Source organism: Electrona antarctica (assembly GCF_951216825.1).
Source record: "Electrona antarctica genome assembly, chromosome: 19".
In the NCBI taxonomy this organism is placed as follows: domain Eukaryota; kingdom Metazoa; phylum Chordata; class Actinopteri; order Myctophiformes; family Myctophidae; genus Electrona; species Electrona antarctica.
The window spans coordinates 26,865,350-26,989,030 of record NC_136800.1 but is presented as its reverse complement, the minus strand read 5'-3'; the positions used below and the strand labels follow the sequence as shown (position 1 = coordinate 26,989,030).

The 123,681-nt window shown below is 44.3% G+C and overlaps 2 protein-coding genes and 1 long non-coding RNA gene across 4 annotated transcripts; 2 read left to right on the top strand and 1 right to left on the bottom strand.

The window, feature by feature from the left end:
• Window positions 1–11,694: 11,694 nt before the first annotated feature.
• nmnat3 (nicotinamide nucleotide adenylyltransferase 3) lies at window positions 11,695–19,570 on the bottom strand. 2 transcript variants are annotated; one of them, XM_079529914.1, is made up of 7 exons: window positions 19,474–19,533; window positions 18,250–18,363; window positions 15,959–16,102; window positions 14,516–14,699; window positions 13,805–13,866; window positions 13,497–13,684; window positions 11,695–12,698 (listed from the first exon to the last, which is right to left on the bottom strand). In XM_079529914.1, the coding sequence occupies exons 3-7, from the start codon at window positions 16,068–16,070 to the stop codon at window positions 12,474–12,476; spliced, it is 771 nt and encodes a 256-aa protein (XP_079386040.1). In that variant the 5' UTR covers window positions 16,071–16,102; window positions 18,250–18,363; window positions 19,474–19,533; the 3' UTR covers window positions 11,695–12,473. The 2 variants fall into 2 exon arrangements, with proteins under 2 accessions (XP_079386040.1, XP_079386039.1); XM_079529913.1 differs by lacking the exon at window positions 18,250–18,363 and having other exon boundaries at window positions 19,474–19,570.
• Window positions 19,571–20,774: 1,204 nt separating this feature from the next.
• LOC306943077 (calsyntenin-2-like) lies at window positions 20,775–88,072 on the top strand. Its single transcript, XM_079529281.1, has 18 exons — window positions 20,775–20,870; window positions 31,815–31,937; window positions 36,105–36,303; window positions 38,286–38,397; window positions 39,021–39,117; window positions 40,195–40,344; window positions 41,612–41,788; window positions 43,729–43,992; window positions 44,351–44,478; window positions 52,108–52,270; window positions 66,719–66,885; window positions 70,877–71,025; window positions 76,968–77,230; window positions 78,656–78,823; window positions 81,628–81,773; window positions 82,438–82,558; window positions 84,457–84,623; window positions 87,166–88,072. The coding sequence occupies exons 1-18, from the start codon at window positions 20,795–20,797 to the stop codon at window positions 87,361–87,363; spliced, it is 2,868 nt and encodes a 955-aa protein (XP_079385407.1). The 5' UTR covers window positions 20,775–20,794; the 3' UTR covers window positions 87,364–88,072.
• Window positions 88,073–89,228: 1,156 nt separating this feature from the next.
• Window positions 89,229–93,929, top strand: LOC306943549. Its single transcript, XR_013792421.1, has 3 exons — window positions 89,229–89,352; window positions 91,714–91,827; window positions 92,288–93,929. It is a non-coding gene; the product is annotated as an uncharacterized lncRNA (long non-coding RNA).
• Window positions 93,930–123,681: the final 29,752 nt, after the last annotated feature.

Sequence of the window (123,681 nt, the reverse complement as noted above, 5' to 3'; positions counted from 1 at the left end):
AACAAAAACAACAACTGAATCTGCACACAGGCACTTTTAAAATAAAACAATAGTGTTTTCATCTTTCAGATATCACATCTGGAACAAACACTGAAAAAACTGCAGGTCTGTAACAACTCTTTTCCTTTAAATCACAGCTAAATGATTTCTGTTTTTTATTGCACTCTCTTCATGTTGTGTCTGAGGTGAAGTAAAAGTGTTATAGCCTACTGTAGCTCTATATTCTGATAGTAATCATTGCTAGAGGTTGTTCAGTAAAATACATTTTCAAGTTGGGATACCAATTTCATCCAATCTGGAGAGAGAACTCATACAGTTTTTGTAAAATTATTATACTTGATGAAACAAATACAACATGAGCAGAAAACATTTTGCTCTGGAAACACAAGCTGATTATCTTTGTGGGGTTCTCTCCAAACAAAAGATAAAATAAATCACCTAGAGCTCTCCCATACGCCTCCCAGTTTTCATTAGAAATCATTTTCCAGTATCCATTCATATCCGTTGTGGTCCTCCGAAACACCTGCTTGGCCACGACTCCTCCAGCTCTCAGCTCCTTCACAAAGCAATGCAAAGGAAACACAATGTATTGTTACAGTTTGCAGTTTAATGTAATTACATATACAGTTTGATTTCATCAAGCTGACAGGCTTCTTTTGTTTAAAGTGGGAAATTTGGTATATAGTCTTTTTTATTTACATTCATGATTCCACTTGCTGACCGGCTGTCAGTATTGGGCAATTTATTTTTATAGGGGTTTCTAGTGACCCTATACCATTAACATTCTATGGCAGGCAAAATTGTCAAAAATGTCAAACTAGGGGGTTTTCATGATTCTGAATCCATTCCAAGCACTAGTTTTGCACAAACAACATGACAAATGTGATGAGGTCAGCACATTCTGGGCACATTTGGGCAAGTGGCTATGGCCCAAAGCGTGTATTTTGTGCAAAACTAATGCTTGGAATGGATTCAGAATCATGAAAACCCCCTAGTTTGACATGGCAAGTGTTTGAACTATCCATAACCCACCAATGAGACGTAGAGTGGGTAGTCAGAGATTTAAACATTATTTCCATATTATTGGTCTAAAACTCTCCAAACTCAGGATCGGCATCGGATCCATAAATAGATACATGTCTCATGGATGTGGCTCTAACATTGATGACATGATAGTTGATGAGATCTTACCAGATGCAGCTCATCTCCGCTCACCCAGTGGGTCCATCCTCGACCTTCGACCTCTCCCTTCTGAACACACACCAGCCTGTCATATATATCCCATGTGATAAGGGTCTGCAAGTGGATCAGAGAGAGAAACACTTTACTGTAACTGTCCTCCTCCCATGTGACAATGGTCTGCATGGAGATAATTCACACAGGTCAGGAAGAGAAACACATGTGATCTTGTAGTTCTGCTATTTTTTAAATGAATATTGGCGGGGGGGGGGGGGACTCAGATGTAGGTCTGTGACCACAATATAGTCTGTCTCGCGTCACCAGACAACTATTCCAAAATCTCCGAATGCTATAGGCCTATAGAGTCTGGAACTACACCATCCGAGTAAGAAAGCTGGGATTTCCGTTCACGGAAATATATTTTAAAATATCTTTATATTTTATTGTTTTATTTCCATTTCTGCTAAGCAGCAAGCTATATATGCGTAGATGTTTTCTATTGATATTAGGATATATTTGTGCGACTGTAAAGACGAAATGGAAGTGGGGAGGAGGCTTCACTTCCGCTTTATCGCTTGCTCATGATCAGAGCTTCCGTGCTCCAGACTGTGTGATGGAAGCATTTGACAATTGCTAGAGGCAACAGTCAGGTGGTGATTCCTCGCACCGGGAGGAATCTGGGTGGGGAAGTGAATGCTCACCACTCACCCAACACCGCTGAAGTGCCCTTTAGCAAGGCACTGAAGCCCCAACTGCTCCATGATCAGTCGCCAACAGTGTAAGACTGTGGTTGCTGGTCAGCCCCCAGGTTGTAATGTGTGTGTGTGTCCATAGTCAACTTATACATCAGTTCTCAGGTGTCTGTGCGCACTCACATGGGCACGTGTGTGTGTCTGTCTGTGTGTCTGTGTGTCTGTCTGTGTGTGTACGTGCGTGCGTGCGTGCGTGCGTGCGTGTGTGTTCATACTGACCACGCATTTCCTGCCATCCACTGTAGCCAGGAGCTCCTCAAACTCCCTGCCCACATAGAAGTCCATGTCATAGTTCTTAAACATGCTGATGGTCTGAATGCAGATGTGCTCTCCATCCTGGGTGATGCTCTTCTCTAGCATCAGCCCATTGCATTTATTCACAATGCCCTGGTTCACACCTGCCATATATATATGAGAGAGAGAGAGACAGACAGAGAGAGAGAGAGAGAGAGATAGATGCCATACTATTATATTGATATAATCAATATCATTGTTTTGAAGCTCACCTAACCATGGTATACTTTATCAACAATTTAGTATAAGTGGAAACAACAACCACAACAACTGAATCTGCACACCGGCACTTTGAAAATAAAACAATAGTGTTTTAATCTTCAGTGAATGTCGTGCTATGAATTCATACAATGACAATTTATTTCCGTTCGGGATCAAAAAAGATCTATAGCTAAATATCTGATTAAGGGCCATGTCCACAGAAAATGACTATCATGTCCAGAGTGCTTCTTACTAAGTTCACAAAGTGTTTATTTATGGCCACAACGTTCAAACCTCATCCGCTGCTGTGCTCAAATGATGTGTCGATTGCATTTGTAGCACAAATAACCTTGGTGAAACAACATGGACTTCTCATGGCTATGTCGAAACAATTCACAGGTTTTTCATACACGGCCAGGACGATCAAACATGACATTGGTGAGTGGCCCTCCTCTCTCAAAAGTTGTACTATAGGCCTATTCAGCCTACTCTGGCAAAAGACATTAGACACCAAGAGCACTTGCAACTGGGAAGAGGAGCGCTCCTGCAGGTATTTACCATAAATCTTTACCATATATTCATAGCAGAAAATTGTAACAATAGAAATAGAAAGCTGCTGGCAGTTGGGTGGAAAAAACAAAAAGCAAAAGAATGTATTTCAAAATGCTATTAGTTTATAGAGCAATTGAATGGTTTAGGGTGACAATATATTTCTGATCTTATGCTACATCATGAACCATCCAGACCTTTCAGGTCATCTAGGACAGGTCTGCTTTCTGTCCCTAGAATCACAACTAAATGTGGAGATGCATCGTTCAGGTATTATGCACCACATATCTGGAACAAACACTGAAAAAACTGCAGGTCTGTAACAACTCTTTTCTTTTAAATCACAGCTAAACACTTTCTGTTTATTATTGCACTCATTCTGCACACTGCATTCATGTTGTGTCTTGAGGTGAAGTAAAAGTGTACTCTAGCTCTATATTCTGATAGTAATCATTGCTAGACTTTGTTCAGTAAAATACATTTTCTGCTTGAGAAACCAATTTTATACAATACAGTTTATGTTAAATTATTATACTACTGTTACGATGAAACAAATATATGAGCAGAAAAAATATTGCTCTGGAAACACAAGCTGATCATCTTCGTGGTGTTCTCTCCAAACAAAAGTAACTAAAATAACTCACCTAGAGCTTTCAAATACTCCCCAAAGTTTTCATTAGACACCATTGTCCAGTATCCTTTCAGAATTCCTGGCATTTTGTCTGTTGGTTGTTTCACTGAATGAGCACCAAAAGGAGGTCTGATGTTGCTGGTTATCTGCAGTCGAATGGTCCAGACCGCTGTCAAAATGCCTGATTTAACTGATACCGCTCTAATCTGGATTAGCTGCTGTCGAAATCCCTGATTTAACTGATACCACTCTAATCTGGATTATGCAGCGTTGGACCAAGTAGTATAAGTTTTTCTTTTTTTTCTTTTCTTTTCTTTTCGTTTCTTTTTTTACATAAAAGTAGAAATACCCCATTGAAAATGTAATGCTTTGTCACAAATTAATGTCCTGTATTCACAATTTTAGTTGAGTAAAAGTGTTGGCATCAGAATATACTTAAAGTATACTCTGTCCCATTTCACCCTTTTCCCTCGAGAATGTTTAATCTTTCAAAAATAACACATGCATAAGCCAACAAAGTTTCAAAGTGTTTTGTGAGCTTGTACATCTTCAAATTTCTATTGGTTAAATAGAGAGAAAGGAGAGGCCTAATATCCTAAACAAAGACACACAGGCATCACAGTCTGTTCTATTGATACTGTAGCTGTCTGAATTCACCAAGATCATTGCTAAAGAAATGCTCCCCACACAGTACACACCACAACAGTGGTACTGCAGTTCATGGCTGGGCCATGAACTGCACTACGTAGGACGTGACGTAGAAGTACCACAAGAACAGCGTGATGGGTACTATGATAGGAGCCAACCAATCAATGCTCGACGGGTACTACCCGGAAAACTTCTTCGTTCTTCTATGGCTTCAAAACGCCACTGAGCAACTTCCATTGAAGTTAATAGTGGGGGGCGGGGCTGTATTCCTCAATCCGTTCTCCTAGATAGCTCTGTGGAGAACACAGCATAGGACCAGCGTGGGGGTGCAGGTACAAATAAATAACACACCTGGAACGCCACAATCATTTATTTTATTTAATATTATGTCACTGCATTGACAATTTCTCACCTCAAATGTTTTTCAAATCATGCTTTAGTGTAGCTACTGTAAAATTACACTGTGTGTTTGTTTTGCACAGCTGCTGTTGAATAGAGCAACAAGGAAGCATTACAGCAGCACTATGTAACTTTCCTCTTCTAAACCCGGTTTCCTGCGTCCTGCTTGCTCGGGGGATACATTGCATCTTGACCATCAACACAAAAATTGTGTCCCATCCTGTGTCTAGGAAGCCATTTAACCCCCGGGCCTGTGGTATACGTGCTTGAAGCACGTATCACAGGCCCGGGGGTTAAATGGCAATTGCCCTGTTAATGACCCTCAACAATGACTATGCATTATCCCTTACATATTGGCTAATCTCATCATGGGAATTATCATCATTAGCGCTGACACAAGAATGAATCAAAGGCCCGGATTAACATTGGAACCGCAAGCCTGCAGCTTGCAGGGCCCTGTGCGAGATTATTTCAAATAGGTACAGCGGTTGCTTCCGTCAAAACATCTAATGCAACAGGAACCCCAGTTCTCACACAGTTACACTCAGTGTAATAGTCTGTTCTCATTGTCAAAAATGTCAGGAACGAGTGTTGCAGGACCCAAAAGCAGACAAGATTGTTTTGGGATGTCTGGAGCCTTGTTTTTAAGGCTTTTGTGGTACCATGAGGTGCATGCATAGTTGAAGAGACATTGGATGAGTGCTCCTGTTAGAGTCCTCAATGTATTCTTACTGACCAGTGAGGAGATCTTGTACAAAAACGACCCCGACCTCATCAAACCCTGCATAGCCATACATGGAGAAGACTGGATCATCACCTAGATCTTCCTATATGGAGCCGGCCAGCAACTCTACTTATGTTGATCTGAACCCCCATCTCCCTTTTGACTGATACCTGTCCATTCAGACCTCATCAAAACCTGTACACTCAAGACACTGCCCCCGCTGCCACCCATAGATCTCCATATATGGAGCTGACCTGTTCTGACATTCCAAATGTTGATTTGACCTCATCAAACCTTGTACACTCAAGACACTGCCCCCGCTGCCACCCATAGATCTCCATATATGGAGCTGACCTGTTCTGACATTCCATATGTTGATTTGACCTCATCAAACCTTGTACACTCAAGACACGCTCCATATATGGCCAGTACATGCCAAAGCGCCAGCGCTCGCCCAGCAGTCTGCCGTCACCCAGGCAGATGCGTGCACGCGACCTCACCATTTAGGGCGAGGTCACTTCTCTTACTGGTATTAACATACACTAACAGTATATATAGGCCTATATAGTAGTATTATGCAGTAGCGTAGCTTGGAATCTGTTCGTGAGAGATTACTGGCTGGCTCACATGTTTCCCAAAATGAAAGCCTTAATTTGTCTCACCATCAAATTCAGATTGTCAGAACAAAGTGGTGTGTAAAGCTCACCAGTTTGTTGATTCTCCTTGCAGATTCTGAATTGATAACAGAGATAAACAACCTGATTGCAGAGAAAAACCACCTGGTCAAAGACCTAGACCAGGTACAGTCAAGATATAACAACCTGGTCAAAGACCTAGACCAGGTACAGTCCAGATATAACAACCTGGTCAAAGACCTAGACCAGGTACAGTCCAGATATAACAACCTGGTCAAAGACCTAGACCAGGTACAGTCAAGATATAACAACCTGGTCAAAGACCTAGACCAGGTACAGTCCAGATATAACAACCTGGTCAAAGACCTAGACCAGGTACAGTCCAGATATAACAACCTGGTCAAAGACCTAGACCAGGTACAGTCAAGATATAACAACCTGGTCAAAGACCTAGACCAGGTACAGTCCAGATATAACAACCTGGTCAAAGACCTAGACCAGGTACAGTCCAGATATAACAACCTGGTCAAAGACCTAGACCAGGTACAGTCCAGATATAACAACATAACTAAAGAGCGAGATGAGCTGAAAATGATGTTCTTCAGTCAGTGAGACATCACTGTTTTCTTCATTGTTATACACATTGCAAATAACTTAATTCTTTGGTTGTTAGAATCACCTGGAAATTTGCAGCAGTTGTTATTACATGTCTACTGAGAGGAAAACCTGTCAGGGGAGCAGACAATACTGTAGACTAGAGACAGACAATCAGATCTGATGGTAGTAAACAGCAAAGAAAAAGAGGTGTGTGCGTGTGTGCGTGCGTGCGTGCGTGCATGTGGTGTGTGTGTGTGCGCGCGTGTGTGTGTGCATGCATGTGTTTACGTGTGTCTGTGAGAGTGTGTTGTACAATTCAGTAACCAGCAGCGTTTCTGTCCAGGACTTCTGGGACCTCTTCCAGGAATCTGGAATCGCATGGTAGATGGAACACCATGACTACACCAACGTAAGACCTTACCTTATGTTTGTCTTTTCTTTATTTAATCAATTTAACTACATACATTTCAGGTCTGATGCTTTTGCCTAAATTGTATTTAATGTTAAAGGTATATTCAGTGATTTCACTTAATTCAAATATCACTTATTTTTTCTTATTTTTTGGATAATCCTCCCTACTATAAAGTGTGCTGACCATATAAGGAGTTCCTCCCTGTCCCCAGTGAGCCCCTGGGGTCAAAAAACCCTAGTTTCGGTTTGGGCTTTGGGTGGCAAAGCCTTCATCCAATCAGGATGAGAGGGGCCTTCCTCCAATCATGATCGAGTGGGGCGGGCATTGGTGCACGTGCTGTTGGTCAGTTGTACTTCCCCCACTGTAGAGCGTGTGCATGTGCACATCTTGTTACCGGGTGGACCGGGTTTTTTTTCCAAATCACCCAAATCACTGAATGCTCCTTTAATATGACAATTATACCTATTGTCTATTTTCGATCCAGGTAATTTTTAACTAATATCTAGAATATAATTTAAGGTCATGATTAAAAAATAAAATATTTAGAGGTGAAAACGTGTAACATAATGTATTAATGTTCCTACTTCATCAGGTACTGCTGAGTCTGATAACGGTGGAGTATAGCAGACTGTGTTGTGTTTTGGAATGGAGATAATACTGAGGAGAGACTTCCGCACACTCGACTTACTAATAAAAGCAGGTGCGCCAGCGACAAAGCAGCAGACTGCAGACACGTATGAGAAGGAGGGAGACCCGCACACTGCCACTTGCACGCTGGTTCAAGAGCTTTTTATTTAATGTCCACAATATGCAATGTTTCGGTCTTTCGACCTTCCTCAAGCATGTAGATAATAGGAATGGAGATAATAAAGGATGGTATGACAAATCATGTTATGACTCTAACCGTTGGATCTGTGAAAGTGTTATGTGTTGAAATCATCATTTTCACAATGTATAGAGGGTATGCACATGCATTAAGTGAGTGGCAAATCTATTCGATTCACTGCAAGTGAGTTTATCGTTGTTTATTACACGGCTTGGTTGAATGCTTGATTCTGATTGGTCAGTCGCTGAATTCAGCTGTGTGTTATTTCTGGATAACAGACCGCTCCGCTCTATAATAGACCACTGCCTAATCAAAGCCTCAGAGCACCTGCGCTGTGCAGCCTGCGCTGCTTGATTTACTGCTGTATCCAACATGACAGCCATGTAAACACACACACACACACACGCACACGCACACACACACACCCACACACACACACACACACACACGTCATTTACAGCTAAATATTGCTCTCAAAAGTGTTTGTGAAAACATTTGAAGCGAGAAATAGACAACCTTGTTTTCCGCTACAGTTGGACAGACGGCCAGCACAACACTCACACAACATTCCTTCATGACTTTCATTACATACTTTGCATGTGACTCATAATAATCATCAATAGCGCTGACACAAGCACGCATCACAGGCCTGGTGGTTAATTTGTAATTACCTTGCTAATGACCCTCAAGAATGACCATGCATTATCCCTTACGGCTAATGTTAATTCCTGCTCTGGCATCATGGAAGAATTATCATTAGCGCTGACACAAGCACTGGCCAGGATTAGCATTGGAACTGCAAGCCCGCAGCTTGCAGGGCCCTGTGCGAGATTATTTCAAATGGGTACAGCTGTTCAGCTTTCGTTGAAAAATCTAATGCAACACAGGAACCCCAATTTATCACTGATACAGGTACAGTGAAATTATCATGATGGCACTGGCAGAATGGAAGCATGCCCGGACCTTTCCTGGTGGCCTGCCGCCTATTGGCCTGCCTCTGCCTGTCAAAAAGAAATCATCAATATCATGCCCCCCTACGTTCGCGGCCCACCGGGAATATTCCCGGTATGTCCTATGGCCAGTCCAGCCCTGCGCAAAACATTGTCGTTCTTGATTGTGTTGATTTGGTGTAGCACGCACGCACGCACGCACGCACGCACGCATGCACAGCAGGTGGTCTACACAGGATGTATTCTATCAACAAAGAGTTGTAAGGATATATACAGCAACATGACTGTATAATGTGATATTATTTGCTGTTCTTACAGTTACACTCAGTTTAATAGTCTGTTGTCATTGTCAAAAATGTCAGGAACAAGTGTTGCAGGACTCAAAAGCAGACAAGTTTGTTTTGGGATGTCTGGAGCCTTGTTTTTAAGGCTTGTGTGGTACCATGAGGTGCACGCATAGTCGAAGAGACATTAGATGAGTGCTCCTGTTAGAGTCCTCAATGTATTCTTACAGACCAGTGAGGAGATCTTGTACAAAAATCTTGTTCTTTGGTTGACTTTATTAGTTGCCATTTTATCACTGGAATGATTTGCCTCAAGATGAAACCCAGGTAGGTAATTTCCTCCATGAGAATATAATTGTAATGTAATGTAATGTAATGATTAACCAGTAAGACCCTGAGGGCGAGAAGCAACCTCACCCTCGCACCCGCCTCATGGTGACGGGAGACTGCTGGGCGAGCGCTGACGCTTTGGCTTGGGGGTCAGATCAACATATGGAATGATTCTGTACTGGCCATATATGGAGCGTGCCTTGAGTGTACAGGGTTTGATGATGTCAGATCAACATATGGAATGTCAGAACAGAGCAGCTCCATATATGGAGATCTAAGGGTGGCAGCGGGGGCAGTATCTTATGTGTACAGGGTTTGATGAGTTCTGGCCACATACTGTATGGAGCGTGCCTTGAGTGTACAGGGTTTGATGATGTCAGATCAACATATGGAATGTCAGAACAGAGCAGCTCCATATTTGGAGATCTAAAGGTGGCAGTGGGGGCAGTGTACAGGGTTTGATGAGGGCCCAGGTATAGTTGATATTTTTCTTTTTTGAATGTGGGGAGGGGAGCCCGAGCTGTGAATCTTGCTTTGGGGTCTGTTCCCTTAGACGAGGAACTGAGAGACGGAGACTCATGAGGGACAGAGACTGAGGACAGAATGGTTCTACTGGGAGACGTAAGTAACAGATCGGGTTTTCTGTTCCAGGACCCATTAAGGATATGGGGTGGCTGCCTATAGGCAAGCAGACTAGTGCAGTGCAATAACAGTGCAACTGTTTAAAGAGTAAAACATTTAAATTGTGCAATAACTCTCTATTCTCCCCTCCGATTGGCCAGCGATTCTGAACTCTTCCCAGAAAGTTTAACCTCACGTCACCAGGCTTTCCACCTCGGAGGAGGTGGAAAGAGAGAAGTTAGTTAGACATTCACATTCTCTCTATAGTCAAAGGCAAACTGATGGATGACAGAAAAGCGAATTAAATTCCTGGAAAGACGCCATGACTCAAAGCTGAAATACAAATTAATCTAATTAATTAAAGGTCCCCTGGAGGTCCCCACAGCATTGGCGGCAGGCTGAAAAGCTTGTGCCTGCAGTTCGGATTACTACCTCAATCTTAGGTGGCCACTAACCACGAATGACATCACACTCACAGGAGTTGAGAAGATGGAGAGGATGCTAATGATGATTAGCTCTCATGTGAGTCATTCCCCGATGCCCATATGGGAGCTATTGTTAGCTGTCCCTCTCCTGCCTCGCAGAGGAGTTCGATAAGTTTGAATGCAGCAAAGTGAGAGTGGACAGTGGAGATGACCCTGATCAGGCTGATGAGTCCTGTCGTCCAACTCACAGCACAAGTTGTACTTTGTGGAGCTCACAGCTGTACAGCAGTAGCCTGGCTAATAAGCCAGACCAAATCAGCCGTTGGCAAAAAAAGAATTGCCTGCCGGCGGATTACGGTCTGGAGAGGCTCAATTGTACGCCCATTTCCTACACCAGATCTGGTGTGGCCAATCGGGACACGGTATGCAATATGGGCGGGCTTTGGTACAGTGACGTTCAATGCTTGAGACCTTTGACTGACAGTAGCTCTGACCAATTGCGTCAAAGAGAAAATGTTTGAACCCGCCCCCCGGGAAACAAGATCCATACACAGCATCTCCAGACTCAAATACCACACGACAGTGTGATTTGAGTCTGGCTTATTAGCCAGGCTAGTACAGCAGTGGTTCTCAAACTTTTTGGCTCGAGACCCAAAAGAGTTAATATGCGTGTGTCAAATACTGGATAACTCACCTGGTGAGACGTCTTCACTTTCTGACATTTCGGGGGGAGATGTCTCTACATTTCCTTGCCTTGATCGACTACCAGCTGTGTATGGTTTCAGAGAACAAGCTACGCCGTTACCAGTGAAAGAAGACTAAGGAGACACAGGGACTTGGAAAGGAATAATCTGACCATCATGCAGATGCTGACGATGGCATCTGAAGTGAATGTCCCAGTAACCAGAATGGGACAGTAACACACTGAATAGAAACATTTGTATTACTTTTTTTCTTCTATCATTGAAGCAGTGTTGTGCAGCAATATGTACTATAATTTGTTCTATATTCTTTGTACTGTATACTTGACGATTTTTTATGATGGCCCACTTAAAAATCTCTTCTTTGCAGCCCACCGATTCGGCTGCTGTGTGTTAAGAGGTCAGATGGGTGGGCCACAAGCATTTTCAGAGGGATTAATGATCAATCAATCGATTGTGTTCCAGCTTGGATCAATGAAACCTAGTATACTTTCATTCCTATTTATCATTTTTCAAGGTTTTAAAGGAAAAAAAAGAAAGAAAATCTCCATTATTTTATTATTGTTATATTATCAATATAATCGTACTGTTTTGGCATTTATTTCCATGCATTCATTCCATACTTTCTCAGAAATACATTGAGGTCAAGTCCCTAATTTTCAATGATGCTGAGAACATAAGGCCATAGCACAACATACGTATCATATCAATCATAATTCAATCATAATATTGAAATAAAAAACTAAAGTGTATTATAAAGACCAACAACCATTTGGGGGCCGATTTGCAATATCACAGGTTAGGAATCGCTGTATGACACAAATATGAAGCTCTGTATTATATACCGCAAAAAGCAAATACCGAATATGATTGCAACCATTGGTGGCACATTACTATGAAAACCTGCAAAACGTCCATCCGTCACGGCCCATATATATGGATGTCAGTCCGTCATGTCTGACATGTCACACCACCATATATGGCCGCCAGTCCGTCGCACCTCGAAGGCGAAACAAAACAGTAGGTTACGAAAGATAACCCCGGTTCTTTGAGAATTCCAAAAATCAACCGAACTGAATACCTAATATGCATTTTTGCCACTATCTGGCCGAATAGTTTTGGTGGCCGAATATTCGGTGCATCCCTAACAATTTTTGTCTGGGACCACGGTCCACGGACATTTCCTGAACTGTCAACCGGTCCGTGGTAACAGAAAGGTTGGGAACCCCTGATCCAAGCTCTTGACAGGTCTACTTTGCTTGGTGAAGTCAGTCGATCATCTAAGCTCTTGACGGGGCTACTCTGCTTGGTGAAGTCAGTCATCTAAGCTCTCGACAGGGATGCTTTGCTTGGTCAGAGGTCTGAGCAATGAGCCCTGGTTCTTCCTCTCACTGTCCTCGGTGTACAGACGGTGCTGCTGGATGTATTCTATCACTGCATCAGGGATCAGGTACTTGACGCTGTGGCCTCGCCTCAGGGCCCGCCGGACCTCCGTGGCGCTGGTCTCGTTCCTCACCCACTCCCTCAGCAGGAAGATGTTCTGTCGTGAGATAAATGTACTATAGTTAAAGTTAACTATTGAAATAACTAAAACTAAAATTACAAGTAAAACCAAAATAAAACACTAATGGAAAAGTATTGAACTTAAATTCAAATGTTTTCTAAAACAGCAGAAAATATGCACTTTTCTAGTTGTACATCGGTTATTTCCTTTTTTAACTGGTTCCGTCCATCCGACGTGCTCACACGTCCTAGGGAATCGAACCGAGGGGTGCATCCGACGTCCTCAGACGTCCTAGCGCATCCTCAATGATACGGGGCGAGATAAGAATATTCAGATTTTTTTCCTTTTTTATTTGTCAGTTCGCCTTTCGGCTACCGTATGCTACACTCTAGGCAATTGTTAGCTTACCATTGATTTAGCCGTCAGCGCGGTGGAAAGAATGACTCGTCTCTCCTAATCCAGGGCGCTCTCCGTGGTGTTGAACGGATCGATATACTGGCGCTTCATTTCTGCTCCTCATCCGTCTCTCCCGCAAAATATGAACGCTTTTTGGATCATATATCGTATAAATTAAAACGATCGCAATGTAAGCTAGCTATGTAAAGTTTTTAGTGGATTGTTTCCGGGTCGTGGGTTTCCGAGTAAAACCGGCCATGTTGTTCCGGCACCCCAGAGCTCCGATTTTGAAGGATGCATTTTTGTTAAATCACGTACAGTACCTTCCCCTTCAGGGGTGGTTTGTGTCATAAAGGAAACAATAAACAATACAACAATCACAGAACTTCACGGGTTCTGAAACGTTACAGAAGGTTCTGGGTTAACCCTAATAATGACCTTGTGATGGCGGGACAGGATGTCAGACTGGTGCACGGCGTGCTCAGGCTGCAGGTCCCCTCGGCTGACACACACAAGGCCAAAGCGTCCGGCCACCTCTTCCACGTGCTGCTCCAGCCACAGGCCCGGGACCTTGAAGGTGTCCAGGAAGTCTGCTCCGCATAGCAGCTTGAGCTCAGGGTCTGGAACTGCATCATGGCACACGGGAACAAAGTTCATTTACTGAGTACCGGTATCTGTAGACTGAAGTACATAAGACTCAAAGTGATTCAAAGTACATTCATCACATACATGAAAAATAAACGTACTTGAGTCTGGATAGGCATTGTTTTGTTGCTTGTACTGCTGTAGAACACGACCGTAGTGGTACCTGAGAGAGATAGAGAGAGAGAGAGGGGGGGGGGGGTGACTGACTGAAGGATTGTTTTGTTGAGAAAGTCCACTGCTTTGAAGTTAACCCTCAATTTGCAAATTACATATTTTCTGAATTTAATAAAGAGCTGGAGAGACAGGGAGATCCCTGTTACTAAACAAACACTAAATTGTGTAATAATAACAACAATAACAATAATAGTTTAATTATTATTAAATTATATAATTATATAATTTTAAACAATCACACCTGTGTGAAGAGGGGCACTCTTATCTTTGCTCAGACACATACTTTATGACGTAAATTCTCTATTCATTGTCAATGGGAATTTAATGTTTGCGTAAGACGCAAATAGCCGATTTGCTCGTCCACATATGACATAAATTCTCCATTCATTGTCAATGGGAATTTAATGTTTGTGTAAGACAGAAATCTACACTAATAGCTGAATATAGGAGGAGCTAGCGCCCCTCAAAAATCACTGTATTTACTGAATATCAGCCACATGATGTCTTACGTTGGCATTTACTGCCCTAAACAAACATTAAAGTCCGTAGACTTGGCTGGTGACTAATCTAACTGCAATGCATTCAGCATGTTTCACATAGCTTTGTACAAGCGTAGACGTTTTTAAAATGCACCTCACCTCATGGTGAGCACCGTCTCCGTCCAATCAGGCTGCTGGCTCTCCCATTCGTCGACCTTTATCCAATCAGAGGTCTGGAGTGCCAACCTGGCCATGGCGGTCCTGTGATTGGCCGACACCAAGCCCTGCTTGGCATAGCCGTCACTCACTGGAGACACGATCCCGCCCACCACCTGGTACTGACCTATCAGGAGACCATGACATCACACATTCACCTCTGTAACCTACACCTTTTTATATATTTGACATTTATTTTACCAACAATTAAGTCCCATTGAGATCATGAACTTATTTTATAAGAGAGACCTGGCCAAGGTAGCATCCAAATAAAAATAAACACACAAATAACAACAGATTACAATGAAACATAATTGTAAAATGTAATCCACAATAAAAAAACAATGAAAAGAAAGCTATTCAACCATAATGGCCGATCAGTGAAAAAAAACAACATACCACATCATTTATGATGCCCTAAAATGCATTAAAATATAGTAGTTAACCAGTAAGATGCCTGAGGGCGAGACGCGACCTCACCCTTTAGGGCTAGCATCCGCCTGGGTGACAGCAGACTGCTGGGTGAGCGCTGGCGCTTTGGAATGGGGGTCAGATCAACATATCAGCCTGGGTGACAGCAGACTGCTGGGTGAGCGCTGGCGCTTTGGAATGGGGGGTCAGATCAACATATCTGCCTGGGTGACAGCAGACTGCTGGGTGAGCGCTGGCGCTTTGGAATGGGGGGTCAGATCAACATATCTGCCTGGGTGACAGCAGACTGCTGGGCGAGCGCTGGCGCTTTGGAATGGGGGGTCAGATCAACATATCTGCCTGGGTGACAGCAGACTGCTGGGTGAGCGCTGGCGCTTTGGAATGGGGGGTCAGATCAACATATCTGCCTGGGTGACAGCAGACTGCTGGGCGAGCGCTGGCACTTTGGCATAGGGGGTTAATAACTCTAGTTTTCGCCGGCTGCCGGGCGCGGCTGCACTAATAACTTTGGGGCAGGCCCGTCTAGAGTTTAAATGGACAGGTATCAGTCAAAATGGGGACATCGAAGAGGAATGATGGATGGGAAAGGATCAACATATGCAATGTCAGAACAGGTCAGCTCCATATATGGAGATCTAAGGGTTTGAGGTCAGATGTACTGTAGAGTTGCTGGCCAATATTGATTACATCAGGGATCTCCATATATGGGCTTAATATTGATGACATATGATGATCTCATGCTCTATGATGTCATGTGCTCTCTCACCCCGACCAACCAACCAACCAACACACACTGACGGGAAATGCACGATTCCGTAGTTGTCGCAAAAATGCACAGAACACCACAGGTCGCCCGACCCAGTGTTTGGGAAACACTGACCTAGATCACGTGGTTTCATACTGTACATGTACTGTACATGTAGTCTATGTACTACTGTTCATGTAGTTTCATACCTGTACCGGTCATGTGATCTCTGGCCAGCTCAAACAGTCTCATGTGCTGGTTGGTGATGGGGTTGAACGAACCGCAGGCCAGCAGCACCAGCGGGATGCGACACGACGGCATCCTACTGGCACCCCCCCATTACCATCCTGAATCTATGAGACAGACAGACAGACAGACAGATATATATATTTGGTGTATATTGTGTACCATATATATGCAGGTCACTGACTATAAAATAGCTCAAGGCTCTATTGCTGATTACTTAGGTTAGAACCCGCCGCAGTAGAACTTAAACCAGGATGCCTCGACTTCCCCTTCTGCCTTGAACAGACCTCCATTATATATTATCTGATTAGGCTTTGTCAGGATGACTGAACCAATAAGATCCATATATAGGTTCTATCATATTGATCTGATATTAGCATTAGTTCAACCCGGACAAAAACATATTGAAGACCCAACAGAGCCAGATCACTCATAGAATCTCTGAGGATAGAATTGTGGATGAGCAGGACATGTGCAGCATTTTGAACGAAACGGGCCACTCCTGAAAACTTTAGAAGGCAATGTTAGCCAATCAGTGTATAATCTGATAAATCCAACAGACTAGTCTTGATCACATGACTACAGAGATCATGTGTACCGATTTGCGTGAGATTTGGATGAAATCTGTGCGACTAACATAAGCAATGTGTTTAGCAGAAATCGGCCTCATGGTGGCGCTATAACCGGCAGATGTGGAGGGATGCAGGGACAATGTTTTTCCATGGCCTCTAGGGAGTGCGCATACATAAGTTGTATACAGATTGATGAAGTTATAGCTAAAAACAGGAATCTGCCTGTTATAGCGCCACCATGAGGCTGATTTGGAAAAGAATGAGTGGCATGTCGTCCTCGGCCTAGTGGAAATGTGCGTGTATAATTTCACGGAAATTGCACACTGTGTTTGTGATTTGTGGCATTTTGTTCGAAACGGACCAATCATGTGAGCTTTGGAAGCCAATATTAGCCAATCAGGATGGAAGATGGGAAATTGTCCAGATCTGTGTTGATCACATGACTATGGAGATAGTGTATACCGAATTGTGTGATGTATGGATAAAATGTGTACGAGTAATCTACAGAAATGCGTTTTTCCTAAATCGGCCTCATGGTGGCGCTATAACAGGCCGTTGAGGAATATTTGGGGCAGAGGTTCATCGTTGGCATCCATGGAGTGTGTGTGCAAAGGTTGGCATGGATCGGGCCAACGGTGCCGGAGATTAGCTGATAACGGACGGACGGACGGAAGGACGGAAGGAAGGAAGGAAGGAAGGACACACACACACACACACACACACACGGACGGAGTGCAAAACATACTCTCTCCCCATGCCTTCGGCCTGGTGGAGACAATAACAACAGATTACAATGCAACATAATTGTAAAATGTAATCCACAATGAAAAGAAAGGTATTCAACCATAATGGCATATCAGTGAAAAACTAGAAAAAGTGCCCTTCTGGGCACAGGTCTCCACCAGGAGGATAGGACGGTGTGTGATGTTTGGCAAAATGTTTAGGAGTAATATAAACATGTTTTTTTGTTTGTTTGTTTATGTGCAGCATTTTGAACGAAACAGGCCACTCCTGAAAACTTTGAGAAATCCAACAGACTCGTCTTGATCACTACAGAGATCGTGTGTACCGATTTGCGTGAGATTTTGATGAAATCTGTGCGACTAACATAAGCAATGTGTTTAGCAGAAATCGGCCTCATGGTGGCGCTATAACCGGCAGATGTGGAGGGATGCAGGGAAAATGTTTTTCCATGGCCTCTAGGGAGTGCGCATACATAAGTTGTATACAGATTGATGCAGTTATAGCTAAAAACAGGAATTGGCCTGTTATAGCGCCACCATGAGGCTGATTTGGAAAATAATGAGTGGCATGTCATCCTCGGCCTAGTGGAAATGTGCGTGTATAATTTCACGGAAATTGCACACTGTTTTTGTGATTTGTGGCATTTTGTTCGAAACGGACCATTCATGTGAGCTTTGGAAGCCAATATTAGCCAAGCAGGATGGAAGATGGGAAATGGTGCAAATCCGTGTTGATCACATGACTATGTAGATAGTGTATACCGAATTGTGTGATGTATGGATAAAATGTGTACGGGTAATCTACAGAAATGTGTTTTGCCTAAATCGGCCTCATGGTGGCGCTATAACAGGCCGTTGAGGAATATTTGGGGCAGAGGTTCATCGTTGGTATCTATGGAGTGTGTGTGCACAGTTTGGCATGGATCGGGCCAACGGTACCGGAGATTAGCTGATAACGGACGGACGGAAGGACGGACGGACGGACGGACGGAAGGAAGGACACACACACACACGGACGGAGTGCAAAACATACTCTCTCCCCATGCCTTCGGCCTGGTGGAGACAAAAAAACAAAAACAACATACCATCATTTATGATGCCCTAAAATGCATTAAAATATAGTAGTTAACCAGTAAGACGCCTGAGGGCGAGAAGCGACCTCGCCCTTTAGGGCTAGCATGCGCCTGGGTGACAGCAGACTGCTGGGTGAGCACTGGTGCTTTGGAATGGGGGGTCAGATCAACATATCCGCCTGGGTGACAGCAGACTGCTGGGTGAGCGCTGGCGCTTTGGAATGGGGGGTCAGATCAACATATCTGCCTGGGTGACAGCAGACTGCTAGGCGAGCGCTGGCACTTTGCGGGGGTAAGATCTTAAATTTCAGGCCTGTTAAGAACTCTATTTTTCGCCGGCTGCCCGTCTAGAGTTTAAATGGACAGGTATCAGTCTTTTCCCTTTTTACCTCCTATGATGATTTCCTGTTTTGACTATATAGTTGTGTATATTCGTACGTCTCTAAATGTTTTGATGAATTGAAAATGGTGCGCCCTATTGTAAACAAGTGTAATGCTTTATGCCGTCCACTCACAGTAAACAGTTTTTGTATTGAGTTGTACTTGAAATGTACTATAATTCTGCAAACTGTTAATAAATCAATCAATCAAAAGCCATACTGCTAGTTGTGTATGAGAACGTGCGCTCAGGTAAACAGTTAATCCGTTGTTAATTAGCTCCATTTGATTTGGGCCCTTGGTGCGCCTTAATTGGAAAGTCTGGTGACACAAGGTTAGGTGCGTCTTCTATTCAATCTAATAAGAAAAGCTTAGATAATTCTACCCATGTGTCCATGTACTGTCATCAAATCATGTCATGAACACGTTGGCCTAATAGACAGTAAAGATCAGTCTAAAGTCTAAACTATCTCGGTCTAATAGGCAGTGTTTTAATTAAAACCACTAAACTATGAAATAAGCTATCTTCCCATTAACATGTCAGTTTAATAAACAGTGTAACATCAGTAAACTATAAAATAATGAATATGCCGATATAACAGACAATATTTGTACCTGAAGATATTCCAACATAACACTATAGTATCCATAATTTAATGTATCATATCATAGAATATATTCCAACATTAATCTCACTATATCATGCCATTACCTTCGGCTTCTGCAATCTGCCTGCCGCTAGCCTGCCTTCTGTTTGTGTCAAATGTGTCACACAGTGTGTCACATTGATTGCGTTCCCTCCGTTCCACAGAACGCCGCTCGACAGTTCCGGAAAAGTAGCTCAAATCTGACCTCTAGTGGACGCAAGAAGTCTTACAGAGAGAGAAAGAGGGAGCTGCCCATGGTGCTGAAATCCACGGATGGTTGACAAGTAAAATGACATGCAGCATCAGAATCTGTACATTAAGTGCATTCGTTTGAGGTATACTTTACTTCATTATTTGTAGGAGGAGGAGAAGGAGATTATGAATTATCCACTTTGGCCCTGTTTCAAATAGTGGAAACAGTCAAAATATTATTTGACATTACCTGTTATTTTATTCATTAAAATAATAATAATAAAAAATACTGCTGTTGAGTATCGTCGTGATGCACGCAGAAGCACAAGAAGAAGTGTCATAATTTAGAATAAAACCATGAAACCACAGCAGTCATTTGTGACATGTAGTGACAGACTTCAATCAGCAGGGGGAGCCTGTGTGCTGTTGAAAAAAATAAAAGCTTTCATGCTTGTTTCTGACACAAACAAAGCTGAAATGCTTTTGATGACAAAACAGTGCCCTCATTCTGTGACTGAGTTAGCCTGCCTAGAAGAAAATTAAGAATAATTAACTTTTATTTTTTATTTTATTTTCTGCCCTTTGTTTTTAGTTCAATGTTTGTTTTAAAAACGCCATTAACACAAACATTAAATGCCATTAACGAGAATTTAATGTTTGTGTTGGCACCATTTGTTTTTTCATCACCATTACATCACCTAATCAACATGAGTTAGAATATATTGGCGCCCCTCACTTCACACGGGTGTGATTTTTTTTTACAGCTATGCATTGCAATAGCAATTGATTCGGTATAGCCTGCAAACAATCATAAATCATATGCATTGCATTCGGGAACTATACATTTTGCACAGGCTACTGCAGGTCTGGGATCTCTCTCTCTCTCTCTCTCTCTCTCTCTCTCTCTCTCTCTCTCTCTCTCTCTCTCTCTCTCTCTCTCTCTCTCTCTCTCTCTCTCTCTCTTCTCCGTGCGTGAGTGACGGAATCAATCCCGTCCCCTTCCAGGATACCCACCCAGCAGCCCCCAGAAGAAGTCAAATCAAACCCTGGCTGAACTGAATCCCACCCAGCCTCCTCTCATCCCTCGACCCTCGAACCACTGTTGGAGCGCAGCGCCGTTCAGAGCCGCACATCAGTTGGAACAAAGTATCTAGGTTGGATATTTGAGGATTAAAGCCAAATCGATCCACCAACATGCTCTTCGGGGTTTTGTTTTCACTCTTCTGGATAGTTTGGGGGCGTCAGGCGTCTTGTGCACTCGTTGGAAAAGGTAAGACTAAGAACACGTTCTGTTTGTTTGTTTGTTTGTTTTTTTGTTTGTTTGTTTGCTTAAATAATGGACCCTTATTACAAACGTTATAACTCTGAAAGTGTTCAGATGGAAATGAATGGAAACTGGCGGTCTTGATGTCAAAACCAATTGCTCCAGAATGATAATGAAGGTTCTCAGTTGCTTTTGCTGAGCGACTTTAGTTTGAATGAAATGTAGTCCTACAGTATATTAGAGAGAGAGAGAGAGAGAGAGAGAGAGAGAGAGAGAGAGAGATGTACGTACAGGGTGTAAATTGGGTCTCTCTGGACTGAGTAGGCCTACATATAGGCCTATAGGCTGCCGCTACAAAACACGATCATTATTCTGCCTGGTTAAGGGTTCCTCAGGGCCACAAACAGTTGAAGTTTTAACTTTGTACAGCAACAGCCATACCCTGGCTTTGATTGATTGATGAATTTATTAACAACGTGTGGAGAATTACAGTAGACTACATTTCAAGCACAACTCAATACAAAACTGTTAACTGTGGACGAAACCATGGCATAAAGTATTACACTTATACCTACAATATTAGGGCCCACCATGTTCAATTCATCATACTAATTAGAGACGTACAAATATACTCTTTTATAGCCAAAAACAGGAAATCATCATAGGTAAAAAGGGAAAAAACAAACATATGTAGTGAGGGGGAAAAGGGGTGGGTGGGGGATTCAGGTTTTACGGGGCCAGTTTCGAATTGCAGCCATAGGTGCCCTTTGAGAGCGGTTTTGAAGGATTCAAGGGATTTGCATGTCTTAATGACTGTTGGTAGGGCGTTCCACATTTTGGTGGCATAGGACTCAGCGAAAATAATTGAGTCCCTTATTTGTGCCGAATCTGGGTTGCACATGGTTTGTTGAGCTACCTCTGGTGTTATGGGTTTGGACTTCGTTCGAAGGAAGTATTTAGACAGGTACATGCTATCTTGGTGATGTACCGAATCTTGTGGACCAGACCCATTGCAAGATGCTGTACTCTGTCGTCGACCCTAAGCCATTCCAGTCTGTCAAAATGGGCAGGGGTGAGGTGGGTTCAAGGAGTGAGGCCAAGTAGTAACCTGACCAGTTTGTTTAGGGAAGTCTGGAGCCTAGTTTTAAGGGCCATAGTCGAAGAAACCTTGTACGAGGGCTCCTGTTGGGTCTTCAATGTGTTTTTGTTGACCAGTGAGGAGATCTTGTATAGGAATCTTGTTATTTGGTTGACTTTTTTTATTACGTTGGTGGCCATTTTATCACCGGAAAGATGTGCCTCCAGTCCAGGATGGAACCTAGGTGTAGGTAATTTCATCTTTTCGTGTGATAATAGTCACCCAGTCTAATCAATAAGTCATCAGCCTTGCCGAGATTACGATTTGAACCAAAGAGAATGGATTCAGTTTTTCCCAGGTGTAAAGATAGTTTGTTATCAGCGAGCCAGGTGCAGATTCTACCGAGCTCAGAGCTGAGGGCCTTTTCAACCTGCAGCTTGTTCCTGTCCGAGACCAGCAGTGACATCAGTGACAGAGTCATCTGCGAACAGGAACAAGTTGCAGTCACAAGCTGATGTCGTTTACATATAATTGGAACAGTAAAGGCCCTAGTATGCTTCCTTGTGGAACACCAATGGCTTTTAGCTTGTTTACCAGTATGGAGTGGTTCACAGTGTAAAAAGCCTTTGCAGGTCCAGCATGACCATGCCGCAGTATTTGCCAGCATCCACCTCTTGTTTGATGTGGTCACTCAAATAGTAGATAGTAGGCATGTGTCCGTGGAGTGGGATGTTCTGAAGCCAGATTTGAATTTGTACATTCTTCTTTTTTGTGGCAAGATACTTTCCAACCTGTTAATTTTCCATCACTTTCGAGATGGAGCTTAGAATAGAAACAGGGCGGTAGTTGCCGGGGTCTAATTTGCTCCCTTTCTTGTGCAGGGGGGTTACTTTAGCCAGTTGGGGGACCTGTCCCTGTTTCATGGAGAGTTTTATTATGTGGGTGATGATTGGAGCTATAGAGATGGCTGAGTCTCTGAGAAATTTAGAGGGAATATTATCATGGCCAGCTTGGCCTTGTGGGGTTGAAGGGCACTCAGTTTTTTGAGCACCTCCTCAGTCAGACAGACAGCCAGACAGACACTTTCCCTATTCACTTTTAACTCTGAACCTAACAGTCTAAAAATACTTTAAACATAGTTCAAAGTAGATATTAGTATTATTACTGTGCCAAGAGCAGAGCACCCAGTTAACTTTAAACATGTGCCAAGATGCAAGCCCATAGCCAAGTGCATCTTGTGGAAAACACAACATCCCCATTGTCTGTGTGTGTGTGTGTGTGTGTGTGTGTGTGTGTGTGTGTGTGTGTGTGTGTGTGTGTGTGTGAGAGAGAGAGAGAGAGATAGACGTGTGTGTGTGTGTGTGTGTGTGTGTGTGTGTGTGTGTGTGTGTGTGTGTGTGTGTGTGTGTGTGTGTGTGTGTGTGTGTGTGTGTGTGTGAGAGAGAGAGAAGTGCGTGCGTGCGTGCGTGCGTGCGTGCGTGCGTGCGTGCGTGCGTGCGTGCGTGCGTGCGTGCGTGCCTGCGTGCCTGCCTGCGTGCCTGCCTGCGTGCCTGTGTGCCTGCCTGCGTGCCTGCGTGCCTGTGTGCCTGCGTGCCTGCGTGCGTGCATGCGTGCCCTCACATTTTGTGTGAGGGCTAATGGAAGTTACAAGTAGGCTATGGTGTGTGCAATATGAAGATTACCATAATGACAGTAATCCTTGTTGAAATGAGAAATGAGACAGGATCCAGTCACTTTAGACTAGAGCACTGCATAGGGCTGTGTGCGTGTGTGCGTGCGTGCGTGCGTGCGCATGTGCGTGCGTGCGTGCGTGCGCATGTACGTGTGCGAGGTGCAGTGATTGATCATGATTATTATGTGCTGCTAGGCAAGTATATGCCACAGAGCAGACAGACAGCACTGAGGCCTGCATGGAGCTATTTGTGGATCCACCACCTCTATACCTGTTCACTGCACAGCTGGTGAAGTAGAGTTGTTATAGTTATCAATAACAAAATGACCAAAACTGGAATTGGAAAACCATCTTAGTTGAAGTGGCACTATGTAAGTTGCACTATGTAACTTTTGAACAACTAAAGCCCATTATGTGCCATATAAGGTTACCAGTAAGACGCCTTAAAGCCAAGGCGAGAAGCCACCGCAGGGCTGAGACACTCTACCGGAATAATGTCACTTCATTATGTCAGCACTACAGCGGAGTGGACAGACGGTGAAATCTCTACCGAAGTCCTGATGTCACTCGCTCATCCGTAGAAGTTTCATTTTAAATTGTCTCATATAAGCATTGTGGTCCAAAAACAAATAAACTGTCTCAGCGATATTAAATGTCCCGAAACATTTAACAAATATCGGCCGCATGTGTGTGTGTGTGTGTGTGTGTGTGTGTGTGTGTGTGTGTGTGTGTGTAGTGTGTGTAGTGGCAACTATTTTATAAGAACAATATTGATGTAACTACAGTAAGAGATTCGATGAGTTAGCTATATTTTATATACAGAGATTTAGAAGGAATAAGCAAAAGTCGTGATGCGACATTTCCTTGTTTATTGCGAGGTCGCTTAGCACTCCGCTGTTACTCCGGAGCTGAGTAGATGACACTTTCTGGAGTGGGCGGTGGCTAACAGCATTACATTACACAAGAGCGAGAGCATTACATGAAGCGTGACAGGCTTGGTTGGCCCATAGAAAGCTATGCAAGCACTACAGGCAAGCGAGTACAGGAAGTGTGACAGGCGAAGTGTGACAGGCGAAGTGTGACATAGGCTTGAGCGTAACCAGCCCCTTGCACATTTTCATAGTAACTGCGACCTGCGTTCGCAATAACGTTGCATGTTCAAGCAATAACAATCATCCTTCAATACATTTATACGGCTTGATTTACTAAGTATAGGGGAGACAATGAGTTTCATCCTGGCACCACGGCAGAACTGCCAGTCAAAGCCAAGACTGGCCAATAACAGCGCATCCTCACCGGACATGCTTGCAAGAGACTCATGGGTAAGATGTTGGCTGTTGTGTTAATGTGTCCAATGTGGCCACTGATATACCCCAAACTACATTGTGCTTCTGTATTGTAACTGAAATAAATATAGGCCTACATATAAAACGACGGTCTAGAAAAATAACACAAATAAAGTAAAATCAAAACGATAACTAACTGAAACCGTAGTGTTTTTTTTTACAAAACTAACCAATACTAACTAATGTAACAAAAGCAAATGTATTTAGTTTTAGTCATTTAGCACATTTAGCCGTGCCAGTTTTAAGCCCAGTTCTGAAAATTGTCAAAGATAATAATTTGCCAATATAGCATCAACATCAGTTTAAGTTTGGCTGAAACTGATGTCGTGATATAAATTTGTATGTATTATTTTTTACTTAAAACTATGAGAACACCAATGACTAGTCTAAACTATGTACTGCACCCATACAGCATGCAGTAAGTAGACACTCTCTCTCCCTTTCCCTTTCCCTTTCCCTCTCCCTTTCCCTCTCCCTCTATCTCTCTCTCTCTCTCTCTCTCTCTCTCTCTCTCTCTCTCTCTCTCTCTCTCTCTCTCTCTCTCTCTCCAGAAGGTCAGAGGATGAGTCACACAGCTTTCTTCCTCAAGCAGCGATCAGCTTATTGCCATACAGACTTTTGAATCCATTCCGTTTTTTGTCAATGCTACTAAAAGGTCTGCTCCCTATTGCATTAGAGGTGTTGACTGTTTGCTCTATACTGGTTTGATGCAGGGCACACACATTCTCACACTCACACTCACTCACACACACACACACACACACACACACACACACACACACACACACACACACACACACACACACACACACACACACACACACACACACACACACACACACATGCACACGCACACGCGCACACACACAGGACAACAGGTATCATCGCACATAACCGGGTGGGGCATGCATTAGGAACTTGCATAGGAACTTTTCATCCATATTCTGGGGTTAACATTCACTGATAATAGAAGATCTACAGCAGGGTTCCCCAATTAATTTCCCTCAAGGGCCATATTTTGACTAGGGTACCAGGCTGGGGGCCGAGTCCGCACGCACAAGGTCGAGGTCTTGCCCTGAAAATGAATTTTCAGGGCAAGACCCCATTTGAAAAGGATGCCCAGTTTGACATGCATAGGCTACTGACCCCCATTTAATGCCATTTATATCTGGGACCCCCTAAAAAAAAGATGCTATCGTAATGTCTGATTTATTACTGAAAATAGCCGATCTACAAGCTCACAACGCGTCACACTGCGACACATTGTGAGCTTGTAGATCGGCTATTTTCAGCATGCAACCAAGTGTAAAAGGACTTGTACTGGATCTTTGTCCACTAGTCCCTTTGTTGACGAGATTGTCAATAATTTTAGTCTTAGTCTTAGTTTTAGTCATTTCTTAGTTTTCATTTAGTTTCATTTTTTTGTCATAGTATTAGTCGACGAAATCAACACATACAGGCGTCCTGTAATATCAAATCAAACTACAGTGTGTGTGTGTGTGTGTGTGTGTGTGTGTGTGTGTGTGTGTGTGTGTGTGTGTGTGTGTGTGTGTGTGTGTGTGTGTGTGTGTGTGTGTGTGTGTGTGTGTGTGTGTCTGTGTGACAGCGAGCCGACGGCGTGCAGAAAAAGATAAGTGTGGAAGTGTAGAGCAGGAAATTCAATTTGATCGTAATCGGACACACACATTGTTGTGTTTCTGAGGAAAATGAAATACATGGTGGTGGTATGACTCGTGCTGTGGGAATGATGCAGGACAGGTGGTAATCTATCAAACACACAATAAAATATTTTATTTATGCTCCTGGAGGAATGTTGAGGGGTCCTGTACGATTTTATTACAAAACTGTTCTTGTAGCTCCAGTAAATCAAGCATTTCTGGGTTCAGGGACCGACTGACTCTATATATTTATATAGAGTGACTCACAGTGGACATGGTGAACTAAACAGCTGTTATCTTCCTGTGGTTTTAATTGGATATTAAAGGTAAGGTATTTTGGCTAAAATATGTGTTAAATAGTTGCTCAGTGGCGTTTTGAAGCACCCGGAAGAACCGTCTACCTGTACTCCCGCATTTGACCACCAAATGTTGGTGTTCAAATGCGGAAGTGCAACCGAGCGCTCAATGTTAAAGCCCAGCTCCACAGGGTTTCCCGGTCATGAATCCACAGGTCCGCCTGCAGTTCACGCTCCAACCACTAGGGCCGAGTGCTTCAACGCTGGAGAGCCTCACTGGGGGCTTGATATCCAGTCCAAAAACACCCTGGAACTGAATGCTATTGGTTGGGACCAGAGCGGGGTGGGTCCTTCTTCTTCTTCTTCTTCTTCTTCTTCTTCTTCGGGTCTGTGCAGTTTAGGAAAGCTTGGGAAAGCTGGTTTGTCTCTGCTTAATACAATGATATAGAACTTTTCTCTTTAATGATTTTTTTTTTTACTCTGAAATGCATGTCAAATTGGGGGTTCATGAAAGTAAAATCACTTCTGTACAATGTGTAGAGTCTTACAATATAACCTATATGGTGAGTTTCTTAAAGGCTAAAAGTAAAGCTACTGTACATTATTAACCCAAACAGTGGTGAGTGTAGACCATAGAGTATATATATAATAGAGACTGAACTGGCGCGAAGCTCCGCCCCCCCAGCTATTCATGTCAGTGGAAGTTGCTCAGAGGCGTTTTGAAGCACCCGGAAGACTGCCGGAAGTACCGTCTCAGAACGTCTACTTCCGCATTTGACCACCACATTTTGGTGGTCAAATGCGGAAGTGCAACCGAGCGCTCAATGTTAAAGCCCAGCTGCACGGGGTTTCCCGGTCATGAATCCACGGGTCCGCCTGTAGTCCCTCCTCCTACCACTAGGGAGGAGAGCTTCAACGTTGGAAAGTCTGCCTGCCCCCTTGGTGTAGACTATATACAGGTAGATGATTGTCATCGCCTTCCTTGAAGTAAGCCTTATTTATCCCAAGATGAAGAGATGATTGAAGTCTCTGCTTGATGTGACAAGGTCATCGAAGTCTTTATACTGCCCCTCCTGTGAATTACAAGAGAGAGCTATACCAGACACTGTACCAGACACAAAGAGTCTCATTTGTGTATACTGTATGGAGCATAGGGAGCTGGTCATCAAATTATTGTCTTTGGAATTCAACAAAACAAAAAGATATCCATCCAGTCTCCATGGTGCGAGTAATCCATAGGAAGTGAATACAATGGACCCAGCTGCTTCCTTTGCCTGTGGGTGTTGATATTGCTCTTGTTGTTGAGCACCTTTTAGATGTGGACCAAGTCAAATGCAGGCATGTCGTCATCATGGGATCTACGCTGCATAGCAGTTTGGTTCGTTTTCAAGTAAAACTCATAACACGTCACGTTGTGACACGTTGTGGATCGCTATTTTCATTTTCAAACAGCCAGTCAATGTATGGGGCGATTAAGCAGTTGAACTGATTTTGATGCTACCGTATATTAAGTCATTTAGCTGGGGAGCCTGTGAAACCCCCTCAATTACCCCATGGTGGTCCCCGTACCCCAGTTTGAGAACCACTGATCTAAAGGACTTATAGTGTAGTGAGTATAGTTCTGAGTGACTAGCAGAAAGTAACTAAGTACATTTACTAGTGTAAAGTAAGTATGTGTGTGTGCATACGTGTGCGCGCGCGCGTGTGTGTGTGTGTGTGTGTGCGTGCGTGCGTCAGTCACTGCACTGAGCATAAATACAACTACCCCTTGGCTGTTTTATTGCAGATGAGATGTGTCAGTGAGGGCGCTTGGTGCACACTGCGTGTGCGTGTGAAATGTGACACCTCATTAGGCAGGGTTGTTTTGATCCACTGTGCTAACAGGAGTTCAGTGCTTCATGCACCCAGGTGGTTTACCTGCGCTGTTCTCCCTCCCGGACACAATCATTACTCTGACCAACCCTCTTTGTCTCTGGAGAGAGAGAGAGAAGAGAGAGAGAGAGAGAGAGAGAGAGAGAGAGAGAGAGAGAGAGAGAGAGAGAGAGAGAGAATACCAGCTAGTTTTGCTATATTCTCTTAAAAAAAGAGGAAGAAGTAAGACAACTCACATAAATCGGCACACATTCTCTCTCATGTCATGCAGTTAAAGTTTTTTCATTTAGCTACCACATTTTGCAGATGGGCCACGTTTTCCATACACAAACGAAAAAATCTACTATATATATCTTTATTTTTTTGTTTTTTTATTTTCGTCACTGCATTTGCACATACTGTACGTGAAATGTGTCCTCTGCATTTAGCAGTGAGCATCCATTCAACGGCGCTCGGGGAGCAATTAGAAGTTACGAGTCTCGCTCAGGGACAAACATCGACACATTGCTGGCCTGGCCTTGAATCAAACCGGAGACCACCATCCCTGCACACAGTGTCCAATCGGCCCCCAAATTTGAATCTCACAATGAGGGGCCTCTAGGGTCGGGAGCCATGGGTCGCGGACCAATTTTTATGGCTCACGTGCAAATATTGAACCATCCATCGATCGATCCATCGATCCATCGATCCATCGATCCATCCATCCATCCATCCATCCATCCATCCATCCATCCATCCATCCATCCAATACAAAGTATATTGTATATTGTTGCTGTCAGGCATGCATGTAGAAACATTTTATCTCCTTATTTTAATTAGCTGGTATTTTTATTTATTCATATACTGCAGCGTTACCCGAAAGTATAAAAAATAACAGATCTACAAGCTTGAACGTGGGTCGAAATGTTCGTCGGAAAGCGGTGCAAAGCGACACGCTTTGAGCTTGTCGATCTGCTAATTATGAGGTTTCCACCCGGCAGAAAGGATACATGGTTGTGATGGGATCAGCGGGCAGATCGGCTGACCAACCCCAAATCTCCCTAAACTAATTTTCACAGCTGTCTCAGTGTTGATACAGTACACAGTTTATGATCCCTTCAATGACTTGTTAAGACATAACAGGAGCAATAAGGAGCGTTTAATGGTGCTTTCAATCCAACCACTGGACTTTCAATGACCCACTGGACTTTCAGTGACCCGTGGGACACTGGCCAACCATCTGAGTTCTGCTTAGCGTGCAGAAATCTGCTGCAGGCAACCCCTTAACGACTTGAACCCCAGCGTCCATATTTTGGGGGAACTACTTACTTACTTACTTACTTACTTACTTACTTACTTACGGTCGACGACAGAGTAGTTAGTTAGTTTGTTAGTTAGTTTGTTTATTTATCTCAGTCATGTTTAAACAATGCAGTTGAACATACAGAATGAGGGTTACAAAGTTACAGTTGACTGAAAAGGTTTGGGCTGAAGCCGAAGCTTATTATGCCCACCTTATTAATGATTCAAATAATTATCCATTATGGATAAGGGAAACAAAACGAACAGAAAAACAAGAACTAAAGCAAAAGGAAAAACTGATTTTCTACAGTGCTGTGCTGTGCTTCTTAAATATCAATGATAAATAGTACAGCATCTTGCAATGGGTCTGGTCCACAAAATTCTCTACACCACCAAGATACCCATGTACCTGTCTAAATACTTCCTTAATGTCAACAAAGTTCACACGCACCAGATGGAGTTCAACAAACCGTGTTCAACCCAGATTCGGCACAAACAAGGGTGTTACGACCCTTAGTGTCTAGGGGCAAAGACCCGCAACATGTTGGAAATGAGAAGCAGCAGCTTGTGCAAAAATATACTTTATTAACAAGAATGTGGATAAATGAATGAATATTTACATAAGATGAACCAATGAGTTGAATTCAGACTAACAACAACAAATGACAAACTACAACTAAGCAAACCTAATCCTTTCAGAAGGGATTCAAATCATAATCAAAGTCACTAGTTGGTTGGGGGAAAGAGGATTGCCTCCTTCCCCAGTGACGGTCAGGCTCAGACTGGCTTTTATAGTGAGGGCTGGGCCTGCCACCTCAGCGTTGCCATGGAGACGAGAGCAGCCACCAATCCTCTGAGGGTGATCAGTTCCTCACAGGTGAGAAGGAACCTGGCCACGCCTCCGTGACCAGAGCATCAATTACTATTGCTGATTGGCAATGAAGCCAACACCCAAGCCTCACTGCAGCTCACCACGTGGACTGAAGACAGAACACACACCAACACAATACCCTCCTACTACTAATATCACCTCATACTATCATTAACCAAAAGTAGAACTCCAATAATAATAAATATGGCCAGGGGCCATCACAAAGGGACTAAATTATTTTCGCTCCTAGCCATTAACCCATTCTGGGCGGGAACCCCTTTTGGTGTTAGCATTATGTTATGCTTTAGCTATTGAAAAATAGCAGATCTACAAGCTCATACGAGCTGACATAGAACCATAGCTTTTTCAGAAAACTGTCAGGATGTAGAAGACATTTTTAGAATCTGATCTCAGGTCAAAATGGGTTAAGACGATGCGAATCCCTTGACTCCTTCAAAACCGCTCACAAAGGGCACCTATACGGACGGCTGCAATTCAAAACTGGCCCCCGTAAAATCTGAATCCCCCCGCCCCTTTCCCCCTTATGTCCCCTTTTACCTCTTACATGATTTCCTGTTTTTTATATAGCTGTGTATATTTGTTCGTCTCTAAATGTTCCGATGAATTGAAAAAGGTGGACCCTGTTGTGTGTTGTAAACAAGTGTAATGCTTTATCAGCGTGTCGTCCACAGTCTTTGTATTGCTGTGCTTTCAATTGAAATATACCCCTGTCTGTCTGTCTGTCTGTCTGTCTGTCTGTCTGTCTGTCTGTCTGTCTGTCTGTCTGTCTGTCTGTCTGTCTGTCTGTCTGTCTGTCTGTCTGTCTGTCTATTTTGTGCGTGTGCGTATGCGTGTGTGTGTGTTTGTGCCCTGCAGTGAACAGACACAAGCCATGGATGGAGAGCTCCTACCATGGTGTAATCACAGAGAACACAGACACAGTGCTGCTGGACCCTCCTCTGATGGCTGTGGACAAGGACGCTCCTGTCCCCTATGCAGGTAGGACACGCACGCACGCACGCACGCACGCACGCACGCACGCACGCACGCACGCACGCACGCACGCACGCACATGTTCGCATGAATGTATGTGTGTGCGCATAAGTGAATGTATCATAAATCATTGTAAAGTGATTTGGAGAAAAAGTAGAATTGCACCTAAAACACACACATTGGTTCTGCAAACCTTTGGCACATTGCATTGACTTGCATTCATTCCATAATTCATAAAAGAATGTTTCAGTGCTCTTATGTGCTACAGGCATTGCCTCGCCTTTGCCACAGACGGGGTTGTTGTAGCAGGAATAAAGGGAAGCACCCGGGAGTAAGCCGGGGATTAAGAAAGTGGATGCCAAACCAAGTTCAGAGTTTTTCTTTTTTGAAGAAAGGGGTTCCCCGATTGGGTGCTCAACCTCACTCAGTGATGTGTCAACCTGTGGTCCTTGAAGCAGGAAACAAGATTATTTAGATCGTGCCAAAGATCATGTCACAACTAGACACAGGATCTGACACAAGATTTGACCTGATGGTCAAGATCCAAATTATCCCCTGAGCAAGCAGGCAGAACACTCTCAGTATTATGCGTGTCTTAAGTACCAGGTCTTATTACTTAACTTAAGACCTGGAGGCGTGATCAATGCCATTTGGCTATTCTGAGTGGCCAAACAGCATTGACCAGGTCTTAAGTTAAGTAATACGACCTGGTACTTAAGACACGCATAATACTGCCCTCTGTGTTCAAACCCAGGGTATAGAAACTAACTAAAATGATTCTAGTTTTGGTACATGGTACTTATTATGTTATGTTATGTTTTCGTTAACTAATTACCTTGCTGCGCACCCTCTCCACTGGTTCTCTGTTGATTAGGATGCGGGACATGTAACACATTTCAAAGTATATGTGCGTACAGAAGTCCACGATCATCTCCCCGGTCTTGGATGTTTAATTGTGTCTTGTCTGATTACACAAGACTCCACATTCCATCCGCCTAGCAACCAGAGAGCAAAACGCGCCATGCAGTCAGAAGCAGGGTAAACACCGTGAAAATAACAGGAGATGCATGCATTTTATTGTTTTTTCCGCGCGATTAACATTCAGGCGTGTTGAATGGAGAAGGTCAAGGCTGCTGAAATATTGCTGCAGTGAGCGGGAAAGCAATGTATCCCCCCCCACACTGGTGATATTTCTTTCCTTTGTGCCTGCTTTTTATGCTTTCTTTTTGTCTTTCACACATTGCCAGCTGTCTAATGAATTAAAGCATAAAATAGCTACCAAGGAGACAGCTGCAATGCAAATGGAAGCTCTCTCAACAAGTATTCTACTCTCTCTTTCTCTCCCTCTCTCTCTTCCACACACACACACACACACACACACACACACACACACACACACACACACACACACACACACACACACACACACACACACGGCCGATATTTGTTAAATGTTTCGGGACATTTAATATCGCTGAGACAGTTTATTTGTTTTTGGACCACAATGCTTATATGAGACAATTTAAAATGAAACTTCTACGGATGAGCGAGTGACATCAGGACTTATTATACATTATTAATGAAGTAGTGAAAATAGCTGATCCAAAGCGCTTATTGCGGCTGTAGGCTGTTCAAAAGCCGTGAGCCAAGGAGTTAAGCATGAGAGTATACGAGACACTTGTATGACGCGCACGCAAAGGAATTCAGGTCCACTCCAAGCCGTCAGTTTGACCATTTATTCTTCTCCGCAGCACAGGTAAAATACAACAGTTCCAAGCTAACTATTATACTACCGGCATTGATGTTAAGATGCGTTGTTACGGTCAACAGAAAATGTCGACTCCCAGCTCACTGGCCAAGTTCTGCCCAAGTTCCTCAACTCTAGTGCCAGGTAAACGCTGTGTAGTTATTAGCGTGACAGCGCCCAGCCCCAGTGATCACGCCCACCACCACTACCAGTGCAGTGCCCAATCTGTACATTAATGTGCCATGCTCAAAGCACTATATATTACATTATAGCTCCTACAGCGCTTGCATATATCTTCACTAGTTTGTGTCCTGGGAAAACGCCTGATTTATCTTTTGTGTCTGGACCTGAAAAGTTCTGGAACCACTGATCTATGACATCATTACTCCTTATTTAGGCACGGTTTTAGCCCAAATGGATGGCTATTCACTTTCTCTCATAAACCACTGGTTCTCAACGGCGGGGTCGGGGCCCACCAGGGGACCCTTTATGGGTAGTAGTGCCTGAAATAAAGGGATGTTCACCCAGCGCAGAGTTGGTGCTTGACCTGGCAGTGCGGTTTCTACACGACCCACTGCTGTGTAATGTCTCTGTCCCCATGTGGCATGGGGCTGTAATCCTTTGCCTGGAAGACATAAGCGTGGGAAGGGGACTAACAGACCAACTCCATGACTGCTTAGGTCAATCACCCACTCAGCCATAAAAACAGAAGAAACCAGAAGTAATCTGAAACCAGAAGTAACCATAGAGCTTCGAATCGACAAAGCACAGCTGGCATTTAAAACAACTCTCTAACAACACCAAGCTATGGCTCTTCAATTAACACCAACGCGAAGACTGTCCTGCTCTATTATGGCCCTGAAACGTGGAAGACCACCGAGGGCCTCATAAGAAAGATCCAAGTGTTTTCAAGCTATGGTGGCCCATCAAAACCACACGTGTAGGCCGTCTCTACGGAACGGTATCAAGCGAAAAGGAAAGTTCGTTAAATCGGATTAAACCCTATTTGCTGCGCTATGGGGTGATGAAACTGAATGAGCAAATGGAATCGTGCACACCGCACAATGCCTGGCACTAATAACTTCTTTGACTATACAATTATATAAACACAATATGTGGCAAGCACTCACTTCTGCTGATTATACGAAAATTACAAAGAGATGCAATAAGGAGAGATACAGCAGCCTACTCCGCGGACATCTCCATTGCAGCCAGGCGCGCGGCGCGCCGCTCTACCAAACTAATTTGGATGCTGGCATACGGCTTACGGGTGCTTTTAAACTCCACTATCGCCTTCCCAAATGTGTAGGGGAAAGCGTGCCAACACACCCATGACCACACCTCTAGGCGCAAATACCGGTGTTGGCAAAATAGATAGCAGGTGACGCTGGACCAAAATACCATTAAGGGACAGAGCAAGCTCCTATACTCCGTAACGGCGGTGACAAAAATGGAGCCCTAAGACTGAATGAGAATTTGCACTGCTCTCAAATCAGAATGCCTGGGCATGCACCCACTGCCCGCAATGACGAATCCATGCATGCTGATGTTTGCTTTGAATAGCTTCCCTCCATTGCCTGCTTTCTGTAGCCTACAGTATACTGTATGTCAGAAGATTACAGTTCATTCCAACCGCACAGCAGTGTGTGACTGTGTGCTCAATTATATTCACACCCCGGGCTGCTGGGTGCTGAGACGCATGTGTGTGTGTGTGTGTGTGTGTGTGTGTGTGTGTGTGTGTGTGTGTGTGTGTGTGTGTGTGTGTGTGTGTGTGTGTGTGTGTGTGTGTGTGTGTGTGTGTGTGTGTGTGTGTGTGTGTGTGTGTGTGTGTGTGTGTGTGTGTGTGTGTGTTTCCCTCTATTCTCCATCATGGCAATTTAACCCATTAAAACCGGGGAAGCATCTTCGTCATTTTAGATTTAGCGTTGGCTATTCAAAAATAGCAGATGTATCTATGCTATTTTTGAACATTTAAAAAATATATATGTTTGGGGGTCCTTGGCATGAAAACGTTTGAGAACTACTGATTAGAAGGCATTTGTAGAATCGTCCTCAGGTCTTAACGGCTTAAATACATCATCAACACATGGCAAACTGAATTTCAGCCTCTGACTGTCCTAACCTCGCGTAGCCAGCCTTCATCTGCCTTTGCAATGCATATTGCTCCAGGCAGATTAAGTCTGGTCCCTCTCAATTGTGGGAGGACTTCACGGCCGAAATGGTGACGGCCAACCAGATTCATCTGGGGCTATAACCATCCAGGGCCCAGTATGCAAATCTAACACTGAGAGGGACTAATATCCACACAGTGATATTAGTATTGGCTATGACTGTCCATCTCTCTCTCTCTCTCTCTCTCTCTCTCTCTCTCTCTCTCTCGCTCTCGCTCTCGCTCTCTCACTCTCTCTTTCTCTCTCTCGTTTTAGGGGAGATCTGTGCCTTTAAGATCCACGGGGGGCAGAAGGCCCTGTTTGAGGCTGTAGTCCTGAACGCCACGTCAGGGGAGGGGCTCCTGAGGGCCCGGGGCCCCATGGACTGTGAGGACCAGAGGGAACACACCCTCACCATCCAGGCATACGACTGTGGCACGGGACCCAACGCCACCGACTGGAAGAAATCACACAAGTGAGTGTGTTCCTGTGTGTGTGTGTGTGTGTGTTCCTGTGTGTGTGTGTGTGTGTGTGTGTGTGTGTGTGTGTGTGTGTGTGTGTGTGTGTGTGTGTGTGTGTGTGTGTGTGTGTGTGTGTGTGTGTGTGTGTGTGTGTACGCGCGCGCAATTAAACTAACATCTGCTGCCTTGTTCATTTTCTTGACACATTGATTCATTCTAATTATATACTTTTGTACAGTAACAGTCAGATTGTTGTACAAGTAACTGTAAGATAGTTTACATTGATTTGGCCTATTACATGATCGAAATATAACCCTAACCCGAATCATCTTCATGTTTTTGTTCATTTAACCCTGTCCTTTCTTCCCTCTACCTCACTCTCCTCTCATCTCACTATCACCTCCCTTCTCCTCTCACTATCACCTCCCTTCTCCTTTCACTATCACCTCCCTTCTCCTTTCACTATCACCTCCCTTCTCCTTTCACTATCACCTCCCTTCTCCTTTTCACTATCACCTCCCTTCTCCTTTCACTATCACCTCCCTTCTCCTTTCACTATCACCTCCCTTCTCCTTTCACTATCTGTCATCTGTTCCTCCTCTCACTATCACCTCCCTTCTCCTCTCACTATCACCTCCCTTCTCCTTTCACTATCTGTCATCTGTTCCTCCTCTCAATATCACCTCCCTTCTCCTCTCACTATCACCTCCCTTCTCCTTTCACTATCTGTCATCTGTTCCTCCTCTCACTATCACCTCCCTTCTCCTTTCACTATCACCTCCCTTCTCCTTTCACTATCTGTCATCTGTTCCTCCTCTCACTATCACCTCCCTTCTCCTCTCACTATCACCTCCCTTCTCCTTTCACTATCTGTCATCTGTTCCTCCTCTCACTATCACCTCCCTTCTCCTCTCACTATCACCTCCCTTCTCTTCTCACTATCACCTCCCTTCTCCGTTCACTATCACCTCCCTTCTCCGTTCACTATCACCTCCCTTCTCCTTTCACTATCTGTCATCTGTTCCTCCTCTCACTATCACCTCCCTTCTCCTTTCACTATCACCTCCCTTCTCCTTTCACTATCTGTCATCTGTTCCTCCTCTCACTATCACCTCCCTTCTCCTTTCACTATCACCTCCCTTCTCCTTTCACTATCTGTCATCTGTTCCTCCTCTCACTATCACCTCCCTTCTCCTCTCACTATCACCTCCCTTCTCCTTTCACTATCTGTCATCTGTTCCTCCTCTCACTATCACCTCCCTTCTCCTCTCACTATCACCTCCCTTCTCTTCTCACTATCACCTCCCTTCTCCGTTCACTATCACCTCCCTTCTCCGTTCACTATCGCCTCCCTTCTCCTTTCACTATCACCTCCCTTCTCCTTTCACTATCTGTCATCTGTTCCTCCTCTCACTATCACCTCCCTTCTCCTCTCACTATCACCTCCCTTCTCCTTTCACTATCTGTCATCTGTTCCTCCTCTCACTATCACCTCCCTTCTCCTCTCACTATCACCTCCCTTCTCTTCTCACTATCACCTCCCTTCTCCGTTCACTATCACCTCCCTTCTCCTTTCACTATCACCTCCCTTCTCCTTTCACTATCTGTCATCTGTTCCTCCTCTCACTATCACCTCCCTTCTCCTCTCACTATCACCTTCCTTCTCCTCTCACTATCACCTCCCTTCTCCGTTCACTATCACCTCCCTTCTCCTTTCACTATCACCTCCCTTCTCCTTTCACTATCTGTCATCTGTTCCTCCTCTCACTATCACCTCCCTTCTCCTCTCACTATCACCTCCCTTCTCCTTTCACTATCCGTGATCTGTTCCTCCTCTCACAATCACCTCTCTTCTCCTTTCACTATACGTGATCTGTTCCTCCTTTCACTATCACCTCCCTTCTCCTCTCGCTATCACCTCCTTTAACCCTCTCGCTGCGCCTTCCCCATCTCCTCTCGCTATGCGCTCCCTTCCTCCTCCTCTTCCTGGGTGCAGGGCGGTGGTTCACATCCAGGTTGATGATGTCAACGAGTTTCCTCCCGTCTTCCGACGGATGCAGTACAAGGCCTCCGTGACGGAGGGCAAGATCTATGACGCCATCCTGCAAGTATGACATTGTCATGTTTGTTATTATTAGATCTATCACATCAACCTCTTTATTATTCATAAAGATCTATGACATCATCCTGTTTATTTTTCATAAAGATCTAAGGAATGATATAATTCTGCGTGTATGGCATCATCCTGTTTATTCATGTAGATCTATGATGTCATCATGCAGGTATCATCATAAAGCAAATATCTCACAGACCTTGACTATGCTGATGATCTGGTGTGTATTGCTGATTCATAGGGGCTGTGGTGCTTGTTGCTTGTTTTTGTGTAAAACAGGAACTCAGGTTTGGCTCCTCCTTCTTAGTACACTTCCTCCCAGGTGCTTCTGTGTTTATTCCTGCTAATAACAACATTACATGTTTAATCTGATCCACACGGAGACTTCCTTGTCCAAATAGAGGACGAAGTGTGTGATAAACAAAAGGTCGATGCTTGTTGTGTTGTAGAAAAATCACAACAATGTCACAATTTTGTAGTTACACAGAACTGGCTTCCAAAAGCTGGCTTCCATCGTGGTCCACTTTGAGAGATAGAACACCACGCAACAAACTGTACTTAAACAACCATGAATCAAAGACATGCCATGTTATCCGTGTTGTGGTGTTGCCACTGTAGGTAGAGGCGTGGGATGAGGACTGCTCGCCACAGTACAGCCAGATCTGCAACTACGACATCGTTACAGCGGGGACGCCATTCGCCATTGACCGCAATGGTACGTTTGACCGCATGAGAGTCACACTAAATGATACTGTATCACTACTGTATAAATACTTTCTCAGTTAGACACAGTATGTATTATCATCGCTGTTGGGCAGAAACCTCTATCTCCATACAACTTTTTATGATTTACTTTTGGTAAATGAATGCCCTACTTGATCATAACAGCGTAAAACGTATACAAAATAGCAGATATACTGTACAAGCTCAAAAACGTGTTGCATTGTGACACGTTTTCAGCTTGTAAAATTGCTGTTCTATTGTATTTTTTAAATAGTGATATAAAAAATCACACCCGTGTGAACTGAGTGGTGCAAGGTCTTATAGCCTGATCAGCTGTGGTCTGACGTAATGTCAGTGACCATAGTAACCATGCTAATTTTTTTTGGTACGAACACACACAGGTACTAACAAAGCCAGTTGTTGGAGTGGTTTGCACCACTCAAAAAAGGAATGGTTTTGGCGGGGCATAAAGTTTCCACCCAACAGCAACAATACAGAGCTTACTGACTTGACAACAGTCTCTTATGTAAAAGTCTTTGTCATGTAAAAGTGTTTTGTTGCCTGGTGATTATATAAAAGTTCTAAAATTGTACTATTCATGCATTCTTCTAAAGAATAGGCTGCTGGGGCTTTCATGTCTTCTTTAGTTCTTTTCATTTGCGATGTTTGACCTGCACATGAAGCAAAATAAAATATCATGACTGAAACCTTTTGTTAGGACAAGTCCCAGTGAAAGGAGCCCTACCTCACAATAGCGCTGTTTCCTAAACAATTAGCATAATTATGTAGAATGATGTTTTGTTAATATTGTTCAAAACCCATGTTCCTAAACCCACGTTTTAAATATTGCTTTTATGAAGACCATTAACTGTTTTTTGTAAGATGCTTCTGAACATGTATTCTATTGATAGTGTGACGAATTCAATTAGTTTTTCATGTAATAACTGATAACTGAAAAAAGGGTCACACATTTACAAGGACACAACGCGTCACTGTCGTCACAGCTACAGTAAATGACAGAAAACAGTCGTGGCGACTCTAAGAACTTCACTTCAACCCATGCCTGCAGGTAACATCAGAAACACAGAGCGGTTGAACTATGAGAAGCAGCACAGCTACCACTTCCTGGTGACGGCGGTTGACTGTGGTCAGAAGAGAGCCAATGAGAGCGTCGCTGTGCACATTGATGTGGAGCCTGTCTGCACACCTGGATGGAAAGGTCAGCCATTAATAATAATTAATACTATCAGCACCCATGTGGACTATATTATAGTGTCACAGCTTTATTCTTCATTTCTCCTGAAGAAAGAAAGAAAGAAAGGAAGAAAGAAAGAAAGAAAGAAAGAAAGAAAGAAAGAAAGAAAGAAAGAAAGAAAGAAAGAAAGAAAGCAAGAAAGAAAGCAAACTCACAACCATGGACTGTAAAACCCATGGACTAAAGGCTCAACTACTACTACTACTACTACTACTACTACTACTACTACTACTACTACTACTACTACTATTATCATCAATTTTAAAATTAATGTGATCATAATTTACAAAATAAATAAAAAAAATCTATCATGGTAATTGAAGGAAGACTGAAAGCACCATAATGTAATTATGACAATGATTACTACGGTAATAAAATCCAGTGTAATGTCCGTTGTCAAAGTCCCATTGTAATGTTTCCCCAGAGTTAGTGTCGACGTGTCCTTGAGCAAGACGCTGAACCCCTAATTGCTCTCTGTGAGCAGGTTGGGGCCTAGCATGGTTTCCTCCGCCACCGGTGTATGAATGTGTGTGCATGGGTGAATGTAATGCATGTAAAGTGCTTTGGTGCTATATAAATGCACCATTTACCATGGCAATCATTGTTCTGCAGCCAGCAGGGGCGAAATAGCGACACCTGCTAAGCCATTAATGAGAACTGCAGGGAATTTGGCCCTTCCTTATTGGCTTCATTTCCAAAACAGTATGCCTGCCGCCTCCTCACAGCCTGCCACATCGCAACACATAGTGAGCTTGTCAATTTGATTTCATGTTTGCAATTGTTCAACAGACTGATTCAGTTGTCTCTCAAAGTGGGGTCTGGGGACCCCCAGCTACCCCCGTCAGCCTAGCTATAATAAATGTGAATTTGGGATGACATGAAAAAGGTTTGAGAGCAACTGGCTCAATGTAGTTGATGATGCTCTGAGGACTGACACATCCACTCTGTGTCACTTGTTTCATCAATCATCATGCATGTCTTTTTTCTTTTTTTTTACACTTTTGTAATCAAAATATTATTTTTATTTTATTTTTTTGCACCAAAAGAGCCACAACATTTGTCTGTCCTTAGTCTCGGTTTAGAGCACAAACCTTTCTATTTTATTCATGTATGCAGATGAAAGGAAACAACTCGGATGATTATGTAAAACATAATTGTGATTGCGTTCATTTCGATCAGGCAATTATGTAGCAACATTCACAGGTGACATTGCTCTTTTCACTTGCACCAGGATGGAGCGAGCGTCTGGACTATGAACCAGGAAGTGGGAGCAGGCAGCTGTTTCCCAGCATGCACCTGGAGACTTGCGGCGGAGCCCTGTCTGCTGTGAGCGCCACACTGCAGCTGCACGCCACACACACCGGCAAGGACTGTGGCCACTCCCACAAATCACTGCTAAAACCATGTGGTAAGGAGAGAGAGAGAGAGAGAAATGTGACATTAATGTTGAATAAAGAAAGAAAATAAATGTGCACGTAATGCAGGAGTCAGCAGTAATGTCACGTTTCCACGTCACGTTTCCAAGTCACGTTTCCACGTCACGTTTCCAAGTCACGTTTCCAAGTCACGTTTCCAAGTCCCCGCCAAGATCCCGCCTCTAGCTGCCGCTGATTGGAATCAGTTAAGTTTCCAAGTCAAGTTTCCAAGCCAAGTTTCCAAGTCAAGTTTCCAAGTCAAGTTTTCAAGTCAAGTTTCCAAGTCACATTTCCAAGTCACGTTTCCAAGTCATGTTTCCAAGTCACGTTTCCAAGTCACTTTTCCAAGTCACGTTTCCAAGTCACATTTCCAAGTCCCCGCCAAGATCCCGCCTCTAGCTGCCGCTGATTGGAAGTCAAGTTTCCAAGTCAAGTTTCCAAGTCACGTTTCCAAGTCACGTTTCCAAGTCACGTTTCCAAGTCACGTTTCCAAGTCCCCGCCAAGATCCCGCCTCTAGCTGCCGCTGATTGGAATCAGTTAAGTTTCTAAGTTAAGTTTCTAAGTCAAGTTTCCAAGTCAAGTTTCCAAATCAAGTTTCCAAGTCAAGTTTCCAAGTCACGTTTCTAAGTTATCCGTAGACTAATACATGTCAAACTGAGGGTCCTTTTAAACAGGTTGAGAATCACTGCTAGAGCTGTAAAATTTTTCTCTAAATCTTAATCTTACTTACTTTATAGGAAATCTTTGCGTTCAGTCTCTGTGAAAATGTTAAGGGTGGGCCTTAACATTTTGGTGCTTGTACCAAATGAGGACGTGCTTCCAAACTCCAACACTTAATATATCACCTGCAAGGTATTTCTTGACGGAAAGTAGCTCATAACCAGTTATAATAGTAATAGTCAAGTAATATATTACTTTCAGTAATATTATTACTTTTTTCCAGTAACTAGTAACGTAACTAGTTACTTTCACATTTTGAGTAATAATATTACATTTACTTTTTTTCCAAAAGTAACATTATTACTATTTTCACGAGCCTTGGTGGAACTGTGGGTTTGAGTGTTTATTTATAATGGTAGACTGGGTTGGGGTGGAGTTGCAGGCTGCTGATCCGCTCTAGATCTAGACTCTAGAGCGGATACGGAACCGATGCGCACTCGTCTGAGTATGTGTGAAGTATTGGATGCAATACTCCACACAGAAAGGCCCTTTTGCCAACCCACGCCCACAGCGTCCCCAGCGGGAGTCGAACCCAGGACCTTCTAGCTGTGAGGCGACAGCTAGAAGAAGTTACTCTTAAATTACTGTTTAAGACTCAAGAGTAACTTTGACAACACTGCTCATAACATGTCTACGGTGGATTTTTATGAAACAATGACTTTGCAGATAGAAAGAGGATAATTCAAGCTTTTCGTACAGCTGCAATGTTGGTGAGTTTGACGTTGTACAATCAGATAGGACTTTTCTGTTTGGATGTCAATGGCAAATTGCGGCTAGTTGCCAAACTGGCCACCCTGCCATTAACGTAATGGCAAGATGGCTGCGGTCTGCATAAGGTCAATAGTGAAGTGGGCAAAGGTTAATTTGCTTACATGTACATACAGTAGCCACCCAGTTGAACGACATCGAATCTGTGGTCTTTTAAACAGCAGACAAAGTCATGTCTATTGGAAAAGGTTTCCCTAGTATAGGGTCATTTGTATAGGACAGATAAGGCAGCACTTGTACAGTATACTGTACAATATGTTACCGTCATGTGTTTTGAATTGTAATATATTAACTCATTAATCTGTTAACTGTGAGGGGTCTCAGGACCGTTGTGGTATCTGTGCTTTTCAAAATAAATCAAATCAAATCAAAACAATTCCCGACAGAATATGGACACTGGACTTGCTTTAACTGTGCTTCCTCTGATTGGTGCATTGACCATAGGTGCGGCAGTGGGCAGCACCAACCTCCTCCCTGCCCCCGGGCCTTCCGCTGGTTGGATGGCCTCTCTGCTGACGGACGGTGGCAGGGACGGCGAGCTCTTCTTCCGGTTCGACGGGCACCAGGCGGCCATCGTCCCCGAGCGTGCCGCGCCCCATCGGCTGAGCGACCGCTTCACCATAGCAACCTGGATGAGACACGCCCAGAGCCCGAGTACTGAACACCCCGCCCACAACGAGACCCTGCTCTGTAGCTCTGACAAGACTGGTGAGTAACTAGATACATTTATTCAAATACTCTACGTATTTTACTTGAGTATGTCTTTGGTAAATATTGCACGGATAATATTGTGCTTTTTTACTACACTAGTTATTTGAAAGCTTTAGTGACTATCGTTACATGGTACATTTAGACTAGAGGATTATTACATAATGTGCAGTAAGCCCTAGTTTATTCAGAGGCTATTTTCGACGAAGATCACCCATTACCACCCACCCGAGCTAACAGTGGCACACATGTTTGCGGTAAGGGAAGACCTAAAACAGCATTTTCATTGAGACGAGACTGTGTGCGTGCGTGCGTGCGTGCGTGCGTGCGTGCGTGCGACCGTGCATGTCTGTTGCAGAGATGAACCGCCACCACTACTCTCTGTACGTGCACAACTGTCAGCTGGTGTTCCTGCTGAGGAGAGACTCCACCCAGTCCGACTCTGACACCGTCACACCTGCCGAGTTCCACTGGAAACTGCACCAGGTAAGTTGTTCCCAAACTGGGGGTCAGGACACCCAGGGGCATCCCCAAATAATTGATGTGTGTGGGGGATGATTATGATTAGCTTAATGTGCAACATTGTTTTCTCACTCCATGACAAAATATACTGGGTATCTGCACATGTCTAAAGTTACAATTTAATGACTTATACGACTTTTAATACCAAATTTGCCAAATTATCTAAATTTTATATTTAATATTACATAATAGTCGATCTACAAGCTCACTGCGAGGCATTGTGAGCTTGTAGATCGGCTATTTTCCATAATATGTATTGGTGGAACAGAGTCAAACTAAGTGCATCAACTCACTACAATTCCAAGTGCTTGTCAGGGTGGGGGCCTGGGGGGGTGACCAGTTCAAATGTGGTTGTTTTGGGGGGTCCCAGCTTGAACTTGCAATAAAAGAGAAAGAGACGCGTATCAACCTTGCAATACAGTACAATGTTTGCTGCTGAATAAATACTCAGTAAAGTACCTCAAACTTATAGTTAAAGGGATAGTTCAGCACTTATTTTCTATTGATTACTCTGGAGAGTTGAATTCATGTTGTCCCCCCACCCCCCCACCCTTTTTTATATAATTTCTTTGTCGCATTATATGCCAATAATAAATTCATGTATCCATAGGGAACCACTGCTGGTCATCAAAGTATTGGCTTAGGAATGCGACAAAAAAAACAAAAAAATATCCATGAATTCAAGTCTCCATGGGGGGAGTAATCGATAGACCAATCACAGGCATGCAAATGATATACATGTAACATTTTCTTTTTTATCCATTAGCAACATTGTCCTTGTGTAGCACTTTTGTTGTTGTTGGTGGAGTTTATTAAGATGGCTATGTTCATTTAGAGACAAATTGCCCTCTTCTCTTCTCTTCTCTTCTCTTCTCTTCTCTTCTCTTCTCTTCTCTTCTCTTCTCTTCTCTTCTCTTCTCTTCTCTTCTCTGCTGTTATGCCATTGCATTATTGATGCCATCCTATTATGTGCCTGTGCAGTGGCACAGAGGTGGCTGAGTAATAGACTGCAGAGAGAGAGAGAGAGAGGGAGAGAGAGAGAGAGAGAGAGAGAGAGAGAGAGAGAGAGAGAGAGAGAGATTTGATTTTTAAAAGCTCTTTATTAAAACTTTCCAAATCAGCTCATCTCGTTACAGAAAGGTAAAAAACAAAAATTGTTCCACCCTCAAACAGCTACGCAGTACATGAATAAGATACAGAGTATTTTTTTTTCCTTTTCTTTTTTTTTTTTTTTTTTAAAAACAAAGGACCAACTCTCCCTCTTCCTGTGGTAAGCATAACACCCCCCCAACAGCCCAAATATGAACAAAACCTTCCATATTATTTGTTAGCTTGTAATATGCATGTTCTACCCTAAGTCTGGCAGCCACCATCCCCGTTAGGACTTGCACTGGATCTATAGACCCAGCCCCCTTTAGCTTGTTCCTTCTGGTGATCCAGATCGCGAGCTTTGCCATACCAGACATGAAGTTTAACATTGTATGCACCATCTTCCTTGCTGCAGCATACTTTGGACCAAAAATAAATTTCTCAAAAGAAAAATCTTCGCCTAGTCCTAAAAACCACCACTCCAACAACTCAAGAACACTTTTTAACCTTGTACAATTAGTAAACAAATGTGCAAGCGTTTCTGGTTGTGAACAGAAAGGACAGCCCTCCCCTGTGCTTGGATCCAGGTGTGTCAGGTGTCTATTAGTGGCAATGGCCCCATGCACAATCCTCCACTGGAGGTCGGCCGCTCGTTTGTCGATTGGCCTCTTGTACAATGACCTCCAACAACCCTTAGGGGAAGAGTCCGGGCCGAAAACCCCAGCCCACCTTGATGCTCTGTACCCCGTCAACGAGCGTGCATGTGAGACCTTAACACAGATGTGATAGGCCTCCTTTTTTTCCATCTCACTGAATTGTCCCAGTTTTGGGGTTTTGAATGAGAGAAGTTGGTCCTCCCCCTCCTGCCACTCCCCAACAGCCGGAGTGACAGTTAGAGATGGGAAACTGTACACACAATCATCATCCCATTGATCAGAGTTGTCACGGTTTTCAGCAAACACTCTTAGGGGCTCCGATAAGGAACCACGAACCTCTCGAACTATCCTCGACAAGAGCCTTGAGGATCTGATGTTGGCCATCTGCCCCAGCACATCCACGGATGTCTGTGTGGCTTTCAGCAGGTGCCCCAGCTTGACACAGCCTGCCTCTCGTAGAGCAGCCCTCAGACTGGGTGATGACAGCGTTTCAGTCTTTAAAAAGTCATTGAAGAACAGTGGTTCCTCGAAAATCCACATCCCAGGTATGTCACCAGGGTCCCTGGAGGCCTGAAGAACCTGCCACGCTTGAAGGACTGAGACATAGAACGGTGTAAGTCCTGTAGTGTCCGCCTCGTTCAGGTTCAATAAGAACAGCTGTTTGTCGTAGCCCAGGCGACCGGCCTTCTTTAATATTAGGCTGGCTGTGCCCAGCCACCTTGCCCCACAGTCATACAGCAGTCTCTGGCCTGCTTCAAGCCTGAAAGCAGACACTCGCGAGGAAATGTCTATTAAGCCTTGTCCACCTTCCTCCACTGGAAGGTACAGAGCTGCAGCCCTTATCCAATGCTGCCCGGCCCAGAAGAAGTCGACCAACAATCTTTGCACCTCCTCTATTAGGCCCCTGGGTGGAGGTAGAACAATCAGTCTGTGCCAGAGCATAGATGCAACTAAGTTGTTCACGACCAAGACCCTCCCCCTAAAAGATAGCTGGGGTAGGAGCCATCTCCACTTTGACAGCCTGACACGCACTTTTTCCAGCACTCCCTCCCAGTTCTTTTCCTGATATTCTGCCGCACCTAAGTGAACTCCCAGAAACTTCATCCCCTGCCTTCCCCACTGTAGACCTCCGGGCAGGTTGGGAACCACCTCCCCCCTCCAGTGCCCCACCTGTAGGGCCTCACACTTCCCCCAGTTCACCCTAGCTGATGAAGCTTTTTGATACATGTCAAGGCATTTTTTTATTCCTTCTATATCCCCCTGGTTCTTAATAAAGATGCTTACATCATCAGCATAAGCTGAGACAACATAAGGGGGACTTTGGGTCATTCCGGGCAGAGATAAGCCATTAAGAGTGCTCCTGAATTTACATAAAAGTGGTTCTATAACAATGCTGTAGAGCTGACCGGATATGGGACACCCCTGTCTGATCCCCCTGCTGACTGGTATAGGTCTGCTCAACCCACCTCCTACCTTAACCATGCAGCTTGCATCCTCGTACAGCAAACCTATCCATTTTATGAAACTCTTCCCAATACCAAAGCCACTCAAGGTGGAGAAAAGATAACCATGGTCGACTTTGTCGAAAGCCTTCTCCTGATCAATTGATAAGACCCCAACATTTATGTCATGTGACTTGCAAACCTCTAGCACATCCCTAATTAAAAACAAATTGTCCATAATAGTCCTTTCTGGTACACAATAAGTTTGATCTGGTTGTATTAATACACCTAGGTGGTCCTTCAGTCTGTTGGAAAGTGCCCTGGAGAGCACTTTGTAGTCCGAGCACAGTAATGCTACAGGTCTCCAGTTCTTTAGGAGGGCTAGGTCTCCCTTTTTGGGGAGGAGCGAGAGAACTGCTCTCCTGCATGAAGGTGGCAGCGAGCCGTTTTTATATTATTCCAGCATTATTCCATGAAAGTCATGTCCCATACATTCCCAGAAAGCCTTGTAAAACTCAATGGGCAGCCCGTCTACCCCTGGCGCTCGGCCAGCAGCTAGCTGTCCTACTGCTGTGGTCAGTTCTTCATAAGACAGGTTCCTATCCAGGTCAGCTCTCTCCCTGGGCGTGAGCTTGACTAGACCTTCCAAAAGTTCTGACTGGCACTGCTCCTCACACGGCTCCGCTCCGAATAGAGCTGTGTAGAAGTCAACAGCACATCTCCTCATCTCGCCAGAGTCTGTAGAAACCCTGCCATCTGGCAGTCTTAGACAGGACATCTGCCTCCCCTTTGCTTTCTTCTTCTCCAGGTTGAAAAAGAACGAACTTGGAGCATCCATGTCCTTAATTGTCGTATAGCGAGCTCTAACGAGAGCTCCCTTCACTCTCTCCCTCATAAAGGAATTGAGCTCCAGTCTTTTTTTCTGAAGCAAAGTCTCATCATCGGAACTTGTGTCAGAGTGTAGTCCACTTTCAATGTTCTTTATTTCCATTTCCAATTTATCCATCACATCCCTAGTGTTAGTTGTAGTGTAAGATGTATACTGCTGGCAAAAAACACGGATTTGGGCTTTCCCTATTTCCCACCACATGCTCAATGACTCAAAGTCACTTTTTTTCTGAGTCCAGATTGACCAAAAAGTTTTAAAATTCTGACAAAAGGTTGTATCTTGCAACAGTTTTGTGTTGAAGTGCCAGTAACTATTAACTTTTTCTCCAGAAGAAAGACTCAGACATACAGTAGTTAGATGGTGATCACTGAACCCCACTGGACTAATACAACTACTAGTCAGCTGACCTCTGAGCCCTTCTGATATATATATCCTGTCCAGTCTAGCTGCACTCACCCTGTTATCCACTATCTTAATCCATGTGTACTGCCTTGCTTTTTCGTGTTTCAATCTCCATGCATCTACTAATTCTAAGTGGCTAATTGTGGTTTTCAAACTGACTGATGACTGTAAGTGCGGCTCCTCGCTCATACGGTCGAGAGTAAAATCTGTCGTACAATTCCAGTCACCGGAAACAATTTTGAGGTCCTGATTCATGGCTAGCCCGTCTTTCAGTTTATTAAAAAGAGTTATTCTCTCTGAACCTTGGTTAGGGGCATAAACATTGACAAAGCAGAACACACACCCCTCAACTTCTGCTCTGACCACTGCCACCCTCCCCTTTACAAGCTCTTCTTTAGATAAAATATTCACATTTAATTTGTCTGAAAAGAGAACTGCAACGCCTCCACTGACATTACTACCATGACTTAGAAAAGAGGAGCCTTTCCAAAACAGGCCCCAGTCTACTTCATTTTCCTCATCACTGTGAGTTTCCTGCAAAAAGAGCACATCAATTCTCTTCTGCTCTACTATCTCTGCTATTAGAGCCCTCTTATGCCTGTCCCTCCCTCCATTCATATTCAAAGAACCTATCTTAAGCCCCCCCATCAGAAAACAAGAGTGCAGAGAAATAGAGATCAGTAGAAACAAGCTCAAGAGTGAGCAAGACCCCTTGTGATGCATGATTTACTTTTTTTTCTTGAGGGCAGCAGCCCTCTTTCCTGCCCTCTTTGTGGGTGCTTCCACTACCTTATTCACAGAAGTTACAAACTTCCTCAGACGAAACCTCTTTCTTTCATCCAATAAGTCAGTCCCAACTGTTTTCTGTAAGACATTAACACTCCTTATGAACTTTTCTATATTAGGAAAGTAGTCATTTACTTTAACAGATTTCCCAAATGTCTCATCCAGAAAATCGTTTATTTCATCCAAGGAGTAAAACTCGTTTTTTCTCCCCCCCTTGGATTCTTTTTCAGTTTCACTTTCTGGCTCACTTTCATCATACTCCTCCTCTTCCATCTCCATTTCACTGTTCTGCTGACTGTTTGACAAGGAGGTGTTGCCTCCTCCTGTCACTGCGCTACTACTAGGCACTGACAGTCCCTCCTCTGAGGAGCTTGTAGAGGCACCTACGTTGGCGCCATCACCAGCATTAGCCACGTCCGCTTCAATTTGCGAGTGTGTCAACTGTGAAGACTGACTCACAACTTCAGCCTCATCTGCTGATCCTTGTGTCTCATCAATCTGTTCTATCACTGGCTGCTCATCTGTCACGCTAACAACATCATCCTGTTCTACCGCTGGCTGTTCGTCTGCCGCGATAATAACATCATCCTGTTCTACCGCTGGCTGTTCGTCTGCCGCGATAATAACATCATTCTGTTCTATCACTAGCTGCTCGTCTGCTGCGCTAACGTCATCATTATCAGGGGGCGGGGCCGCAGCCGCGGCTGCCCTCAGTGCCCTGGCTATAGCCTGCCTTGCTACTGCTGCAGCCTCGGCTCTTTGTTTTCGCGGACACGCAAGACGCTTATGTCCAAACATCCCGCACTCAAAACATCTCATGTTGCCACCGTTAGCATAGACCATATAGTGACTGTTGTCATATTTCACTTTGAATGACACCTCCAACTCCTGTGTAGGAGAGTCGAGGAACATGTATGCCTGTCTGCGAAGTGAGTGGACATGCTTTAGCTTCGCGTCTTTACACCCGAGGCTTACAGCCTTGAGTGGGCTGGAAAACTTGCCAAAGCGTTTGAGTTCTTGCTCTAACAGCTCGTTTGGAATAAACGGCGGTACACCTGAAACTATAATTCTCGTAGAGGGTGCATACAGCGGGGAAACCTGCACAAACAGGTCACGTATAAACACGCCGCTCGCAACAAGTTGATGCACATATCTTTCCTCTTTCACAAACACGATAACACCTTTATTCATGCGCGATGCATATTCAAGGTTAGCGTGCTCAATCAATTCTCCGACAGCCAACAAAACCTCTTCCACCATAACATTAGGCTGAGGTACCAGCCGAACTCCATGCTTAATGGACAGAGACGGCGTCCCTTGAGACGCCATCTCCCCCCCCAAGCCTCTTCCCAAGTCACGCCAAACAGCCGAGTAACTTCACAATCCAGCGAAATAACGAAAAGGATAACTTTACCTGATCATGCGAAAAACAACAGAAAAGGCCAAGTAGAAACAAAAAGTAGAATCCAAGAATGCAGGCCTCTCACTCACGCATTCACCCCTCACAAACTCCCCACCCGTGCTCACAGCATCCGCTCAGAGAGAGAGAGAGAGAGAGAGAGAGAGAGAGAGAGAGAGAGAGAGAGAGAGAGAGAGAGAGAGAGAGGAGACGGACAGATGGACCTCTGCCTCAATGTGCTCGGCTGTTTGTGGCTTCTTGTAACTGATGAACTGAACAAGCTGTTCATTACACAACAACCTCATTTGTTATGTTAATGAGCTGTTAGACCAGAGGTCTTCGACAGGGGAAACTCAGTTAAGCAGCTTGCACACTGAGCTAGTTTGTGTTTGTCAGAAATTGTCACACATACTGTAGAAAAAAAAGAGCTCACAATGTGTAAATCATGTACACACCGCCTCCGAAACGTTTGCCTGTCATTAGCCCATTTACACCGGGGAGGCATCTGTGTCATTTTAGATTTCAGCAAACTTTAGAAAACTGTTTTTTAGAAGGATTTAAAAGGTCTAAATGGGTCTAAACCTTTCGGATCAGGTTCGATTTTATGGGTTTTTCATAATATCTTTTTTTTCTGTATAGGCCTAACTGTATGTCACAATGTTACCCTGAGGAATGAAGCCTGTGTGTGCATTCAGGAAAGGCCCATTGCTTACTTTGTAATTTTCCAATGCGATGATATAATTTGGAACAACCGTGAAACTATTAAACACCATTAAACACTTGGCGGCACGCACTGGATGCAGATATGAAGAGATCTGTGTGTGATGTGTGTGACGTGTGTGACGTGTGTGACGTGTGTGCGTGCGTGCGTGCGTGCGTGCGTGCGTGCGTGCGTGCGTGCGTGCGTGCGTGTGTGTGTGTGTGTTACAGATATGTGACAGGCAGTGGCATTACTACATTCTCAACGTGGAGCTAGCTACTGTGGCGCTACTTGTGGATGGCGTGACCTTTGAACCCTACCTGGTGACTGGTGATTGGGCGACCCACACGTCCCAAGTCGACACCCAGCTGACTGTCGGTGCTTGTTGGCAAGGTCTATTTTAGTTTCATTCATCAGAAAAGTCACAACAAATGTTCAAACACATTCACTGCCTTTGACGAGATGTCTTGTCATTTAAGGGTTTTCATTGATAACGTTAGATCGCCCTCTTCGTTAGCATATGAATGGCTCCAGATTGCTAGAAGACCGATACAACCGGGAATTAACCGAAAGTGAAAACGCTGTCTCCATCGGCATAAATGTAAACAGATTTACAAAAATGTTCTTTTCCTGTTTTTGGACAAAACAAGCTATATTCACAGCCTAAACTAAATATTATTTTCCGGGTGAAAATAACACTCAGGCGACCCAGCCGGGGTTGATCAAGTCCCGACTTACGTCCCAGTAGCTACCCTCGATTTGTCCATTCGGGAAAGACCAGGGCCACACAATCCGTTGGAACTACTTCGGAACTACTCTGCTGGGACTGGAAGGTACGTTTCTGGTGCATGGAAGGACTAGGCTCTGTGGTTTGACACTCTGTCCAGGCCCCTCCTATGTCTCACCAGGTCCAATTCCTGCTCTCACCAGGCCCAGGACCTGTGCGTTGCACCAGAGGAACCTTGTCCAATATAACCAAGCCCTTGTAAAAGCCCCTAAGGCACACATGGTGTTACATGTTGTGAGTGTCGGTAACTAACATATATTTTGTGGGCCATGGTCCAGATGCCAAGACAAGTCTATTCTGAGCTGACTGCAGCTTACTATAATCTTGAATGACTTTCTCAAGCTCTCGTCTCATACCACGAGGTACAGGGGAAATCTAAATGACAATAATATAAGGGGATTTGTTAAAAGCAACTTAAGTTTTTGTCTATAGGCTGCATACTTTGCCATGTTCTGGGAAAAAGGGTGTCAAATCCGAGACTGTGCAAGGGAGAGAGAGAGAGAGCGAGATAGAGAGAGAGAGAGAGAGAGAGAGAGAGAGAGAGAGAGAGAGAGAGAGAGAGAGAGAGAGAGGTGCCTCAGGCTACAGATGGTTGTTCATTCTTCTGTGAGAATGAAGCTGTCATACTTACATCAAACACCATAATGATGCCTGTCAGTTCCGGTCTCAACCAGCAATCACAAGTAAATTATGGGGGGGGGGAACCTTGTATGTCCAAAATGTTTACTTTTCAGGAAAAGAAAAGAAAGAAAAAAACTGTGTTCCGATGAATCCAATGTAGTTATGATTTAATCACAAACAGATTATTAATGCTTAGTTCAATATCCATAAAGTGAACACTTAACCATTTTAAAAAGTGTGTTTGTGTGTGTGTGTGTGTGTGTGTGTGTGTGTGTGTGTGTGTGTGTGTGTGTGTGTGTGTGTGTGTGTGTGTGTGTGTGTGTGTGTTTAACTGCCATGGCATTTTGGCTGTCATTTCCATGTCTTTTCATCTGGTGCATGATTGCAGTTTCATTTCTCTTCAAGCCATCACCTTGTTCACTCTCAATCTTCAGTTCAAAAGGGTTTCATGGCCATGAGAAAACCTATTATGTTCATTGCCAAAGCCTTCTAGGAATAAAACAAAAAAGCAAAAGTAGCAGATCTACAAGCTCAAAACATGTCACATGTTCACTTCACATTTTGAGTTGGTGGATCTGCCACTTTTGATAATGTTGCGTGTGACGTTAGTAAGATCAAGCAGGGCGTTAATTACCCAAAAAACACAACAAAGTAAAAATATTGAGATCAGCGGTTTCTGCCCGACAGCTACACAATGTGAAATCAAATCAAACCCAAAATGTATGTAGAGTTAAAAGGGAGTAAAGATATGTGTGAACAGATATGTGTGACATTAGGCTAGCTTACAAAACAGTTAGAAATAGTTATAGCCTACATGTAGGCAATGATGGCTTGGTAATTATAAAACCTTTAGAAACACAATAGGCTAGCACCTTTTTCAAGAATGTGCAGTCTCTCGTTCTATGCAGTGGTGGACCCAAGTACCCAAGTACTGTCTGTAATAAGTACAGTTTCAAAGTAAAATGTCAAGGTACTTTCACTTAAGTATTCAATTCTACAATTTGGAATGTAGGCCTTTTACTTGTAACATAGTATAATTGTCTCTGTCGTGTGGAAAGTGGAAACCTCATGCCCCAAACCGTTACTTTTCAGGACTTACCAAAAGTAGCAGATCTACCGCGGTATGTCCTAAGAAAAAGAAAATAACCGTGTCCCTTTGCACTGCGTTTCTAGCTTGCAGATCTGATACTTTTGATGCTTTTGTGTGATGCTGTAGTATGATTATGTAGCATTTATTCAGGTTTTGGCCCGACAGTGACGATATTTATAATGGTTTTGCTACTTTTACTCATAGTAAAAAGTAAAACATCTGAGTACTTGGCAGCAACTTAACACGTAGTTACCTTCAACTGCAATGGCATCGTGGCTCTCATTTCAATGTCTTTCATCTGCTTCATTTTCTCCCTTCCTCCTCCTCCTACTCAGTGCATCCCTCGCTTTCTCTCTCTTCCGTTTGGATGTATGATTGTGGGTGAAAGCCCTGAAGGAGGGATTATCCGGAGTGAATGGAATGCAAATTCACTCGCTATTATGTCCCAATGAAGGCAGCCGTTAAGCTGATTTGAAGCTGAGCGGTCTTTATCACCCTGAAGGCGTTTATTTCTCAATAATGACCGACTCGCCGTTCATGATCACTTTGCATAATGACCGTCTCACCGTCCCACTTATTACAGAGCTAAATAATAAAGGGAAAAAAAAGCATCAAAAGCAGTTCCGCAAGCTTGAAACGCAGCGCAAGGCGACCCATTTTGAGGTTGTCGATCTGCCATTTTCCTACTTTGAATTTGCATCCTGAAAAGTAACAGTTTTGGACATATAAGGTTTCCACCCGACAGAGACAAATTCATACATTGGAATAGGTTGGGGTGAGTAATCAATTATGACAAATAACTGATAATTGAAACGATCTTGGGCATGTCAAGGAAAAATGGTGAAAATAGACAATCTACGTACAACCTCACACAATGTGTTGTAATGTGACATGTTGAGAGCTGATAAGTTTGTAGATCAGATATTTTCTTTTCGAGGGAAGCTATAGTTCCCTCTAGGGAACTAGGGGGATTGATTGATTGATTGAAGAATTTATTAATTTAACAGTTTGCAGAATTACAGTACATTTCAAGCACAAACTCAATACAAAGGCTGTTAACTGTGAGTGGACGACCCAATTAAGCATTACACTTGTTTCCAATAGGGTCCACCATGTTCAAATCATCAAAACATTTAGAGACGTACAAATAGACACTTCTATAGACAGAACAGGAATTCATCATAAAGGAGGTAAAAAGGGAAAAGAGATATATACAGTGAGGGGGAAAAAAAGGGGGGGGGGGGACACATTCATACACCCCATATACTCCATATATGAAAGCGGCGACCGTCAATTTACCTTTTTGCATTGCTCCGGTTGCTATGCAATGCCTCCGTCCGCACCAGCTATGGGATCTTTACATCCAGGCTCCATTTATCTCCATTAAAAGCAGGATGTTCAAAGCCCTACATCCGATGTTCGGATATCATTTGGGACTTTGTCTTGCATCGCTCCCGACATGTAACCGTTTCTGACAAGAGGTAAACAGTGTGCGTTAATGCTCATTATCATCATTCCTCACAACAACAACCCCCTCCTCCCTGATAACCCGGAAATGAAAACGGAGGCTCGTACAACTACCACCGCAAAAAAAGAGTTAAGTGGTCAACATGGATTTTATTCTTCTCCACATCATAGTATTGGAAAGATGTTTACTTCTTCCCTAGCAGCAGCTTATTGATCTTCCTGCCATCCTTGGTCAACTGGTTGGCTCACTGCCTGGCACTTCTTGGCAGTTTCCTTCTTGCGTTGGAATGGTAACTTTGGTCTGTAGCAAGGTTATTAAGCTAAATAAATAAAGCAATAAAAGAAAACTATTGAAATAATAATAATAATAATAATAATACTAATAATAATAATAATAACTAGTTAACTGAAACAAAACAATCACAAAAGTGTGAAGTGAGAGATGTGCCCAGATTTTTGGGGGCATGTTTTCATGTCTGTTAAAAATGAAAAATGGAATAAATGTATTACGAGATCTCTCTCATATCTTTAACCCATTAAGACCTGAGGCACATTCTAAAAATGTCTTCTAAATAGTTTTCTGAAAAATGTTTTGTTGCTAGTGGTGCTCACAGTTTTTCATGTCAAGGAGCAAGATGACATCTTACGTTGTCATTACTGCCCTAAAGAAACATTAAATATATATTTGGCTGGCACAAATTACATCATAATTTACCCTAACCAAACATTAAATTCCATAGACTTGGCTGGCACGAATAACATACCATGGGAATTTATAATTCAAACATACGTGGCTGCCACATGACATCCTTTTGAAGAAAAAAAAGACAAACATTAAAAGTCCATAGACTTGACTGCCACGTCATCATTTCTGAAAGACAGACGCTGGAGGGGTGCTAGAAATAAATAGTGGGAAACAAAGAAATAAATAGTGAAATCAGCCTGCAAGCCTGCAAAACAAAACAAAACAATTCTTTAAAAAATATACATAAATAAGAAAACATATATTTTAAAAGTGCGCCTCAATGATTTGGAGAACTAATCAGTGGAATAATTGCTAAGAAAATATTTCTTGCTGTGATAATATAGATGTACTTAAAGTTCCTGCGTGTCTTAGCCGCCAGTGTCTTCAGCGCTGTGTTTATTTCCTGGTTCTCTTAGATGCTCTACGCATCTTGCGGCTTGAGAGTGAATAGTTTCATAAAAATAAAATAACACTTACATTGTTAAGTGTTAATTTAAATAGAATTGTTTTGTCCTGGCCTTTTTGGCGCTGTCCGTCTTGTGGGCTTTCTGGTTGTGTCACGACACCGACTCTGGTCCTCTTTGACACTCCTCTTTTGACAGTGCGTATCTTGGCAGCCGGCATTTTGGGTTCTTAAATATAATTTTAAAAAACGATTAATAATCGGTCATCATTATAGACAATTAACAAAAATGTAAAATAGTGAAAACAGCAGATTTACAGTCGGCGGAATAATCCAAAAGAAAATATTTTAACCATTTCTGCATGCGACAAAGTATTAAGTAACACTAACAGCGTTACTTGATTCGTTAATAAAAAAAAATCAAAACATGCTTCTCGATAATTCAATTAATACAAATAAAAAGTAAAAATCATCGATAGATGGCGATGTCCTGGTCAACTACCTGCATATCCTAGCGGTCGCTGAGCGTTTCCTCTCTCGGCCTGTTAGACGCAATGTGATCCTTGACGGCTGGCCTCCTGTGTTTGACTGCTTTCTTAGCACGTTATTCAAGAACACAATCGATTAATAACCTGTCCCTATGTTGAGCATTGTCATTATAGGTGACAAGTTAAATACATAAATAAAAAGCACGCTTCTGAATTATCGCTGAGAAAATAATCCATAGTTGCAGCACTACTGTGGAAGTTTATTTCTCAGCCGAAATCTTACAATGACTGTGTCTCCTGGGGCTCTTAGACACAGCGCATGTCTGGCCCCTCTTGCATTTGACCACTTTCTTAGCAAACGTTTGAAACCCACGAGGCGCGTTAGCATAACTGCAGACGCAGATTTTCTTCCATTCAGTTGCCGTGTGCGTAAACTCAACTAATGCAAGTAAAAAAAAAAAGACTAATTGAAACGCCAGACGTCCCGCTGTGGCCAGGTACGAGAACAGTGGCGCACAAGTTAGGTTGTCGGTCGAACCATTTTCACATTTGCTGTGCGCCGCCGGTGCGTGACTAACAACAACGCTTGAATGGTTAATCAATGAATTTGTTTTACCTTACGCAGTGCAGTGTCTTCCTGGACCACCTTCTTCGCACCTTCTCCTTCTCACTTGCCTTTATGGCACTGTCCTTCTCGTGGGCTTTTGCTTGCCTTTCTGCGACGCACGATTGACTTGACGATTTGGCGTCATGGCGGGCCTCCTGACTCTTCTCCTGGTCCCTTGGATGCTGTGCATTCCTGGGAAGCTGGCTTCCTGAGTGTTTTACTGCTTTCTTAGCTTAGAATGTCGATTGGCCACTTTCGCTATTTTTTAAAATAAAAATAATATAACGTGTACAATGATTAATCGATTTGCTTACGCAGTGTCTTCCTGGACTACCTTCGTCCTCCTCCTTCTCCTCACCTGCCTTTTTGGTGCCGTCTTTCTCGCAGGCTTCCTAGCATTCCTGCGACGCGGTGGTAGACATTCTGCGTCTCCTGGTGGCCGCAGTGCGTTTCTTGGCTGCTGGTCCTGCATGTTTGACTGCTTTCTTAGCTTAGAATGTCCATCGATCGTTTGCTCTATTTTTTTGCACGCCAACGTTGTGCGACAAACTGTGAAATAGCGCTTAAAGGGTTAATCGATTCGATTACGCATTCTCTTCCTGGACCACCATCGTCCGTCTCCTTCTCCTTTTTGGCGCTGCCTTATTGGCGGGCTTCCTGGCCTTCCTGCGACGCGTGGTGGACTTTCTGCGTCTCCTGGTGGTCTTCTTGGCCACGGAGCGTCGCCTCCTCCTCCTGGGCTTGGCGGACGCAGCGCGTCTCTTGGTGGTCCTCCTCCTGCGTCTGACCGTTCTCTTGGGACCTGCGGACGCCACGCTTCTCCTCCTCCTTCTCCTTGCTGGTGCTTTGGTTGGGGTAGCGGTCTCTGCAACTGGGGCCACATCTGCCATGATTCTTAAATGCTAAAAAGTTCCTGAAGTTGAATTATTAACTTTTAATTTCTTAATTAAACAACAAATTACTTCTGACGCGGATACGCAGTGCATTCCCCATTATCTTTGTATTTGGAAGCCCGTCAATGTTGTCATAGATGACACCAGGGATATCCATCCATACATGGGCGTGAACGGGACACAGACACTCCCAGATTTGTGAATGTATCTGTATTATTCGGAGACTCGCTAATTGGAACAACATGGCAGATCGTCTGCCATACACGCGGCAAGTTTCAAGCCATCTGCGTATCTCGAGAACTAATCAACCAAAAGGTTGATTACCGGTAGTTCTCAAGGAACGCGCACGCACAGACACACATGCACGCACGCACCCGCACGCACGCATGCACGCACAGACACACAGATTCTCCCCATTCATCAGTGATGACGCCACCTGATTTTCTTTCAGTGGGGACTGTACAGCCACAGTCAAAGTATACGTACGTATACCGTTCAAATATTGCTCAACAAGTGAAAATCGCTCAGTCAAATTTGAACTTGAGCCAAAGTACCGGAGTCCTTGCTTTTAAAAAGTGCACTCTTTGTGAATGAATATACTAATGCATTGCCTTATTTAAATGTAGAAACATTGTATGCTTGGAAATCAACTATTTTCACATAAAAAATAGGTCTTGATTATATTGTGTAAGTTTTGGTCCCGTGGGTCCCTTCCTAGAAATGTAGTACAAAATCTGTCTTTATAGTAAAGATAAACACAAAATGTACTTAAAACGGCACTACTATATGTAACTTCTTTTGATGAATAAAATTAAATTTTGTCCAATCCGTAGGCCTATGTTAGAGATAATTTATTAATTAGGTTAATACAATATATTTTATACAATTGGGGTGGTTGTATTTGGGCTCCCTCCTCTTCTAATGTGGCATTTAAATCGTGTCAAAGGTCATGTCTCACATAGACACAGGATCTGACACGAATTTTGACCAGATTGAATGTATGGCCACCCACAAGGGGCACCTTCCATGGAACTCGCTGAGGGAGCGTGTTGTTTTAATCCCGGGAAAGTTAGTGGGGATTAGTTTAGAATCATCATCATCATCTTTATTGTCACATCACAGTAAGTAAACAAGAATGACACACGTATCATTAACTGCCAGGTGAAACAAGCGCTCTCCATTGTGCATCTGCCGTCTGAGGGTCTCTTTTATCTTAATTTTAATGCTTCACAAACTGCACAACCATAGGGTCTCTCTTATGTTTTAGGCCTACAGGCTGTACGGCCGTACGGGTGGTTCAAGACCAGCTAAAATGCACAGTAGGTTCAGGAAGAGCAAAAAGAAGGTCTAAGGACAGCCTAACGGCATTGCCTATCATCGGCATCGCCCACCATCAGGCCGACGGCCGCTGAGCAAGACTCATGCCTTGCTCAGCGCCCTGATGGCAGACTCATGCCATGCTTTAGCAATCTGACGGCTGTCGGGTGGAAACTGTTCCTTAGCCTGGTGGTGCTGCTCTTAATACTGCGGTAGGCCTTCCGTGGGCGTTGTGAGGGGTTGAACAGTTTGTGACTTGGGTGGTGCTTGTCCTTGATGATGGCTTTGGCTATACGCACACTTGTTGTACAGTCACTGACGGATCAACCCCTCCTAAGGCCCTGGTGCTACACCGAATCAAAAGGCCCCATGATTTGCGCACGTGTAACACAATCAAGAACGCAGATTTTTGCGTTTGCGTGCCCAGTGAATTAACGTGTGTGCTTTCAGTTCACCACCGCGCAAGTGGTCACCGGCAGCACGATCGCCACTGATTCGAGTTTCCTCCCACCGAGTGGTTAAGAAACTGTTGGACGACCAAAAACACTAGCGGGGGTTCCTGTGTTGCGTTGCATTGAAATCGGTGGTTATGAATACGGTTTTGACGGAAGCAACTGCTGTACCTATTTGAAATAGTCTCACATTGGGCCCTGTTAATCCGGGCCTGTGTACAGTCCCTGGAGCTCGGGGAGCTTGTCTCCCATTTGTACTCCGCTGAACGCACTATTCGCTGTACGATGATCTTTTCTAGGACAGTACAGTTCAAATACCAGGTTGTAGTACAACCTGAGGATGTCCTACTCCAAACTTCTTCAGGTGTTGAAGACAGTACAGTCGCTGTTGGGCCTTTTGTGTGGAGTCCCATTTGAGATCCTCTTGGATGTGTACTCCGAGGAACTTGAACTTGCTGACCCTTTCCACTGCATCGCCATCGATGAGGATGGGCGTATGATCTCTCCGCAGCCTCTTGAAGTCCACGATCAACTCCTTGTAGTTGTACTCCTTGTCTCCTTGTTCTCCTGAGATTGTTGTGTTTGATATCTTGAAACCTGCGGGGACGACAGCATTGGAGAGAGAGAGGTTGAAGATGTCAGCAAAAACATCTGCCAGCATGTCTGCACATGCTTTGAGGACCCGGCCTGGTATCCCATCGGGTCCTGCTACCTGTTGACCCGCGTAAAGGTTTTTCCAGTTTTTCATGTGTCTATGAGGTGACAGTACTTCATTAGACACCCTGGAGTCGTTTGTATGTGCAATGGTGTATTAACTTTGTATTTAGGGTTTCTTCCTGGAGGCTGAACCCTTGACAGTCAAACGGGCCAATGAAATAAACAGTAATATAGTGACATCACATTATCAGCCCCTCCCCTAACCCCTCCCCCTTTATCATACAACTACAGCTGTGGGTGCGGCTTCAGTTCAGGTGGATCACCACCCATCACCACCCACCAGGCAAACCAGGCATACTTAATGAACTGGTGGGCGTTCCCACATAAAAACATTTTAACAAATACTGTACACTTTTTTGAAAAAATGATACCTCCTTATATAACAATAAGACCTGATGATCATGTTTTAGGGTGGGAAAAAATCACGGCACTCCATCTTTAAAGAAAGTCACGCTATATGGTAGAAATAAGTCAACAATACAAATTATTCTAGTTTTGTGGATTTCTTTATTTTTAATGAGTGACCCCCAGACACCCACCAAATGATCGCAACTACTTAATATTCATCAAAACCAGACCAGAACTCCCACCCACACCCAATGTGTGGCACACAAAGCCACACATTGGAGTGGTTAGCACCGCTCAAAAAGGTTGAAAACCACTGCCCTAAATACTGTCCTGCATGGTGCGTTGGTGGGGGAGAATCTGTTGTTCTTCTGAAAAACTTAAATACACTGTTGGACAAAGACAGGAATAGCGTGACTGGCATGAACGGCTCCCTGATCTGAACCAGAGTTGTGTCTTGTTATTGGCCTTCTCTGCTAGTCATGGACAGTCCATAGCAAGCACCATGTTCAGAGTAATGGTAATTTTTGGTATAATCAGATTTGAGGCCACACACTTTGGACAGTCAGGTGAAGAGAGGGGCTGAACTGTCAACTGATCACCAGTGGTGGTGAGATGGGTTGGATGGCAGTAATTTCAATGAACATTGAAACTAAGTTGATACCATGAATGAACTTTGTATCAGTTTAAATAACATGTTATGTTAGTAACAAAACATTTCTTTCTTGGCCCAGTCTTTGCACTTTGTGGAATAATCACATATTATTTTGGTCACAACACAAGGTGAAGGGAGACATTTCTTAGATATAATAAAATTATTGATTACTAATCTATCACTAGATGAAAAGCAAATAAACAAAAAATATTCATAAATAGTAAAGATATAAAATAAAAGTTAAAATGGATGTTTCTCTTCCTGGTCCGTAATTAAAGGTATTTTGTAGAAGGTATAAGGTACAGTAAATGGTAAAATGGTAAATGGTGCATTTATGGTGCTTTTATCCAAAGTGCTTTAGATAGATTATGCATTACATTCTTCCATTCACTCAGACATTCATAGACAAATGGCGGAGCATGCAAGGCACCTTAACCTGCACTCTGGGTGAGACCGCGATGGAACTGGGAACCTTGCGTTTCCCATCTAGCCACTCTACTGACTACCGGCCACTCTACCCCTGAGCCTCTGCCGTCATTTATGTCATTTCTTTGTCCAGTAATTCCAACTGGCAGATTTGTCTCACAGGGTGGCAAATTGCAGCTTTAATTTTGATGGAATGCATTGCAATTTATGAACAAACACTATTTTTGAATGACTGCAACCTTTGTAAAATACTCAGTCCAGGGAAATAAGACATATCACACATTATGTTCTGCTATGTTGCTTTTCAATGTATACGTTTATTGAGGTATCTAAAGAGATACAGGGTACATTTGACTGTGCCAAAAAGTATGTGCTGTTATCACGAGACATTGACAACAAAATCTCACGATACTACCGAGCCAGAAACGATACCAGCTGTTGATAAATAGTGTCCGTTTATTGATTGATTGATTGATTGATATGTTTATTGACAATGTTTACATGTACAGAAAAATGCACATAGTTATACATCACCATCAAAAGGATAAATGCAAGAAAGCAAACGGCTTATTTCCATTGCAGTCCCTTAGTTAAAAATAAAACACAACAATGAATGTGTATGAGTGAGCGTGTCCATGTGAGTGTTTTAGGAATGTGTTATATAATAATTATTATGTTATTATTATTATTATTTTTCTTATTTTGGGGGGTGTGTGTTTCTGGTGTGAGTGCGTATATAAGCTGGTCCAACTAGGCGGTCGGTTTCTTCACCGGAGCATTTCTTGTCGGCTGGCGTCTTTGACTGTTATCTTATTGTTTCTTTAATTTAATGAGAAATAGTCGATTAATAATATGTCACTTTTGGGTCATTATAGGCGCCAAAAAAAAGGAAATTGTTAAAAAAAGTAAAAAAATCTAAAAATAGTGAAAAAAAACGCCTAAGAATCCATGGTTGGGATAGTTTACTTCTTAGAGTATTTTCCTGATCTATCTTTTTCATCATTACTCCTTGCTTTTTTGCCACAGTCTTTCTTTAATTTCATGAAGAAATGGATTAAGAATCGATACATATTCGAGGCTTGTCATTATAGGCGAATGATTGAAAAAAAAAGTTGATCTGTTATTTTCACTATCTTTGCATGCCACCGTTGTGCAATAAAATATAAAATAACACTTATTTACTCACGTTACTTATGATTCGTTGATAAAAAAAAATACAAAACACGCTTCTCGAATATTCGATTAATGAAAAAAAATCTGTGATATAGTAATCGCTAAGAAATAAAGTAATAGTTGCAGCTCTAGTATGGAAGTTAACATTTTAGGCGATGTCATCGTGGTCTGCCTTTTTCCAGTCCTTCTCACTTACTTAGCGCGTAACACGCTGCGTGTTTCATTAATTTGATGAAATAATCGATTAATAATCATTGCCCATTTTGGGCGTGCCATTACAGACGAAGAGTAAAACAAAAACAAACAAAAAAGGTTGTGATCTTGTCGATCGGTTATTTTCATTATTTCTATGCGGTACAATTGTGAGGCGAAGTATAAAACTACGCTTCTTCCCGTCCTTCTCCTTCTCACTTTCTACGTTTCTTGGCAGCCAGTTTCTTCGCCGCAATGCGTTTGCTGTCTCTTTTGGTCCTCTCAGACGCAATGCGTTTGCTGTCTCTTTTGGTCCTCTCAGACGCAATGCGTTTCCTGGCGGCGGCTGGCCTACTGCGTTTTTGGCACTTTTCTTTAATTTCATGAAATAATTGATTAATAATCAATGCCTGTTTTGGACATGCCATTACAGATGCGAAATAAAATTTAAACAAAAAACGTTGTGAGCTTGTAGATCGGTTATTTTCACTATTTTTACAAATAAAAAAATAAGTAGAAAAAAATCCTTAAATGGTTTATCGACTTCTTGTCCTTTCTCCTTCTTTCTCACTTGCACTCTTTCTTGCAGGATTCCTTGTCGACTTACTGTGTCTCTTCGTCGACTTCGGTATCTCTTGGCAGTCGTTTCTCCGCAGCCGAACGATCGCTGGCTGTTCTGGTCCTCTTGGACGCTGTGCTTTATTCTTGCCGGCTGGCTTCATGGGTTTGACTGCTTTCTTAGCGCGGTTCTTTAATTTAATGAAAAATCAATCAAAACAAAATTGAAAGTGGCCGATCAGCGAGTGTCAATCGGCTATTTTCAAAAAAAATTGCACGCCACCGTTGTGCGATGGCGTGTAAGATGACGCTTGAATGGCTAATGGCTTACTTTAGATGAACACATTCTTCAGCCTTCTCATTTGCATTTTTGGCGCTGTCCTTCTTGCAGGCTTCCTTGCAGCCTTCGTGCAACGTGGCAGTAGCCGTTCTGCGTCTCATGGTAGCCGCAGTGCGTTTCTTGGCTGCTGCTGCTGGTCCTGCGTGTTTGACTGTTTTCTTAGCTTAGAATGTCCATCGACCTTTTGCGCTATTTTTTGCACGCCACCGTTGTGCGACGTATAAATAACATGTAAATGATTAATCGATTAGATTACGCATTCTCTACCTGGACCACCTTCGCCCTTCTCCTTCTCCTTTTTGGCGCTGCCTTATTGGCGGGCTTCCTGGCTTTCCTGCGACGCGTGGTGGACTTTCTGCGTCTCCTGGTGGTCTTCTTGGCCACGGAGCGTCGCCTCCTCCTCCTGGGCTTGGCGGACACAGCGCGTCTCTTGGTGGTCCTCCTCCTGCGTCTGACCGTTCTCTTGGGACCTGCGGACGCCGCACTCCTCCTCCTCCTCCTCCTTGCTGGTGCTTTGGTTGGGGTAGCGGTCCCCGAAACGGCGGGTGAAGTGTCTGTCATTATTCTCCTACGTTTAAAGAATTAATTGGAATCAAATTAATTGCTTTACTGTTATCGAATGAAACAACTTAATAATGATGCACTATAATGACTGACTCGGTGCAGTGCACATTATTATAGTAGTTTGGAGGACGGTCCATTACGTCACATTGATGACATCAGGGGTGTAGCAGAGGAAGTACTCAGATTCTGGCCTGGCATGAAGGGTGTTTTTCACTTACTGTATGTCCCATTTGAGATCTTAAAACAAATCGAGAATCTGTTTAGCGAGAATGTCTTGCTCATAACAATATAATGTGAATACTCCAAAAGGACCCCTTTGAAGCAAACCATACTCAGATAACCTTAACTATATCTACCAGACATAGCCCAACCAACCCCTTGCATCCAGCAGCCCAACCCAGTAGTCAGTTGGGCCCCAGTAGTAGTAGGGTGCGTAGCGTTAGTCCCAATAATCCGTCATTCCTAACCCTAACCCTAACCACTCGCGGAAGCCACGGGTGAGTCTTAACCGGCCATGTATGTCGGACTATGGTACCCCTCCGTTGCAGTCTAAAACTTTACTTTATCGGCAAAAAACAAATTGTCCGCGGTTGGCGGGAAAATAGTGGCATAAGCAGGACTCAATGCCAGGAGGTGTGGGTTAGGAGTCTAATGATTAGCGAGCCAAGCCACTGAGGCGGTGCTGAGATGGGGCATTCAGTCTGTATTAGAATATGACAACGCCCAACTCCTGTAACCCCAGCAGAAGCCCTGCCCAGTATTTATGGCAGAAGCTCTTGATGGTCGATTTATCTATTCTGTGCCTTCCAAATCAAATTAAAATCAGGGGTATGGACATGCAAAATCGAATGAATTTTATTCTCCACCTCATTGAAATCCTAACCAGATGCCCGGACCACCTAAGCTGGCTCCTTTCCAAGCAAAGAGGGGTCCTTGAAATGTAAAAGTTTGAGAACCACCGTTCTATCGTCCTCAGCTCTTACACGTTCTCCCTTCATCAGGTGGCGAGAGGGACACTCCGAGGTTCACTCAGTATTTCAGGGGCAGCTTGTCGGGCCTGACCATCGGACCAGGTGGCACGGAGAGACAGAAGGTCATCTCCTGTCTGCAGGCCTGCAGGGAAGCTCTGGACATCACCTCGCTGGAGAGCTTAGCCGAGGACGTCAAGGTGAGAAGGAGACAACACTATATATTTGAATGGTAAATGGTGCATTAATATAGCGCCTTTATTAGTGATGGGAGATTAATGGGCAAACACATCGGTATCGGCCGATTTTAGTTGTTTTTAGATGAATTGGCATCGGTTCGATTAATCAATCAGACCGATTAATCGGTTTGTCTTTACAGATAAACAAGCCCAAAGTAACAGCTTGAACAGATCTGCAAGCTCACAATATTAAGTTAAATCTGACTTGCCTAAGCCTGCAGTGCAGACACCCTGTTACATGTATTTTTCAAAATCAGCCAAAATGTCTCATCGGCACATCCCTAGCCTTTATCCAAAGCGCTTTAAAGTACACAGATTGTTCACTATGTATGTCTGACTTTATTATTATCTATTATTTTTCTCTTTTTTAATTGAAATATGGCCCTTTTATACCAAGTCTGCTGGCTTTTTTGAGGGTCTCTCCCACGTTTGATAATCCTAATCAGCACCATTTGCATTGCATTCCATGTTGTTGCTGTCATTGGAGCCTCAGCTTCCACCAGCAATGGCACACATGCAAATCGTTGCTGTTGGCCAGAGACCTCTTATCTCTAGATTCTATAACATTTTGTGTTTTTATTTATCTTATTTTTTGTAAATTAACGCCCTATTTTGTCATACTACAGCATCACACAAAAGTAGCAGATCTTCGGTCTGCTGCTTTCCTATTTTTTGTTATTTGAATCCTGAAAAGTAACACGTTTGGACGTAGGCCTATACTGTATGAGGTTTCCACCTGACAGAGACTATTGCGTTGCATCCCAGGGCGTTGCATTCATCGGAGCTGAAGCTTCCAGCAGCAGCTTCCACAAGCAACTACTGTACACACACGCCAATGTAAACCAGATGTAGCTATATCAGAATTATAGAAAGAACTCTCTTTCTCTCTCCCTCCCTCTCTCTCTCTCTCTCTCTCTCTCTCTCTCTCTCTCTCTCTCACACTCTTTCATGTCTGCTGCTGTAGCTTACAATAAAATCCTCAGTGTTCGTTTATCCAGTGTGTACAAAAATAAATACTTCACTAAAGGGAGCATTTTGCCCTGATGTTCCTGAGAGGGGAAGGGGGGGTTGACGTCATATACTTAGCCTTGTTTTAGAAAGCTGCTCACAGAAATCCAACAAAGAGACAGCATGACTCCAAGGGGTTGTGTTTCAGGAGAATGTAAGCTATCTATTTTTATAAAGTAGACTGAAGCATAACGCTTTACTTAGTTTGCCAAAATTGACAAGAAAGAGGATACCCCACCATGACAAGCTTGTGAGTCTAATATAATAGTATATTGTAGATTATTAAAAATAAATGAGCAGCATTTGAGTTGTTATTGATGGTAACCTAATAAGTAGCCTAGTAGTTAACAGTAGTTTCACATCCTACACAAACAGAATGGAACTGTGCTGTATCTAAATTATATTTGCATTGTTTATAGTGTTTTTCACGTCAAGGACAACTGCATTAATATGTATTTGACTGCGGACCCCCATCTGAAAAGATGTTGTGCCAGGGACCCCCATACAAGATTTGTGTTCTGTTCAGAGGTAGACCAACATTAGCCTGGAAACAAGACGAATCTCGCAGTGCAAAACATGTCATAAAAATGCCCTTGGCAGATATGGTCTGGCCCTACTCGGTTGTGATTGGATTTCCCTGCCCCCAAAGTTGTGGGACACCAAGCAGGGATGTAAATAGAAATATGGGGCGGGTTTATCACCAGAAGCATTTTTTTAATCTGCCCCTTGGAAATGCATGTTCCAAACAGTCTACAATCTCCCAACGCAAACTTCTAGACTGCATACAGTATCATGTGTGTGTGCGTGTATGTGTGAAAGGGATCTCAGCTTTTGTCAGATGTGAGAATCTTACACCTTAATTCCATTATGGTACAGTTTTAGAGAGACTCAACAGTCTGGATAGAGAGTGTGAATCATCATTCTTCTCTCTATAGCAGTTTGTTTTTAAAGGACCACTTCACCACATTTCAACAATCTTCATATAATTTGTCCTTACTAATGATCATGATAAAATAGCACTTCTACTCTCATAGGAGGGCTGTGGGCACAGAAACACGTCCACCAGTGACATCATCAATGGGAAATCCAAGTTAACAATTTGAATGCTGGCCATTTTGAGCAGAGCTATTCCGCCTGTGCTAAAGGTGATGCATTGAACGAAGGACCTTGTCTGAGGCCCACAGTAAATGTTCTCTTATAGCGAGAATCACACAGCATACCTCAAAAGAAAGCGTAACTTGTCCACTCTAATTTTTAAAAAAATGTGATTTACCATCTTCCATTCTGGAGATATGCACCTTTATGTAACACCTGCTTTTGTAGTAGCGTACTCTTCTCGAACAGAAAGCCTAATTAGAAGCGGTTTTATGTCAGACGCTGTGTGTCGTTCCAACTCGGAAAGCCGTGCTCGCGCTGTGAGTTCCCTCCGAGGTGGAACGACTGTTTTGAGTCGGTTAGTATTACTGCCAAACAACACAACACATGTGCCATGTTCTATCTGACCGGCGTTGATCATCAGGCGCACAGGCGATACAATCCGTGCGTTTTTTGTTTGAATATGAAGAAAAAAGGAGAGAAATCTGACGGAGAGACACTGAAGTCACACTCGGATCAGATTACACACACAACCCCTCCGTTGAAAGTCACATGAGAGAAAAGAGCCCTCCCCTCCCTGAAACAAAGAGAACCAAGAAGACTGCAGCGACACGATTGGCTCGTTATGAAGCCATTCTTTTGCCCCGAGTTGCATAGGAGTCTCCGAGCAGCCTTTACGTGACAATACCATACAATACGGGGGCTGCCTCTCGTGCTGTTTTCAGGAAGGGAGGGGTGTCAGGCATTTTTTTCTTTTTTTTTGGGATCACGTGATCGGAGTGTTGTGCTATCATCCAATGCTAGTTGATAAAGTGCCCGGGTGTGTAGAAAGACGATTGAAAGTAATCAATAAAAACATGCGGTAAACGTAGAAATCCCTTTCCCGCACGTGACGTTTGAGATTTGAACCACATAGAAATCCTTCTCCCACACGCAACTTGTTAATAGAAACTGCAGGCTTTCTATTCCTGAAAAGTTGCAATGCGAAAATGGAAGAAATATATATTTTAATATTGGTTAAAAGAAATCTGCCAAACGTCACTGGTGGACGGGTTTCTGAACTTCCCACAGCCCTCCTATGAGACCAAGTAGAAAAAAATGGTGCCATTTTATCCTGAACATTCGTGAGGACCAATTATATGAAGATAGGTTGAAAAATGGTGGTCCTTTAAGCTCATATTCATTCTATGTAAGATTAAATTCCCAAACTATTGAGTCAATCTATCTATCTAGCTTTGATTTTATACTTTCATATTAAATGAAAAAATATATAAATAAACATAATACTAATATATAAAAGTGTGGTGAAATTGTGGTGGGCGTCACAAATGTAGCATTCAGATATGACTGGCCAAGCTTTGTGTGATGTAATGTTCTGATCAATGCGTCTATATTTTCCAGAAGGTATAGACGACACAAACGTAACATCCAGACCTGTAGCTGCGAGGCACACCATTGGTCCGATGACTCCGATCCGTACCAAACTTAGTACAAACACTGCTGAGTGGTCTGCCATGACAATACTCACACCAGGGGCCACATATGCTGGCCCAGCCATTGACCCCGTCATTGGCCATAGGCAAACAGCTGCTCCAATATGCACCGAACTTGGCACAAACACAATAAGATTGAACATAAGAATAGTCACACGACTCACAGTGTTGCAGTGTTGTCCAGCATTTAAAATGGTCATAACCCGGTGATTTTTGCTCTGATCAGCCCAATAGGACTGAATTTGAAAACATTTAGTTTAGAAATTAATGTAGGCCTAGTTGTAATGATGTTGGTTGACTTTGTGACTGTGTGTGTGCGTGCGTGCGTGCGTGCGTGCGTGCGTGCGTGCGTGCAGTTCCATTTGAACCCCGCTCAGTCAGTCTTGGTGGCCGACAGTGGTGATGCGAACGGCCTCAGTGCTGTCATGAGCAGAGTGTCTTACATCAACGCCCTGCAGTTCCCCTCGCCTGGCCCCCGCACGCTGCACATCAGCACCACCCTGCAGTAAGTACTCGCACGCACACACGCACTGTACAGTGGTGGAAGAAGTACGGAATGTGTCGTACTTGAGTAAAAGTTGCAATAGCACAATATAGAACAATTTTATGATACAAGTACACTTTGTACATCTGCTGTTTTCTTTTTTTTATATATATTTTATCCCACGATTTTGCAACCCATTTTTTCACCCAGTGTCAATTATCTAATGTAATCCTGGGCGCTACACTTCCTCTGCCAACCTGGGGGGGCAGCGGACTGACCTCATGCTTCCTTCTATGCATGAGGAGTCCAAGCTGCTTCTTTTCACCTGACAGGGGGGGATTTCCCCAGCCGGACGTAGCGCGTGGAAGGAACACGTTATTCCGACCAGTTCCTTTCCCCTCCATCAGGCGCCCCGGCTGGCCAGGGGGAGGTAGTTTTAGAGACCAGGATTACAGCATGTTTTTGTGAGGGTACCTACCCTAGGGACACGGGAGAACATTCAAACTCCACACAGAAAGGCCCTTTCACCAACCCCGCCTCAGGTATGGGCACTGATGACGCGGAGGAGGGAATACGCCACCAGCCCCCACAGTGTCCCCAGTGGGAATCGAACCCAGGACCTTATAGCTGTGAGGCCACAGCACTACCGACTGTGCCACCGTGCCTGCACATCTGCTGTTTTCTGAACATAACCACTGGCGTAGCTGTAGGGGAAGCGGGAGAAGCAGTCGCATCAGGGCCCGTAGGTGGTAGCGCCGGCGGCCGCTTACCCGTGGTATAGTAAACACTCTATCTCTCTCTCTCTGGCTCTCTCTCCCACACTGTTAAGTTACCGCGACTAAGACTACATTTCATGTCAATAATAACCAGTGTAAAATGTAGTTCATTGCGGGAGGTACAACCACAGACGGCATGCAGACACAACTACGTGTGAGTAGCAGCCTACAGCATTTCCATATGTGACCTGCTTTTCGATATGTAACCTATGTTACATATCCCTTAGAGATAGGGTGAGAAGTTCAGTCATAAGTAAGGTGAAAGACTTGAAGTAGAACCATTGCTCCTTGACTTGGAAAGGAGCCAGCTATAGGTGGTTTGGGCATCTAGTACGGATGCCTCCCGAACACCTCCCTAGGGAGGTCCTCGCTGCACGTCCCACTGGGAAAAGACCCCGTGGCAGACCTGGATTTTATCTTCACACTGGCCTGGGAACGTCTCTGGATCCCCTGGAGGAAGTTGATAATGCCTGGAAAGGGAAGACTGGAAATCTCTGTAACCCCTGCAACCCAATTCCAGATAAGCGGTTGAAGATGGATGGATGGATGGATGGATGGATGGATGGATGGATGGATGGATCAACAATACAACTAACTAAAGTTGTCATGGAGTACAATGTACAATATTATCATCTGAGATTTATTGGAGTTGTAGTATGAAGTATTGACAGTACAGTATACTTCTCAAGAAACACACACACACACACGCACGCGCGCGCACGCACGCACGCACGCACGCACGCACGCACGCACGCACGCACGCACGCACGCACGCACGCACGCACGCACGCACGCACACACACACACACACACACACACACACACAGAGTTCCATGTTTTGTTCTTTGTCAGATGTTCTGTTTCTGTTAACCTTTGTCTCCAAATGACATGAAGAACTGGTCGTGCAGCAAGGGAAACACTTTTCTGCGCTACACCTCCATAGTTTTAGTATAAGGCTGTTGGGAGTAATGGTGTGTGAGAGCAGAATGTGTTTACTTTGTCACAGCTTGACTCCTAGAAATGAGAGACCAGGCGCGGTTACTGGCGTGAAATAAGATTTGTATTTTCAAAACAACAGAAACAGTGTGGATTGTGGAAGGCACATTAATCAGTCATGTGTGCATGGATTGATGTGTCAACAACACAAACACAACGAAACAACACATCACAGCCTGAGCCAACACAGAACAACAGCCTAACCCATACAGAGAAGGGGGATAGGGGGGGTGGGGGGTGGTTCCCCTTTTATTTTATTTTTCATGATTCCAAATGGTTCTCGTTTTGTCTAAATTTTTCAAGAAAATATTGAAAAAACAGCTGATCTACAAGTTCACCATGTGTCCAATCTTTGTGGATATGACCCCCCCCCCCCCCCCAGCGGGAATCAAACCCAGGACCTTCTAGCTGTGAGGCGACAGCACTATACCGACTGTGCCACCGTGCCCCATGAACTGGTTAAACTGGTTTTGATGCCTTATTAACTATAGCTGCAGACTCCCCTAAACCTCCTCAAGGGACCACACTTTGAGAAACATTAACCACCATAGGCAACGGGTATGTAAGGCTAGGCAAGGCTATGGGTAGGCACAGAGTGGTGTAAACAGCGCTGGGTAGGCAGACAAAAAAAACGTGTGTTCAATCACATTTTGCCAAGACGAAACGTTACATAGAGCTGCATTAAGGTAGGTTAATCATTAATTTGAAGAGATTGGACGACGCTTCCTAGTTCCTACCAAGGTTAATTAAATAAGGTTAGGAAGCGAAGACCGTACGGTGGACTCCATGTTGCTCCCTGAGGAAAGAAACATGCGCAATTGAGACCAGGAAGTTGTACATGCCCAAATTTGTGCATGTAAAACTTCCTGGTCTCAATTGCACATGTTTCTTTCCTTCCAGGGATCAAGTCCACCGTACGGTCTTCGCTTCCTAACCTTATTTAATTAACCTTGGTTCCTATACGCGCCGCCCACTATTTACAAATTAAATTGCACATGACAGCACAGATAATGTCATAATAGTAAAGTAAACAAATACATCGTCTTAATAATGTCCTCCTCCCTTTTCATTTTGAAACAGAAACCTTTCATCCTGGTGCTGTGTATGAATAATTGGTACAATTATGATACATTTTTAGACCATTTTTAGACCATCTGGGGGAATAAATAAATCCGAGTCCCTCCCAACGCAATTCTAGCCTACCTAAATGTAATTCCCACATGCCACCTATGTCAACCACACATGTAGGCATATATATTTATGTTTATAGTAGTAGTACACTGTAGAAGTAGATTCCACATTGTGCGCAGCTGTTCATTGGAGCCATGCATCAACGCTGCTGTCATTTTAGTCCAGGCCGCGCCTCTTATTGAATGCATTTATACTAGTCAGGAGGTCTCTCCACAATTAAAGTCATAACTCACTGAATGATCCACCGGCGAGCTGCCCAGCGCTGTAAGCTCATCACTCCGTCAGTCAAAGAAAGGTTCATCTCCAGGGCTGGCCCCCGCCTGGTCTACTCTATAGCCAAACAGCACGTTAACATTTAGCCGTGTGGCCACAAGTGGTAAATTGCTTGCGCGGGGACGGAATTGGGAAGATTACTAATCAAGTTCTTCCATTTTCCCCGCTTGCACACCACCATTGTAAGAAAAGGCTAATGTTAGCATTAGCTCACACTAGCTCTTTCTTGAGAAACGTTTATATTTCAATGGCGATGCGAAAATCAGAAATCAGATCCAAACCTTGCATGTCTGATCAGCACAACGGACAGCGACATAGTTTTCGAGAAAAGTAAGATCCTAATTATAACAGTAGGCTAGTCTAAGTCTGTGCATGCGCAAGGACGTTCCGGGCGTGCAGGGGTGAGCAAGGCATTAGCAACCGGCTCAGGGCTAAAAGTTGTTTTTAACGGTGCCGGTTCAGATCCACATAAGCAATATAAAACGCACTGTATATACTGTATGTACATCAATCGCAGACATCAGATGGCTATTAAAAACATCAACAGCAGACAATGTGTTAACAATTGAGTACCACAGACGAATAACAGTCTAAGTCCACACTATTGATCCATAATATATAAATGATAGATAAGTGTTCAGGACAACGAGGCCTTTTCGTGGAGGGGTCAGTCTGAAATTTGGACTTAGACTGTTTTTCGTCTGTGGTACTCAATTACAACCCTCTAGACTTGGTAAACTGGAGTTGTGACTTGGACCACTATCCCTCCAATAAATGGCTTTTGAAGATTACGTCATGTGGCAACCAAGTGTATGGGATTTTTGCCCAGCCCCTCCAATGCATGACTTTCCAAAATTACGTCAAGTGGCAGCCAAGTCTATGGACTTGGCTTTGTTTAGGGTACATAAGTATTTATTTATTTACATCATCGGGGTGATGTAAATATTGCCCTCGCTGTGCTCCTCACTTTTTTCTACGCCAAATCGAAAAAAGAAAAAAAAATAGCTGACAACTACAAGTTGTCAACGCATCAAAACGTGACGCGATGTGAACTTTCAGATCTGCTATGTTTGGCTAATGGCTAATGCTCTCTTCCCCTCTCTCTCTCTGTCACTGTCAGTCTGAGAGTGTTATAGTAGGCTAGAACATGTGGTAACACTTTTGTGCTGTTGCTGCCCCCTCACTCTGGAACACACTCCCCAACCATGTTAAAGACATGCACCTCCTCCCTCACTTCCTTCAAAACCACACTCACAACCCACCTCTTCAGGATAGCCTTACGCAGAGTGATGAAGACTAGGACAGTGGCGTCATTGAGGGGGCAGAAAACAGCAGCTTGAGCGCTGTTCATGCAGCACTGGAGTGACAAGGTAGAGTTTTAAATGCATGGTTTACAATGAGAGCGGCGCAGATATCAGGAATTTTAGGCATGTGTACAACATGACAACTATTATAAGTGCTCGTCGCAACGCATTATAAGCTCAGCGGAACAGCACATTATACAGTAACTATCATACTTAGTCAGTTACAAAATGTCTTTTTGTATAATAACCAACATCTTTTCAGCTATGAAAAGAAGGGAGCTATGGTGTGCGAAATGTTCTTCTGCCTTCGACTGCAGTCAGGAAAACCAGAAAGAATTACATAATGCTTCATTACCATACTGTGACTTTACTGTTTGTAGGATCATACCAGACAATTTGTGACAGCCCAAGCCAGAGATACTTTCAAACAGTTCGCCTTGTTACCTCATTAAAAAGTTTCACTGAGTGGTATCCTGGGTTCTATGGAAGCACTGGTTTTGGTTCATTCAACGTCCTGTGTGAAGGCTGGTGAGGCTGCCGTTCATTACTTATTTGCGCTTCACTGTAGCCTACCATGGTTCTGTGTTGACATGCACTCTGAATGACTGAAACATTCCATCTTTGAAATTGGAACCGTGTGTCTCAGCTAATTAAAAGCAATCAGGGGTTTTTGTGCATGTGTTGAGTCTTTTTTCTTTTTTTTTCAAACAGCCATCTGTTATGAAATCTGTAGCAACCAAAGTATGACAACCTATCAAAGACGGAAAGACTTGGAGGGGCATAAAGTGGACTTAAAAGCAATATGCACATTTTATTTCCTTACTTTGTGTTTACTGATAGCTATGCATCTTTCATTGGATTATTTTCAGAGCAGTCTCCCTTTATGTCTCTCTCCATGGTGCTCACACGTCTCAGTCAGTCCTGCTGCGTTTCCAACCAGCTCACTGAAATGTTCAAAGCCTGCTTCTCTGCCTGTCTTGTTTATATGGTACTTGCATTCTGCAGAAAAGCACACATTTCACAGGAGCATGTAGTTTAGCTACTTAAACCCACTAATCTTACTGAAACGGACCTGAGTTGCAACTGCACTTGGTCCGCTTTTTTCCTATCTACATGATGCACTGAGAGCTTGTGGATCTGCTATTTTTGGCTAATGTTCCCCCCAGAAAATGGATGCTGGCATTCAAGTGATTTAACTTTGCTGTAGGCAGAAGCGGGTTAGGAACACCGAACACACAGACAGCAGTGTGTTGTAATAGTCAGACATCCGATGGGGCCGTGCAGGAGTTGACGTTTCTCATATTCAACCATTATCTTCCTATAATTGGTACTCACTCAGAATGCAGGACTTTTACTCGTAACATAGAATTTCTGCATTGTGTGACATTGCTACTTTTTGTGTGTCACACTGTTTGTGTGTCAGGTGTTTCGGGGAGGACTCCTGTATGTCCATACCAGACGTCGACATGGTAGTGAGGGTGCTGCCACTCAGGAGCACCATCACGAGGTCCCATCGACTCGCCAGGCCTGCCCTAACACCCGACGAGCCCAGGATCGCCATCACAGGATCCCATCGGCTTGTCATGCCTGCCGCAGACCTGCGCGTGACGGCTGGCGTAGCTCCCTTCAAAGAGGTGCACATCACCAGCATCGCAGTCAAGGGAGACAGCTCACCATTCAGTGCAGGTGTGTGGCGCGCCACTGTTTGCCATTGCAGATGTCAATACATTCTAAATGTAATGTTAGCACAATGTTGGTCTGGAGACCATTGGCTTTCAAATGGACCCAAATGGACCCCTTGTTCTATTTCTACACTCTCAGAGTTACATTAACACTGGAGATTTTACAGTGTAGAAACAATATTGGCGTCCCAGAGATTAGCATGTGCACCACCACCCGACTCGTGCACTGATGTTTTGAGCTTTTGAAGTTTAGAGGCTACGATTACTTCCAGAGTTCAATTATTTTCAATTTGACACAGCTGGCATGATTCCTACACACAAGAGCTGCATTTGCAGGCCCTCTAGTGGACAGACTTGAGGACAGGGTGACATGTACAGACAGACAGACAGACAGACAGACAGACAGACAGTTTCTAAACAAATTTCAGAAAAAAAGAAACACGCTTGCGCGCACACACCACACACACACCCAGGGCCGTGCAGAGAGCACTGGGGGGGCAGGGGCTCAAACTCCAGAAAAGGGCACATGTGTGGGCGCGCGCAGCGCGCGCCGATTTTTGGGGGTGGTCTTTTTGTAAAGTCCTTCCCTTGTGCCATTTCATGTCATTGGACAGTAAAATAAGCAATATGTTCTCATTAGTCTGAAACTAAAACTGACTGATGGCAGATTAAAAGATAATTCATTATGATAGTGGAATTTATCATTACTTGTCAAATGTTCGTCTTGAAGGGCCAATGGCACTTATTGGCCCCCCACACAAGCCCTTATTTGCCCCCACACATAAGCCCTTATTTGCCCCCCACACAAGCCCTTATTGGCCCCCCACACAAGCCCTTTTTGGCCCCCACATAAGCCCTTATTGCCCCCCCACACAAGCCCTTATTTGCCCCCCACAAGCCATTATTTGCCCCCCAAATAAGCCCTTGTTTTCCCCCCACACAAGCCCTTATTGGTCCCCCACATAAGCTCGTATTGCCCCCCCCCACCACTTCCCCCCCCCCCCACATGTCCTTATGTGGCAAAAAAAAAGTCTTTTTTTTTGGAAAAAGGGCACTTTCTGCAAAAGGGCAGGTGCTCAAGCCCCCCTAGCCCCCCCCTCTGCACGTGCCTGCACACACCACACACACACGAGTGCGCACACGCACACACACACACACACACACACACACACACACACACACACACACACACACAAACACACATGCACACCAGCACTCAATGTCCTTTTTGGCCTTCTTATTTATTTAACGATCAGATCCTGATAATTACTTTATATTTATCCAGTAATAATTAGTGACAACATCATAAGTACATGCTAATGGTTTGTGGTCGACTGGTTACAACCCCTGTGTATACTGTATGTCAGCTCCCAGGTCCGGGGTCATGGAGGTCATGCTGGTTACAACCCCTGTGTATACTGTATGTCAGCTCCCAGGTCCGGGGTCATGGAGGTCATGCTCAACCTGGACTACTGTGACGTGGTGGTGATGGGAGACGAGCTGGACCCTGACCGAGAGAGTCTGGAGATCACACACAACGCTCTGCTGGGGAAACACCTGGACGCCACCAACTCCACCTCAGGAATATCCATATATGGTAGGAGGCTCATGATTGCCATATATGATAGAGGCTCATGATCTCCATATATGGTAGGAGGCTCATGATCTCCATATATGGTAGGAGGCTCATGATCTCCATATATGGTAGAGGCTCATGATCTCCATATATGGTAGAGGCTCATGATCTCCATATATGGTAGAGGCTCATGATCTCCATATATGGTAGAGGCTCATGATCTCCATATATGGTAGAGGCTCATGATCTCCATATATGGTAGAGGCTCATGATCTCCATATATGATAGAGGCTCATGATCTCCACATATGGTAGAGGCTCATGATCTCCATATATGGTAGGAGGCTCATGATCGCCATATATGATAGAGGCTCATGATCTCCATATATGATAGAGGCTCATGATCTCCATATATGGTAGGAGGCTCATGATCGCCATATATGATAGAGGCTCATGATCTCCATATATGGTAGGAGGCTCATGATCTCCACATATGGTAGGAGGCTCACTATACTGTAGTTTAATGCCATTTTGAGCTACTTTTACTTTACTGGAGTATTTCCAATTTTAAGTGATTTTACTTCTACTCCATTACATTTCAGAGACAAATATTGTACTTTTACTCCACTGCAATTATTTGAAAACTTTAGTTACTAGTTACTTTGTAGATTTTGATTATTATTACAAAACATACATTAACCACTTCAGCCCTATATACAGTACATTTCGGCCATTTGAAAATAGCCAATCTACAAGCCGATCTACAAGCTGTAAAGCTCACACTTGTGTCGCGATGCGACACATTGTGAGCTTGGAGATCTTCGATTTGTATACATTTCAACACTTGAGATGGGGCATTCTGCATAATGAGTCTCTCTCTAGGTCGTCCTCAGATGAGCCCTCCATCGTTGCTTCAAGTCATCCCGGTTCTCCATACATCTGGCCAGCTCTGCTTGCTCACACATAGAATCACACAGCATAGAATAGATATCACCACAGTTGGTGCTTTGCACTCCTGCGTCTTTCTTGAGTACTTTACTTTTGGTACTTTTAAGTATATTTTGATGCCAATACTTTTAGTAAATTTGTAATTCCGGACTCTATCAGGAATCTCCATAAGGTAGGAGACCACTAACTCTACCTCAGTAAATTCCATATAGGATAGGATGGCACCAACTCTACCTCAGGAATCTCCATATATGGTAGGGAGGGAGGGAGGGAGGGAGGGAGGGAGGCGGTTTGCAGTGAACTATTTAGGGGAGCCGAAAAATTGTTGTGTGTACAAATGAACAATGCATAAATAACAACTCATATTGATCCTCCATAGCAATCTGCTAGCAACAATCCTCTTCCCGTCATGCTTTTGCCAAACCAGCCTATCGCTGTAAAATAGTGTTTTGACTTGAATATTATTCCCTTTGTTTGTGCATCATGTCCGTCCAAAAGAAGTGTGTTTTCCTTCTTATACTATACTTCATGGGGAGAACAATGATTCTAGAACTTTGTTTGCAGGAGGTTGGGAGCACTCCTCATGGACAATAGAGATAGAAGAGAGCCCACACCTTCATTCATGCAAAGTACGTTGGGGTAGGATATCATAGTCTCTGAATAGCAAGGGTGAGTCATGTATCTCACTAAATAAATGCATGCCTGTGTGTTTTCATATTGAATTAACTATGAGGTTTAGTTCCTAAAATATTGAAAATACGCAACATTTTTCACAAGACCAGTATTGCCAAATCTGGCCACATATGTATCCATGCCACTCGTGGCATTAACCTGAAAGAATGAGCCCTTTCCCAGGACAAGCGGATTCAAACCAGAGTCAGACAGAGTTACGCAGACTACCTACATTCACTTCATGGGGCCAGTCCAATTCTACATAGACTTCTATTGAGCATGGAGATAACCGGAAGTTTACGGAATGCATTGGAGTCTATGGGCTCGCACAAGTACATGAACCACGTGACCGGGCTGTTTTCTGCCCCCTCAATATCGCAACTCTTCTATTAGATGGCTCTGATTCAAACTATAGGGCTGGAACCCGACGGCGGCTCCCTATTGGTCCTCCCTATTGGGAGAACACTGACGTCACCAAATTTGGCACGATGCCCCTCTGCACTCTGATTGGTTAGGAAAGTTCACTCCCACTCCTCGACCATATTTCCCCCAGGCTTTTTTTTTTCTTCTTTTTTTTAAAACCAAAACACCTGTGTTGCCGAGACTATATAGTTATAGACATGCTGGGACATTTGAGGAACACAATGTCCTAGAATCTAAACCCAGCAGTACCAGCAGTTCCTTCCTACTAGGGACCAGAATTAACTTGGGAAACGCCGAACTAAAAAGCATGAAGAGGATGAATGCTCTCTTGCAGTGGTGGAAGAAGTATTGACATTTTTTTAGGTAGAAGTACCAATACCGTTGAAAGTACTGTTGAAATACTCTACAACATGTAGAGCAAGTCTGGCGTTCAAGTAAGATTACAAAAGTATTGGTGTCAAAATGCATAATGCAGTATGTCCCATTTCACAAGTTTGTCATGTAAAGCGATGCGTTGTAGATCGGCTATTTCAAATAGCCAAAGTATGTATATTGTATAGGGTTGAAGTGGTAAGTTTTGTAAAAATCTTCAAAATCTTCAAAATAGCTAGTAATTAAAGTATTAAAATAGTTGAGTAAAAAGTGCAATATATTTTGTCTCTGAGATGTAATGGGGTAGAAGTAGAAGTATTGAAAATTGGACATACTCCACTTAAGTACAGTAGCCTACTTGAGTACATGCACTTTAAACCACTGCTCTCCTGTGTATGCGGTTGCTACCAGGTGTGGACTCCATGCTTCATTATGAGCAGGCTGTGAGACAGGTGCGGTACAGGAACTGGCGTCCGTCCGCACTGAGTGGCAGGAAGTTCAGGCTCACTTGTTCTGAACTCAACGGACGCTACACCAGCAATGACTTCAACATGGAGGTCAGTGCCTTGCCTTCAAACAACACTGGGTCCACGCAAATACAATGCACAACACAAAATCCACTGACTCATACGGGGTTCCAGTATAGTTTAGTTCAATGATTCCCAACATTGTTAATGTCAAGGACTACCAGTTTAAGGGTCCATCTGTACACTCTCAGAGATACAGTGAGGGTCCATTTGGGCCTCTGGTAGTCACCGGACCCTGTGTTGAGAAACAGTGTTAGAATGGTTGAATTACTCAACATTTTATTCAAAGCATTTTATCACAATTTCAGTATTGTGTATTGTGTGGTGTTGGATGATTATTCTTCTCTTTTCTATTCTGTAGTTCACTTTGTATGATAATAGCTAGGGTTGCCATTTTTGCATTTATTTTGTATCTGCTATGGGAATCTTGTTATTGACAAAGCAAAGGAAGCCTGTACCTCAAGATAACGTATAGGCATAATGTTTGTATTTTAGTTCTTCAGTTCTAAGGTCTCTTTTTATTGCCCTCATTCCGTCACTTTATTTCTGCACAGTACATTTTAGAGCAGCAGTGGTTCATACACTGGGGGGGGATTTGGGGATTTGGGAACCCTTGAATCTAGAGAGTTCATTGATATACTGAACGTGTAGCAATTGTATCCTTTAATCTTTGTCCCGCCATGCACCCCTTCAGGTCAGTGTTCTCCATCACACGGTGCCCGTGGAGCATGTCAATCACATGGCTGCCCAATCACAGCACCTGAGACCTGTCCATCATCCGGTGGTGATCCACAGCCTCAACTCACACGTGTCAGGTAAAGAGACCTGTCCATCATCCGGTGGTGATCCACAGCCTCAACTCACACGTGTCAGGTAAAGAGACCTGTCCATCATCCGGTGGTGATCCACAGCCTCAACTCACACGTGTCAGGTAAAGAGACCTGTTCATCATCCGGTGGTGATCCACAGCCTCAACTCACACGTGTCAGGTAAAGAGACCTGTTCATTATCCGGTGGTGATCCACACCCTCAACTCACACGTGTCAGGTAAAGAGACCTGTCCATCATCCGGTGGTGATCCACAGCCTCAACTCACACGTGTCAGGTAAAGAGACCTGTTTATTATCCGGTGGTGATCCACAGCCTCAACTCACACGTGTCAGGTAAAGAGACCTGTCCATCATCCGGTGGTGATCCACAGCCTCAACTCACACGTGTCAGGTAAAGAGACCTGTTCATCATCCGGTGGTGATCCACAGCCTCAACTCACACGTGTCAGGTAAAGAGACCTGTTCATCATCCGGTGGTGATCCACAGCCTCAACTCACACGTGTCAGGTAAAGAGACCTGTCCATCATCCGGTGGTGATCCACACCCTCAACTCACACGTGTCAGGTAAAGAGACCTGTCCATCATCCGGTGGTGATCCACACCCTCAACTCACACGTGTCAGGTAAAGAGACCATCATCCGGTGGTGATCCACAGCCTCAACTCACACGTGTCAGGTAAAGAGACCATCATCCGGTGGTGATCCACAGCCTCAACTCACACGTGTCAGGTAAAGAGACCTGTTCATTATCCGGTGGTGATCCACAGCCTCAACTCACACGTGTCAGGTAAAGCTAGACAGCATGACGGTGTCCAAACAGCAGTGTTGAAAGAAGCTTATACTTAAGTAAAAGTACCAGTAAGAGACGCCTGAGGGCGAGGTCGCGTGCACACATCCGACCGGGGGACAGCAGACTATGTATGGGCGAGCGCTGGCGCTTTGGCATGGGGGGGTCAGATCAACATATGGAATGAATTCTGTACTGGCGGCTGGCAATATATGGATCATGTCTTGAGTGTGCAGGGTTTGATGAGGTCAGATCAACAGAATATGTAAGCTCCATATATGGAGTTCTAAGGGTGGCAGCAGAGGCAGTGTCTTGAGTGTACAGGGTTTGATGAGGGCCAAGGCAGGGCAGGGCCGGGCCTTAATTTCCGGGCCGCACTAATAACTTTGGGGCAGGCCCGTAGAGTTTAAATGGAGAGGTATCAGTCAAAAGGGAGAAGGATTAATATTGATGACATCAGGGATCTCCATCCCTGATGATGTCACCATATATGGGGGCATTCCCTGACTGACTGACTGACTGACTGACTGACTGATGGGAAATGCACGATTTCAGTTGACAAATCATGACAATAAACAAAAAATTGGGCCTAACAAATAATTAGAAGAAAAGGGTACAACACTTTTTCTTTCTAATTATTTGTTCGTCCCAATTTTTTTTGTTTATTGTCATGATTTGTCAACTCGGCTGTTTGTGCGAGGCTTACTGATCTTTAAATAAATACTTTTTGAAACGCCTATGGGAAAAATGAATGTGGAATTGTTTCCTGGTGCCTCGTCGTTCTGACTGTGGCGCATTTATCCAAAGCGCTTTAAATAGCAGGACACTTCGACACTGACTCTGGAGGAGCCCGGGATTGAACTGGGAACCTCACGGTTCCCATCGGGCCGCTCTACCGGCCACTGCCACCCTGATGTGTAAAACGTACTTGTTTATTGGAAATTCGACTTTCAAATATGTTGTTGTTGTTGTTTTCTCTCTCTCTTTCTTCCTCAAATCTCTCTTACGTCTCACCTCCTACCAAAACAATATTAACTTGTACTATGTAGCAGTGCTATGGTCCATCATTGTGGTGATGTCTCTCTCTGTCCTCTAGGTGGTGCTGTTTCTCCATCAGTGACAGTGGTGATAGTGGTGTGCATCAGTAGTCTAGTGCTCATGGCGGTGATGGGCATCTACAGGATCCACAGCACACAGCACCAGGACACATCCACACAGTGCAAGGACACATCTGCCCTCACCATCACTGTTAACCCCATGGAGGTGAGGCTGTGTGTCTGTGATATTCCACAAAAAAGCAAGAGCACATAACGCCAGTGTTGTGGAGCTCCCTGTCACTCTTAGAATAGATTTTTACGATTATTTTATTCACTTATAAATCCTTGCATGGCCTGGCCCCTTTTATATTTGTCAGACATTTTGGAGCCCTACACCCCACAAAGGGCACTGAGGTCAGTTCAGCTTAGGGCTGACCTCGATTAGTCGAATAGTCGACTAATCGATCGGAACGGGTCTCAGTCGACTGACAACCTCTCAGTCGATGTTCACCAAAAAAAAACAAGAAAAAAAAAAAAAAACAGTCGGGACGATTTTTTTCTTTTGGGCCGGGTGGAAAACCCCTCCGTTATAATGGTATGCTCCCAGTCCCCGCACCGCAGCATCGGGGAACACTCTGGCAGCCAGAGTAAAGGCTGGGAGGGACCGAGCCGAGGGAGGCTACTGTACTGTAGCCTACATGTTGTTTATGCTCCGGAGTCCAGACCCATGCAGTTTAATAATATACAGTCACAACAGAATGCACACTGCTGTCCAGGCCCGGTTCTTCCTACAGGCCGACGAAGCAACGGCTTCGAGCGCCATGGGGGAGGGGCGCCAAAAAAATAAAAAACATTTTTTTTTTTTACTTTTTTTTTTACTCTGTCCCAACTCTGTCTGCCCAGTGTCCCCCTAGTGCCCCCCCAGTGCCTCCCCAGTGCCTCCCCAGTGTCTCCCCAGTGCCAATGTCCCGCCAGTGCCTCCACAGAGCCTCCCCAGTGACCAGTGTCCCCACAGTGCCTCCCCAATGGACCCCCAGTGCCTCCACAGTGTCCCCACTGTCCCCCCAGTGCCTCCACAGTGTCTCCTCAATTTTTGGGACAGAGTAAAAAAGAAAAAAAGAGGGGGCGCCAGATTGCTCAGGACCGGCCCTGCTGCTGTCTCGTGTCTCATCACAATCCCAATGCGCCACCCGTGAAGTCGGGGGGAAAATAAAAAACAGGCTGCTAGTGTTAGTGTAGGGTCGGGGATCGTTAGCTTAGCGCGTAGCTACTGATTCAACCCACTGATTGAACTTCATCTCCGCCTGTAATCTAGGTTATTTTTTTATTGACAACGTGAACGAACCCCGACACCAGCGCTGCAAAAATAGACAGATCTACAAGCTCTCAACGCGTCGCGAACGGCGCTGCAAAAACAGGCAGGACGCGATGCCTTGAGAGCTTGTGGATCAGCCTCCCCGACGGTGCGGGGAGGCAAGAGAGTTACCAGGGCAGGCTACATGTTGCTGCGGCTAACAACACTGTCACCAGCCAGTGGTTGTGATGTTAGCTTGGCTTCATGGCTTGCAGCTGCTTGTCCGTTCCAACTTCACTTCATCTCCACCTGTAACTTATTTTTTATTTTGTTACCCTGGCTGCGCAGCTGCGCTGCAAAAATAGACGGATCTACAAGCTCTCAACGCGTAGCGAACGGCGCTGCAAAAACAGGCAGGACGCGGCGCCTTGAGAGCTTATCGCCCAACCTTAATGCAAATGTGTTGTTTTTTTTGGGGGGGGGTGCAGGGGGGTGTTCAGTCGACTATCAGTCGACTAACAGCAAATTTATTCATATTAATTTCGACTATACAAATCCTTAGTCGGGGACAGCCCTAGTTCAGCTTGCCCTTCTATATAAAAATTCAGACCCTTCTGAAGTGAGTGGTACTGTACTGTACTGTACTGTACTGTACTGTACTGTACTGTACTGTACTGTACTGTACTGTACTGTACTGTACTGTACTGTACTGTACTGTGTACCGTTTGATTTGAACAAGTACAAAGTCGCCTCGGAAACCCAGACGTTTTTATTTCCAGGAAGAAAAGTAACCCCGACCCTCCCCCGATAGCAATAGATACTGGGCTGCATGTGGTTGTTGTTGCCCATCCCCACCAGTCTAACGACCCTCGGCCATAGAAATGAGATGAGATGAGATGAGATTCAATTTATTGTCAATGTACAGTACAAGTACAGCACAGCAAAAAGTAGTTTCGCATCTCACCAATAGTGCAAACATGTCAGTAAGGAGGAGGATACATTAATTACAGTAGTACAGTAGTAAGAGTAGATATGGGCTGAGCAGTAGTCATTTAAATAAATAAATAAATAAGGATATGAGAAGGAAGAAAAACAAAAAACATGATCTGCCCTTATTGCACGTGGCCCAATGCACGAATGCTAATATACGGCTTTGTTTACATGAGGAGATCAGCTACTCTCCTGGCACGTACTGTATAAAAGAAAACACTGCTTGCCTCTGTGCGTTCCAGCCTGCTTTTTGCTGTTGTCTTTTAAGCTGACCTACAAGCCCACACTGTGTACTGTACTGTACTGTACTGTACTGTACTGTACTGTACTGTACTGTACTGTACTGTACTGTACTGTACTGTACTGTACTGTACTGTACACAGGGACACAGGGACACAGGGACAGCCACACACATAGCTGTCTATAGGAGTGGTTGCACCACTCAAAAAACATGTTGTTGTTTGGGTGTTTTGGTTCTCTGTAGAACACGGGAGCCCCACAGACTGTAGGGGGCGCCGTCAGAGGGCAGACAAACACGGAGGGAGAGGAGGAACCAACGGGAGACATCTGGAGCGGCGAATCATCTGACAGCGAGGATGAGGAGGAAGAGCAAATGGAGGAAGAACAGAAGGCACAAGAAGGACACATGCAGAAGAGGAATGGGACTGAGCCTCCATCATAAATTGATGCAATGGTTCTCTCGCACACACACACAAGCACGGACGCACACACACACACACACACACACACACACACACACACACACACACACACACACACACACACACACACACACACACACACACACACACACACACACATTTTGTACAACTGTCTATACCTTAGAAGACATGAGCAAATTGTTATTAATTACATTTTTCAACTATTGTTTGGGGGAACATTTTTAACCTGAACGCTGAGGTCGAAAATATAGCTGGTCTGCAAGCTCACAAGTCACAACGCATCAGGAGCTTGTAGATCTGCTATTTTCAGTGCATGACACAGGCTCGCAACTAGGTATAAATCATAACTCCCCTAACCCTATTATTTTACAAAAATCCAAAATCTAAAAAAATCTTTACAATTCTACTATACTTGATGTTGATATTTGGCCCTCATATAGTAATAAGCCTCAAGTACACGCACGCACACATGCACGCACAAGCACCCTGATAAATTCAAATTCCATTTTCAGCACAACACTGCTGTCTACTGGTCAAAACTACTCCAAAATCAGGGTCCATAATCACAATCACTGTAGCAAGTGTTATCAACACGTACATTTGTATAGTATGTGACAAACTAAGTCTGGACATTTCTGAAGACAAGTAACTAAGAAATGCAAACAATAAATGTAGATGACTAAAAATGTATGTACAATAGGCTATGCCTAGTCCATACCATGGTGTTTTTAGGTAATACCGTATGCGAAATGTATTGTATGTATTAATTTCTTGAATAAACACAAGGAAATTTAGTTTCTTTGCAATGTATAAAGGTAGTGTGAAGTGTCAGTTGTTTTTGTGTTTTTATTTTGTTTTAGTGATTTTCTCCCTTTGTTTCTTTTATTTTCTTAAAAAGCACTATATTCTGATTATTCTGTAATAATTGCTATAGAGTGTTTGTTCAGTAACAGGGGTCTCGCTGTCTATCCAGCACTTAACAAACAGAAAAAAACATTTTCGAGTGGGTTCCAATTTCATCCAATCAGGCGAAAAAACCTATACGCATCAGCTTACATTTTTTATAGTGTTCCATTTCCAAATTTGTCTGCTATTTTTACAGCATATGCATTTGATTTGGTAGCCTATCAAGAAGGTCTGCATCTCAGAAGGTTATGATATTGGTAATGATGTGAAAGTAAGTAAAGAGTGAATGCAGAGTTCTGAAGGGAATCAAGAGATACAATGTAATGGCAAAGGATACAAGAAAACATTGCATTATCTTGGGCATGATCAATGATCATGTATCATCATTCTGGGAGGTTAAGGGAGTGTGACTATGTGAAGGTACTGTAAGTCAATTGGATGCAGAGAAAACAAATGGAAAAGGAACCGGCATACAGCATTTTGCCATTCTCTTCGGCCGCATGTTTACATATATGTGACTTTGGGGTCCTCAGAAAATATGCGGTGTTATGTATGAAATCCAGTTTAACCTCTTTGACCCTGTTATACTTTAGCTATTCAAAATAGCTTTGCGACTCAATCCTGAAGATCAGCTTGTGTTTTTGTTAATCTAGAAAAACCTTTTTTTGAATAATAAAGAAATAAAGAAAGATTTTGTGTCACCTGTTTGCATCACCTCTCCTCAAAACTAACTCATGGATTCCTATATATTTTTTTAAATGTGCACAATTAGAGGCGCGTTTCACACACTTAACAAAAATAGCCGAGCTAGAAGCTCACAATTTGCAACGTGTTGTGAGCTATAGGTCCTCGAGCAGACCAGCAGTGGAGGACCTGAGGGGCGGTTATACGGACATATCTAGGCAAGCAGTTGTGGAAATAAGAAGGTGCAAGACCATAGATAGATATGACCACATTGACCACACCCCCTTTACAGACATATTAAAAGCTGTATGCTGCCCAGTCCTTGATCATTTGATCATCTGTGGCCCACACCATGTATCTGATCACACTGACCCTGGGCTGTATGCTTTTGACTGAAGGTAAGTCTTTCTTTCTTTCTTTCTTTCTTTCTTTCTTTCCTCTTTCTTTCTTTCCTTTCTTTCTTTATTTCTTTCTTTCTTTAATAGAGTGCTGTCTCCTTTTTTATTATTTGAGAAATGTATATTTTAATCAAAAATAACATTTTAGATGTAGTGGTGTAGAAAAAAAATGTATACAAATATTTTGAAAATAGCACAAGCTCACAATGTGTGGCGATGTGACGCAGTCTGAGCTTGTAGATCAGCTTTTTTTTCTCTCAAATGGCTAAAATCTACAGAGTAAAGGTGGTTGCACACCGGCCGCGTTTTTCGGAAAACCAATGGAGAAACGCTGCAGTGTGTGGAGACCTTAACTATAGTAACTATAAAAGTTTTCAAATAAATGTAAAAGTAGGCCTACAGCATTTGCCTCTGAGATGTAGTGGAGTAGAAGTAAAAGTACTGGAAATTTGAAATACTCAAGTAGGCCAATCTGTTGTAAAGGTGTGAGTCAGGCCTGAGCGTGTACAAATGTAGCCTGGCTAATAAGCCAGACTCAAATCACACTGTCGTGTGGTATTTGAGTCTGGAGATGCTGTGTATGGATCTTGTTTCCCGGGGGGCGGGTTCAAACATTTTCTCTTTGACGCAATTGGTCAGAGCTACTGTCAGTCAAAGGTCTCAAGCATTGAACGTCACTGTACCAAAGCCCGCCCATATTGCATACCGTGTCCCGATTGGCCACACCAGTTCTCTGGTGTAGGAAATGGGAGTACAATTGAGCCTCTCCAGACCATAATCCGCCGGCAGGCAATTTTTTTTTGCCAACGGCTGATTCGGTCTGGCTTATTAGCCAGGCTAGTACAAATGGCCCCGGGGCTTCCTTTGGGACCCTGGTGGTACCTGAACACCACGTTGAGAACCAGCTAGCGCTTCAATGATGTGCAATGCTTATATTAGTGTTCGGACCTGTCTTGTGACCAGTGGTGGTCAAGTACTCAAATGTTTTACTTAAGTCAAAAATTAATTAAAAATGTACTTGGGTAAAAGTACTTGTAAAGTATCGGCATCAAAATGTAGTACAAGTAGGCTACTCATTGTGCAGAATGTCCCATTTCAAAATTTAAAATGTACAAAAATGTTTTGAAAACGCATTGTGAGCTTGTAGAGAAAGTATGGGCTGAAGTGGTTAATGTACGTTTTGTAATAAAAATCTATACAAAGTAACTAGTAACTAAAGTTTTCAAATAATTCTAGTGGAGTAAAAGTACAACATTTGACATTTGAAATACTTGAATACAGTAAAGTAAAAGTACCTCAAAATCGTACATAAGTACAGTACTTAAGTAAATGTACTTAGTTCCTTTCCACCACTGATCGTGAGTGACCTGTATATGATGTTATTATCCTCCTGTTGCCTCATATCCTCTGTGTTGACATGTTATTGTATATTATATGATGATATTATCCTCATATTGCCTCATAGCCTCTGCGTTGACATGTTACTGTATATTATATGATGATATTATCCTCCTGTTGCCTCATAGCCTCTGCGTTGACATGTTACTGTATATTATATGATGATATTATCCTCATGTTGCCTCATAGCCTCTGCGTTGACATGTTACTGTATATTATATGATGATATTATCCTCATATTGCCTCATAGCCTCTGCGTTGACATGTTACTGTATATTATATGATGATATTATCCTCCTGTTGCCTCATAGCCTCTGCGTTGACATGTTACTGTATATTATATGATGATATTATCCTCATGTTGCCTCATAGCCTCTGCGTTGACATGTTACTGTATATTATATGATGATATTGTCCTGTTGCCTCATAGCCTCTGCGTTGACATGTTACTGTATATTATATGATGATATTGTCCTGTTGCCTCATAGCCTCTGCGTTGACATGTTACTGTATATTATATGATGATATTATCCTCCTGTTGCCTCATAGCCTCTGCGTTGACATGTTACTGTATATTATATGATGATATTATCCTCATGTTGCCTCATAGCCTCTGCGTTGACATGTTACTGTATATTATATGATGATATTGTCCTGTTGCCTCATAGCCTCTGCGTTGACATGTTACTGTATATTATATGATGATATTGTCCTGTTGCCTCATAGCCTCTGCGTTGACATGTTACTGTATATTATATGATGATATTATCCTGTTGCCTCATAGCCTCTGCGTTGACATGTTACTGTATATTATATGATGATATTATCCTCCTATGTTGCCTCATAGCCTCTGCGTTGACATGTTACTGTATATTAAATGATGATATTGTCCTGTTGCCTCATAGCCTCTGCGTTGACATGTTACTGTATATTAAATTATGATATTGTCCTGTTGCCTCATAGCCTCTGCGTTGACATGTTACTCCTGTAATCTGAACGACACGGACACAACCAATGATGACTGCACCAAAGCAGAAGCATGTCCTTTCCGTATGATGCAGTGCTTCTCAATGACAGGTAGAATAATCCTCTTATATACTTGTACTATACTTTACTGGTGAACAGGTGACATAGGATTATATAGAATTTATATAGATTAAAAAAACAGTCTGATATGACAAATTATTATTATTATTATTATTATTATTATTATTATACATGTCAGTGGTTTCAGAACCATGATTTTTATTTCCTGCTTAATATTAGTGAGGAGGACCAATATGGCACTCCACATTGCTGGCAATTGGTGAAAAAACACGTTTTCAAAAAGTGAATAAATACTATATACCAACAGCAACAAGTAACGTGTTTTACTGTGTGTGTGTGTGTGTGTGTGTGTGTGTGTGTGTGTGTGTGTGTGTGTGTGTGTGTGTGTGTGTGTGTGTGTGTGTGTGTGTGTGTGTGTGCGTGCGTGCGTGCGTGCGTGCGTGCGTGCGTGCGTGCGTGCGTGCGTGCGTGCGTGCGTGCGTGTGGACAGAGAAGGGAGATGTGCTGGAGAAGGGCTGCGTTCCAGAGTTCGGGTGTTCGATTTTGAAAGGTATTGGTCCTATTTCGTTCCTGGCACTGATCGTTCCAGATGTGCCGACCTGCTGTAATGAGGACTTGTGCAATGGAGCCATGAAGTCTGCAGCCAGCACCCTCTTGTTCCTGGTAGCACCATTGGTCTCTGTTTTGCAGGGTTATTATAATGAATAAACAACATTTGACTTAAAGGGTTCGTTCACATTTGAGGACTTAAAGCTGTGGGAAATACTTGCTATAAATAATAGTGGTTGCAAAGGTAAATATTAAGCAGTTCCGGTCATTTTGTGGGGGTCTGCTGGACCACTCATTAAAATATAGCGCAACTTTCGTTCAACTTTGACCCCTCTGTCATACATGGAACTATGTTTGTGTCCAGTAGCACTATGCCAGCAGCAGCACAAAAACATAGTTCCATGTAGATAGATCAACAATACAAATTATGCTAGTTTTGTGGACTAATTTATTTTTAATGAGTGGCCCCCAGTGACCCCCACCAAATCAGGGAATCAATTAATACGTTTGCAACCACTATATTAATGGCAAGTCTTTCCTGTATACAGCTTTAAGTAAAAAAACAACAAACTGAACTAACTTTCAGTGCAGTCACACCAAACTTTGATTCTGCCTCTCAAAATCTTTCAAAAATATTCAAAAATAGCAGATGGACAAGCTTGCAGCACGGCACAAGGTGGCACACTGTGAGGTCGTATCTGCTATTTTTGAATAGCCAATAACGCTAACATCTAAATTCCTGGTTTTAATGGGTTAACTGAATAAAAAACCTAAAAACTAACTAATGAAACAGTATTGGGATGTGTTTATAAAAATAACAAAAACGAACATAAATCACAGAGATATAGAGAGATATATAGTATATGAATCGATCTTCCATCTGTTTATTAATGCTTTTTTATGTTGATGTTGTTGTTGTTTTTTCCATTGTGTCAAAAAAACATATATTGCATAAATTCATAACAATGATCCATTGTCTGCCCTTACATTCTCAATGTGATATCAGTCCAATTTCTCAAGCATACAGAAATAAATACAAATCTAAGATTTAAAAAAAAATAACCAAAATAGAAGATCTACAAGCTATACTAACATGTCGCAATGCCATGAGCTTGTAGATGATCTAGTTTCGCTATTTGCATGTCCGACATGTCCAAATTCCCGGACGAGAGCCAATCGGGCACGAGATCAGATATTATATGGCCCGTGACTTTGTTTCTAAAATGCATGGTCCACCATATAGTGAAGTGAAACTCATACATTGCAGTTTTGAAATTATCCTTCCTGGACTCAGTAGATTGTTTTAAAATTCTGAAAAAAGAAAAAAAAACCTGTTTGTTTCATTTTTAGGATTCCTAAAAGGAGATCTTTTCACACCTGGTCACACGTGGTTACATTGCCATTTCAACAAAACACGGGTCTGCAGTACATATCATATGATTGCAATACAGTGCATGCATGTTCAAGGGCCGGCTAGCCATTTTTGTTTTGTTCACAGCACAGACTGTACAAATAAGCCTATCTCACAGAATTTCCCCGCCCCCCTTAATACGCCCCCTTTCGGGGTTAGTGGTGATAGCGTGACGTCACTCCATAGACGCTTCATGTTAACAGAGGTAATTTAAGAAGTCTACAACTTTTGTTTTCTCAAGGTAAGGTTTGTTCTATCTGTTCGAGCTGATTTACCATATTGTTTGCTTCATAATAATATTGGTCTGTCACATTTTTACATTAGAAAATGTACTTAGATTCTCCAGAGAAAAGAAACGTGTAAATGCTCATGTTAAAGTCACCACTATTTACCGGAAGTGGGCGTGAAAAACGGGCTGTGAGATAGGCCTATTGTATATATTGTGCATTTCTACATGTGATGCTGTCGGCCCTAATTATAGACTGGTGGGATTTCTGAAAAAAAGGCCTTCTACAGTATATAAGGAGGTTAGAGGCATTTTGGTGTAAACGTTGCTATTTAACATAATTCAAGGGTGCTGAATTTGAAAAACATGCATGGTTCCAAAGCAAAATATTTCATTTTTAAACTTTTCATTTGCATAACAAAATGGCTGCCAATTTTAAACTATTTTTTCGATAACTTACTCTATAACAAAATGCCTCTTACATTCACAATTTGTCAGAATTACCATTGGTCTAAGGTATTTTCATATTTTCAAATATGGCCTTCTTTGAATGTATATATTTTTATATTTTATGAATTTCCATTTTTGCTAAGCAGCAAGCTAGATTGGCTTTTATTCATACTAGGATTTAGTTACGTGACTGTGCAAGGGCTACAGAAGTGGAAGGGGGAGGCAGGGCTTCCGCATTAATTTCCCATCTGCATTTTAAGCACTTCCGTGTATGGAGAAAACATTAGCAAATTGTGAGAGAGACAACTCTTTGTCCCCAGACATGAGCCAGTCCCCAAATATATCTCAGTTATTTACCAGTGCTGAAACACCCACAAATTAGAACGGTAAACACAATGTTTACAAATTGTACTATAGAGAAAATGTCCTTATTAGTTTCTTATTATGTTTTGTATATGACATCCATCTTCCATTTGTTGAACTGTGCCAGTTTGAATGTTATGTTATTCCCACTCTGACCGCATCGGAAACCCTTTGGAGTTGAAATGGAGTGCTTCTTTCACCATTGTACTGTGGTGGAAATAAATCATGTTGGATGTCCTATTAACTGTGGTATGTGCTTTTAATCATTATCATCAATCATGAATTTTAATGTTTTTACTCTCATGAAAATGTTTTTTCTATTGATTGTTTGTTTTAAGTGTGTAAAGTTTATCTGCTCAGGTAAATTCTCCTCTGATGGGTGGACTGACAGGTTCTAGCCCTGGGATTGGTTTAGGTTGCTGTGTGCTCCTTCCAACTCCTAGGTGTTATGCATGATCATTAATCAATGATTTTTGTATATATACACTTGCTCTTTTTTCTGTCATTGTAATATTTGCCTGATGAAGACCTAGTCGGTCGAAACGCTCTACAAACTGGTGTGCAGATGTTCTTCCTCTTCCTGGAAATAAATCAGTACATTGTGGTATTGATTAATTTAGGGGGGAGCTCTCTGCTGTGATGACATACAATAAAGAATGAAGTTTGATTCCTGACACAACTTCTGGATCTGTTTAACTTAGCAAGAACTTCCATTGCAGTACACAGGCTACATTTATAAGGTTATATACTGTAGCTGAGGTCCTGGCTGGCAAGAAGCCAAATACAGTAGCTGCTTATCTGAAAGGATGTCCTGTCAGTTTTAGGGTCTGAGTTATGTAAGATTTTAGTAAACAATGACAGGAAACCCAGCCCAGTGCATTTTGGAGACAGCACTTCGGGATGGCTGGCAGGAGAGAGAGAGAGAGAGAGAGAGAGAGAATTTAGCGCTTTACAATGTGCATTACATTCAGATTCACACATACATTCACACACGTTGTTGCAAGTCACGGTTCAGTTAGACTAGAGGTTCAAAATTGGAATTAGAAACAACTTTATTGTCACATAGTGGGTGAAAACAGTTTTTCGTGTTGTTATTCCACAAATCGTACAAATAAAGGGCTTCCTCATGTGCTTTCCCACGTTAGATGTGGCTTTTTCCACAAAACGTGCCAATAAATGGCTTCCTTTGCTACAATACTGCACAACTAAACGTTTTTTGAACACATTAAAACATATGTACACCTGAGATGAGATATATGAAGGTGCGTGAGCATAGCAGCCGATGTGCACTGTGCATTATACATACTTAGGACGGGGACATTTAGTCAAGGTGCTAGGACAAATGAAGAGTGCAGTGCGTGTTTTTTGATTGATTGACATTGAAGTATTTATTGACAGTTTGCAGAATTACAGTACATTTCAAGTACAACTCAATACAAAAACTGTTAACTGTGAATGCACGATAATGCTTTATGGTGGGCTTTACAATAGGGCCCACAATAGGGACCACCATCTTCAATTAATCAAAACATTCAGCCGTGTAATCCCCATGGAGGACTGACACTAGTGGTATAGTCCACAACGCTGGTGTAATCCGTGATTGGTATGTGAGGTAGAGCAAAAGGAAAGAAAAAGTCAAGTTATTCGATCAGTGTCTTGCTCAAGAACACTTGGCAGAAATTGGCAGAGTAGCCATGGATCACACTGGCCTGGGCACCTTCTGACTCCCAAGCAGCCACATAGCCCTGGTCCAGTGCTCATAGTGAGAGACTCGCTGACGCACTGGATCAAGGCTAGCAGTTAGCTGACTGAGCCTCTGCCACCCTACACTTATTGTCTGTCTGTCTGTCTGTCTGTCTGTCTGTCTGTCTGTCTGTCTGTCTGTCTGTCTGTCTGTCTGTCTGTCTGTCTGTCTGTTTCTATAGCAGCTGTGTGGCTGACTGGCTGTGTGACAGCACCCTCTGCTGGTCCTGATGTGAATCCCTTGATTCCTTCAAAACCACTCTCAAAAGGCACCTAGAGACAGCTGCAATAGTGCAATTCGAAACTGGCCCCGTAAACCCCACCCACCCCCTTTTTACCTCTACTATGATTTCCTGCTTTTGGCTACATAGAAGTGTATATTTGTACGTCTCTAAATGTTTTGATGAAATGAAAATGGTGGGCCCTATTGTAAACAAGTAGGTGGTTCTCTTGTCAACTGATGAAGGCCAAATATGACCGAAACGTTGTGTACCCTGTAATGACGGCGTTTTAAAGATGGAATGCCGCCCCTGTGCCAACATTGGCCAATGCTGGCACAGGCAACATTGGCACAGGGGCCAATGTTGGCACCCTCCCCTGTGCCAACATTGGCACAGGGGAGGGTGATCACTGGCAAAAAGGTTGCAAGACCCTGGTGCATGCAACAGCAGTGACAACACATACAAATGTCTGTGGGAAGAAATTAATCGACATAACGATTATATTCGATATTGGGGTGAAAAAGTTATCTTGTTCAGCTATCTAAACATTTGTAGGAAAAAAAAGATGGGCAATTCAAAATGTGATGGATTTATGTGAGTGATACAGCCACACTGAGCCACTGTTTTCGTATTATTACAATTTCTTTACATTTTAGCACAACTACTAATATTAATCTTACAGATGAGGGACCGCATTGTAAATTGTTATATAATTGTAATGTGTTTTTTCCTGTTGTATGAAATGAGTATTGAGTGCACTCAAGTTCATAGAATTTGCTACAGTAGCCCAATAAAAAGGTGTGCTTCTCACAAAAAGGTTTGTGGTGATAATATATTTCAATTTTGCCTGCAGTTCAAGGGACACGTTTTTGGTCACTGTCAAGCCTATATGTGATACAAAGGCACATATATAAGGAATAATCATACGTACCTTGATATACAATACATCAAGCAACTAATGCTACAGTGCATTACATAGTTGTGGGAATGTGGTTCATGTATATTTTGTAATAATAATCAAAAGTTTTCAAATTAATGTAGTGGAGTAAAAGTACAATATTTGGCTCTGAGATGTATAGTGGAGTAGGAGTATTGGAATTTGGAAATACTGCAAGTAAAGTACAAATAACTCAAAATTTTACTTAAGTGCAGTACTTAAGCAAATGTACTTAGTTACTTTCCACCAGTGACAGTCCACCAAAACCCACCCCCCACCCCCCTCCCTTTGTTCACCGGCCAGGACAATGGAACCAAGAGTCATTCACAAGTAATCTAATCAAGAATGAAACTACAATGATGATGATCATTGATTAGCTCAGGAACCACATTTGAATAAGGTTGCAGCTATAGATACCCCAAAAGGGGCAGGGCCAATCCAGCTGAGACCTATATATACTCAAAGATTCCTTGGCTCACTCCATTACCTTTGCTCACCACACCCGACGGAGCTCCCGAGCATTAGAGAAACTTTTCTACACTAGACCCGCTGACACGGAACGCATGCCTGCATAGTTCTGTGTAAATACAACCTGACTTTAACTATTTGTAGAGGTGAAGCAGCCCATTACTGAGGCTATGCCAAGTTTTCCTGTCTGAAACTAAAGTCTAGAGGGTAGGGCCTACCATCGCCAGAACGATCCAAAGAGACAGGTCTTTGGGTGACTGTTTTATCGGCGAACATCTGAGTGGACAGCAGTCAGCAGCCATCTACACGGAGGACAATCCAGGACGGAAACACAAATATTGTTTAAATGTATATTTCAGTAATAGGCTTTATCTAATTGTAATATCTTCTCTGTGCAATATTTTGTTTACAAAGCCTAAAAGGAAAATTGAATTGTATTGTATTGTATTTATGCTCCACTGTTCAATGCCAATGTTCGATTATCATTAGTTGCAAATAATGTTAAGACAATTAATAGTCAACTAAAATGTCACATGACACCCTTAGGGCCGATTCATACTCCTATTTTACCGCTGTTTCGGCGCTGTAGTGCCGAAATGATTTCGGCTCGTCAGAAATTTTCAGTAGCACCGAAGAGCCGACTTTAGGACGGTACCCGCCCCCCCGAACCTCAAATGACGTCACATTGTAGGCTCTACAGCGCCGAACCGACTTTTATTCGGCTCTAAAATAGGAGTATGAATCGCGCCTTACTCTCTTAGAGGACGACACCCTGCCCTTGCCAACATCCCTGCCTCAGGCTCTGCGAGTCGCCGCGTCGTGTCCTGGGATGTCCCGCCGCCCTGAGGTCAGGGAGGGTCGCATGGAGTGCCCGCTGTGTATGGAACCCTTGGAGATTGACGAGGTCAGCTTCTTCCCCTGCACCTGCGGCTACCAGATCTGCAACTTCTGCTGGCACCACATCCGCACTGACGGGAATGGCCTCTGCCCCCCTGCAGAAGGTAACACCCCCCCCCTCCCCTCCCCTCGGTCAGCGCACCTCAGTCTTCCTCAAATTGCTCATTAAATGGTGCATTTATATAGCACTTTTATCCAAAGTGCACATTGGGATATAAGTAAGGGTTTAGAGTCATGCTCAAGGACACTTTGACACTAACTCTGCGGGAGCCCGGGATCGAACCGGGAACCTTGTGGTTATATCCATCCGCTCTACCGGGCACTCTACCCCTGATCCACTGCATGCCGCCCCGACAGTAAGAAACCCCCGGGGTTACCACTACCCATGAATTTAAACTTGCATGTGTTTGTGTATGAGACTGCAACACTGGCCCTGAACTGTTTGTGGTAAATGTCTGTTTCACTGCCACTGGACAGCCAAGAAGAAGGTCTTGTGTCCACAAGAAGGGGGACACAAAACAATGGGGATTTAAAAGTGTTCAAGTACAGTACTAAATACTGTTGTAGTCGAGTCCACCTAAAGAGAGTCCAAGTCAAGACCATGTCCGCGGGTGGGAGGGGGTCAAGTCCGAGTCGAGACCAAGACGTCCGGGAGGCGAGACCGAGCCGAGATCGAAACCAGATTTTTTTTCTCATTTGATAATTACAGAAAACATTGCGAGAGCAGGCAGGTGCGTCAACTGCGCTCCGTTACCTAACAAGACAACTGTCTATACGTACGAGACAGCTCTCTTATATTGTTAATGTGGATGAGCTCCTGATAATATGGGTATAATACATTTATTTCATTGCATTGTAGTGACTCGTGGCTTGAGTGGACTTGTGGGGGAGGAGTCCCGAGTCCCTTTAGTCCAAGACAGAGGCAAGGCCGAGTCAAATTACGTGCAAGACAGAGACAAGACAGAGTAAATTAAAATGTGGACTCGAGACAGAGACCAGACTCGAGTACTACGAACACTAAAGTAAAGTATACTTTGTTCCTCAGCCCTACACGGAGGACCCTGCAGTGTACACGCCGCTCACACAGGACGAGCTGCAGAGGATCAAGAGAGAGAAGAGGCAGAGCGAGAAGAAGCAGAAGATCCCCATGAACCGCAAGCACCTGGGCAACGTGCGCATCGTCCAGAGGAACCTGGTGTCGGTGACGGGGCTGCCGCAGAGGCTGGCCGACCCCGAGGTGAGGGGATTTCCCACGCACAGATGCACATAGTGTCTGTCTCACAGATATATCAATCAAATAGGCCAGTTAAAACACAGTAACATGTTTTATTAGATATCACTTTGAGAACCACTCTGAAACTAAGTGAAATTAAACAAAACCTTTCTTTGATGTGTCCGTCAGATGCTAAAGGGGCCAGCCTATTTTGGGAAGTTTGGGAAAATCCACAAAGTGATCATTAACAACAGCCCGTCATACACCATATGCTCACAGGTGAGACTCTTGACACACCCTTTATAGCTTCTTGATAGCAAACTGCATTGTGGATGTCATATTTGAATTGACCTTTTTAAATGTTATTTTAGGGGCCTAGTGCAAGTGTGTATGTAACGTACATTCGGAATGAAGATGCACTTAGAGCAATCGGGTACAACATAGAAGCAGATGGAAGAACACTTAAGGTAAGCATTGACTTGAATGTATTACTCTCTGTGTGTGTGTGTTTGTGTGTTTGTGTGTGTGTGTGTGTGTGTGTGCGTGCGTGCGTGCGTGCGTGCGTGCGTGCGTGCGTGCGTGCGTGCGTGCGTGCGTGCGAGCATGTGTGCGTGCGTGTGTGTGTGTGCGTGCGTGCATGCACACAATTAAGTAGGCCTTACAGGGCTTCATTGTTCCAAGCTTTGGAGACAGTTTTGATAGATCACTTAACTACTTTCCGTTGTTTTGTCAAGTTTCTTTAGGAATGACGAGATACTGCAATTCCTTTTTAAAACACACACGGTGTCCCAAGCCAGACTGCATACTATCTACACGAGCTCGGGGATGAAGCTGCTAGTTTCACAATAGAAGACATGCAGGTAAGATCTATCTGTCCCCAGAATGATGGAATGAAACGGTTGGGGCGACGAGGGGAGGTGGCTGTCTGCTTATTAACCCAGAGATTTGCTGTTCATCTGCAGGCAAATAAGCACCATGAGTATGAGCAGAAAGTACTACAAGAAAACAACCCACAGTACCTGTAGATGTTGGCCACAGGAGGGGACAAAGCAAACTCTTTACAAAGGTAGTTAATCTGTCTGTTGTTTATTCTGATCTTATAGAATATATTTATCATCATTGTGTATGTTTAATTACTTATGGTATATATATTAACCTTTGATCTGAATAGTCAGTATTATACATGCTCTCAGATTAACTTCTAGCTGCTGAAATAAATGTAGTTGTGTTCAACGTAGATTCAGGAGTAGACACCACCCACTGCTCAACCTAATCACTCCCATCCCCTATCTCCTCGTCAAGTTCACCTCCGTCCCCACGGCCGCACAGCCAATCATGTAACATTCCCCACAGCATAAATACACACCTCATATCAGTACTTACCTGTTTGATACCGCCTCGCGCTGTCAAATTTCGTTCGATACCGCCTCGCGCTGTCAACCCAAAACCATTTGAGACGCTTCGCGCTGTCAAACCGCCAGGTAAAGCCTCTTTCCATTTCCTCATTTACGTTCCACTCATTCTCGTTCGGTCGATGCACATCATTTGTCACATTCCCAGCACTGTTGCTAAACACAGCTAAAGTTAAGACTAGGGCTTAGGGTCGACGACAGAGTACAGCATCTTGCAATGGGTCTGGTCCACAAGATTCGATACACCACCAAGATACCCATGTACCTGTCTAGATACTTCCTTAATGTTAACGAAGTCCACACCCACAACACCAGAGGGAGTGCAACGAACCATGTACAACCCAGATTCGGCACAAACAAGGGACTAAATTATTTTCGCTCCTATGCCACCAAAATGTGGAACGCCCTACCAACTGTCATTAAGACATGCGAATCCCTTGACTCCTTCAAAACCGCTCTCAAAGGGCACCTACGGATGGCTGCAATTCGAAACTGGCCCCCGTAAAATCTGAATCCCCCCCCACCGCCCCCCCCCCTTTTTCCCCTCACTGTATATGTTTCTTTTCCCTTTTTACCTCCTTTATGATGAATTCCTGTTTTTACCTCCTTTATGATGAATTCCTGTTCTGTCTATAGAAGTGTCTATCTGTACGTCTCTAAATGTTTTGATGATTTGAACATGGTGGACCCTATTGGAAACAAGTGTAATGCTTAATTGGGTCGTCCACTCACAGTTAACAGCCTTTGTATTGAGTTTGTGCTTGAAATGTACTGTAATTCTGCAAACTGTTAATACATTCTTCAATCAATCAATCAATCAAGTGCAAGTGAGCTTATAACGGGTAGTTTATAAAGTTTATTCCGCTCGTTAGGTCCGTCGCCGCCAAGGCCGACGGGCTCGAGTTAGATGTCCGACGCAGCAGCCATCTACATCGAGCGAAACCAGACTTTAACAGCCTCTACGGCAAACGCATTACCCACCCAGCTAACATGTCCACATGGGGCCCATGCGGGGTTCATGCATACTTGATGGGTACCAAGTGGGCACCAGCTAACACGTCCGCCTGGGGCCCATGTGGGGTGCATGCATACTTGATGGGTACCAAGTGGGCACCAGCTAACACGTCCGCCCGGGGCCCACGTGGGGTGCATGTATACTTTATGGGTACCAAGTGGGCACGGGCCAGAACTGGGCAATTATACCGCAGTTAACTGCCCGTTCGCCGGGTATCACCGGACATCATCTGTCATCTACAGGGCTAGCTCTCAACAGCCTGACAGCCCAGCTAAGCCGACTCATTCGAGGCCTACCTGGCTCACCTCCGATCCCAGCCACCGTCGGGGCCACGCCCAACCGGGCTTCTCGCACCGGCTCCGCCTCCAGTCCCTTGGTGGCTCCTTCCCACCCCCCCCTCCCTCCCTCCTCTCTCTTCCCCCTCCTCCCGGCGCCGAGCGCCCCCTTCCCCCCACTCCCCGGATCGGCACACAGTGCCGCATCCACACTCGGAGCCGTGCATCGCGCCCTCCCACCCTCCTCTCTCCCCCCCTCTTCCCGGCGCCGTGCGCCCCCCGCTCGGGTTCAGGTTCAGCTCTACATGTAACCTCCTTCGCCTCGGCCCAATGCGCCCTCTCCATCTCCCACCCCCCCCTCCCACCCTCCTCACCCTCCACCTCTTCCCGGCACACTAAGCGCATCCTCCAGGTTAAGTGCATCGTGCAGCCGCCGCACCAGGTTCAGCGCATCGCGCAGACCTCGCACCAGGTTCAGCACATCGCGCAGCCTCCGCCTCAGGTTCAGCTCTACATGTAACCTCCTTCGCCTCGGCCCAATGCGCCCTCTCCATCTCCCACCCCCCCCTCCCACCCTCCTCACCATCCGGCACACTAAGCGCATCCTCCAACCGACCAGCACAGTGCGCCCATGCTGCAAGCCGCCCGCGCTGCGTCGTGCTGCACCCTCCCCCGGCGCAGCACAACGCGCAGCCTCCAGTCGACCAGTGCATCACCCACCCCCCCACTCCTTCCGCATCGGCGCCGCCTCCTCCACTTCCAGACGAGGCCTCTCGGACCACCTCATCCGCGTCCCGGGAAGATGGTCCTCCCAGGCATACCACGCATACATCCGGTCCAACCTACCACGACGTACGCGACTCCCATCTCCAGCTAGGTAGACCGTAACGGCCGCACTCCGCCAAGCCCGTCCGTCCAGGAAGGGGGTCCCCTCCTTCGCGGTCCTTCCCGAGGTTTCTCCCTCACTCCCCTTGAGGGAGTTTTTCCTCGCCCGACCGAGGGTCCAAGGACGGGAGGCTCCACGCGCCGGTCGCCTAGAGACCTTCTCCATCCTCCGGCCCCCCCACGGTTCGTATCAGACTTTTGGGGGCAGCGTCCGAGCAGAGGCGACTGACCGCTCCCGAGCAGAGCAGGTCGGTGTTGGCTGTTGCAGGTCGGGGGTGGCTGTTGCGAAGGCTTGCACTTAGAGCTCCATTTATGGGGATTCAAGCCTAATTTGATTTTCATGTCCAGCAGAGATTGAAGGACCCGGCAGAGGACAGGATAATTCATATTCAAGACGGCATGGGAATCGATTCTTGGGACAGCAGAGCAGGCTCGGACATCAATAACTATGATGTATATACCACCTATGGCGGAATCTACGGCCGCCGATGAGGAGCAGCGAGACAGCCGCCGATGAGGAGCAGCGAGACACGGCCGCCGATGAGGAGGAGCAGCGAGACACAGCCGCCGATGAGGAGCAGCGAGACACGGCCGCCGATGAGGAGGAGCAGTGAGACACAGCCGCCGATGAGGAGCAGCGAGACACGGCCGCCGATGAGGAGCAGCGAGACACGGCCGCCGATGAGGAGGAGCAGCGAGACACGGCCGCCGATGAGGAGCAGCGAGACACGGCCGCCGATGAGGAGGAGCAGCGAGACACGGCCGCCGATGAGGAACAGCGAGACACGGCCGCCGATGAGGAGGAGCAGCGAGACACGGCCGCCGATGAGGAGGAGCAGCGAGACACAGCCTTCTTGATATTTTACATATTTCCATGGGAAATCTGGGGGTGGCTGTTGCGAAGGCTTGCACTTAGAGCTCCATATATGGGGATTCAAGCCTTCTTGATATTTTACATATTTCCATGGGGAATCTGGGCGTGGCTGTTGCGAAGGCTTGCGGATTAGGGCGTACTGCAGTAACAGGATGTCGGAGGCCTTAGAGGATGGTGATGGGACGGATTCCCCAGGAGCGAGGAGTTTACAACACCAGGTGGTATAGCTTGTGGAGTATGTGCGCTTCAACAATCATCATTTGGCCCCAGGGCCTACGGGCTCTGGAAGTTTGCCTCCAGCGTCTATGGGCTCTGGAGGTCCTGGGCATCAGTTGGTTAGATGCCAGGGTGGGCTCCGGAGGTTCTGGACATCAGTTGGTTAGATGCCAGGGACCCGAAGTGGTGGGACACACTTCGAGGTTCTGGACATCAGTTGGTTAGATGCCAGGGACCCGAAGTGGTGGGACACACTTCGCCTTCGGAGCAGGTGGGCTCCGGAGGTTCTGGACATCAGTTGGTTAGATGCCAGGGACCCGAAGTGGTGGGACACACTTCGAGGATCTAGACATCGGTTGGTTAGATGCCGGGGCCCCGAAGTGGTGGGACACACTTCGAGGTTCTGGACATCAGTTGGTTAGATGCCAGGGACCCGAAGTGGTGGGACACACTTCGAGGTTCTGGACATCAGTTGGTTAGATGCCAGGGACCCGAAGTGGTGGGACACACTTCGAGGTTCTGGACATCAGTTGATTAGATGCCAGGGACCCGAAGTGGTGGGACACACTTCGAGGTTCTGGACATCAGTTGATTAGATTCCAGGCACCCGAAGTGGTGGGACACACTTCGCCTTCGGAGCAGGTGGGCTCCGGAGGTTCTGGACATCAGTTGATTAGATGCCAGGGACCCGAAGTGGTGGGACACACTTCGAGGTTCTGGACATCAGTTGGTTAGATGCCGGGGACCCGAAGTGGTGGGACACACTTCGCCTTCGGAGCAGGTGGGCTCCGGAGGTTCTGGACATCAGTTGGTTAGATGTCAGGGACCCGAAGTGGTGGGAGTGGGACTCACTTCGCCTTCGGAGCAGGTGGGCTCCGGATGCTCTGAACATCAGTTGGTTAGATGCCAGGGACCCGAAGTTGTGGGATTTCCATGTCCAGCAGAGATTGAAGGACCCGGCAGAGGACAGGAGAATTCATCTTCAAGACGGCATGGGAATCGAGTCTTGGGACAGCAGAGCAGGCTCGGACATCAAGAACTATGATGGATATACCACCGATGGCGGAATCTACGGCCGCCGATGAGGAGCAGCGAGACACGGCCGCCGATGAGGAGGAGCAGCGAGACACGGCCGCCGATGAGGAGGAGCAGCGAGACACGGCCGCCGATGAGGAGCAGCGAGACACAGCCGCCGATGAAGAGCAGCGAGACACGGCCGCCGATGAGGAGCAGCGAGACACGGCCGCCGATGAGGAGGAGCAGCGAGACATGGCCGCCGATGAGGAGCAGCGAGACACGGCCGCCGATGAGGAGGAGCAGCGAGACACAGCCGCCGATGAGGAGCAGCGAGACACGGCTGCCGATGAGGAGGAGCAGCGAGACACAGCCGCCGATGAGGAGGAGCAGCGAGACACAGCCTTCTTGATATTTTACATATTTCCATGGGAAATCTGGGGGTGGCTGTTGCGAAGGCTTGCACTTAGAGCTCCATATATGGGGATTCAAGCCTTCTTGATATTTTACATATTTCCATGGGTCTCGCCCTCCCCGGGCTCCTCATGATTACACCCACATCTCACTTGTGCAAATAAATACTCCTAATCTTGAACAGTGGTGTGGTTTCTTACTAGTGAATAGTGAAGTTTAACTGCTCATTTTGCTGGGGACCTCCTGGAACCCTCTCTGGGACCCTGGCCCGGGGGACCCCACGTTGTTGAGAACCACACTGCTGTAGGCTGTAGTTGGACCATGACCTTGTGTGGTTCGCTCAAAACTCATTCCCAGTCTAAAACCAGCCAGGTTTTAGACTATTTTTCTTTTCTCACAAACCCACACAGCAAGGACGAGGAGGAGCAGCGAGACACAGCCTTCTTGATATTTTACATATTTCCATGGGAAATCTGGGGGTGGCTGTTGCGAAGGCTTGCACTTAGAGCTCCATATATGGGGATTCAAGCCTTCTTGATATTTTACATATTTCCATGGGTCTCGCCCTCCCCGGGCTCCTCATGATTACACCCACATCTCACTTGTGCAAATAAATACTCCTAATCTTGAACAGTGGTGTGGTTTCTTACTAGTGAATAGTGAAGTTTAACTGCTCATTTTGCTGGGGACCTCCTGGAACCCTCTCTGGGACCCTGGCCCGGGGGACCCCACGTTGTTGAGAACCACACTGCTGTAGGCTGTAGTTGGACCATGACCTTGTGTGGTTCGCTCAAAACTCATTCCCAGTCTAAAACCAGCCAGGTTTTAGACTATTTTTCTTTTCTCACAAACCCACACAGCAAGGACGAGGAGGAGCAGCGAGACACAGCCTTCTTGATATTTTACATATTTCCATGGGAAATCTGGGGGTGGCTGTTGCGAAGGCTTGCACTTAGAGCTCCATATATGGGGATTCAAGCCTTCTTGATATTTTACATATTTCCATGGGTCTCGCCCTCCCCGGGCTCCTCATGATTACACCCACATCTCACTTGTGCAAATAAATACTCCTAATCTTGAACAGTGGTGTGGTTTCTTAATAGTGAATAGTGAAGTTTAACTGCTCATTTTGCTGGGGACCTCCTGGAACCCTCTCTGGGACCCGGGGGACCCCACGTTGTTGAGAACCACACTGCTGTAGGCTATAGTTGGACCATGACCTTGTGTGGTTCGCTCAAAACTCATTCCCAGTCTAAAACCAGCCAGGTTTTAGACTATTTTTCTTTTCTCACAAACCCACACAGCAAGGACGGCTTTGGATGTTTTTTTGTGTTTTGAGCAGCGAGACACAGCCGCCGATGAGGAGCAGCGAGACACAGCCGCCGATGAGGAGCAGCGAGACACGGCCGCCGATGAGGAGGAGCAGCGAGACACGGCCGCCGATGAGGAGGAGCAGCGAGACACAGACTTCTTGATATTTTACATATTTCCATGGGAAACCTGGGGGTGGCTGTTGCGAAGGCTTGCACTTAGAGCTCCATATATGGGGATTCAAGCCTTCTTGATATTTTACATATGTCCATGGGTCTCGCCCTCCCCGGGCTCCTCATGATTACACCCACATCTCACTTGTGCAAATAAATACTCCTAATCTTTAACAGTGGTGTGGTTTCTTACTAGTGAATAGTGAAGTTTAACTGCTCATTTTGCTGGGGACCTCCTGGAACCCTCTCTGGGACCCTGGCCCGGGGGACCCCACGTTGTTGAGAACCACACTGCTGTAGGCTGTAGTTGGACCATGACCTTGTGTGGTTCGCTCAAAACTCATTCCCAGTCTGAAACCAGCCAGGTTTTAGACTATTTTTCTTTTCTCACAAACCCACACAGCAAGGACGACTTTGGATGTTTTTTTGTGTTTTGAGCAGCGAGACACGGCCGCCGATGAAGAGCAGCGAGACACGGCCGCCGATGAAGAGCAGCGAGACACGGCCGCCGATGAAGAGCAGCGAGACACGGCCGCCGATGAGGAGGAGCAGCGAGACACGGCCGCCGATGAGGAGGAGCAGCGAGACACGGCCGCCGATGAGGAGCAGCGAGACAGCCGCCGATGAGGAGCAGTGAGACACGGCCGCCGATGAGGAAGAGCAGTGAGACACAGCCGCCGATGAGGAGCAGCGAGACATGGCCGCCGATGAGGAGGAGCAGCGAGACACGGCCGCCGATGAGGAGGAGCAGCGAGACACAGCCGCCGATGAGGAGCAGCGAGACACAGCCGCCGATGAGGAGCAGCGAGACACGGCCGCCGATGAGGAGGAGCAGCGAGACACGGCCGCCGATGAGGAGGAGCAGCGAGACACAGCCTTCTTGATATTTTACATATTTCCATGGGAAATCTGGGGGTGGCTGTTGCGAAGGCTTGCACTTAGAGCTCCATATATGGGGATTCAAGCCTTCTTGATATTTTACATATTCCCATGGGGAATCTGGGGGTGGCTGTTGCGAAGGCTTGCGGATTAGGGCGTACTGCAGTAACAGGATGTCGGAGGCCTTAGAGGATGGTGGTGGGACGGATTCCCCAGGAGCCAGGAGTTTACAACACCAGGTGGTATAGCTTGTGGAGTATGTGCGCTTCAACAATCATCCTGGGCATCAGTTGGTTAGATGCCAGGGACCCGAAGTGGTGGGACACACTTCGAGGTTCTGGACATCAGTTGGTTAGATGCCGGGGACCCGAAGTGGTGGGACACACTTCGCCTTCGGAGCAGGTGGGCTCCGGAGGTTCTGGACATCAGTTGGTTAGATGCCAGGGACCCGAAGTGGTGGGACACACTTCGAGGTTCTGGACATCAGTTGGTTAGATGCCAGGGACCCGAAGTGGTGGGACACACTTCGAGGTTCTGGACATCAGTTGATTAGATTCCAGGGACCCGAAGTGGTGGGACACACTTCGCCTTCGGAGCAGGTGGGCTCCGGAGGTTTTGGACATCAGTTGATCAGATGCCAGGGACCCGAAGTGGTGGGACACACTTCGCCTTCGGAGCAGGTGGGCTCCGGAGGTTCTGGACATCAGTTGGTTAGATGTCAGGGACCCGAAGTGGTGGGAGTGGGACTCACTTCGCCTTCGGAGCAGGTGGGCTCCGGAGGCTCTGAACATCAGTTGGTTAGATGCCAGGGACGTGTGCTGTTGTGGCTGTATACTAAACAAGACATTTACATCAACAGAACAGATTCATTTATAGATTTACATTTATAGATTTACACACACACACACACACACACACACACACACACACACACACACACACACACACACACACACACACACACACACACACACACACACACACACACACACACACACACACACACACACACACACGTACACACACACACACACACCATAACAAATTTAGGAGAGAGACCCAAAGTTGCACCTACTTGAGGTCAGACAACTCAACTAAAAAAACCCAAATCCAGCAGTCTGGGTGAAAGTGGTCTGGACTCTGTAGAGGAGAGTCATGGTGTCAGAGACACCGTAGATTGCGAAGAAGCACAGAATACCTGCACTGTGATCCACACACTCCTACTCTGGAGGACACACAGCCTGGGATTTTTGTTTGTTTAGCAATGTTTTTAGTTTTAGTGTCAGTTTGTTTCTATTTTATTATGAATTAGTTTTAGTGTTGGTTTGAGTTTTTGCAGAGTGAAGCCTGGCCTATTTTTGCTCGGTTTGGCTTTGACGACCTCGTCATGATTGGCTGCCCCAAGTCTGATCCCATACTCTGAAACGCCACCTAAGCCAATGGTAGTGCCCCCTAAGCCCTGAAAGGCTGCAACCAAGGTTACCACAGTTAGTTTCAGTTAACAATAATAACCTTGTTGTGTTACAGCTGCACTGTATCGTCTGAGCCAGTAGATGGCGGCACAACACCAGGCCCCAGGCCACCAGTCCAGCTGAGCTGCTGAATTGATTTTAGTTGTAAATGTCAAATCTGCAGAATTGTAGGGTCCCAGAAGTAAACGCTGCGTGCGTGCGTGTATGCACTGCTGGCCCTCTCCTTCACCCCAAGGTCCCATAACTCTGACCCTGTCACAGTCACACACACACACACACACACACACACACACACACACACACACACACACACACAGAGCATCGAATGAGAGGCAATATGCTCAAAGCTCCAAGGTCCCTGATCACTGCTGATGGACGGTTGATGAATGCCATTGAACCCAAGTAGCCTATGTAATATGTATGACACTCGCGCACGCACGCACGCACGCACGCACCAAGGACCCTGATCACTGCTGATGGACGGGTGATGAATGCCATTGAACCCAAGTAGCCTATTTATGGCACGCACGCACGCACGCACGCACATCTATTTTACACTAAATAGAGTTTCAGGCCGATGTGTGCTCTTATCTAGAGTTCGGCCTGCCCTGTGAAACTCACGCCTACGTCCCACCGCCGATCTGACCGATATGTCTGCGTCAGCTTGGTCAGAGTCCATTATGAAGATCTCTGTATGTCAGTCCTTGCCCCCTTTGTGCCCATATATGAATGTAATACTAATGATGTCATTAGTATTACGTTCATTACCCTGTTGGTGTGATGTATCGATGAGGCGGACCACGACTGTATGTTCCAGTATATTTATTTATAACTCTTAGCAGGTACAGACATAGTACAGACAGACCGGGTACCTGTCAACCTCTGATAGTGCTTTACGGCACTGTCGTTAAATGTAGGCTGCTACGGGTGCCCGTGAGCCACAACCACATATCATTATTATGATGAACAATCACATTAATATATGACAGTTGGCATGCCCATACATAGTCATATCGGTCGAATCGGCGGTTCGACACTCGACAACCGGAAATCAACCGCATATTCGAATGACTCGGTGGCGCACTCTCTTCTTCCAGAGTTTGAAGTCGGTCGGTTCCATATACACATGACCATATATGGACATAGCGGTCGGTTCAGTGGCTCTTGACAACAAGGTATGTATCGGGATTGTTTATGGCATAGTGACATGCCTATATATGGGCACATCAAGTTTGTATCCGGTCTGGGTTATAGTCACATACCTATATTTGTTTGTTTATGGTTATGTCTGAGTCATAGTGACTTGACCGTGTATGGTCTTACGTATCAGGTTTGTTTATGGTCATGTCTTAGTCCGAGTGACTCAGACATGACAGGGGAGACGGTGTTCAACTCCAGCACCAGTCCAGGGTTGCCACAGAATACTTTGATACTATTTGGAATTCATCAATATCACTTCAGTTACTTAAGTAAATACATTTTATTTATATAGCAAAATAGTGAAAACTAAACAAACAAAACAGGGTATAAAGCATATACAAATGCTGTACAATTCTACTCAACAAGACAATAATACAAACATCGAAAATAAAATCATGAACCATCAACAAATGCTTGTTCAAAAATGTTTGCAGAGGGTGCAAATCTCAAAACAAGTGGAAGTGCATTCCCAAAGATTCGCAGCTACAGCCTGAAAGGATTTGAAAACCTTTGGTTTTCAGTTTAGTGGAGGGTGGTCTAACAGACCCTGTTTGGCAGACCTAAGGGCCCTTCTGGGCACATAACGTGGGACCAGGTCAGTCAGGTATCCTGGGGCCCGACCGTGCAAAGCTCCAAAAGTGAGCACTAGGACTTTAAACTGGACCCTGAAATGAATAGGAAGCCAGTACAAGGAGGCCAGGACTGTAGTGATGTGGCACCATCTGCTGGACCTGGTTAATAATATGGCTGCAGCATTCTGAATGGAGGCGGTCCATGGTAGTTTTATTGACGCAAGACATTGCCTCAATAGTCATTTCTAGTTCAGTGTGTGATACAATTGATCTGAGCTTCGCATATTTCTAAGGTGGAAAAAAACATGTACTACACGTGTAACAGCTTTAATATGAGTTTCAAGGTGTATTGACTGATCAAATTGAACGCCAAGGTTTCTAATGTTGTGGCGCACATTGAGTTTATGGGGCCCAATAGTCCACCACCTTGGGAACAATACTCTCAGGGGCAACAGCAGGACCTCAGAATCAGAAAGACACTTGTCCAGGGTTAGACTCTTGGTACACTGAAGAGGACTTAAGAGTTTGGTCTGTGTTGATGTCTCCTTGTTTCTGGCTGGCTACAGGGTTAACGATTTGCTGACGGGCTGCTGAGTGGATCTTTCCATTTGTCAGCATTTGACAGAAGTCTTCTCTTTCTTTTTTGTTCGCTTCATCATAGTTGTACTATTGCTGTTGCTATTGCTTGTTGTATCTGTCCTTCTGTCTCTTCTGCCCTATTTCTGGGGGCTGCTCCTAATTTACATTAACGACATGACATCAGCTTGCAACTGCAATTTGTTCTTGTTCGTGGATGACTCAGCTTTCCTGGCATAGGCCAGGAATAAATTGCAGGTTGAAAAAAACCTAAATTCTGCACAAGGCTTGCTGATAACAAACATCACACATAGAGGTAAAACTGAATCCATTCTGTTTGGGTCCTCTGCAGTATAAGGCCACAGACTTTACGATCAGAGTGGGCGACAAAGTTATCATAAGGACATTACCTGCCTGGGTTGTATTTTAAATAACAATCTTTCCGGTGATAAAATGGCAACAGTAATCAAGGAAGTCAACCACAGGATACATTTTTCTTGGGCAGTATCTCCTCATTGGTCAGTAGGAATGCCATGTGGACAAAACAGACCTCTCAAAGCAAAGTGTGTGTGTGTGTGTGTGTGTGTGTGTGTGTGTGTGTGTGTGTGTGTGTGTGTGTGTGTGTGTGTGTGTGTGTGTGCGCTAGACACTAATGGAAAACTTCTACCGGATATTGTTTTCATACTGTATAGTTATGGTCCCTATCACCATAAACAACATTGATATATCCCACTACTGATGGGAAGTTGTGTGTATATAAATGATATCTCATGGCTCTACATTTTACAACCTACAGTACATGAGCTTATCACTGGGGAAAGTAACTAAACACATTTACTCAAGTACTGTGTTTGAGTCAAATGTTGAGGTACCTTTACTTGAGTATACTTATTCACTACACTAGAGGCAAATATTGCACCCTTTTTGGGATATTTGTATGCATTTTTGATGATTGTACGCATTATTTTTGCATTGGAGTGTGTGTGTGTGCGCGCGCGTGCCCCACACACACACACACACACACACACACACACACACACACACACACACACACACACACACACACACACACACACACACACACACACACACACACACACACACACACACACACACACACACACACACACACACACACACACACACACACACACACACACACACACACACACTTTACAATGTAGGCATTTGGCAGATGCTCTTAATCCAAAGCGATTTACAGTCAGCAAGGTAAACACGAGGCAATACATCAAATGCATTGACATAGGTAAACCGAGAACCTGTCATCAGTATGAACAGTGTCCAAAAAATAAATAATATGTACATTGAAACTATACAAACTATAGTATCAGGTCAACATATGAACCTGGCATCTGTCTACATAACATGCCATCTAAATTAGATTTTAAACCTTTGCATAACCCTTCAAGGTTGTCATGGCTATAGGGCATATCATTCAAATGAAAAGTGGACACACTTTGAACTCCTTCAAATTAAAAGTTTTGGCGTCTGCCTAGTGGGCTACTCATAGTCAATAACTTTGTCACAGTACCCTCCTCTCTTTTCTCCACACCTATAAACTATGAGCTAAGTGACGCAGAATATCGTTGCAGACACCAACAATCCCCAACAAGCTCCATATATACAGTACACACTGTATATATATTCCCGTAAATCAACACCCAGCATACTTCATCCTACTACAACGTCATATAAGAGCTTGTAGATCGATCCGCTGTTTTTCGTTGAATGTTTGACCCCAGAAAAGGGATGCTAAGGTTCAAGTAGCGTTTGAGTAAAATGCACATAGGTAGTTTGTAACCACTGGGAATCAATGGTGTGACAGAGAGATCTCACGCCTTGTTTTGACACCTTGACACTGTGAAAGATAACAGCAAGAGAATAAACAAAGGGAGAAATCCACTCGGGGCGACTCACAAGTTCACTGGCATGTGACCATGTGACCATGTAGCCATGTGACCATGTGACCATGTAGCCATAAACTGGTTCACTGGCATGTGACCATGTAGCCATAAACAGATGTTAGCCTAAGATTTAGACGTAGATGTATTTTATCGATTCTAAGTGTGCCTCTTACACTACATTTATATAGCTTCAATTAGCTGCCACTTATTTATTATTAATATATTTATCATTAATATATATAATAATGGTAGAATATTATAGGAGCACTTCACCCATTTCTCTTCACATAATCGTTCCTCACCAATGCTCATTATATATATATATATATATATATATATATATATATATATATATATATATATATATATTATTATTTTTTTATCGTGTTTGAAGTAACCAAACATGCTGAACTGTCCACAGTCCTCCACTGAGCGTGTGCAGACGTGTCCATCTTATGATGAGCATTATGAGGACCAATTACATGAACATAGTAAAAGTGGTCTTTTGAGTAGAAAATCTGATGATGATGACGACGACGACGACGACGACGACGACAGGGGGAGGTAAATAACCGAAGGCGTGAGAGGATGAAGGGGTTGTTTAGATTTACGGCATCTATCAGCAGTCCAGGGCTGTCAGGAGGTTGCTGAATCCTCGTTTTTTGTGACAGAGTGCTTCGTTAGAGAGCCCCTGTTAACATTTATGGAGGCTCAGATTTATGACACCTGCAGAGTCCATGCTGAAGTTCACCTCCCTTCCCGTAAACTTTGTAACTTGTTTTTATTTTATTTCCGAGCAAGATGCGACATGCCGCCAGCATCAGTCATAGTAATGATCTCTAGTCTGGTGTGAAGCTTATCTCTCGCTGTGTGTGTGTGTGTGTGTGTGTGTGTGTGTGTGTGTGTGTGTGTGTGTGTGTGTGTGTGCGTGTGTGCGTGTCTGTGTGTCTGTGTGTCTGTGCATCTGTCTGCGTGCGTGCGTGCGTGCGTGCGTGCGTGCGTGCGTGCGTGCGTGCGTGCGTGCGTGCGTGTGTGCGTGCGTGCGTGCGTGCGTGTGTGCGTGCGTGCGTCCAGCCCGGAGGCCCGAAAGAGAGAGAGAGAGAGAGAGAGAGAGAGTTATGAGTTATGGTATATTTTATCTCTTTCTCACAGAGCAGCTGGTCCTTTTGGCCTGGTTGAACAGGTGTTTGCTCAGCTGTAAATCTCGATGGAAGATTTTTCCATGTTTTCCTCTACTTCAAACGACTCACAGAGGACATACAATACATACATACTGTACATAGACTACATACTCCTTCCGGCATCAACATCTTTTCACTGATGTCATTCCGAGCTCCGGGTGGGCGGTCTCAGAACTTTTCATCTGAACCCATGCACCTCCAGATTAGGATGAATATTTTGGGGGATGCGGGATGGGATCAGAAGATACATCAGCTCACAGGCCTTTGAAGTTCCTTCCTAATATGATCTCGTTTAGGGGGATGCGGGATTGATTGGGGCTGTCGTTGGTGTCGGGTTCATATATCAACTACTCCTTACAGAGGAGACCCCGGGCATGTCTCCACTTACAGTGCAGTCTGTGGTGGACACTAACCAAAGCAATGTACTTGAGTACGATACACAAGTACTTTTCTTTCTTTCTTTCTTTCTTTCTTTCTTTCTTTCTTTCTTTCTTATTATTTTTTGCTGCAAGCTCATGACTTCCAACCTTGGGAATTAACCACGCAAGCCCCATTTCAAATAGCCAATCTACAAGCTTATATATTGGCTATTTTCACAACTGAAAGATGTCAGTCTTTTTTAATGTGTTCCCGCAACTATCATTGTTTTCAATACAGCAATGCATATTAAATGCTTATTGTACTTGGTAATTTGTACTTTTGAATACTTGAGTATTACTTGTATATACCCTGCCAGTGCTTACAGTAATTTGTAAATGATTAGATGCTGAAGCTCATGAACCTGACTAAGCACCCCCCAGGGACTACAGTGGTGGACACAAACAAGTGCATGTACTTGAGTACTGTACTTATAAGTACTTTATATTTTGTTTGAGAAACTGTTCTTTACTTGAATCTTTTTTTTAAAGCTTATGACTTTTGTAGGATAGGTTTAGGTTGAGACTGGCTCATGGACTATTACGGTACATCGGCAAGAATGTATAGACAAGGAGAGTTCCGTTTAAGCCTTTAATTTTCCTTTGCACAGACACACATTTCAGTTGAGCAAGGAGGTGGTGAGGCTTGTCGTTTATGGTTTTTATTCAGTGACGCATAACCAAGGCCTGAGGCTCCAGGACAGAGGGCTCTCCGGTAAAGTTGTTGCTGCTGCTGCTGACAAACTATGACTGCATGGAATCGCACTCAGGCAGTATATATAGCTGGCCACTGATTGAGGTGTGAGTGAGAGCAGGTGTGATTACTGATTGAGAGGGAGTGACAGCACGTGAGGTGGGTGGGTCCACATGGAATAGGCCAGGGGGAGGGTTGTTGTTGCTCACTAGGGTGACTCTTTTCTACAACTTTCACTCTATCTACGTTTATGACTTAATCCATGCACTACATTTGTAATCTGTAATACAAAACCAAACCTGAGAATAGTATAGTATAGTATTGTAAGTGTTGAATTAATAATCAAAATAGTAACTAGTAACTAGTTAGTAGTAATGAAACGATAGTGGAGTAAAAAAAGAAGTTCTCTTCTGAGATGTAGATGTAAATGGAGTAGAAGTATATAGGTCTTAAAAAAGTAAAGTAAATTACTCAAAATTGTACTCAAGTAGGCTACAGTAATTTACAGTAAAAACTACTCAAGAAGTGTGTCTATTAAAATCCCCTTGGATAATGATTAAAGTCACGTGACAGGCTGGGGAGGGCGTCACCCAGGGAATGGAGGCGGGGCATTCGTCATGTTAATTAAATGTGTGAATAATTTATGTATATTTCAACTGGTGTGCACGCACACACACACGGCACGCAGGCAGGCATGCACGGGCTCTTTCAACTGGCTCATCCCGTTGAAGTGAAGACTGACATGTCTGTCGCCTGGAGAGCCATAACCGCTGGACACCTTGTCAAACACAACACACACGCACATGTTCTCAGTAGTATACTTGTGAGGACATAGCTTAAAATAGCAGATAAATAGCAGGGGAAAAAAACTGTCTCTGTCGCCTAAGCTCGACACACACTGACACACACACACACACACACCGTCGCACACGCACACACGCACACACACACACACACACACACACACACACACACACACACACACACACACACACACACAATAATAAAAGGGAATACCACTCATTTTCAACATCGAACTATGTCATTAATACCTTAAAGTTGGTGTGTGGAAATAAGAAGAAAGTCAAGTCCTCCCATTCTGTGTTGCCTAGAACTGGATAATTGATTATTGGGGTCTGTGATTATTGATCTGTGACATGGTAGCTGTACTCTGCAGGCCAAAGATTACAATGTCAATGTTGAAAATGAGTGGTATTCACCTTTACGATTTTCACATGTATGTGTATCTGCATCAGTACCAAAAAAACCCAAAAAACAATGATGAATGAACTGAAAAACAAAATGCAAACACCGGCTCAGAGAGGTAGAGTGGCAGTTTGGGACGGTGGTATTACGGTTTCCTCCGTCGTCAGTGTGTGAATGCAACACACCTAGTACAGAGTTTTGGATGCTAAGGGCACAACAGAAATGCATGCCGTTTATCATGTGGAGTGGACGTGCAGGTCGGAGCGGCGTGCTATCCAACGTGTCCTTCAGCACTGCGTGTGTGCAGTGTGTGTCCTTGAGCAGTGGTGGAAAGAACATTTACTTAAGTACTGTACTTTGAACTGTTTAGCTACTAGTTACCTTGAAGATTTTGAGTATTATGACAAAACATAGACCTACATTAACCACAACAGCCCTATACATTTCAGCCATTTGAAAGTAGCCAATCTACAAGCTTGCATTGTGAGCTTGTAGATCTGCTATTTTCGGGCAATCTCCATGATGAATACTCTTACTTTTGGTACTTTAAGTACATTTCGATACGTTTGTACTTTTACTCACTCAAGTACATTTGGAATTCTGAACTTTTACTTGTAACAGTATTTCTACATGTGAGTAGTAGTACTTTTTACACAACTGTCCTTGAGGAGCCCCGGCGACCCTCTGAGTGTCTCTCTCACTGTATGAATCACTAGGATAAGACGGATAAACGCCCCGACGGCGACAATGTGCACCCGGGGCGATGACCTTCGACCTTACCTACCTAACGCAAACCATTCCTCCGTATAGGAACGCTCAGTTCGAACCGCTCTTACTCATGCTAATGCTTACCGTGACCTTTGCACTTACGATAACGCACAGTTATTTCCCTCGCTCGCCGTGACCCTTAACACTCTTTTCAATGACAACTTGATTACATTTCATAACGCTGTATCAGACGCCAACCCCCCCTCCCCCCCTCTATTTCAATCTCTCCCCATGATTCTCCCTCACTGGATCTATTTCCATTTTCGCCCCGAGCCAAGCGTGCGATCGGTGAGTATAAGCGGCAGGAGGGTCAAAGTTCGGCCCCTAATCATGTGCGAACGGGACAATAATTCTGCTCACTTGTCATCTCATCTTAGCGCAGGAGGCTCTTAGCATTTTATCGAATGTTTAATTTCAACATACAGGATTGAGATGTGGGAGCTCAATGGGGGCCAGCCCAAGGACAAGGACCAATCTGTCATAAAAAAGCAGTGAACCTCCGAGAGAGAGAGAGAGAGAGAGAGAGAGAGAGAGAGAGAGAGAGAGAGAGAGAGAGAGAGAGAGAGAGAGAGAGGTCCCTCCACCACTTTTGTTGGTCCCACGGCATCAGTTCGGAACCTTAGTGTTAATTTAATTCACAGATTTCAGTTGACATTGAGATGGCCACACATTATTATACATTATTTTGTACACTCTCAATTTACAAATCATGGATAAATGAACACTGCAGATTGTATTGTGTCTCAATAATAAAGAAAGGACAGTGTAGCATTGGAGCACGGGTTTCAAATGTGTTCATGTCAAGGAGACTTTCATCATACGTCTTCTCCAGATCAGCTTCCACCACCTCATGAAAGGAGGTGGTGTTTTTGAAGGAGGTGTAGGAGGAGGTGGTGTAAGCTGAGCTGCAGATCAGCTTCCACCACCTCCTAACATCACCTCCTTTCATGAGGTGGTGTAAGCTGAGCTGCAGATCAGATTCCACCACCTTCTAATACCACGTCCTTCTAACACCACCTCCTTTCATGAGGTGGTGGAAGCTGATCAGGAGAAGACGTATGGTGTGAATTCACTCACTCCCACTGGTACCTGCGCCTGCCTTCTATGCAGGGGACTTCAATTCCCAACACAAGGATTGGGGTTACAGCCAAACATCATCACATGGAGAGACACAGTGGCAACGGGCCTCTAGTGCCAACACACTACTGTTGTTTGACCCAAAAGAGCCCCCAAGCTTCTTCTCTACATGATGGAACACCCATACCAACCCAGACCTGGCCTTTGCCGTGTGTCAGGTGTCAGCAATGGAAATACGTCAGCACCTCAATCATGCCACTGGAACTGTTCACAAAAGAAGACTCGTAACGTATACACGCTGAAGGGTGAAAATGTGCAGACTGCAGTATCTTGTTGACTTGTTTTGGAAGAGATGGGTGAGTACCTGTCTCTGCTTCAAGAGCCACAACATTGGCGGACTGCCAATGAACTGTCAATTCAATTCAAAATTGGCTAGTGTGGAGGGTGGATCGACGGTGGACGTCAAGAAAAGAGAGAGAGAGAGAGATCAATAAAAACAACTATTTATTGTATAGGCTACCTGAGGTAAGATACAGATGTGCCATTTGAGAATTTCACACGTCATGCCATTGGCAAGACAGTGGATTGCCAGTAATTTGTCAGAACATTGTCAGTGAGAAAGGAGGGCATTTGCAATGGTGTTGTTATGTAAATGCTATTCAGATTATTTTTTACATACGACGAATTAGACCGAATTAGACCGTTCCTCACCCAGGAGTCAGCCCAGCTCCTAATCCAGACAACAGTCTTGTCAAAACTTGACTATTGCAACTCCCTCCTTACTGGCCTACCGGCATGTGCACTTAAGCCCCTCCAACTGATCCAAAATGCCGCAGCACGCTTGGTCTTCAACCAGCCAAAATTCTCACACGTCTCCCCCCTTCTCCGCTCGCTCCATTGGCTCCCGGTCGCTGCCCGCACAGAATACAAAAGCAACCAAAGGCATGGCCCCCCCATATCTCACAAGTATGATCGTACCCTACAAACCCTCCCGCTCACTCAGATCAGCCAACGCAGGGAAGCTGGAGGTACCTTCACTAAAAACGCCGGGACAACGCTCCACACGTCCCAAACTCTTCTCCCTTCTGGCTCCAAAACTATGGAATGCACTTCCCATTGCAGTCAGAACTGCAGCCTCACTCCCAATCTTCCGCCGTAGTCTGAAAACCCACCTCTTCAGACTCCACCATGGCCCGTAGCACTTGCCCTAGCCTAGCCCCTTAGATAGCACATTATGTAGACTTAGATAGTATTTTAAACAGACTTATAGCTTGTTATGTAGACAGCTCTAGAATTGCACTTTATGTAGTCATAGCACTTTATAGTACACATGTATAATATATTATATAGTATAGTATGTATAGTTAACATAGATACTCCACTGTTACGTTCTTAGTTTACGCATGATTCATGATAACTACTTTTTATACATGTGATGTATGCCATGCTTTTTGTTTTTGCTTAATGTAAGTCGCTCTGGATTAAGAGCGTCTGCTAAATGCCTAAATTGTAAATTGTAATTGTAAGTGTTGACCCACTTGTTTTCAGTAACAAAAAAGAAGAATTGGCAAGGCTAAACAGTGAAAAGAACCTTGGGAAAACAAGTATTTCCAGAAAAAAATCAGACCAGTCTGAAGTGGTGCAACAGTGCGACAGGGACATATAGACCAATTATTTGTTTACAAACATTGGGACTGGGCGCACAGGTGACTGTTTCATGGACAAACAGGCTCTGCTGCCGTTATCATGAGCGCACCTCCCGTACTTATGACAGCGACTGGAGGTGTGGTTTTGAGGACAACTGCTTTGAATTACTATTATTGTTCACACACACAACAGAAACCAATGGATTATATTTTTCAAGAGTGAGAGAATACAATAACAATCCTAATCATTCTTCCTCCACACTGGGAGAAAAACAGCATCTGAAAGTTTGATGGGGCATTTTTTACACATGAGTGCAGCTAGAACTTTTCCATTGCATCTTATGAGAGGCAGGGTTCTTCTGCTGCCGGTATGCGTGCGCATGCTGTTTCTTATCAGTGTGACGTTGTCTGTTAAGGCGTCTATAGGGACATAGGGACATTGCTGTTCCTTGGAGTGGTTGCACCACTCAAAAATGCAGGAAAGGTACAGGAAAGCCTGAAGTGTTGGCATGGCACATCTGTATGAGGTGCGTGAGCATATCAGCAAATCCTACTGTACATGATAGGCTATGGACATTACACCTAAGGCAGTTTTATGAAAGACATGTCAGTCTAAAACCTGATGTCTTATGTCTGATGAGTACCAAAACAGACTACAAAACTACAAGGAGATGTGCACGTGTAGCAGAGTGGCTCAGAGCCTCTGCCTGATGGCCTCAAAAGTCTAATATCTCCCCTGGTCCAGAGGGAAATCCCTTTGGTCTAGTGGTTAAGACGTTGGACCTTCACGCGGGAGGCCTGAGTTGGAATCCTGGGCGTTACACACGCATGCCCGGCTTCGAAGATTACGTAATGCTACCGCGGCAGCGGGTTTAAATCGGTTAAGGTGCGAGAATAATAAAATCAATACTATATACATGGAATTAAGGTGCAGAGTGTCAGCGTGTGTAAGAATAGTCATAACAAGACACTTTCAAACTTTGAAAACAGAGTACGGTTTAACATGTGATGAAGCTACTTAATTAAGGTTGGTCATTGTGCATAGCTCAGAGCAGAGACATTATGTTCTGGTGGTGGAGAACATCCATAATTTGGTCTCCAGAGGGCTCGATGGTTCCATTAGGATCAGACACTCTCTCGCATTAACACTGATTGATTCCACAGACCCACATAACCAGTTCGTTCCATCAATTAATATGATGGCTTCATCCAGAGAGAGCACACCACCACACTGCCATCCCATGAGTTCTGTGGTAAATGGCCTCAAAACCATTTCATGGCAACATCCTGTCCTTGAGTGCAATGGTTCTCAAAGTGGGTAAGTGCAAAGTACATATTGAAGATAAAAGTGAGGGCAGAAAAGTGAAGATGCCAAAAGTGATTGGCCGGAATGACATTTGTGATGATTTGATTGGCTGAGCACGGAATGTGATGTATGATGATGTATGTATGATGATAAGAGCGGCCCTCACTGCAGACTGCAGACTTGGCTTCAGACCATAGCCTTGTGATGTTACAACCAAAGGCATGAGAGGCGGTATCTGGAAGCATATAAAAAAAGGTTTTCACTTTCAGTTACTAATTGGATAAATTAACATCGAGGATCGTATTGTAGCAGCAGTGTGTTTGTCCTGTGATGGCATGAGGGCAATTTCCTAATCTTCCCTCTTGATCACAGGCCATTAGAGCATATTGTTCATAAACATACACAAGCACTCCAGCTGATTAAATTAGTGTGGAATATGAGAATCATTTCATATCTGTGGTCGATAGCGACAACAACTGCCGTTGCCGTGGTAACACGGTTTCACAAAGTAAAGAATCCCCATTTCCATTATCATTTTGTTAATATTATTGATCATTGACTAAATTCCCTATTTTGTACTTAAAGCAGTACTAGTTTGGGATATTCTTTGAGACACACCACATACATGTATTTTGGGGTGTGGCTAAAATCCGTCATTCTTTAATGGGGTGAAAACAACACAGCTTACCATAGGAATTGCATATGGACTTATACACACAGCATATATATGGTATACACTATACAAGCTCACCAACGCATCACAATGCTGAACATTCTCAGCTTGTAGAATGCTTCCGTGTGATACCACAGTAGTGTCACATTCATATGCGTATTCATTTATAAAAAACTCCTTCCCGACATCAGGGTCGAATGCACAGGTGGTGGGCACCATTTCACTA

Bases quoted from the DNA above. Each gene is read 5' to 3' on its own strand.
- nmnat3 (XM_079529913.1), bottom strand. From the start codon at position 16,070: ATGCCGTCGTGTCGCATCCCGCTGGTGCTGCTGGCCTGCGGTTCGTTC. The intron at 14,700-15,958 runs GTATGAAACTAC...GTCTCCTGATAG, and splicing joins AGATCACATGACCGGTACAG to GTCAGTACCAGGTGGTGGGC. The intron at 13,867-14,515 runs GTGAGGTGCATT...TATCTCTCTCAG, and splicing joins GAGACGGTGCTCACCATGAG to GTACCACTACGGTCGTGTTC.
- LOC306943077 (XM_079529281.1), top strand. From the start codon at position 20,795: ATGCTCTTCGGGGTTTTGTTTTCACTCTTCTGGATAGTTTGGGGGCGT. The intron at 31,938-36,104 runs GTAGGACACGCA...CTCTCGTTTTAG, and splicing joins CGCTCCTGTCCCCTATGCAG to GGGAGATCTGTGCCTTTAAG. The intron at 39,118-40,194 runs GTACGTTTGACC...CCATGCCTGCAG, and splicing joins ATTCGCCATTGACCGCAATG to GTAACATCAGAAACACAGAG.